A 144,179-nucleotide genomic window follows, 5' to 3' on the forward strand; every position below is an offset into this window, starting at 1 on the left:
GCATTTTACAAAAGTTGCAATTTTGTAATTTTGCATAAATTATTGTCAAACTTGCTAAGGTTGAAATCCACACATAGGGATCAACCAAACACACACAAAACATACCTAAAACCTATCAAACACAAAACTAAACCATCTACTACCCCTATTGACCACATTGTCCCAATTGGCTTATCAACTTGCCTAATTGGTGACATGGGCTTACATGGTGGGGTTTATTGCATACATGAAACACAAGACACACTAAGACACTCTAATGATCCCAGTCTTCATCCTTAGGGTCATGATTTGAGTGTTGATGAGGTGCTCCTGCACCAACCTTGATGAAAACCTGGCAAATAGGTATCTAGTGTGACAAAATAAAAAGCAATACAAGAGTATAGAGAAATCATTCGCCATATAGTAAAACTTGGCAAACAAGTGCTTTGGGTAAGTACCATGGTGAAAACTTAGCATATTGGCATCATGTGTAGTAAGTTGTTGCTCTACCATCTATATTCACTCTATCTTATAACATGCCCGTGTTCATAAACACCTTTCTTCCATTTCTAATTAAACTTATGTGTCCTCTAGTGGCTTGAGACTGGTTGATATTTAGCATCATTTCCTTTCGCATTCGATTTGTACATATATAAGTTAAGCCATAATAATAGTTTTGAACCTGACTAGGGGCATTTTCTTAAATATGGTTGATAGATGGAGTTATTCTCACCAAAAAGATCAGAGGATGCAACATGTACATAGCTAAATGTCTTGAAAAAATCCCTAAAAATTAAAAAATTCCCTGAAAAAATTCTTAAAAATTAGAATCTATCTTGAAAAAAGAACAAAAACATTTGCAAAATGTCTAGAAAAAAATTTCAAAAACATTCATAAAACGTCCTGAAGAAATCACAAAAAAATAATCAAATATCCCCGAAAACCCTAAAAATTGGAAAACAATCAAAATCCAAAAATAATCATTTAATTTCATCAATAAATCATCTCTTGCATAAGACAAACATTTGAGCAGACAATAGATGAAAAACTTGTACAACGCTATGCTTAACAAATCACACAACAACAAACAAACTATCAATCTGGTCAGGAATCAATCAAATCAAAATTGTCCTATCAATCAAACAACATTATCAATCCCTATCAACTATCATCTATCTTATATAGGGTGCAATATACTCAAAACTAGACTAAATCTATCTTAGACGAGGTACTTCATTCTTGAAACTAGACATCATGATCCTCCTATCACAAACAATCAACTTTGACAACAAGATCAAAATGGTCGTTGACTTGCTTGGTCTAGTGAGTCTTATCTTTCATTGATTTATCTTTGGTCATGTTCCTATGCTGCTCAAGGATATCCACAAGTGATTAGAGTGGTCAGGATGGTTCATGGTCTTTTATTTTTGTTTTCTATTTGTACGGTGTTTTTATGAAGTTATGGGGCAAGTGTGTCTTGGGTGTCTATGTTGGCATGTTCACTTATACTTGTGACTGTCACATGTACCTCAACCCTTGACATACAAATGTTTCAGGAGGGATGGAAACATTCCTTGTCTGCATATTATTTGCCAATGCAAATGAATAACATTATCACCTTGGTCTTTCTATACCTTGGTGCAAATATATCCATTTACCACATAATAATGCTCTATGATGATAAATATGCACTAATGAAAGATCAAATTCATCGCACTAACTTTTCTTCACTTCTCACTAATATTTTTTCTAGCTAGCATTTATTCTATCATCCAATCAGTCAATCATCTTATCTATCTATCATTCTATCACCTCAATCTATCTATCTATCTATTTATCGGTCAATCAATCTCATGCTATCTATTTTGTTTGATCAATTAAGAATTTCTTCATCTAATATATGTTAATCCCTATCTACAATCAACTTATATTCTTTACTCCTTACTAACCATTCTTTTGTTTCATCACATTTCCTCTTTCTAATATCCATTTTCATTCCATAGATCATTCATTTATTTCATACATAAACAATCTCTTGAGGGGCCATCCAATCTTCGTCCCTTGGTTTGCCAAGGCATGGTTTTTCTAATTGTTCTTTGAAACAACACTTAAATTCACATTGTCTCAAAGGGGGAGAAAATATAGACACTAAAAATTGTCCTAGGTCTCAGACGACACTTCTCACTAACTTTTCGTCTAAATTGCTTAAATAATTTTATTATTTAGTTAGTACTAATATTCTTCTCCTACTAATTAAATAATTTTCAATTATTTAGTTAAAACATTAATTAAATAACCTTCACTATTTAATTAATGTTGATCATTGTCTCTCTTTAATTAATTAACCTCAATTCATTAATCGCTCAACCTAATTTTTCTTCTACAATTAAATAATTATTTAAATTATTTGATCCCTCTTCCAATTAAATAATTTTCATTGTTCAATTACCCTAACTAATATTTCTTCCATGATTAAATAAATTTTATTTATAATTATTTAAGCCCTAATTTTAAATCCCCTTAATTAAATAGTTTTCAATTTATTTAATTATCATGTGTGGGTGAAATAAATAAATTTTATTTATTTATTTATGACCCCACTTAACTCTTTTACTTTCTAATTTCTCTCCCCACTCAACTCTTCCATCTATTCCCACTTATCTCTTCCAATTGCTTATTTCACTCCCCACTTAACTCTTCCATTTTCTAATTTCATTTCCCACTTAACTCTTCCATTTCTAATTTTCCTCCCACTTATCTCTTCCATTTATATTTTCTTTTTCAATTAACTCTTCCTCTCCTCCACTTCTAGATGGCAACTTGGAGTGTCATTCAATCTTATTCGTTGATTTCTTGAAATTCCAATCAATCTTAGCCATTGATCAGAATTCAAATCTTCTATAAATTTCAATCAAATCCTCATTTCAATCTAACCACACTTTCAATATCTCTATGCTATCATATCATCATGCTTTTGAATTGCTTATGTGCACACCAAAATTATAAGAAAATGCTTGCAAAGAGGTTAAGAAGAACAATGGAGGTCATAGACTCACTGCAAGGTATAATTTGATTCCATTTTCATTTTATGCATTGTTAATTTATCTTTCACTTATTGTTTAGGTAGTTTTGCAAAGAACTTGGTTTTGTGGTTGCCTAATGGTTCTTTAAAGGTTTTCCAACTTTAACCTACAACAACTGCAACCACAACAACTTAGAACCAAAATCTTGAAACAAAGAAGATAGAACATGTTATGTGACTGCATAAAGCTCCCATTGAAAGTAATACATGGTATCATGAATAATATCATTACCAAAGCTCCATTGAAAGTGAATAGAGCTTCTCATCCACCATAATCTACTAGACTAAGGTTCAAATGATCAACTATAGATCAAGTACTCCAAATAATCATTTTCTCACTGCAATCAAAATACCAATGTAATAATGGTGACCAACAAGAGCCTACCAAACTAAATCCTCATCAGACAATCTACAAGATCAACATATATGCAACATCTCAAAGAAGAAATACACAATCAATACTCCAATCTCAAATAACTGAAAGATTCAACCTCACATTAGTATCGTGCATAATAGAAATAATCAGGCATAACTTGTGGATTTCCAAGACTCAAACACCAAAATCAATGCTAGACCTGATTTTCCAACCAAACCTACATAGGAGTAACCATAGATCGAGGAGAACCTTCCAAGCAACCATGCAAACCTATAACTGTCTCCATCCAAAACACCCTGAATATAGTCATACCACAGATTTTAGTTAACATGTAAAACCTACAAAACCATCTTTGTAAATCTGAAATCCATTTAAACATCTAAACATTCACATTATACACGCCATCTAAACAATGAAAATACTACAAATCTACAAAACCCAATGGCTAAAAACAAGAGATCGCTACAACCCAAGAAAGGAAAGGAAAGTTGTCCAGGAGCTTAAACCATATGAATCATATTAGCTCCACAACTCTCAAAGAGGTTAGTGGCTTATCTTCCAATGCTTTCACGTAACCATGGCCTAAAACCATGAACCCAACACAAGCAGTCCTTTCCGTAGTCCAAACAACTGGTGTATCTCCATGTGACTAGGATGTCCATACTCATCCAACACAAATACCTTCTCACTACACATGACCACAAGGTAAAGGAACAAAATTCCCCAAAAAGAGGATACATACATATTATTAGACTCCATGAAGATTCATAAGCATGAGAAACTCCATGAAGATCCATAAGCATGAGCTTCAAATGCCAACATAGATCACAATGATAATATCCATGGTTTCCAATCTCACAAATCCGCAAAACAGAGTTAATTCATAGAGCAAACATTATAGCCTCAAAAGCTTTCCAACTAACTCATAGAAAAAACATTGCAGACTCAAAAGCTTTCTGACAACCTTTAATTCCTTCTAAATGATTCCCACAAGATTTCCAAGCTAAATAATTAAAAATAAAGGAATACTTTGAACTAGTAACCTTTAGCTTTGATACCAAATGTTTGGAAATAAATAGGTTCAATACCAAAGATTGTGAAGATCAATTTGTCTCCAATAAGCTAATCAAAGGATGAGACTCAAGGCTTGGATAACAACAACATGGAATCTGAAACTCATATGCAAATCTAAAAATTAAGTTGTCTTAATTGTGGAAAACCCATGATTAGATCATTCTTCTTATGTTGTAAAAAAATAGCCTATTAACCATGTTTAATAAACCTATATTATGTGAATTTATAACAACAATAAATAATGATTAACATCAGCATAATATAACAACAATAAAGCATAAATCAGAAACATAACATCCACACTTAATTTAACACTTAAAAGGTTATATTTATAGAATGGAAAGAGCTCCAAAACCATCAATAAAGGTTCCTAAAGAAGACTCTTCCTTACTCATGACCACAACTCTTAGAATGCCTCCACAAAACTTGAAAAGACGTCAGTTTAGCTTCCAATACCTTCCCTCCAACATTGACACCTATACTTGTAAGATAAACATTACATTAAATATAATAAATGACTGGAAACCATAAGACACCTGTTGCCTCTTCCATACTCCCACTTTTAGGCATCTTGCTCTAGTGTAGGCCAATATTTAGCTCTCATGATTTTCTTTGCCAAGTTTGGACCACTAGAATGGGCTCCGCATATAACATTGTGTACCTCATTTAATGACATTTGTGCCTCTTCAAATCAAGACATCTAGGGAGGTTTTTGTCTAGGGATTGATGATAAAGAGTGTTACTGATGATAACATATCTAGAAGTTTGGAGAATGAAGGATCAATGTTAGTTATTGGACATGTTTGGTGGTAAGATTTGGGTATGTAGACCTGTAATTGTAAATATCTTGGTACAAGGGAGAATTGTGACCAACAATTTTACACACAAGCTAGACTCTGGAACTTCAAAAGTAGGTACTAGAAGTTGTTCCACTAAAAAATTACATTTCTCAATATTTTGTGGCATATCAAGCAACGATGCAATTGTCACCATGGCATTAGCTAGTTTTTCTACACTTGTGTTACTTGGTCGAATCTAATTGTATAAAATTGAGACTTGAAAAAGTTGACCGATTTCTTGTAAGGAACAAATTTGTCATCTTTAATATCATACTCATCATTCACTCGGTAGATGACTAGTTGGGAATCACCGTACATTTTAGGGTTCTTGATCTTCCATTCCATTGTGATTATTAGTCCTATTATCAAGGCCTCATATTTTATAATGTTATTGGTGCATTGAAAATTTATTCTATATGACTTAGGAATTGCATCCCCTTGTGGTGTGATAAATAAAATTCCTACCCCGAGCCATGTCTTATGTGTGAACCATCAAAGTAGAGCTTCCACTCGATGGAGGGTGTAACCATAAACACTGGCTCATCTAGAAATTTAGATAACAAGGGATGATCATCTTGAATAGGAGCATCTGCAAGTTGGTCAACTATGACTTTCCCTTTTATTGCTTTTCAATCTACATATTCAATGTCAAGCTTACTTAGATCATCACCCATTTAGATAATAATTTTGTGAGAGTTGCTTTGTTGAGGAGGTATTTTAGGGGATCTATCTTTTCTACCAAAAATGTCTTATGATTCAACATATAGTGTCTAAGATTTTGGGAGGTGAAGACAACTGCCAAATATGCACACTTAATGGGAGTATATCTCAACTCATAGCCCATAAGCACTCGATTAATATAATATATTGCTCTCTCTTTTCATTCTTCATTGTGTTGTGCGAAGAGAGCTCTTAGAGTTGTTACTATTGAAAAAATATACAAAACAAATGGCTTGCCTTTAATAGGAGTATGGAAACATCCATGAGTGGGGAAAACAAAATTAAATATTTGTGTTCACAACCCACTTTTACCGGTGCTAGTGTAATCCATAACCCCTTATGAATGTATTACAAGCAATGGTAAGAATTAAATATTACAAATTATTTTCTCAATACATCCTAAGTGCCTTAGGATAGTTTCCAAGGATGTTGAAACTATGCCATAGGATTTGCAAGGTAGATGGTACTTTAATCCTAACAATTTTTATAGTCCATAACGTTATTGTGTGTATGTTTTGGTCATTAATAATACCATTTGGTCTTACTAATACTCCTACATTTCAATATTTAATGAAATCCACTTTTAAGTCATTTTTGAGGAAGTTTCTAATAGTGTTCTTTGATGAAATATTGATTCATAGTAAGATGTGAGATGCCATTTGTTCCATGTAAATTAGGGATTTAAAATTCTCTAATAAAATTAGCTTTATGCTAAACCTTCTAGATGTGCTTTTTTTCTTACAAAGGTGGAGTACTTGAATCACATAGTGTCTCAAAAAGGAGTAAAAGTTAATCCAAAATATTGAAGGCTATGATGGAGTGATCCTCCTAAAATCATTAAGAACTTGAGGGTTTTCTTAGGACTCATTGGCCAATATAAAATATTAATAAAGAACTACGACTTTGCATGACAATACCACTCACAACTCTATTGAAAAACTATGCTTTTTAGTGAAATGAGTTAGCTAAAAAAAAATTCAAAGATTGAAAGAGGCTATGAGTACTTTAGAAAATGGTATGAATAGTTCTAATGCAGGATGGTAGGCCCATTACTTTTGAAAGTCATTAGTTGAAGGGAAAGAATCAAACTTATTTATGTGAAGGGAATACTAACCATTCCTCACGTAGTTGGATAGGGGTAAGTGCAAGAAAACGGATCCAATTTTGGTCAAAAAGAGGAAGTGTTTTTCTTGAAAGTCAAATTTTGTCATACTTGAAATATAAATCTAAAGCAATTACATATATAATATTGTAGACATCTAAAAATGGTCAACGCTTGTGGAGTCATACTTTAACATTTGCGCATTGCCTTATTTTAGGGTTCTTGCGTCGCATTAACATTTCTTCTATGTTGCGCACTTGGTCTTTATCATTTGCGAGCATCGAGTCCTTCTTCTGCATTCCTCATTTTTCTCACTTTTGAATTAGGTCTTGTCGATAGCAATCTTTAGTCATGACTTGGGTCGATCTTTGTCCTTGTCAATCTTGTCATTTTGCGATCAATTCATCATCAATCTTTGTCCTTGTCAATCTTGGTCAATTTGTCATTGATTTTTGTCAACCAATCTCAATCATTTATCAACGTTGGTCCTTTGTCAATCAGAATCATGATCGAACCTACATTAATTTCTTGTTGTCTTGACCTAATTCCTTGTCCTCTTATTTCTAGGGTTTTATGATTTGTTCATTTAATCCCTTTCTTCTTCTTTATGGGTTAAATAAATCTATTTATTTAGTCCTAGGTCTCTTCCATGAATTAATTAATGGATGAAAACCTATTAATTAATTCACCTAATTTCTATTTCATCTTTTTCCTTAATTTTCTAATTTGCTAATTTCTCCTAATTCCTAATTTCTATTTCTCCTATTTTCTTTAATTTTTCTAATATTTCCCCTAATTTCATGGGAATGGCATTTCAATCTTGTCATAATTTGTCATACACCTTGCATAGAAATTGTCATACATTTGTCATAATTTTGCCATTCTTTATTTGAATTTCCTTTCAAATCTCTTCATGCTAATCTTGTCCTCTCTCCAATTTGTCTATAAATTGGATGATTTTCTTCAATGAAAGGATCAATCAATCACATTTTCGAGTAACCTTATGCTACGAATTTCATCTCTCAACAACTTGCTTTCCACTTGCATTTTGCACTTGTAGGTGAGATCCACATCAAATTTGAAGGTGAAAGAAGAACAATGGAGCCACATGAAAGAGATATCTGCGTCGGTTTGCTCTGATTTCATTTGATTTGAATATCTTGTCTTTATGTCTTCATTGATTGGATTGGGATTGCTTTCATAGCAGCTTTAGGTTTTGTGGTTGTCCTAATTGCTATTGTTTTGATGATTGCCAATTTCCTGATCTACAAATACTAAGAAAGTTCAGTAAAATGAAATGTAAGATATTGAGTCTAATTTTCCAATATGTAATTTATTCTAATTAGATGATATAAATTAATTTTGTATAGGATGTACCAAAATAATTATTTTTAGTCACTTTTTAGGGCCAAAATATGCATGTACATACAACTATCGTAATTTGACATAAAAAAGTAGTTTTTTTCTAATTTCTTTTGAGAAAATATGTGTATTATAATGAAGTTTGATGAGAATTTTTTAAATAAAATAATTATTTTTTATTAACTTATTTCTTTATTGGTCCTAATTGCTATTTTTGAAAGTATGACCAACATAATTTGAGCTAAACTAATCATAAAATGATTTTTTCATCATGTAAAGAATGATGTCTAGATTGATGACATTTATTTTTTTATTTTTTTCAAATGAAAAGTTATTAAAAAATACTAACACCTCACATTTCAAGTTTATGAATCACTTTCATTCAAAATTAATTAATAAGTAGAAAAATGTGTCCAATCATAAAAAAATACATATTTGAAAACTAGACATTGTCATTTATAATTGATTTTGATTTCTGTTTTTTTTTTTAATGAAAAGAAACTAATCATATTGCTAAAGTCATTTTTTCTAGTGTTTTCATGTCATTGTAGTTTAGGTCTAATATTGAGGGTTGGTTTTCCAAAGCTAAAACAAAAGCAAAACCATGGTTTTCAAATTTCAAATTTTATAAAACATGTACTTGCTCCAAAATGTGTACCCATTTTAAAAAGGAGCACGAATGTGATGTAAATAGAAATAGGTAACCATTTTAAAAACCAATATAAATACCCATTTCATACGAGTAGAAATTTAGGTTTGGGAGCGTGATCCTACACACATACACATTTTTATTAAATAGATACTTGTTCTTGTTGATATTTTTCAAGCCCAACACTTCCACTAAAAATGAACCCATTGGCTTGTACTTACCCATAATGGAGGCCATATTTGATGGGTAAATAATTCATAGTTAAGAACTTAATGGGTTCCCTAAGACTCAATGGATATTATAGAAGATTTACAAAGAACTATGGTTGAATAGAAACACCCTTCAAATCTCAATTGAAAAAGGATTATTTTAAGTGAAATGAGTTGGTTGTTACAAATTTGAGAGATTGAAGAATGCTATGTGTACCACTCTAGTTCTAGCAATTCTCTCATCAAATATTTGTTGTGGAGTAAGATGCTTCAAGAAACAAACAAACAAACAGTATAGGAGTAGTTATCATGCAAGAAGGTAGGCCCACTAATTTATAAAGTAACTATTTGAAGGGTAAGAACAAACTCAAATCTATTTATGTGAAGGAAATGCTAGTTATTATTCTTGAAGTGAGATAGTGGAGGGCCTAAAATATTTTCTATACTAGTTACCTTTTATATAACAACATAAATGGGTCACTAAGTTGTTGGGTTATGACTTTGAGATCAATTATAAGAAACATTAGAGGAATCTATTACACAATATAGGAAGAATGAGGCATTTTTGTGCACCTTTTCAATATTAAAAGTAATTGAGATCAACTATAAGAAAAGGAAGAGGAATGTAGTGACTAATGCACTATATAGAAAGAATGAGGCATTATTGTGCACCATTTCAATGTTAAAAGTAGTTTGAATTGAAGAAGCCAGATTAGAGTGGCAAAATGATGTTGCTACAAGAAATCCCATTCAACAATTATGAAAAATGATCTAAATAGTTCAAATAAGTTTTGTTTGAAGATGGACTCTTTGTGGTAAATAGAGAGATTATACCTTTGTGAGAATTCCACCCTCAAAACACAAGATTTTATAGCAAGTCCACGATTCTCTGGCTGGATTTCTTTTCAATCGAGTAGGATTTCTTTTGGAAAGGGATTAAAGGCGATGTTAAGAAATTTTGGTATATCAAAGAAATAAAGGTGAGACAATTAAGAAATTGGGTCTTTTACAACCCTTGGTTATTCTAGCTAGAAGTGCCCAAAGAGGTATCTTTAGATTTCATCGTAGGCCTTCAAGATTTGAAGTAAAAGTGTCATCATTGAAGTAGTGAATTGCCTTACCAAATATATTTTATTATCCCATCCTAAATATAATAAGTATAATGGAAAAATCATTTAAGAGGAATATACAAATGTACATGTTACCCCAAAGGTTATCATTAGTGATCTTGGTCCTATATTTACTAGTAACTCTTGGACATATTTATTCTCTATTTGATTTCTTAATTATTTCACATCTCTTCATATCATTCTCGATTAAATGGGAAAATTAAAGCTATCACTAAGTGCTTGGATGAATATCTAGATTGTTTGACTTTAGATACACAATCTTAATTGGTGGCTTGGTTACTACTAGTAGAATTGTGGTATAACACTTCTTCCACAACTCTTCAAAAATGTCCCCATTTATGACATTATATGGATGCCATCTCCCATTCATCACATCATAATTGAGGGTGCCACCAATAGTTTAGGTTGTAGAAGATCACATGAATAATCAGTAATACATATTTTCTGGACTCAAGATTAATTTAGCATGACACAAAATGAAATGAAACAATAGATCGACCAATAACATATTAAAATGAGTATTGAAGTGCTCAAGTGATTATGTTTTTCTGAGATTGCAACCGTATAAACACACGCCCTTGAAGCAATAAACAAAGTAAGACAAATTAAAATCAAAATATTATGGTCCATACGAGATTATGTAGAAGATAGATAATACATAGTTTACACATTTGAGTTATCTCCAACAACAAATATACATCTAGTTTTACATGTCTCACACTATGATTGATCTACATGTCCCTCCATGAACAATCACATAGTGCCTCATTTAGTGGATGAATTTGCCAATCGAAGATGCCATTTGAAAAGTTGAAGCTTTTGAGGAGGAGCATCCACATTTGATTGGCATTGAAGATAATGCTTTTGCGAAGAGGAGGGACATTCTATGCCCTTAACCTATAGTATGGATGGAGATATGAATAGTTGTCTTGTGGCTACCATAACTCCTAAATAAGCTATATGATCATTAATATAGTCCTCCATGGGTAGTTAAGTTGGATTTAGGTTGCATCCATTGCATAATTAAGTATATATATAAGTTAGAGGTTAATTTATTATCATCATATTGCAAATCATGTTCTAATTGAAGACTTTTAGAAGTTTATCCCTTCAAAAGTCATTTATTGTTTTCAAGTAATAATAAGTATTTTCAACATATTTCATATTATATTCTTCTCTTGTGCAAATTATTTCATTATATGATACCTAATGAAGAATGAGAAATGGTTTGCATTTTCTGTATCACAAGGATAGTAGAAATGGATGAATATTTCATTCTTATAATAGACATCTAAACCAAACAAGATAAAACAATTAAAATAAATTTCATGATAGAATTATTTAAAAAATAAATTAAAATACTGAAAAAATTATTTTCTCAAATTTATAAAAGAAAAACTTGTCTTACAAATCTCTAAACAGTACTAACAACATATCATCAATGATTCCATAACCTTTCAGTCTTATGAATCTAATTTAAATCATTTTATTTCATTTCCCTAAAAAGAAAAAAAGAATTTTTTTTACTTTGCCGAGATATTTGCAAGAAAGAAACTTCCTTCAAACTCTATAAAAATAACCCAAATGAACACTGAAACCCCATGGATACGGAACATAACCTGTTCAAGCGAAAATCTTACCCCGCTTCAGGCTGTTGCCTTCTACTGCTTTGGGGTGCTGTTACACATCGAAAAGAGCATACTAAGAGAAAGGTGAAGATTTTCTGAAATGAGGAAGGAGTGGGGAAATATGTTTTTTAAATCTTTATTGTGGATTGAATATATACTTCTGCAGAGGAAAGGGTTCGAAAGAACTGGGATTCATTAGTCTGTCATTTTATGTCATTTATAGTCTGTAGCTCAAATGTACTTAATTTGATTTGGAACCGAAATATTTATAGGAAGTATGGCTGGCCCAGTGGTTTAGGGTGTGGCTGCTACCAATCCTTAATTCATAAAATCTGCCGAGTTTACCAAAGAGTGAACCTCTCAAAAATTCCTCACAGATATAAAATCTCTTCTCCATGTATTTAAAAACCAATAATTTATAGTTGCGTTAAATAAATGAATAGACTCTCGTAATTTGTTGTTTCAGACAGAGTTTATGTGATCCTTATTAGTCTTTAGTTTTTTTGAACTTAGCCATCCAGCTCCATTTTTATAATTATATTGAACTAAGCCTCCAAGGATCTATTAATATAAAAACGTAATCGAAGTTATTGCAACGTTGTAGAGGAAATATCTGAATGTGTAGGGTTATTTATTGAGATCCGATATTTTTAGGATTTTAATTCTCGGGTTTTCAGCGGACAAAATGACGGATCGGCTGACAAGGATTGCTATTGTTAGCTCGGACCGCTGCAAGCCCAAGAAATGCAGGCAGGAGTGTAAAAAATGCTGTCCTGTTGTCATGACAGGTTTGCTTCATTGTGTTACTCTTTTGTCAATTCAATAATTAATGGTAACAGTAAACATTTCAGTTATAGACAAAAGGATTTAACACAGTATTCTTCCCTCTGTTCACTATTTATCAGGTTTCTAGGTTAACAAGCCTTTGATCATGTTTCTTGTTTCCATTCTTCAAGTTGCTTATCATTTGCAAGCTAAATTACCCATTCTAATGCACACTTTACGACTCCACTCTAAAATCACTGCAATTTGAAGTTAGCTGAATTTTTCTCACAAGTAGAATTTTAGTGGAAATTGCTGATCATTTACTCCTATTTTGTTGTTCAAAATTTGTTTTTACCCTCGTACCTGAACCCCATCTCTCGTGTCGACTCTAGATCAACATTCTTTAAGTGTTTAATTTGCCAATTGGAGTCCTCACACTAGCAGATTTAGGGTCGCATTCACGCCTAGACATGTCATTGTATTCTGTAAGTGTTTAATTTGCAAGTGCTATAAAGGACAAGCCAATAAGCCCTATATACATAAGCGCTGATATAAAGGACAAGTGTCTTTGTAGGATGATGTGTATGCCAATTACCTTACTATCCCTATTCGATGAATTCTGAAGAGCAGCAATTGGAGAACACGAAAGGAAAATGTCCTTTATTGAAAGAGAGCAAATATATGTGAGATTTCTATTATAGTTTCTTCTTGTAGAAAGATTTTGGCTGTACAACCTTCACGCCTCACCTTTTTTCTTAGCCATAATTTCAATTTCTCTATTTATCCTACAACATTTTACTTTTTCCAAGAATCGTATCGCGTTCTAGTTTCCATGAATCTTTTAGCGTTCCAGGTCTATGCTACCTCATTGTATGTGGACCTTTTCATTTGCCTTAATGTTTTGATAAAAAAATTCATTGCTTAAAAGTTTGTGAATTGAATTGATGAATATGTACTATGGTTTGTGTATGAGAATACAAATTTTTTTGGGTTGAGATCCTATGGCATTGTATTTTGCAAGCCAATCAAGTTGTAGTGGATGCTTAGCATCAATCTAGATATTAGTGCAGGAGCATCTAGTTGATTTCATGCCTCCATGAGGCAATTTCATCATTTTGGTTTTTAGTTTCGTGTCTTTGGTATAATAAGGTCTAAGAAGACCATTTCATGAGTATTGGAGTCTAAGTTAGGTCATTAGGTGATTGGAAGTGTTTAGTTGTCATTAAAAATGTCAATGTTGCAAATGTTGTAAAATTGCACAATGTGGAATATGAAGGGTCAATGTAAATCAAGAAGGGGTTACAAAACAGTTGGAATTGATCGAAAATGTATAAATATGGCCTCCAACTCGAATTCCATGGTTGGAGGTCGTTGGAGATGGTGATAATTGAAAATCTTGAAGTTGGAATAAAAATATATCTCTGTTTTCTGCAAATCTGAACATTACCTTGCTGTTTCTTTGTATTGTACATGTTTGTATGAATTGATACTGACTTGGAAACAATTGGGGATGAAATACCATCAAATCTACTTTTTTTTTCCTTTTTGTTTCATTCAATTTCATTGAATTTTGAGGAAGTTAGAACGTTTTAGTGGCTGCAATTCTCAGTTTTCTCTGTAACAGTTCTGTTGTAGTGCTTTGTACGTCCTTGTACAAACCTGTATTGGCTTGAAACCAATGGGAAAAAGAAGGATAAATAAATCTAGTTTCATTTGCTTTTGGTTTGGTTCAATTTAATGAAGATTTGCAGAAGTTATGATCATTTTTGTAAGTATCTGAAACCCTAGTAGGCCTAATTTGAGTCCTGTGTTCCAAAACACCCCCTACCCATTTCAAGATATGTTATAAAACAACCAAATGTGTATCTAGAACTGTGTTTATAATTTTGGTATGAAATCTGGTTTGAATTTTATGGTCGAAAAACCCAATTTGCTGCTACCATGCCTTAGGATCAAGAAATAGGACAGTCAAAATTAGGGTCTGTCCATACAAAACAACCTACCCTAAATTTGGGGTATGTTAAATAAGGCCAAAAAGGGTATCCGAAACTAGTCTTACATTTTGATTATCATTCATGCCTCAAAAGTTATGGGGGAATAGATCCTTCAGGAGGGCTCCAAGGCCTAGTGGTGATTTGTGAAGAAAGTGTGTAGTGTGATGATCCAAATACCCTTCCAAGTTGTTGATTGAGATTTTTTTACATCATTCATACCCTTGCTCTGCATCGGATATAACCTTCATACAAGTTCAAAGAGGCTAAGGCCTTGGGTTACCACTTGTATTACGAGTTTAAATAATCAATAGCTAAGTACGTTTTCCTATCAAGGTAAACAAATTTAGAGGCCTAGAGGGCCAGGGTTTTAATGTGCCTAAGGGATAGCGTTTCTTTGTTGGTGCTGTTTGTTTTGTAAAAACATTGAGGTTGTGCCTTAGGTGCTGTTTATTTTGTAAAAGCATCGAGGTTGTGCCTCAAGTGCTCACCAACAAAGAGATTTCTATGTCGACTCACTATTGTGACCTTAATTAACTTTTGTCTAAACTCTTAACACTCATGCGTGAACCAAAAAATATAGTCCTAACATGTTCATCAACTCACAGCATTGTGGAAACATGAAAAACAGAGTATAGGCAAACAAGATGGAAACCAATACGCCAAGTTTCCTCTGGAGAAGACCCTCATATGGTGGTGGTAGAAAAACTGAGGAAGAGTATGCTATAAGCATGTCTCTCACTATCATAATCATCCTACTAGGTATAACAACACCTTAAGGGCTAAGTGGAGCTTTGACAACGGTTTATGGAGCTCGTTCACACTTATTCTTACCCCTGTGACGTCAAACCTTGAATCTTTCCACTTGCACATGGGATTCCAACAACATTTGAAGGTTTTTAGTTGATCCTAACCTTGACAACTTATGTTTTCAATGGATGTAGTGCTTCTCCCCCGTTCTTGGTGCCAAGAAGGTGAAAATAATTGTGAAATAAATCGTTTTAATTCCAAAACATCTCAAAATTCCACTCACTAACTATATCAAGACAAATTTGCCACTTTAAACAGTATAGAAAAGTTGTGGCATTTGTGATTTCACCACCTGTGCAAAGCGGCTAATCCCCTATTTTACATTTTCCACTTCATACTGATGTTTGCAACTTGAACAAAAGGACACGAACATGTTCCGAACCAGCCTTGCTACCTTCCAATCCACTTTATACACTGCCATGCATCATGAAGCTCAACTTTACAAAGGAAAGAGTCTCGTAGTCTCAACTCCTGAGTTGAACTCTCCACTTGGACATGATTGGTTCAGCATTAGTAACCCAGTTTTTTGGTTCATACCTCTCGCTCCAAGAGTCTTTTGGTCCCAAAAAGCATAGGAATTGATCAAGTGTGGGAATCTTTTCTCCACTTCTTCTTTGGAAGCCCACTTAGCTTTGCTTGGAAGTTACCATTTTTGACCTATCAACAGTGTTTTGTGCTCACGATGGTGGGTCTGCTAACCTTCTTTGGAAGGATAACATCATCTTCTAGTTCTTCTTGTGAAGTATAACATCATCTTCTAGTTCTTCTTGCTCTTTATGTAAAGAATCATCCATGGATGGGAAGACGACATCATCCTCTTCATCCAACAAAGAGGGCTTGAACAAACACAACTTGTCAACATTGATTATGGAGAAAATCTTCATGTATTTGGGCAAATCTGATCTGAAAGCTTTCTGTCCCACCTATCCAAACTATGGTGGAACAGAAAAAAGCCTGCTCTATGATCACAAAAGGACCATACCTTAGAGGTTTGTAATTCCTTGAAGTATACCCTTACTTTATCACTAACATGGAACTTGTGCCCCACCCTATGCTGATCATGTTGCCATTAATGCTTGGCTTGAAGTGCCTTAAGTTTTTCTTGCACTCAAAGATGTATTTGTCTGGCCTTGTCCTTGAACTTGTTATCTTTTTCCACCTCCGAATTCCAATTTCTAAATTTTGTCTTGACCATACCAAAATGGCTAGGTGGCAAATAGCCAAAACAAGCCTTAAACAGAGATAAATTCATGGACGAATGAATGGCCTTGTTATAAGTGTTGTATGCATACCAAATGATCATCCCAACCGTTGGAATTTTACTGATTGGGCTCCTGAAGCAGCTTTACCAATTTATGTTCATTAACTCTATCCATCCATTTGCGGATGGAAAGTTGCAGACCGTTTCAACTTTATATTCATTCTACTCCAATGTGTACATTAAAACTTGCTCAGAAACCTTGCATCTTTGTTTGATATAATGCTTTCTGATTATCCAGAATGTGTCCACACATGCTTGAAGAATAACGCAGCTGCATCACTCCTGATTAATGTCTCTTTGTAAGCCATTAGAACGTGCATTTTAAAGAATTGGGCAACAATAACAAAGATATAGCCATTTCCATGCCTTTCCGTATTTATCCACTTACAAAGTCTATGGAGATGCTCTTCCATGGCCTCTTAGGCACCGGCAAAGGTTGGTGCAGTCCAGGTTTCCAATGGTTGGGCTTGCTTATACTAAACAATTAGCAACTCCTTATAACCTCGGAAAAAGACATACTACTGAAGATTTGTTACTGTTTTGGTCACTCTAAAGTGCCCTGTGACCAATGATGTATGTGCCTTTCTAATGAGCATAAATCTCCTCCTTTAGGCATACAAAGTTTCCCCTGCCTTAATAGAAGCCCATGTAGGATGTGGTAGTCAGTTTTAGGCTCAAATCCATCATACTTATGTCGTATTGCTGTCTGGTACACCTCACTGAAATCATTATCATGCATGTAATCTTCAGTATATACCTCTTTTCCAAAAGACTCCAACATAGTAAGAGTTCTTATTGTAGAGAGAAGAGATGGTTTAGAGAGCATATCCACCACCTTGCTGGTTGCTTCATGCTTATATTTCCTGACAAGATGGAATTATTGCAAGAACCCCATCTACTTGCAATGGTGTTATCATAGTTACAAGATTCACAGACTCTTGTCCAAACTCGACAAGTCTTGAGCCATTTAAGGTATACAAGGTTAACGAAATTGAGACCTGATTACTTGGTGAATTTGCTTAGACCCACCAAACTCAGTGAGTCCTGGCACTAAGATTCAGCTGTAACACTCAGCCATATAAATTAAAAAAATTAAAGCAAAAAAGTAGAAGATTTTAACTCAAACCTAACTCTAAAATGACCTCTAACACTCTCAAAAGACACCTTTTAACTTGCAAGCACAAGGGAGGAGACAAGAAAAGAGTTTTGTTCATAATCCATTGAAATAAAGGCTAGTAGACAGCTTGAGCAGCAAATGTTGATTGAATGCAACTTGAATAGGTATATAGTAGGCCTTAGTGCCTCAGTGCATCTAAAGGAGCTTATGGTTCTAATATCTTGAATTGGATTCTTTTTTTTACTCTTGCAATTTCACAAAGACGAAAAGCATTAAGACCTTAGCACCTTTTGATCACCAAGATCGCGATGTGGGTGAGGTGAGAGCATATGGTGAAAGGATTAAAATAATATTGTAGCAATAAGCTTGTTGGTAGCAAGTTGCACAACTCAATATTGTACAATCTAAACTATTAGAAAATCTGAAAGTAAAGACATGCATATTTTGGTGGCAAGCCTTTTAGATTAATTACAAACAATAACTAAAATGATATAATCTAGTTCTGGCAGCAAGCCTTTCAAAACAATAATAAATTTATTTATAAATTTGGTAGTGAAATGCGCAGATTAACAAAATACAACTTTACAGCTGTTATAATACTAGTTCTGGCAGCAAGCCATCCAGAACACTACAAGTTTCATGCTAAAATGGTGATCTGCACAATTTTAATGTTATTTTAAATTGATGGGTACAACTTCTTCAACAATTAGTTCAATAATATAACTATTAGCAATGAACAAATGTTCCAATATCAGATTCCAAGACCAAAAAGATTTGCATAGCTCCTGACCAAAAATTCAATGTGACTTATTAAAAGGGAACAACTGCAGCTGCATACCCAAGTGAATAAAATTATTGAATATCGAAGAGGTAGTACTTAGAAATAAATTGCAGCACCTCATAAACATGTAAAGTAATCCAACATCATTTATTATATAGTATGGTAGGGTGAAACTCCCTTATACAGCTAGGTAGACAGCAGCGATCCTAGTATATTAAAGGTGTCATTGGAATATTAGAAAGGTACGGTGGCAATTTGGAACATGAAACTTCAATTTGGAATGTATTATGATTCCCTTGGAGATAGTTCAACAGGTTAAAACCAAAGTAATTACTTCTAACAAATGTCATTCAATATGAATTGTCTTCCTTCCTGAATATAATCTGCATAAAATTTTGAGACTTGAATAATTTGTTTGGGCACCGCTGCCTTGTTTCTGGATCAACTTCCTTACTGAATATAATAAAAAATATATATAATACGCTTAAAATAACAAAGAAACCCTTCACAAATAAGGACTTTTGTACCAGATTGGAAATTCAATTCTTAAAAAGCTGGAATAAAATGCAAACTTACACCAGACTCACTTGAATTGAAACACTCTAATGGATACAAGCATAGTTAAAAAACTCGGACTCGGCAATAAATTGGCAGGCCCAAAAATCTGAAAAAACTTGGAGAAAAATTTGGCAACAACTCAAAAATTTAATCAAACATTTTAACATAAATTTTTAAAAATATTTTTCAAAAACACAGATATTACTTTATTTGTTGAGCATATTACTCATATATAAATCAAAATTTGAGTTCAATACATATCATAGACCAAAAACCAGGTCCAACCTCTAAATGGGTTACAATGCCACTTCCACTAGCCATGTCATACGTAGAAGTTGTGTTAGAGATTTTTGGCAAGCTATGTAACAATAATGTATAAGTCTCAAGAGTTATATCCTAATTCCTTGTCACCCCCTCATTGTAATCAAGTTTCTTATTTGACAAATCCCAATAACTAATGGGGATTTAGGAGTGACGACCCTAATAGGGTTGAGGGGTAGTGCCCCTCATGGGGGTTTGGGGGCAACACCCAAAGCATTGTCAAGGGGCAGTGCCCCTGGTGGAGTTTTGGGGGCAACACCCCTAATGGGATTGAAGGGTAGCGTCCCTCATGGTTTGGGGGTAGATTGGACAAGTTTTTTTAACCAAGACCAACTTAAGGCCTTTGAAGCCTTCACCACCAATGAAAATCGCCTTTTTTTAACTGCAAGCAAGAAAAAATAAATTATATGAATTTGTACGAGTTTTTAAAAACAAAAATTGCATTTTTTTGCATTTACTCGCAAGTTTTACAAAAAAACATTGGCGAGTTATCAGGGGATTAACTCACTTGGCAAATAGGCTTGCGAGTATTGGTGAGTTTTGTAAGTACTCAACGAGTTTTGTAACATTGGATACAAGGGTTTTCATTCCCAAGTTCAATATTTATAGTCCACTAGTAATTCTTGATTGAAATTACTCTAAGTTACCGATTTGGGTACGGGTACGGATACAGAATCGGGTACAAAATCGCAGAGTCGACAATTTTTTTTGGGGGGTATGGTACGAGTACGGGTACATCGGTACATATATTTTTAAATTATATATATATATATATATATATATATATATATATATATATATATATATATATATATATATATATATATATATATATATATATATATATATATGTTCAAACATCAAAATTAAAAAATATAAACTGTATCAATGTAGAACTATAAGAAGAGTGATACTCATAAATCCATAATTGCCAATAAATAGAATATTTTGATAGCTCATTCATAATTTGCAAAAATGAAAATACTCAAGTCTCAAAATGTCATTACACAATGCAAATTCAAATTATAATCGATTTTAATATTCATTTTCTTCAGCAGAAGCATCAAGGTCAATCATAATCAATGCCATTACTACTAGCTGTGCCAAGTGTAGAAGCTGGTTCAATTTCAGTTTTCAAATATTTGACAAAATGCCAAATCATTAACAACATAAGGCAAGTGATTTCACAAAACATAAGCAAACAACTGCTACATATGCATAATGTAAATCAACTAAAATCAATCTCAGTAATGCTGATATAAAGTTTACTAACCCTGTGTTCATAGGTATAGCTCACAAATGCAACTGGAATGATATTTAATTGTTTGCTTGCTGGCATATTCTAATAAAAAATGCTGTCACAAAGTTATGAGAGTGAAATTGAGGTTTTAATTTATGAAATTATGCTTGGGTACGGCCCTTGGTACTTCCTGGGTGCTTGGGTTCTTTGTGGGTCCTTCACAGAAGAACCCACAGAGAACCCAGGCACCCAGGAAGAACCCAAGGTCGTACTCGAACCATACCTGAACCCGAATCATACTTGTATCAGGACCCAAGCTAAAATAGAAGAATCCGGTATCTTAGGAATTAGTCACATGAATAAGAGGAAAGCCTTCTAATCCATTTGTCAAAAAGGTTTTTGTCCTTAAGCAAAAAGGGAAACATGTGTTCAATCTCAAGAGAAATGAGGGTTTGATTTCATAATTTGGTAACTATAATATCCTGAATGGAATATTTTATAAAAGCTACTCAACTATATTTCACTAAACAATTTTTAAGGGTTAACTCCAAAATGAATGAATATTATTATTTGCTATATAATTACTAATTCTTTAATGAGTCTGCACAAGTCCTCAAGGGCTTTCCAAATTGATGTAGTATTAGAAAAAACCTAAGTTACTAGTTCGTGTTCGGGTACACGAACCTAGTTCGTAGGTTCGGATAAAATTATTTTTGCTCTTTGGGTTTGTGGGTCAAGTCCATCCATCCATATACATATGTGCGCACACACACGCACACACACGCACACACACATATATACACACACATATTATATGCAAAAATTTAAAGAAATATTCAGAATTATAAAACTAAATACATTTAATAGTATGCTACTTCATCGTTGATCAATGTGTGAGGAGAACTGAATGATGCAAAGGGTGCTTTTAGGGACATTTTAGGGTTTTTGGATGCAAAAAAAGGTTACAATGTCACTTCCACTAGCCATGTCATACGTAGAAGTTGTGTTCGAGATTTTTGGCAAGCTATGTAACAATAACGTGGAAGTCTCAAGAGTTATATCTTGGAGAACCCAAACGCCTTGGTATGTACCCAAGGCGTACCCAGGCGAACCCGGTTCGGGTGCGTGGACCAAAGGTGGCGAACCCGATAACATAGGAAAAAACCTTAGTTGGTCTAATGAACAATGGGTAATTATACTATCTGGCTCTATACTTTTACTATAGATTATCATCCTTGAATCACTTATCATACAAACTGGTGTGATTTGAAAGGATATTTTAATGATCTCTTCAAGGAGATGTCTTCAATGCATTGAATTTGCTACTAGTTTGGATTGTTTAATTAGTCCTAAACACTACAAAAAGTCACTTCAAATCTGTCATAATATGAATTTGGATGAGTTTTTAACACAAAAAATCATGATTTTTTGCATTTACTTGTGTGTTTTTTAGGAAAACATTTTTGGCAAGTTATTGGACAAATAACTTGCTTGGTAGATTGTCTCGTGAGTACTTGACGAGTTCATGGGCTTTTGCCTGAGTACGTCCAGGGTACCACCTGGGGGCATAAGTTTCTTTTGGGTTAGGGAGCCTAGGTGCCCAAGTGATACCCTAGGTGTACTGAACAACGAACTTTGACTGAACCTGTATGCAAACCTGAGGCTAAATAACCGCACCCAATAACATAGATTTTTCAATCAAAAGATTGAAAATTCAGCATTCATTATTTGTAAGTATTTTAATGGATGCTTTGAGAAGATTTTGATGATCTTCAAATTTGAGTTGCAATCAAAGGACGTAGATGAAAACAACTAAATATAGGATTATATTTTATATGTATTGAGGTGTATCACACATGCTTAATGGTATGAAGCAAGCATTGTAATTGATTGTGGCTCTGAAGCACATTAATTAGCTAATAGTAAGCTACCTTTTGTCTAAGTGAAGAAGATTACTATGGTCTATGGTGGTTGATAAAGATTGGAAACAATGTTTTGATGTAAAAGGCAGATGGAAAAACTTCTAAATCCATGATTTTTTATATTGCTAATTGTTTACAAATACTTTTTTCACATGATTATCAACATGAGACCCATACAAACTTTAGCGAGACTAAAAATGAGACTAATGTCAACTCCTTTGGAACAACCACACTAGAAGCCACATATGTAAGACCAAGATTCACAACTAGAAATCGACTTATTTAGGAACCACATCCACACTTAGAATTCCATATTAAATGTTCCTTTGGGATTTGAACTTGGATCTCCACAAGTACAACTCAATGCTTTAACCAATTATGTTCAACCCCTTGGACAAATCCATGATTTTTCAAAAACGAGTTTATGGTTTTACAACCTAAAATGCTTGAGCAATAAGACAATTGAACAAATCCAAACTAAGGTTTTGGGTTTTGGTTAAGTCTACGAATTTAAGAATTGGGTTTTGAGATGCATCATCTGCCTTTAATGAGTTTTATATATGTGTGATCTCTAAAATTATTGATTGTTGGTAGCCAATTGAAGACATCTAATTGATCAAGGGGAGCTAGTTTTGTTATTGGGTATCAGAAATGCAAGCCTTGAGATAAAAGTTATTTGTTATACATTTTCTAAATCCTGATTTGAAATGACTCTTTGGCTGCAAGCTTCAACTATTGGAATGGATCTTTTATGTACCAAAATTCTTTTTAAATTATCAAGCAATATTCTTTGAAAACCAACACAAACTTGACTTGCACAACACAACCCAACTTACATGCAACTTAAGCAAGATATCCAGTGTTGGTATCTTTTGGAAAAACCAAAAATTCCAAATGGAAGGGACAATGACAAGGAGTTGAGTTTAAAGGGACCTCAAATATAGCTTAAAAGAATCAGAAAAGAGAAGAAACTCATATATCAAAAAATGGAGTATATGTAAATTCAACTTAGGCAACAAAAACCCTTGGAATTCTTGGCATGTATTTTGAGAATGAGAAGAGGCTTAAATATGCAATTCTCATCAAGTTGATGATTTTTTGTTCCAAATATATGATGCAGGAGCATCCAGGGTGTAGGAGCAATCTTGCATCACCCAAAAAAAGATATATTGTATTTTCCTTTTGTTTTGTGGTTTTTCTTTTTAGTTTTCTTGGAGCCCATTATGATAGTTGCACTATATAAGACGTATAGAAGCTAAAAGTAGCCACAAATAGTCACACGCTATTTTCAGGACTTTTGCTCATTTGGGGTCATATGAACATGAAAATTGGTCCCAAGGAGTGAAATTGAAAAATAAGATGATTGGTGAATGAATCATCTCAATATCATGTATGGTTTAAAAGATATCAAAGTTTTGTCTCGAGTAATTTCTCCAATGAATCTTAAAACTCAAAATTGAAGACCTTAGAGGCCCCAAAAAGGTTCAAAATCCAAACTAATAGGTAGATCTCTTTGCAAGCTTCCCAATGATATGTTCTAATAGTGAATCGAACATCCAAGTCAAAAGTTATGGCTCCTGGAAGTTGTGCCACCAAAACTCATGTTTCAATGAAACTCCACCTAGGTGGGAAAAATGAACCGCATTCAACACATGAACCGATTGTTTGGTTATATCCTGAAGTTCAGCATCATCTGTTCAAATTGAGCAATGGAGGGTTAAAACTTTAGAATGTTCAGGACCTAGAATCTGCAAGAAAGAATTTGATAAGAAAAAAATTGAAACAGTTAAAAAAACATGTCAAATTTTTTGAGCAATAAAAAGAACCAAGAAACATATAGAGAAATAGATGCCATGGATTAAAAAATATCACCAAATAATGGCACCATCTCTTTTTATTCTCACATTACCCTTTGCAATAGAGGGCCAGCTAGTTTCCCTTGCTTATAGTACACACCACAGGGATAAACAGTCATTACCATTTTTCTTTACCTCTTGAGATATTGTCAATCATGGCTGCTAGGACTTAGGAGTACTCTGCTAGTGATCTGAATTATGGACTCAGAGGACAATGCCTGCCATACAACCTGCAATATTGTAAATTCTACAACATACGATTTTATAACAGCAAATTCAAAAAGAGATGTATGCAGCTCCAAAAGATACTTTATTTTGTTTGAAATCCAGTTTATACAATTCGAACAGAATTCCAAGAGCCACCACATCCCTCTAGAATTCTAAATAATAGTTTGAATATGAATAAAATGACAACAAATTCACATTTTTCAAAAAAAACATGTATTTTTACTGTCCCAACTTGGTGGGGTCATAACATTCTGCTTAGTCATCAAAATTTGAATTTGTTTACACTGTTGGAAAGATCTCCAAGAGCGCTAATTTCAATCACATAAAATCATTGCCTTTGGATAACAATTATTAGGGATTGACAATGGTTTTGATCCCAAATTCTACTTCGAACGCCTATGAAAATGCAAATTACTAAAACGTAAAAAATACCAAAAAATTTGATTTTTCGATATTTTTCATTTCTGCTTGTATCATTGCCATCCAAGTGCTCTTGAATTATTACCAAATCAGCTTGCCGGTAGGGTTAGCCCAAATTTTTTATGGACCTTTTTACAGTGATTGGTAAGAACTAGAGCATTCTTTTGTTCCTGACTTTCAAATAGGCCAGTTGTGATCTATGCCTTTTGTCTCCATCAGCTGCCTTCATGGGTTTTTATTAGTTTCATTGCGAGGCTTTCCTCTATATGGTAGCAGGTTTGAATAGTAGGAATTAATAGATGAAAGTTAAGGAACTAATCCATAGAACGAAGGATAATGAGAAAACCAATAAATCAAGAAAGGACGCTTCATGATCTCAAATGAATGTTAAGTTGCTAAAATATGGAGATGGCAACTCAAGAAATCATGATATCATGCTAGATTATGTTGATATTAAATAAATATAAATATGATTGTTGTGTAAATTTAAATTATTCAATCAATAAAAATAACTATGAATAAAGAGGGGACATCAAACAAACAGATGTTCAGCTACAACTACTATCATTTTTTATTAAATTATGATCTGTAGTGTGCATGATGAATAAATTGAAAAAAGGATAAGTTTGTGCTTTTAATGAATATTTCTTTCATATGTCCCCCGTTTATGGGGTTGGGCAGGTTGATTTACCTAGAGCTATCAAGAAAGATGTCAAATGAATCCCCCTAGATATAGGATGGATTAAGATCAATTTTGATGGAGTAGCGGATGGCAATCCAAGGAGGGCAAGGGTGGGTTGTGTAATTAGAAATAAGGAAAGATACTAATGATGATAGAAAAGAGACTGAGGATAGCAACCAATAAGAAGGCGCAATTTCAAGTGGCTCTTCTAGGTTTGATGTCAGGTAGGAAATTAAAATGTGATAAAATCCACTTGGAAGAAGACTCACAACTCGTACTCAATGCTATAGAAATAGGGCATACATTGAACTGGAAGCTAGGCAAGTGGCTTAGGTAAATTAAGGAAGTCTTAATTATTTATTAAGGCTTTGTAATATCCCACGTGTTTAGAGAGGGGAATGAGTTGGCAGATGATGTTGCAAAGGTGGCAGTGGGCATGATTGTAGAGTTTATAGATGTCAAATTGCTAGAAGATTAGCACTAATTTCACGGAGTTTATGTTGGATCACAAACTCATATTAATTTTTTAAGCCAAGTGGTAGGGATGACAAACATAATGAAACGACTAGTGAGGCGAGGGGAAGTACACGAGCAACTAGCCTAATGATGATACTGACTTTGTAATGAGGGAGTAGGTGAGAAACACTACATTGTATCATCGAACAAGGAGAGATAGATACAATTGTGTGTTTGAGAGCAAGGAAGCAACAAATGGGTTTCTTTGAAGACATCCGAACAAAGGCTCAAAAAACTTAATTCTTTATGGAGCTCAAAATGATAGGAAATCCAAATTTTCCCCCAAAACAACTGGTTAAATTTCTATAGGAATTGAGAATATTTGTCATTTCACACAATACATTAGTCTTTGTTGGGGGTGCATCCCTAGGGATTATATGCCTATTTTGGACATCCAAGATGTTTTGGAGATGAGGGAGTAGGGGGATGAGGACACACCCCCACAATCCCCTCCTTTTTTGCTAAAATTGGGGATGCCATGGCATCCTTTCACGCCTACCAATTTTAAATAGAACAAAAATGAATAAAACTTTCCAATATAAAAACATGGAAGGCTTCATTTGAGCTTATTTTAACTGAGATCAAACCTTCTTAGGTGTAGGCAAGAGGAGACAGGAAATCTAGATTGCCTTCTAGATTTAGCAAAGTGAAGTTGATAATGCTTACCTCCTAGGATGTGTCTTGTGATTCAATTCAATTTGCATAAGAATTGGGAAGACTTGTTCCACTTCCATTGAGCAAGTAAATTTTGTGATTCTTTTACCAAGTTTTTTTTGAGCAAAATCAATTTTTTTTCTTAGACAAAATCTAGCTAAACCAAAATGCATCCACAAACAAAAGGATAAACATATGTCTATGGTACACATTTTACCTTACAAAAGCAAGAATGTAAATAGGAGGGAATCATTGGTTAGAAGCATGCAATTAAATAGATGATCATTAATGAAAGTTGGGGATGTATTGTATGGAAAGAAAATTCGCGATCTCATCTTATTAGTGTTGTGTTGACGTGTTTTTTATGACGACGTCTAACACAGAATAAAGTTACCAACGGTCACCTTACTCTCTCTTGATCAAGGTTAGGCCGTATGCTAAGATTGCAAAAAAGATCAAAAGAATTACTCCAAGGTTCCTTTATGCAACGGACGTGACTCAATTGTCTGATGTGTTTTACTAGTAATCCAAGGGGCCTTACGTTTGAATCGTTCTTTCACTCTTTCGTTGTGGCTTGGAACTTCATCATCGGATATGGTGATTTTGTGATGCTTTTGCTTCAAAATCAACTGAAACTAAAGGTGAAAGGGTTAGAGGATCTACATCTACTCCTAAGGGCAATGATATCAATGAATAGTGCTTTGGTGGACAAATTCCAGATAAACCAAGCTTTGCTTTGCCAAGATCAACTACAACTCCGCAAGAACCGGTGCAATCTTCTGAGGATGTTGGAGGATTTTCAAATCGAGAAAGTGCATTTGAACACCCAAAATGGCACAATCCAAACGACTATCCACAATCAAACTTAGCACGAATTTAGGGGCTCAAACTAACTTTACATTGCAACTTACAATCACCAAGATGCAAAAAGTATGAACCATGGAAATTCATCGAACACCATTACATTCTCCATTGAAATCAAAACACTATACTACTACTCTAAGTGAGCAAGGTGAAACCATGCAAGCTTTGAAAAAATAACTTAAGTGGACACCATCAAAGAACAATGTTTCACTGTTATTATCTCAAAACTTATCGCAACAATTTCATACAAGTCTCCCTCCTTTTACAAATGAGGGGATCACCCCTTTATATTGGCTTCACGCCTTGGCTACATGCAAAACCCTAATTAGGGTTTTCCCCAAAAGATTCTCCACTCATGATGCAACAAGGTGGGAATCGACCATATACAATTAATTTTACGTGCCCCAAAATGGCATCCTTTGTGCATTAAATGCACCATTTCTTTCAAATTCGGCCAATGTGCATTGAATGCGCCATCACTTCCAAATCAGGTACATGCAATAGATGCTCCAACACTGCATTAAGTATGACGGCTGCCATGCAAAAGGAATCTACCATAACACCTTAAATGTGATGGCTACATGCAAAAAAGGTGCTCCATTAATTCAACATGTGCTGACCTGGCTACCACTTGGCAAGAAACCCTTGGAGAGAGAAAATTTCATCTGGGAGGAATTTTCTTAGAAGTTTTGAATTTTCCTTGTTCCAGGGAAGCTTTTTCATCAATTTTGCACATTTCCTATTTTTTAGGAAAATTTTCAATTTAGGGTTCCAAGGTCCAGGAGAGAAAATTCTTTCATGAATCCAAATCTATCATCATTTTGAAATTCGGATGATTTTTGATGCCTGAAAATGGATTTTTCAAAAATTTTCTTTGGGGGGGAATTTCTTATTCAGTTCATCCTTGATTCCTTCCTTGCCTAAGAAATTTTATCTTCAATTCATCCTTGGGTGTGATTTCTTCCTTGCTTGGAATTTCGTCTTGAAGGAAGGAATTTCCAACACTTAGTCAATTTTTCACCTTTCCTGGAATTTTGTCCTAAAGGAAGGAATTTCCTTAGTCAATTTTTCACCTTTCCTGAAATTTTGTCCTAAAGGAAGGAATTTCCAACACAACGCCAAATTTTCACCTTTTCCAGGAATACTGTCGTGAAGGAAGGAATTTCCATCACTTAGCCAAATTTTCACCTTTCCTAGAATTTTGTCCTAAAGGAAGGAATTTCCAACACTTAGTCAATTTTTCACCTTTTCCAAGAATTCTATCGTGAAGGAAGGAATTTCCATCACTGAGTCAAATTTTCACCTTTCCTGGAATTCTGCCCTGAAGGAAGGAATTTCCCACACTTAGCCAATTTTTCACTTTTTCTAGAATTCTATCCTAAAGGAAGGAATTTCCAACACAACCAATTTTTCACTTTCCTCAAAGGAAGGAATTTCCAACACTTAGTCAATTTTTCACCTTTTCCAAGAATTCTATCCTAAAGGAAGGAATTTCCATCACTGAGTCAAATTTTCACCTTTCCTGGAATTCTGCCCTGAAGGAAGGAATTTCCCACACTTAGCCAATTTTTCACTTTTTCTAGAATTCTATCCTAAAGGAAGGAATTTCCAACACAACCAATTTTTCACTTTCCTCAAATTTTGTCCTGAAGGAAGGAATTTCCAACACTTAGTCAATTTTTCACCTTTCCTGGAATTTTGTCCTGAAGGAAGGAATTTCCAACACTTGGCCGAATTTTCACCTTTTCCAAGAATTTTGTCGTGAAGGAAGGAATTTCCATCACCTAGTCAATTTTTCACTTTCCTGGAATTTCTTCTCTCAGGCGCAATTCTTCCCCGAGGAAGGAATTTTTTGAATGTTGAACCTTTCTTCCTGAACCTTGATTTTTACGTCTTGCTTCCAACTATGGGCACATTTTGGAACTAGAAAAGAAATTTTGGAAACTTGTACCTTGAGGAAGGAATTTTTGTGCTCTTCGAATTTGTTGGTGTAATTATTTATTTATCTTGGATATAATTACACTTTACTTGAGTTTACTTAGTTACATGCATAACATTGTAGTTTGCATATGAGACACTTAGGGAGATGTGCATACATTGGGAGTGTGTATGTAGGAGAAATTCCACCTTTTATGGTGTGATCTTGTTGTTATATTCCACCTTCGGTGGGTGATCCACCTCATGTGGAATATTTTACTATTTCTCCTACCTATCCCTACCTACCCTTGCATCTCATTGAGCCACATGTCATCATTGTGTGCTCTCGTCTCTTAGCCTTGCCTTTATAAGCAGGCTCATCTACATTGTATGTAATTCCTGATGATCCAGTTGATCTCCTTTGCATCTTGATAGGAATACAATTTATTCTTGTCATATTTTATCTCTCTTGTCATTGTGCTATCTTTGGGTCTCTTTGATCTTGGTTGCTTCAAGCATAATCTCACATGGTATTAGAGCAGTTGGAGCACCATTGCATAGCGTTTGGAGAGATTTTATTGCGTTTTTTAAGGAGGTCAAGAGGTAGATATGAGGAGTAGCATCTTATAGAGGCATCCTACACCAAATCTGACCTCACCATTCCGTTCAGGTGGCCATTTCCATGAATTTTGACTATAAATTCGTTTATATTTGGTGGAAATCAGATTTGGGGCATTGGAGAAATTTTTTTGCCCTATTGGGCAGTAACGGTACGATTTTTTTATATAAAAAAATTAAATTAAATTTTTTTCTGCGAAATTTTTAATTAATTCTTATTTTTCATTTTGTAGTTTTTTATTTCATAAATTGTAAAAGTTCTATTAAAAATAAAATAAAAAAAAATTATTGTTTTACGGGGGGGTTTCCCCCCCTCCCAACACCCGACACCCCGTACTGCACTCTCTGCAGGGACCATCGTATTGCAGCTCTGACGCTCGTAGCAATTTTCTCTTGCCCCCACACAGCGTGGTCCTACTTCGCCGAACATTCTTCCTCCGACAGCCCCTAACACCATGCTCATCTGCTCCAGGTTCTTCCATACCTTTAACAGCACCTCTGTTGTTGTTCTCGGCTACCACCTGGGACTGCTCCTTCCAACCCTTCCTCAGCATCGTCGCTGACACTCTTCACTGTTCTCCGACCGTTGCCTGCTCACCGCCGCTCGTGCCGACTACTTCTCGCGGCGCTCAATCCTGGACCGCCCTGCTTCTTGTCCCGCCCGCCGCTAAAACGTCAGTCCACGCAACATCCCTTTCTCACACAACGCCAACTCAGTGGACAGGTGGCCTCTGTTTATTGCGCCACGCAGACGGTACGGATGCCTAGTCAGGTTCCATGCAGCCTGTACACATCAGCGCCACACCATTGTACGGACAGTCTAGCCAGCAAAACATGTCATCTTTTTCGTACATGCACGTCATCGTACGTATTGAATCATATTCTGACACGTCAATAGTCCGTACTGTACGAACGGGCCAATCAGGTAGGGAGGTGAAGCTTTGGCGACGACCATACGATTGTCAAATTTAATCGGGTGGTTTGCTAACGTCATCACATTTTTGAAATTTTTTTGACCCCCTCTCATTGAGCTTTTCAGTTTTGCAGTTCAACTTTGGAAGGCCATATCTTGCTCATTTTGGCTCCTTTTTTAGTGCAATTTTTATTGAAATGGGCTAATTTTTTGTGTACTTTCACATGGTGGTGTTATTTTCTGATTTGGGTGGACAAATGTTTCAAAAAATTCAGTTTTTGGTGACTATACTTGTCCAATCCCTGTTTCTGCAACTTCCGGAACTCCATTCGGGCTCATACTAACTCCTTTTCAGGTGTTGTTTTTTTTTAAAGTGCATGAGTTTTCGTCTACTTTCATAATTTGCTATCAGTTTGTAGAGATTTTGGGTGGAAATTGTACTTTCAGCATATGGTCTTTTTGGTCAATTTGGCACTTGTATTGCATAGATCTATATTTTTGGTCTTTTTGCATTGTAGTTCTAAGCCTATTGGAGCAGTTGTAAAACAAAATCAGAAGTCCACTTTGCCATTGTTTGCAAGTGGCCTATTGTACACGCACTACATATAAAGTGCCAAAATCATCATTTTTTTTTTTTTTTGTGGGGGGGGTGTCTTTGATTGAGTGAATTTGGGGGGGTGTCTCTTGTTCTTTTGCTCTCTTGTGTTCTTTCATTTTGCTGCTATGGGTTCTCCTAAGTTTCCTCTCTCAACTCCACATAATTATGCTACTTGGAAAATTGATGCATGGAGTAAACTTATGGAAAAATGATTAACTCATTACATTGATGGAACTATTGTTGCTCCTGCTGATCCCAATGGTCACTTGAATTGGCTCACTAAGAACATCATGGCAATTGGTACCTTAAGAAAGTATGTATCAAAAGATCTCATCTTTCATATTGAGAAATGTACTTTAATTAAGGATGCTTGGCAAAAGTTTCAAGACTTGTATGGTCAAGTTGATGAGATTAGGGGATATCAAATTGATAGTGATCTCACCATGTTAGATCCCAAAACTTTGATACAATACAAGATTATGTCATTAAGGCAAAAGAGTTGAGGGCACAACTCAAGGATTGTGGCATTGATAAGAAGGATACTCAATTGATCTTCAATTTGATGGGCAAGCTTCCACAAAAATATACAACATTTGTTTCTAGTTTCCAAACCCATAGGATGACAATGGGTTCAAGCTACACAATGCCTACATTTGATGCTTTCACCGACATGTTGATGATGGAACAAACTAAGTTGATAAGCATGGGCATTCTTAAGACTTGTAAGTCTCAAGCATATGTGGCAACTCAAGGGAACAAAGGAAATCAAGGAAAGGACAACTCAAACAAGAAGAAAGGGCAATCGAAGCCTAAGGACAAAGCACCACCTTCTCCACAACAAGGAGATTCATCCTCTTCCAAGAAGGACAATTCACCAAAGAAGGAGAGACCTACATGTGCCTATTGTAAAAAGGTTGGTCATGAGGAGCGTCATTGCCATTTTAAGAAGATTGATGAGCTCCTCCATATCCTCAAAAAGAACAACATTGATTTACCTAATGTCTCACTCTTTTGGGACAAGAAATGGGCAAGCTCTTTGTGCTACTACAAGTCATGATTCAGGGAGATGGCTTCTAGATTCAGGGGCTTCTCATCATATGGCATCTTCGCAATCTATGTTTTCTTCATTTGAGCCTTGCACCATGCTGCAAATTTTGATGGCCAACCATACATACATGGATGTGATTGGGAAAGGAACTATTGCTATTGGGGATAACTCCTTCAATGATGTGTTGTGTGTACCCCATTTGACAAACAATCTTCTTTCCATCTATCAAATCACACATGGAGCAACAAAGAAAATTGTGGAGTTCACACCTGAGTCAGTTATCATTAGAGACTTGGAGAGTAGAGCTATTATTGTGACTGGGGTTGTGGATCATGCATCTCGATTATATTCCTTTTCAGATTTTGTTCCTATTGATGAGGATGATTTTACATATGATGATCACACTTCTTGTGATGATTCAGATTTTGAGAACTTTGGGTACTTGAACTGGGGATCACACATGTGACCCCGTTCTTGAGCCTTGCATTTCATCTCCTCTGCTTGATATCACATCACCTATTGCACCAGATGATGCAGATGATGCGACAATTTTGCCTTCTAGTGATTCAGTGTAGCAAGATATATCTTGTCTTCCAGCTTCAATTGATTGGGATGACTACTTGATAGACATTGCAGGTTTGTTTGTGGAGTCCTACATTGCAGATTTGGGAGACATCATTAATGATATTCATCTTCTCTTTGATGAAGATGATCCTTCTTTGATTGTTGCGAGGGAACACTCTAACCCTCTTGTTCATTCTCTACACGATCATTCTTTCGAGGTTGACATGATTGTCGATTCTTATGTACAACAGTTGGAGGAGGTCTCTTTATCTTTAGAGGAGATATGTGAGTCTTTGGATCTTGTTCTACATTCTTCTCCAGTATATCTTGGAGTGCCTTTTTTAGCACTGTGGAGCAGTTCACCACCTTTGGAGGGGGCAACTTTCAGCATCGACATGGAGACACTTGAGCAGTTTTCAGAGACTTCATTCATCATGAGTTTTTTTCCTTCATCTTCCCTTCATGATTGGGGAGACTTCATGGATACACCTTTGGTTTTGTTTCTTCCCAAGGGGAGGAACGTTGTTCGACGTTCATGGAGCATTTTCTTCATTCGTTTTCGAGCTTCTACCATTGGTGCAGATTCTTAGGGAGATGTGCATACATTGGGAGTGTGTATGTAGGAGAAATTCCAACTTTTATGGTGTGATCTTGTTGTTACATTCCACCTTCGGTGGGTGATCCACCTCATATGGAATATTTTACTATTTCTCCTACCTACCCCTACCTACCCTTGCATCTCATTGAGCCACATGTCATCCTTGTGTGCTCTCTTGTCTCTTAGCTTTGCCTTTATAAGCAGGCTCATCTACATTGTATGTAATTCTTGATGATGCAGTTGATCTTTTTTGCATCTTGATAGGAATACAGTTTATTCTTGTCATATTTTATCTCTCTTGTCATTGTGCTATCTTTGGTCTCTTTGATCTTGGTTGCGTCAAGCATAATCTCATAGAATTCATCATGTCCATAGGGAGCTTTTTGACCAATTTTTCAAATCTCCTTTTTTTAGGAACTTTCGTAAAATTTAGGCCCTAGGTCTAGGAGAGAGAAAATTCCCTCACAAACCCAAATCTGCAAAAATTTTGAAATTCGGATGAGATTTGGTGTCTAAAAATGGATTTTTAAAATTTTTTCCTGAGGGGATTTTCTGCTTTTTCAATCCATTCCTAACCTTCAATTTCCCCTTTGCCTTGGAAAATTTCCACTCTTGGCCGTGGAATTCACCTGGTGATGGATTTTACGTCATTTCACGAATTCCATGGCACATGGATTTTGGTGCCCTCCAGACCACTTGGGCACTAGATTGACCTCAAGCAAGAACTCTTTACAACTTCATAAATTCCTGGCTACCTCACTTTGGTGCCCTTTGACTGATTTGGGTGCTAGATTGACCTGGTCCTAGATTTCCTTCGTCTTTCATGAATTCCTGACTACTCAATTTTGGCACCCCAACTGCTTCCTTGGGCAGAATTTTGACCCAATCTTAGATTTTATGTAATTTTATGAATTCCACAACACATGGATTTTGGCGCCCTCCTAACTCCTTGGGCGGAATTTTGGCTTGGTCCTGGAGTTTATGTAATTTCAAGAATTCCAGGAGACATGGATTTTGGCGCCCTCCAGGGAATTGAGCACCATTTCATAGTGGTCAAGGATTTTACATCCTTTTCATGAATTCCGAACCACAGATTAGGATGACATGCTTGGATTTTGAAGTGATTTTCCGACTTAGGTGATTTTCAAGCTTTCAATTCCTGGACTGAATATCCACACAGCCAAATTTTGATCACTCTGCCTGCTCTTTGACTATTCGGATTTAGAAATGATCGTGCATATTTGGTCTTCAGTGTTAGCCTACAAGGACCTGCCACAAGTAGACTTTCCAAAAATAGAAACTTTTTTCAAACTGTTAGTATTAGAGCAAAACAAGATGCAAGGACACTTTCTAAAAATAGAAACTTACTAAAAATAGAAACTACTAAAAATAGTAAGTTTGATTTTTGGTGAAATGAAGACATTTTGGGAGGCACTGAAATCCCTTAAAAATAAGAACTTTCTAAAAATAGAAAGTTTCTTAGAATTCGCTCAAATTTCACGTGTCGGTTCCTTAAAGGGCACTGATGCCAATTCTATGTTTAGTTTTTCAAAAACCCTAAAATAAACCCCTAAAATCTAGGATTGAAAGGAGAAACCCTAAAACTCTCGAAACAAGCCCTAGACTTAGCCAAAATTGCTCAAATGAAAAGCAAACTAGATCAAATTGGGCCCACTCACTTGCAGACTTGGAGCACTGACGAGACTGCCAAGAAAAGACCCAACAAACAAAAGCCAAAAGACCGAGAGGGCCTAAAAATTTGAATGTAAGCTAAGAACCTAGTTCTAGAAGAGATCTCACTACTTATGTGTGTGAGGCTGCCCACAATAAGAGATCATTAATTTGAATCCATTTTAGACTAACATTGACTCAGTTACCTACATGGTGGCTCCCTTCAATTGTAGAGAAGTTGTCAAGATTTATATAATTTGCATGCACTCATGTTTCTATTTTTATTTGATGATATATTTAAATGATCACTTTTAAAAAATTTAGCTTCTTTTTGTTTATTCGAGTTAGATTTAGGTTTTTTTATTTATTTGTATTGTTAAAATTCAAACATTAATTTTTTATATATTTAATATTTCTCATCCCTTGAATCCAAAATATTTTTGCCAACCACAAACCTGGTCCGCCAATCCTCAAAACTTGGAGAAACATTGTGTTTCATCTAATTTTCTTTTTTTCAATTATTATGGATAGTGAAATCTTTAGAACTCTAATAGTAATATTACCCTTTTAAATCATAACTTTCAAATATATTGGGAAATATATCTAAACCAATTTCCAACGTTTTTTAATATCCTTCATTATTAATAATGAATGGCTTGCTTTTTGCAATTATATAGTGAGGGTTCTATAGTGGCCTCTCCTAAGAAAAGCAGAAAAACAGTTACAATCAAAGTAGTCAAAATGTTAACCAAACAAAACATTCAAACTATAAAAAACAAAAAGCCAAGATAATAAAAACCTACAACATGCTGCCACCCAAGACCAATATCAACTTTCAGGCTAAAAAGATCCATAGAAAAGGAGGGTCAACAGTTGACTTCAACAACCCCAATTGTCAACGCCTGCAGTAGAATCTTCAACCTGACCTTCATCATCCATTATGGCCAACTGCATCTGCTCACCTTTAGCAGGTACAAAGGAACCATCCTCCAATAATGGGTCCAGATCAGGAACCTTGACACTATGAAAGCTTTCCTTTTATTTTTAATGTTGAATTAGCCTCCCACCATCCCACAACAATAGTGTGAGCGAACTAGACACTTCCAGATGATCCCAGTGTGGGTGACAATCAGAATTTTCACTAGCATTTTCAAATTGTTGCTAAAAGCTTTAACATCCTGCCACTCATGATAAATTGCTAAGATTTCCTTTCTGATGGTACTAATATTGCCCATGGAGGTCCATGCCTACAACCCTTCCATCTTCCCCTTTCCTTCCTTCAAACCATCTTTGGCCAAGTTGGGAGGACCAGACTGTGAGTGGGCAGAAAAATACTCAAAATCTGGCCCCTAATCTTTACAAACATCACAACAGCAAATAACTTTGATGCAAATCATCCTCGGTGGTGGCCTTTACGCAGGCTGAACCAGAAGCACTCAGCCTAGAAGATTGCAAAATGTATTTAACTAGGCCCAAAGAAGCCATATTCAGGCATTAAAAATGCTATAAAAGCATTAAACTTTCCTTTCCGATGGCACTAATATTGCCCATGGAGGCCCATGCCTACAATCCTTCCATCTTCCCCTTTCATTCCTTCAAACCATCTTTGACCAACTTGGGAGGACCAAAACTGTAAGCAGGCAGAAAAATACTCAAAATCTAGCCCCTAGTCTTTACAAACATCACAACAGCAAATAATTTTGACGCAAAATCATCCTAGATGGAGGCCTATGAGCAGGCTGAACCAGAAGTACTCATCCTAGAAGATTGCAAAATGTATTTAACTAGGTCCAAAGAAGCCATATTCAGGCAATAAAAAATGGTATAAAAGCATCTATTCAAAACCCTTTCCCTTAAAAAGGAGTCTCTGGCCTTAACCAAGCAGTGATTGGCATCATCCACAACACCAGAGCTAACCAAACCAAACCACCACCAATGCCACCGAGACACCCATTGGAAATGGCCTATATAAACAATGAAACCAACAGACAACCAAAGGAAAATACACTGGAATGCCAAAGTTCTGAGACCATAAATAGAAATACGCCTTGATACTAGATATTACTTCTACTACGTCCCAAAGGCGAGACAATAAATATTCATTCCATCATCACAATTCAAGAATAAAAGGGAGTCACTTCCCTGTGTCATCAATCACAAACAAATCAATAACCATTGAGGTAAAAGCTAATGAAAAAAAATCTTCCCCATCAATACCACATGATAGGAAGGGAAGGGGCCAGCCTAATATTGTTACAGGGGAAGAAAATAAAAAAGTTTATAGTTTGCCAGAAAAGTTTCCCCATTTTTTACTTGAAAGGTCCAAGAATGGTGCCTGATCAATATCCACATTGGTTAAGAAATTGGCTACCAAATTCAATTTTCTATGGGAGCGTGCAAACTATGTATCATTTTAAAAACTTACACAACTCCATCCCTTTTTTAAGAAAGCGCAGGTTTTTCCAACTTATGCCACAACCCTTACATAGCCCCTAAATCATCACCAAGAATCGCATTCCACCACAATATGCTTGCATCCCCTCGAGGAAGCCAAGGCTGTGCTATCCACAACAGATTCCCACTCAGCCTTGTTATTCGTCTTACAACCAAGGAACAGGGAGCTTCCTTTAACAAAGCATCTATCCACATCTCTTAGCACCCATGTGAGCCCCAGCTAAACCAGGGTTGCCCCAAGAAAATTAAGCTCATGAAACCAGCTGAAGGTTTCTCTGCCAGGAAGAAATTTTTCTCACAGATTGATTAGCAATTAGCCTGTTAATATGGGGAAATGAATGGCTATTTGTATATATTTTAATTCAGACATTCTATTGACTATTTTTTGGAGCTTTATAACATGATTGAGCTATTTCATCTAATGAATCTTACCTAAGGATTTTTAATTATGTATCTTGCAGGAAAGCTTTGTGTAGAGGTTTCATCTGCCTCTAAAATAGCCTTTATATCAGAGGAGTTGTGCATTGGTTGTGGTATCTGTGTTAAGGTTGGATACTTGTTTAGCATGATCTGTTTTACCTGAATCTCAATTATGTAATTAATAAATTATATCCTTGTAAAGCAAGTTAGGTTGCACGGAGAAGTTCTGAAAAATTCAGCATGAACTGATGCACAAATTTTAAAACAAACAATTTATTGTTGGTGACAGAAATGCCCATTTGAAGCTATCCAGATCATTAACCTACCAAAAGATCTAGATAAAGATACAACACATCGATATGGGCCAAACACCTTCAAGCTTCACAGGTAAGCAAGAGGATATAATAACTATAAAATCTGGGAGTGTAGGACCTTTATTAGGATCTGATAAATGTATGAATATTGTTAATTATTGTAATACAGGTTGCCTGTACCAAGACCAGGACAGGTGTTGGGACTTGTTGGGACCAATGGTATTGGGAAGTCTACTGCACTTAAAGTCCTTGCTGGAAAACTGAAGCCCAATCTTGGCAGGTTCAAAGTAAGGTTTTGGATCTGAAATTTGATTGTTATAATAAATAATGTTAGAATGTGGCTGTTTGTTAAACAAATTAATTTTGAACGAGGTCCCAATAAAGGTTGTTATGGTTTGTGCAGAATCCTCCTGATTGGAATGATATTCTCACACATTTCCGAGGATCAGAGCTACAGAACTATTTCACTCGAATTTTAGAAGATAATCTGAAGGTCACCTTTTCATTGTTTTTGTTTTCTCTGTATCCTTGTTTTTGATGTAGTAAGTACATGATACTGAGGTTAGAAGAGAAACTCTAAATATACCATGATTTTTCATTGGCATTCTGTGATTTAGTACTGAGCCTTAAAACATCAAATTGAATAGGGAAGAGTCGGAAGACTAGCAATAAATGCAATGTGTAAGATGATAGGGTAACCTGCTGAAAGCCCACATCTCAATCTTGTGAGTAGTAATGACCAAACTTAAGGATGCATATGAGGAATTAGATTTTCTTTCAGCTTAATTTGTTATCAACTAGAACAAAGACTTACAGGCTGTGTACTAATAAGATTTTCAGACGTTTTTAAGTGTGCCAGTAATAATTGCTCATAGTATGCTTTTCTACTTTTGCGGTAACTTTTACATATTATATACTATTTTTTTTGTTTTAAGCAGTATCTGCAGATACAGTCAACTGATGGTTTATTGTTGTAGCAGGCAAAAATCAAACCTCAATATGTTGATCACATACCAAAGGCAGTACAAGGGAATGTGGGCGAAGTGCTTTCCCAAAAGGATGAAAGAGATGTGAAAGCTGAAGTTTGCGTTGATCTTGACTTGAATCAGGTTATTGATAGGAATGTTGGTGATTTATCTGGAGGGGAATTGCAGCGGTTTGCAATTGCAGTAGTGGCAATTCAAAATGCTGATATATATATGTTTGATGAGCCCTCAAGTTATCTTGATGTAAAGCAACGACTTAAAGCTGCGCAAGTTGTCCGATCTCTGCTTAGGCCTAACAGGTAAAGTCTATCTTTAATCCTTGAACCGAAAAACTTTGCAAACTTGCATACCAACAACTGTTATTGATGCTTGGGTGTACTGGATTTTTCAGCTATGTTATTGTTGTTGAGCATGACCTTAGTGTCCTTGATTACTTATCGGACTTCATTTGCTGCCTCTACGGAAAGCCTGGAGTGTATGGGGTGGTAACACTTCCATTTTCAGTAAGAGAAGGCATCAACATCTTTTTGGCTGGGTTTGTTCCCACTGAAAATCTTCGATTTCGAGATGAATCGCTGACATTCAAGGTGAATTTTTGAACAAGCATATGGTTAGAACTTTTTTTCTGTTTTTCACGCAATAAGATTGTCAAAGTTTTTATTGTTTTCAGGTTGCAGAGACACCACAAGAAAGTGCAGAAGAAATAAAAAGCTATGCACGGTACAGATATCCAAGCATGTCAAAAACTCAGGGTGATTTCAAGCTTAGCGTAAAAGAGGGAGAATTTACAGATTCTCAGATTGTTGTAATGTTGGGAGAAAATGGAACAGGAAAGACTACTTTCATACGCATGCTGGTATGCACATTGCATTATATTGGTTGACTGAGTCATTTTGGTTACAGACATAAAACTGGAAAGATCAATTGAATTCAAGGGCAGATTTTCAAGATTTTTAATCTTGTATCACATATATATTTTAAATTCTTAACCCATTTTCTGTTGCAGGCTGGCTTGTTGAAGCCAGATACAGTTGAAAATTCAGAGGTGGAGATACCTGAATTTAATGTCTCATATAAGCCACAGAAGATCAGCCCAAAGTTTCAGTCAACTGTGAGGCATTTATTGCACCAAAAGATTCGTGATTCATACACACATCCTCAGTTCAATACTGATGTCATGAAGCCCCTTCAAATTGAACAACTCATGGATCAAGAAGTTGTAAATCTTTCTGGTGGAGAATTACAAAGAGTGGCACTGTGCTTATGTCTTGGCAAGGTTTGTGCTGTTAATATTAAACTCAGTTTAGATCTTCTTTCTCTTTCTTCCTCTATAAATCCAGCATTGAAAGAGAAAATATAAATAGTCGCTTTTCTTTTAGAGACATTCAATCACAAAGCTGAGAGTCAGAATTCTCTCCTGAAAGAAGTCAATCTCTTAATTTTAAAGGAGAGTTAATCCCATGGAAATTTGATTATATCTTCTTATTGAGAGGAGACAAATTGCAGTAAAACACATGGATGCCATTTTTTCTGTAGTAAGTGATCATCCACACATCTAGTAGCTCCACTTCCTAGTGCAACGGACCATAAAAAATCTTGCCACTTTCTACCTGAATCCATTCCAAAATGTTACCGTTTTACACTGTCAAAAAGTTTGCAAATTTACTTTGTTTTCCTGGCACGTAGCACATACAGCTTCTGTGAACATTGCCTTGTCTTGACTGCTAAATTCTGTTGAAGAATCAGCCATCCCAATACTTTCTACCTCAAATGCAGTTCTAGTCTCAAAATTACTTTTCATACCCATGCTGATGCAACTATGGCTCATCAGAATCTTGAGTTTGTCACTTTTTGGCAAGACAACATTTAAGACTTATGCCCATTCTTGTTGTAGAACTATTAGTCACCTATTAGTGGAGGGATTCACACACCAACTTCAACTTCTACAAACAGCTTTAGAGTCTATGTATGCATTTAAAATATGCATTCATGTGGAATAGCCATGCAGAGTTCTAAGTAAATGGGCCTATTTTCCCTTGCTAATAGTTGGCTGTTATTTAATGTCCTGCAGTTGCTTCCATTTGTTCTGATCTTCATTCCATAATTCCTACCATTGAAAAAAACCCTTTTGTGGCAAGCATTTCCTTCCTAGACTAGTAAGTTTACTTGGTTGTTGTCTAGACAAGGAAAAGGTCCAGAGAAGTCTTCCAGCTAGGCCCGAGGTGTCACAAGGGCTGTCAGACTCATAATGTGATTGGCTAATGAAAAGTTGTGATGCTTGTCAGATCTTTCTAAAATGTTATTGAACTTCTGATTCTGAACACTCTTGGCTCAACAAGCACATCAATAGGATGAAGGAGATCTTTTATGCCTTATGTATTCAAGGATGTTATGACCCTGGGTTGGAGCAAGTCTGCTATAGGATGTCTAACATTAATTGATCAAGCCTCAAACCATTTATTTTCTGTCAAGTGCTGTAAACTCTGATGTTACCACTATCTTTGAGTATGGTGTATAGATCCCAAGGTGGGGAATGCATCATCAAACTGACACCTTGTTTCTCACAACAGCAACAATTTCAATAGTAATTCAAGTTTGTTAAACCCTACTTTGGAAGGGAAAAGCAATGCTAGTAAAACATATGGTCTGCTGTCAGAAGCCTGTTAAAAAGTAATTTTCGCTATCTGAGAAAGATCTATAGTGAACCAAACTTGTATTTTATTTCTGAACTTGAATAACAACTATTTCATTAGTCAGCCTGGGAAATATCAGTCCCCTAGGGGATACTTCAATATCTAAAATATCACCTGGGTTAGTAATATTCTAATGGAGGTTTAACCAGTTAAGTAGTTTGTCTTGGCTTGGTTGATAATGATGGATTCTGTTTTTTCCATATTATTCATTGCTCCTGAGGTTTTAGCCAAGAAAATTTTCCTTATGCTCATTCTAGAGTCAGTTCTAATGTCAGACTACATTATTTGCAAGCATATGTTGATAAGTAAATGGTGCCCACAAAAACAAACATGGCTAAGCACACGGTGGTACTCAGTAGATTATACTGCAGCTGTTCCAAACTTCCAACAACTACCATGTCTATGATGGCTACTCTTCCCAGATCAGCTGCAGCGAGAAGCAAAAGCAGTTTGGAGAGCACATACATCCCATGCTTCAATAGCTGGATATATCCAGCCTCACATATTTCAACTTCATTGATTGTAAAATATTCAGCAGCCTTTGGTTTATTTTTATTTTTAGTGGTCTTTCCCCTGCTGCTGCTCCAACCTGAATACTTAAAAAAACTAGAGTCAAAATTGATATATTTTTTGAGCGTGTATTATCCAAGCACAGGCAAGTATTCATTCTTAAATTGCGAGGTTTTGCCAAGTAGTCAGTGAGTTTTTTACCAAGTCACGGGCAAGTTTTTTAGGAAAAACAACTAAGGACTAAGCTATTGCACAAGTAAATTGTGAGTTGTTTTGACTCACGAGTTTTTCATCTATGGTCAAATCAATGTCTATGTAGAGCTTCCTATAGAATGTTAATGGTGTTAGCATTTTAACCCACACCTGTTAGTGCAAAATAAAATGGAATAAATGTGCAGTAGAATTGCTTTTCAGATGAGAAGGGGAAGCTTCCTATAATTAAAAATTCACCCAAATTTAGACAATATATACTTTCTATTCACAATATTTACTGTGGATTTTTGGGGTTGATTTGGACTATGGAATGCAAACAAACTAAATAACAATCATATCTTTTTATTTATTAATCTAGAGCACAAGGTGATTCAGCACATCAATACTGAACAAAAGCTTTTTGGGTTTATGGATTGAAATAAATCCCTAATATAACATGCATGTGTTTTTTAGCTAAAAGTAGAGACTAAACAATGCAAGTGTGCATACAAATTGAATAGATTCAAAATATATAAACACAAACGCTTTGGTAAATTAACTCAAGGGAGCGGTACAAAGCCACGCTGTCCATATTTAATTAGACCTGCTTTACAAAGTTTGCAAATTTGATAGAAGCTATTCAATCTATCTTAGTACACATAACAAGACATCTCAATAGACATTTACAAGAAAAATAGGGGTTCTGAAATTCATTGAGTGAATAACTAATTGTAGATAACAATAACACTCGATGAGCAATAATTTCAATGATAGACAAATGTGAGAATTACCATTGATAAAATGCATGGAAAATAATGACACTTATTTATATTGTTTATGAATGTATATGTAAAACTAAATGAATTAAATTGGCTAAACTTCAACTTTAGCTAGACTACTTGCATGCCTTGCAATCTTTATTATAAAATAATCGTATTCACTAATTCTAACTCTTAAGACATGACATTGCTAGTTCCGCCCTTTTGCTCTTCTAGTCATCATTGTTTTCAATATATCTTGAATGTAAAGCTTGCATGAGCTACTTATCTCCAGAAAAGAAGTTAGAAGAGTCAAGACAAAACATAGAAGGTGTTGGTCTATTTTTTAAGAAGTGTCAACGTATGAGTTACAAATCGCACCAAAACTATGAATAGAAAAGAGGCATAATTCACTAAACTAGAATGCAGTTGGCAAAAATACATTGTTATAGTCAACTAAATAAATAATTATTATGTTTTGTCTTTGTGGTGATTAATTCCCAACTAGTTGTGAGTTGGCAATTGGCAGTGATTGGTAGCCTTAACCAACTCAATACATTATTCATATGTAGTTTATATTCGGGATGACTCTCCAATGTTACTGTACTTATTACACATCTGGTAATTGGCAATAAAGATATATCTTCCGAATATGTTGCAATGAATTATATTCCTATGTTCTGTGAATTTACGTTTCCATTTACTCTGTAATATTGCAAGTAGAATAAGCAAGTAAACATTTGACATTGTCGCCAATTTAAACTTAGCATATCAGAACTCACAAGCAAGAATCGTGGCATTCTAATGGGACAGCCCATTAACGAACCAATACAAGCCAATAAAGAACAAGAGGATCAATTGACACAAAACCTAATAATCATTGGGACATCTCGTTACAAGAGCACATTCAAAGGGAAGCTCTCATCAGGGAGGTCCTTCAGAGCACTACCTTGGACAATCTCACTATCAATGAGGAGGTTTATTGTCTGGGGCAAAGATTGTCAAGGTTGATTGCACATCACTTCATCATCCTTCAAGACCTATGGGAAGAGGAGGAATGCAACACCAACAGAAGATGTACCCTCAGGAATTAATGCCCGTACAACCAAATGAAGACAAAACATGAATCCCAAGTGACCGAGAAGCGACAGAGGGATCTGTGAGAAGATCTCTTTGACTAAGAGAACAAAGTGAACGACAAAGGCGATTGAAGAGAATTGTCAAAGTGTCTAAAATCCCAAGCCCACTAAGAAGTAAGAGTTGAAGCATCAACCAAAGTCCTAGTTGGGAAGAAAGGCAAATAGTCGGTGTAGAACATACACAATGTACGCAAAGCAAGTGGGAGGAAATTGCTAGAAACTTACCACTCCCTAACGAAATATACCATGACCTTTTTGACGAGGAAAACAATCCATCCGTAAAGTTAACACAAAAGGATGAAGTAGAAACAAACCCCTAACTTATCGAAATATTCAAAGGCTATTCATCTCAAAGGAATTGAGAATTGGAGGAATTGAACCGAAGAACCCTAGACGAAGAGAGTGCGGCAACGAACCTAAAGAGATATGGAGTGCAAGGGACATAAAGGTGGACATGTAGAGGGCGTGTATGTGATGAAGAGTGCAAAGCAAGCACCAAAATGTTGAGGTCAAGATAGTCCACCTTGGTCCAATGCACAAGGACGAAAGCAAGTGAGAAACATGGTGACTCCCCCGTTGAGTCTAAACATCAAGAGACAGAGACTCAAAATATATGGGAAATGGGTCTAAGGAACCTGTGAGGCATTGCAAGATGTGCAAAACCATTTGGATAGCAAGAAACCAAGAAGATAAATACTACTAGCTGAGACCATTTCCAACAATGCTATGGGGCCATTGACTAGTTCACGAAGCTTGATGATGACTCTATAGTCTCCTAGGACGCATTGAAGAAGGTGTTTGAGGCAGAGTTCAAACTATTGAGAGATGACAACAAGATCATGGTGAAAATCTACAGCACTAAACAAGGGAAAAATGAGAAGATGCGAGCTTACAGTCGTAGGCTCAAGGAGTTGCTGGTTAAGTTGGAAAATCAGCCACTCATTGAACTGAAGAAGTGGTGGTTCATCAAGGGATTGATCCCCTCACTACGCAAGAAGATTAAAGTGATACCTCCATCCTCATATGCTAATGCTTACAATCGAGAGATGGATATTGAGAGTGAAAACAAAACATCAGCTTGAGGAAAGAGGAAAAAGATGATGACGAGAGCACTGAAGGTAGCACTAACGAAGAATCTAAAATAGTTCAAGCCCTACAATGGGACATGATGCAGATGATGATAGAATTGAAGGCCAAGAAGGGAAACTTAAAAGAAACCAAAGAGTTGTGGTGTACTAATTGTAAAGTAGGTCATACAAAAAATAATTATCCGAAAAAAATTATTTTGTGACATCCATCAAGTACTAGGACATTCCACCAAGGAATGCCCATACGATCTAAAAACAAGAAGCACACAAGTGCTCTTCACACAAGGGGAACAATCAACCCCTCTAACCACTTGTCCTAAACCAAAAAATGACAACAATAATACATCTTCTGGTGGGTCCCACAATAGAAGAGGAAATAAAATTGATACAATAATAGTGGGTCGAGAAGGAGAATACAATATGACTCTAAAGGGAGACCAAGGATCCAGTGCCAAAAATGTAGAGAAAGGGGTCACTCCACCAAAGAGTGCCAAAGTAATCAAAGCAAAAGAAGAATTCTTTGCAAAAAATGTGGATCGGGCAATCATGAAGACACCAACTACCCAAAACAGAAAAGGTATAAACATGATGGACATGAAGGAGCAAGACGAGGAGGTTTTGGCAATTACCAGAGCAGAAACGAAGAAGCCAATGTATCCAAACCCTCTTATGGAGAAGGAAAGACTCAAAGAGGCCAAAGCTGAAGTACAACAGGTAGTAGCCAACGAAAGGAAAACCTCCAACAAAGCGACAAGTACCTCATTGCGATTGGAATCGGAAAAGAACATTGTAAGGTAATAGACCTACAAACAATGCCACAATTGAGAGTGGCAATCACAAACATAATCAATGACAACCAAACTCGGCAACGGAAAAGTCCAAGTAAGAACCTGACAATACAACCGCCACCTAATGGTAAACAAATCACTATCCAATGCTACTAATGGTGAACATTGAGAGAAAGTCAGCGATCATCTAGATGGAAATCATGGTCATGGGAATGAGCCTAAGGAATACCATTGTTGATGGAGGCTCAGGAGTAAATGTACTGCCAAAAGAGGGAAGTGCTTGGGAAAGATCCTAACGAATACCATTGTTGATGGAGGCTCAAGAGTAAATGTATTACTAGAAGATACCTGGAAGTGTCTGGGGAAACCCACTCTTTGGCCACCAACATTTCACTTGGTACACGCCGACTAGGATGATATCAAGTTGCTAGGTATGTTGATGGCATAGAAGGTGATGATTGGCACACAACAATTCATGCTGAATTTTATCGTCATCCCCTTGCAGAAGAAGGCGTATGACGCACTGCTTGGGAGAGGGTGGCTAATTGTAGTGAAAGAAGACCACAACTGGAAAGGAACACCCTTTCAATCAAGAGTAATGGGATGGAGTACGTCATTGACCTGAAGAATCAGGCAATGAGCGAAGAAATGGCATCCTTTGAGTTAAAGTCTGAAGGAGGAGAATCAAAAGTAGATGAAGGAAATTTATGGAACCAAATGACAAAGGAATATTGATCTCAAGAATTGTTCCGAGGATGAGACAAGTTCCCTCAATGGTCTATTCCATTTGTAGATGGAAGACTACGAGGTGTTCCACTAAGTACAACATGTTACAAATCGAGGAGATTGAAGAAGACGAAGACAAAGTTACATAAGTCAAACATTTCTACCAGAGTATGAAGAGGAAGGAGTGGTGAGAGTAGATGAAACATTGGCTCACAACTTTGAGCAAGATAAAACAATAAAGTACGAGGACTTGAGAATGAAGAAGGTGAATTTAGGCAACGAGGACAACCCAAAAACCAAAAATTATCCTGGTTGGTGATGATTGGGACCTAGTGCTAAAGGCAACAACTTTTAACATTTTCATGGAGTATAAAGACACGTTCATTTGGACATATAAAGATTTAAAGGGTATACCACCAGAATTGTGTGCACAAAATTCCTCTCATACCGAGAGCACAACTGATAAGGAAAAGATGCTACCAAATGAATAAAAACTATGCTACCAAAGGACAAGAAGAAATAGAAAAAAAGCTAGAGGTAGGCATAATCTTTAAGGTGGAAACAAGTGAACGGGTTTCTCCAATTATGATCTCGTTGAAGGAAATAGCTAAAATACAAATATGCATAGAGTTCAAAAGTTTGAATGTAGTGACTATCAAGGACTCGTTTCAAATCCCCTTCACTAACACAATACTGGAAGAAGTTGTTGGTCATGAGATGTCTCTTTCATGGATGGATTCTCAGGGTATAACCAAATAAACATTACTGAAGAAGACAACATTTGAAGTTGAGGATGGAGTATATGCATACAACCTGATGCCATTCGGTTTATGCAATGCTCTGATGACTTCCCAAAGTATCATCTTACATATCTTGGACAAGATGCCAATGGGGAACTTCAAAGCATTTTTGGATGATATTTTAATCTATAGCAATTAGGAGATTCACTTGAGAGTACTCAAAGAATGCATGGAGAGATGTAGAAGAGCACAACTAGCGTTAAATCTAAAGATTCATGGTGCCTCAAGGTAAGTTACTGGGCGACATAGTCTATAAGATAAGACTAAAGATCGACCCCAAAAAATAAGGGTCCTCATGCAGAATGAAGTAACAAAGAATATCACAGGGGTAAAATCATTTCTTGGGCATGTTGGATACTATAGAAGACTTATTAAAAATTTTGCTCAAATTTCCTATTCACTAGACGTACTGACAAGGACAACCATGTACATGGGCTAACGATCAAGAGTAAGCTTTCAGTATATTGAAGACAAGGTTAATTAGTTCACCAATTCTTGCATATCGGGACTGGAACAAAGAATTTCCTATTAATGTAGATGCATCAAACAATGCAATCGAAGCCACACTTGCACAAGTGGGACCCTAAGGACTAGATCACTCGGTGTTCTTCACTAGTTGGCTATTGTCGAAGGCAAAGAAGAATTATAGTGACCAAGAGGGAAGCACTAGGGATGGTGTACCCTATACAAAAGTTTAGACATTACCTACTAGGGATACCATTCACATTCTACGTGGATCATCAAGCCCTAATGTACTTGGTGAACAAGCCAATCCTCCAAGGCCGGGTAAGTGGATGGTTGCTATTATTACAAGAATTCACATTCACAATCATCATCCAACCAGGGAAGAGTCATATAATAGTTGACAGTTGTTGAGGATCAAGTCAAGATAACCACCTGAAGGAGTGAATGAGAATATTCTTGATGCTCACCTATTCCAAATTGCAACACTACCTCCATGGTACAATAGCATTGGAGAACACTTGTCCACCTCCACCTTCTCAAAAGAGATGCCACCAAGGGAAAGGAGTAAATTGGCTCTAAAGAGTAAAAAAATCCAACTTATAAATGGATTGTTGTCTAACATGGGGTCTGACAAAGTTTTGAGATGATGTGTCATGCAAGAGAAGATACCAGGAGTTCTCAAGGAAGCTCACAAAGGCCTCACTAGAGGACACATGGAACCAGATGCCACAACCCAAAAAGTGTTACCGGTAAGGTTATGGTGGTCGATAGTACACAAACTCTCGAGAGTGGGTGATTGGATGTGACACGTGCCAAAGAGTTGGTAGACCTCTCAAGTGGGATTACATGTTCCTTTCATAACCATAAAAACTCTTTGAGAGGTGGAGACTAAACTTCATTGGTCCACTGACAGTCAATCAACAACACTGATGTATAGGTACATCGTCGTATCTAATGAAGTGGGTATGTGATGTCCCGTCAAATTAATACTAATTAGTATTAATTATGAAATAAATTAACTTTTCTTATTTTATATCAGTTCTCATATTGACTAATATATTATAATAATAGTTAAGTGTTTATTTTCCAATAAAGCTTAATTAAAAGCTAAATATTAATTACCTTGTGTTATGCGGGAAGTTGGTTTTCTACGGGCTTTTCCTACGAGAATCCTACCCCTATCATTTAAATAAGGTCTGGCATGCAAGGAGGGATATGGATTTTGTTACACAGGAAATATCGAAAGCTAAGTCTGATAATCCGAGGGATATCTGACGGGAAATTGATTTCCTTTCGCCAGTTTAATTGGCCTATTGGAATCAAGACACAGGTGATTCACGGGGAAGGCATACAGTGGTAATTCTTCGTAGAGACTATTAGAGACTCAATAGAGTGCTTTCCTACCTATCGCAATAGTAGAACTAATGCAATATGAAGTTCACGAGAGGAAGAGGAACGCGGTTGGTGTAAGTTCGTTCGTAGCTACAAACGCTCAGAGGAGCAGCAAGAGTACTTGGCATGTGGGATGATTCTGGTTGCGGGTGGCGAAGACTCAGTGGTGCATCGAGAGTGGTGGTAGGACCTGCCGAAGGACCATAGTTTGGTGAAGCGGAAATATTGTGTCGAAAGCCTTTGCTTGGTGTGACAGACGTATCCTACTGGTGGTGAGACAGAAGCATCGTGCGGAAAGAATCACGGGCTATCGGAAGTATCATTGTTTCGAGGTACCTTGCAAGCACAAAAGTTAAACAAAGACATACAATCTATGTTTGATAGTCACGAAGGGAGAACCAAGACGTGCTACACGCAGGAGGATTGCAAGTAATAATCAAAAGGAGATATATATACGGTGAGATCGGGAACATCACCAATCACCCTCAACACGTGAAAAACATCTGTAGTGACACGAGGATTCACCAGGTGCATTATTGCATAATCTCTAAAAATAATGAATGTTGTTTGTTGATGTATGAATATAAAGCCAATGGAATGGAAACTCAGATTTCGTTTACGAAAATCACTGTTGAACTTATTCATAAATTTGCCAATAACTTACTAGCCATATTAAATTTCTGATGAAGTGGACATAAACCCTATAGATAATTAAGGGAATTTTACAGTGGTATCAGAGCTCTAAATCCTGCTAGCTTGTAGGGTATTTTCCAGAAAATTTAATGCAAACTTTCAGAACAATTTAATGCACAGCTGAGTATGCACCAAGGAAATTATAATTTCCGAAGTACTAGGGCCCGTCAAAATAGATTTAAACTCTCCTTTAGCACAGAGTAGTACGTTTATTCCGTTTGAAATTGAGAACATCCACATAGAAACTGACGAAGAAATTATTTTTGAAACCAACATGGGGGACCCGGATAACAATAGGGATCTGTTGGCTGCATTAATCAGAAGTCAGCAAGATATGCAAGATAATGTTAACAGAATGACCAATTTGATGACCCAGTTTATGGCCAATAATATAAATCAGCACCAGAATAATGGAAGGCAGAATAACCAACATCAAAATAATGGGGGTAATAATGGGGGTAGAGATGAACAGTCAGTTAATAATCAGCCAGAAAGAACAGGAACAACAAGACCATTTATGCCTACATTTACTGCTAGAAACCAGCCACCTGAAAATGAGCCTACAATAAGAGAAATTCAGGAAGAAATACATCAAGACTGGTTAGGTTCCGGTGAAGAATTCAGATCATCAATGACATTTAGGGAATATTTAGATGTCAGAATGAAACATAGGCCAAGAGGACAGCGGGGAAATAACAGTGAATTACAAAGAAAAATTGGAAAGATGTCCATTCCCTATTTTGATGGTTCCAGTAAGACAACTGCTCGAGCTTGGGTGCAAAAACTAGATACATATTTCCAATTAAACCCTATGATGGAAGAAGAAGCAATTAAATATGCTGCATTACATCTTGACGGTGTAGCACATGAATGGTGGCATCATGGACAAATAACTCTGGGCCATAATTTGATAGGCACTTATGTTGAGTTTACTGAAAAACTTATTGATAGGTTCGATTCTAAAGACCCTGAATTACACCTTAAGGATCTGACTCAACTTAAGCAAACTGGAACTGTTGAACAATATATCTCTGAATTTGAAAAATTGGCAGTCTTAGTTACGGAAATTTCTGAAAGACATAAGATTGTGATATTTATAGATGGATTGTCTGATTCCCTCAAAGGGTGGGTTAAATCTTTAAACCCCCTTACTCCACAAACAGCTGTTAAAAGAGCAAGAGAATTAGAACCATCTTCAAAAGGAAATTTTTTTAACAAAGGACCACCTCCTAAACTGGAAAAGACAAACAACCTTTCAACAAAGATGATTTCCCTAGAAACAGGCTAGATAAGGAGGAAAGAGAAGAACTCAGAAGGAAAAAACTATGTTTCAGTTGTAGAGAAGCATGGCAGCCGGGACACAGATGTTTAGGGAAGGGGAAAATTCATTATATTGAGGTTATGTCTGACAGTGAGGATGAAGAAAATGTTGATCCTAACATAGAACGAACACATCAGAATACTGAGTCAGAAACAGGTACTAAACAAGGAGGAGGAGTCATAGCATCCATGACAGGAACCCCACATTATAATATTTTCAGGGTTAGAGGAGTTTTGAATGGACAGCGTGTAATTGTTATGCTTGATAGCGGTTCTACTCATAATTTTATAGATGCAGCCCTCGTAGAAAAACGTGGTTTGCAGACAAAAAAACATGAGGGATTTGATGTTAGAGTAGCAGGTGGAACAAATTTGTCTAGCACTCACAAAGTTCCTAAATTGAATATTACTCTTGCCAATTACACTGTTACTGATGATTTCTATGTGATTGATCTGGCTGACACTAATGTTATTCTGGGCATACAGTGGATGGAAACATAGATGAATATACACATAGCTTTAAAAGAATGGAATTCTCTTTTAAAATTGATGATAAGAAGGTAGTCCTTCATGGTATGTCTAACAGTGGTCCTAGGATCGTCAATGCGAAAAGAATGGAAGTTATTTTCAGACATGGAGATGTGGCATGGTCAGCACAATGTTTAATCTCCAACAAGGTTTCAGGTTTTGAATCTAAATCTTATCAAGCTGATTTGTTAACAGTGTTAGATTCACATCATTTGGTTTTTAATGATATTCCCCTAGGAGTTCCACCTGATAGAGGTTTTGAACATACTATTGAATTAGAAGAAGGTGCTAAACCAGTGATTACTACTCCTTATAGACACCCTAAAACATTCAAGGATGAAATAGAAAAAGCAATTAAGGAATTATTGGATATGGGGCACATCAGACCTAGTTCTAGTCCTTTTGCATCCTCTGTAGTGTTGGTCAAAAAGAAGGATGGGACTCTTCAAATGTGTATTGATTACAGAGCTCTTAACAAGAAAACAATCAAGAACAGGTATCCAATTCCTCGAATCGATGAATTGTTAGATGAATTACATGGTGCTATTTATTTTTCTAAAATTGATTTGAGATCCGGATATCATCAGATTAAATTAAGGGAACGAGACATTCATAAAACTGCTTTCCACTGTCATTATGGTCATTATGAATTCTTGGTTATGCCGTTTGGTCTAACAAATGCTCCAGCAACATTTCAGTCCTGTATGAATCACATTTTTAACAAACAGTTAAGGAAATTTTTGCTGGTATTCTTCGATCATATATTGATTTATAGTAAAACTTGGGAAGATCATTTGAAACATATTGACATAATTCTTGGTATTATGGAATCACAATCACTGTATGCAAAGGCGTCTAAATGTGAATTCGGAATGACTGAAATATTGTATTTAGGACATATGATCAGTGCAACAGGGGTATAGGTTCATCAAGAAAAGATAAAAGCCATTTTGGATTGGCCACCACCTCGGAACCTTATGGAGCTAAGGGGATTCTTTGGTCTATGCAGTTATTATAGGAGGTTTGTCAAAGGTTTTTCACAGCTTGGGGCACCCTTGACAGATCTTACCAAAAAGGGGGCATTCAGATGGACTGAGGAAGCTCAACAAGTATTTGAGAAGCTTAAAGAGGTAATGAGTTCTTGTTCATTACTTGCTCTTCCAGATTTTAATCAGCCTTTTGTGTTGGAATGTGATGCTTCTGGTGATGGAATAGGGGCAGTTTTAATGCAAAACAAACATCCTATAGTTTATGAAAGCAGGAAACTCAATAAACTTGAGAAATTATATTCCATCTATGATAAAGAAATGTTGGCAATCATGCATGCATTGACAAAATTTAGACAGTATTTGGTTGGTAGCAGATTTGTGGTAAAAACTGGCCATAATAGTTTGAGATATTTCTTGGGTCAAAAAGATTTAAATGACAGGCAACAAAAGTGGATCAGTAAAATTCAAGCTTATGACTTTGAGATTGAATATGTAAAGGGTAAAAATAATGTGGTTGCCGATGCTTTATCTAGAAGGCCTGAAATCAATGCTTTATCTGTTGTAACAGCTGATTGGAAATCTTTATTGTTGGTCGAGTATTCCAAGGATTCTTTTGCATGTGATTTGTTGGATGGTAATATACAGGATGATAAATATAAAATTGTTAATGATGTTATTTATTACAAGGACAGGATTTATTTAACTCCAGGATCAAAGTTAAAAGAAAAAATCCTTCAATCTATGCATGACATTCCTCTAGCAGGGCATCCAAGATACTTCAAAATGTATCGTCAGGTAAGAGAGAGGTTCACTTGGAAAGGCTTAAAAAACGATGTTCTACGCTATGTCAAGGAATGCACCACCTGCCAGCAAAATAAAGCGGAACAAACGTATCCCGCCTGGTTATTACAGCCACTACCTATACCAGATCAGAAATGGGAAAGTATATCCATGGATTTCATCACAGGTTTACTGAAATCCCAAGGTAAAGATTGTATATTTGTTGTGGTTGATAGACTAACTAAATTTGCACACTTCTTTCCTATCACTACAGAATTTACAGCAGTTCAGGTTGCAGAGTTATTCTTCAGAGAGGTTTTCCGATTACATGGTCAACCAAAAACTATAATCAGTGATAGGGATAGTAGATTTTTGAACATATTTTGGGGGGAGCTTTTCAGGTTGACAGGTTTAGAGTTGAATCATAGCACCAGCTATCATCCGCAAACCGATGGACAGACAGAAATAGTGAACAAATGGATCGAAGGTTACCTTCGTAACTATGTAGTTGGTCATCAGAAGGCTTGGGTTCGGTGGTTATATCTGGGTGAATATTGCTATAACACTACCTTCCATATGTCCATTGGTATGTCTCCTTTCAAAGCCTTATATAGCTATGATGTTATCTCTTTTCTGGACCTTGTTTTTAAGCAAAGTAATGTACCAAAATCTCGTGATTGGCTCCAAGAAAACCAAGACATTTTATTGGCACTTAAGGAGAATTTGCAATGTGCTCAGAATCAACAGAAATTCTATGCAGATAAAAAACGCGTTGAATGCCATTTCGACGTAGGTGATTTGGTATTTCTCAGGTTACAACTCTACTAGCGATCTTCCCTCAAACGTAGTGGGTCTGAAAAGTTGAAACCTCGATTTTATGGTCCTTATCAGGTAGTCCGGAAAGTTGGTGCAGTAGCTTATGAACTGGCTTTACCAGTAGATAGCAAGATACACAACATATTTCATGTATCTTGTCTCAAGAAAGCATTGGGGCAGCAAGTGTCCGTCTCCGAAGATTTACCTCCGTTAAACGATGAAGGAAAGCTTGAAATGATCCCAGAGGTCATCCTAGACACACGAGACAGGCACCTACGGAACAGATCTATCAGGGAATATCTCATCAAATGGAAAAATTTGCCTCAGGATGATGCCACTTGGGAGAATGGAAAAGTTCTGGAGTTGCTTGAGGGCAAGCAACACGAGGCAGGGGAGACTATGATGTCCCGTCAAATTAATACTAATTAGTATTAACTATGAAATAAATTAACTTTTCTTATTTTATATTAGTTCTCATATCGACTAATATATTATAATAATAGTTAAATGTTTATTTTCCAATAAAGCTTAATTAAAAGCTAAATATTAATTACCTTGTGTTATGCGGGAAGTTGGTTTTCTACGGGCTTTTCCTACGGGAATCCTACCCCTATTATTTAAATAAGGTCTGGCACGCAAGGAGGGATATGGATTTTGGTACACAGGAAATATCGAAAGCTAAGTCTGATAATCCGAGGGATATCTGACGGGAAATTGATTTCCTTTCGCCAGTTTAATTGGCCTATTGGAATCAAGACACAGGTGATTCACGGGGAAGGCATACAGTGGTAATTCTTCGTAGAGACTATTAGAGAGTCAACAGAGCGCTTTCCTACCTATCGCAATAGTAGAACTAATGCAATATGAAGTTCACGAGAGGAAGAGGAACGCGGTTGGTGTAAGTTCGTTCGTAGCTACAAACGCTCAGAGGAGCAGCGAGAGTACTTGGCATGTGGGATGATTCCGGTTGCGGGTGACAGACTCAGTGGTGCATCGAGAGTGGTGTCTGCTCAAACACCATTATAAATAAGTAGTGGGCCTTTGGCTGTCCTATAGAATGTGCCAGGAAATATGCTAGAATAAGGGCTTTGTTCTGACCGGTTTTTCCAGTGCAGAAACTTATCCTTCAATGGGCGGAGGTAGGGGCCGATTTTGATTTCTATTGATCCTGATCAATTTGGTAGGACTTGCCGAAGGACCATAGTTTGGTGAACCGGAAATATTGTGCCGGAAGCCTTTGCTTGGTGTGACGGACGTATCCTGCTAGTGGTGAGACAGAAGCATCATGCGGAAAGAATCACGGGCTATCGGAAGTATCATTGTTTCGAGGTACCTTGCAAGCACAAAGGTTAAACAAAGACATACAATCTATGTTCGGTAGTCACGAAGGGAGAACCAAGACGTGCTACACGCAGGAGGATTGCAAGTAATAATCAGAAGGAGATATATATACGGTGAGATCGGGAACATCACCAATCACCCTCAAGAAAACATCTGCAGTGACACGAGGATTCACCAGGTGCATTATTGCATAATCTCTCTAAAAATAATGAATGTTGTTTGTTGATGTATGAATATAAAGCCAATGGAATGGAAACTCAGATTTCGTTTATGAAAATCACTGTTTGAATATCGCTGTTGAACTTATTCATAAATTTGCCAATAACTTACTGGCCATATTAAATTTTTGATGAAGTGGACATAAACCCTATAGATAATTAAGGGAATTTTACAGGGTAGAGGCCAGAGCATTTCCGAACAACATGACCATCAATATAACAAGGTTTATCTATGAGCAAATTATCACCTAGTACAACATGCCCATCCAGATCACAAGTGACCAGGGAGTACAATTTGTAAGTCATGTTATTCGACTAATGATGATGGAGTTTTGAATCTTCCACAACTTATCAAATCTGTACTAAGTTATTTACAAATCTTGGGCATCAAAGAAGCGGATTGGGAAGAGAAGTTATCAACCATACTATGTATTGACGTGTTTTTTATGACTACATCTAACACATAATAAAGTTGCCTAAACGGTCACTTCACTCTCACTTGAACAAAGTTAAACCGTATGCTAAGATTGCAATAAGATCAAATGGCTAACTCCAAGGTTCCTTCGTGCAACGGACGTGACTCGGTTGGCTGATGTGTTTTGCTGGTAATCCAAGGGGCCTTACGTTTGGATCATTCTTTCACTTCTTTGCTGTGGCGTGGAACTTCATCATCGGATATGGCAATTCTGCGATGCTTCTGCTTTGAACGGATTCGAGTGGAATGAGCTGGAATTTAAAGGGGAAAGGGTTAGAAAGATCTAAATCTACTCCTAAGGGCAGTGATATCAACAGATAATGCCTGATGAACGAATTCCAAATAAACCAAGCTCTGCTTTGCCAAGTTTAACTACAACTCTGCAAGAACCGGTGCAATCTTCAAAGGATGTTGAAGGATTTTCCAACTGAGAAAGTGCACTTGAATCCCCAACACAGCGCAATCCAAGTGACTATCACAATCAAACTTAGCACAAATTTGGGGGTTCAGGCTAACTTTACACTGCAACTTACAATCAACAAGATGCAAAAAGTATGAACCATGGAAATTCATGAAACACCGTTACATTCCCTATTGAAATCAAAGCACTTTGTCTAACAACTAAAAAAATAAAATTCTACTGTAAGTGAGGAAGGTGAAACCATGCAAGTTTTGAAAAATAACTTAAGTGGACACCATCAAAGAACAATGTTTCACTGTTATTATCTCAAAAACCTATTGCAACAATTTCATACAAATCTCCCTCCTTTACACATGAGGGGGTCACCCCCTCATATAGGCTTCAAGCCTTGAAGACATGCAAACCCTAATTAGGGTTTTCCCTAAAAGATTTTCCACTCAAGATGCAACAAGTTGGGAACCAACAATTTATGCCCATGAAACCCGTATACAATTAATTCAAATTTGCCCAAAATGGCATCCATCTGTGCATTAAATGCACCACTTGCATCAAGTTTGCCCAAGATACAATGAATATTCCCCATGCAAAAATAAATGCCCATCATTCCTCCATGCAACAGTGACATGGGGAAGGAATCTGTCATAAAATCATAAATATGGCGGCTGCATGCAAAAGATTCTTCATGCATTGACCGGGCCGCCGCTTAATTGGAATATTCCAGCAATAAGTGTGCCGCCACTACTCGTCAACCTTCCATTTTTTAATTTTGGAGGGAAATTTGGAGGATTCTCTCAAGATTCACCTTATCCATCCACTTGGCTTGACTTTCCTTGCTCTGGATGAGATTTTCTACATTTTTCACCATCTATTTTTTAGGAAATTTCCTAAAATTTAGGACCTGGGTCCAAGAGAGAGAGATTTCTCTCACAAGTCCAAATCTGTAAAAATTTTCAAATTCTGATAAGATTTGGTGCCTAAAAATGGATTTTTTAGAATTTTTCCCAGGGGGATTTTTTGCTTTTCTATCCATTCCTGAGCCTCAATTTGCCCTTTGCCTTAGAAGAAGACTTTCAATCCTTGATATGGGCGTGGATTTCACTTGGTGAAGGAATTTCATTATTTTCATGCCCTTCCTTGATACCTTGATTTTGGCACCTGCCTTTGGACTTGGGCAATGATTCTGTACTGGTAAGAAATTTTGTGATTTTGAAGCTTTCCATGACCATCAAGTTTTGGCGCCCTAGTGGTGTCTTGGGCGCCATTGTCCATCTGGAGAGGGAATTTGCAAATTTTCTAGTTTTCCATGGAGACTCCATTTTGGCGCCCTTCTCAAGACATGGGCGCTATTTTCCACTGGTGGAGGAATTTTGCTTGCTTTACATTTTCCAAGGCACTTTTGTTTGAGCGCCCTCTACTCACCCTTGGGTGGATTTTTGCATGTGTTGGGGAATTTTACTATCCTTTCATTTTACTTCATCTCCTTTGTTTGGCGCCTTACTCCATCACTGGGCGCTAAAGACACCTAGGCAAGGAATTCATGACTTCCACCATTTTCCATGACAATCTAACTTCGACACCTTGGCTAAGACGGGCGGAATTTTCCTTTGGTCACGGATTTTCACTTTTTTCAACTTTTCCAAGAGCACTTGAATTTGGCGCCCAACTGCACACCTAGGCGCTAAAACCACATGATGAAGGATTTTTTCATTTTAACATTTTTCCAAGGGAACCTCCATTTGGCACCCTACCTGGGAACTGTGCGCCATTTTCAGTTGGTGATGGATTTTTATCATTTTTTCACTTCTCCAAGGCATGGTGGATTTGGTGCCTTTTTCCAGATTTGGGTGTGAATTTCACCTTGGCATGGAATTTCACTTTTCAACTCTCCAGACACAGCCAACTTTGATCTTCTCCAGATTGAAATGCCATTTTGGGGGGTTTTGAAGTGGATTTTCTAGACTTAGAACATTTTCAAGCTTTCCATTCCTGGAGTGACTCCCATGCTTAGCCATTTTTTGACCCATGTAGCCTGCTTTTTGACTTTTTCAGATTTAGAAATGATCGTGAAAGCTCAGTCTTCAGTGCCTGCCTGTGAGGATCCCGCCACAAATTGACTTTCGAAAAATAGAAAGTGCTTCAAATGTCAAAGTTAGAGCCCAAAATAGGACAAGACAAATTACTATAAATAGAAACTTACTAAAAATAGTAAGTTTGATTTTTGGCAGAATGAAGACATTCCGGGAGGCAGTGAAATCCCTAGAAAATAGGAACTTTCTAAAAATAGAAAGTTGCTCAGAATTCGCTCAAATTTTACTAGGAGGTTCCCTGAAGGGTCCTAACTCTAGTTCTACGTTCAGTTTGTTCAAAACTCTAAAAGAAATCCCTAAAACCTAGGACTGAAAGGTAAAACCCTAAAACAGTCAAAACAAGCCCTAGACTCGGCCAAAATTTGCTCAAACAAGTTGCAAACATGATCAAATTGACCCCCAAACTTTTGCAAAATGAGAGGACTGACAAGATTGCCGTGAAAAGACCCAAAAACCAAGACCAAAAGATCGAGAGGACCTAAAAAGTAGGGGGTCCCCATTTGCAATGGAGCGATGTGTGAAAACGTCACAACACTATGGAACTGCCATATGACATACAAGGTAACCACGAGACACTGTTCCAACAAATGTATGACCAGGAAGTAGGGTCTCCACGAAATATATGGTTCCAAGTTTAAGGATTGTTGTTGAGAATTGACTTGGTGATACCAAGAGTTTAAGGGAGCCACTGTACACATTGAATAAATGAGATGAATGAAGGGTACTCACACAGTGGGCCACTGAAACCATATAGAAGTGAAGGAAGTATTGGCACGAAAGCACCTAAGGAGAATGAACTTCTGGTTGGGACAGTTAGTTTTGAAGTATAATGATCATAATGAAATCAAGCCAGGTAAGTTCAAGGTGAGATGATTTGGTCCCTTTGAAATCTAAGAAGTGGGAGATAATAGGGCGATCAAACTGGAAAACTTGGATGTTACTATGTTGAAAGGTAGTATCAATGGATCAAAGTTAAAGATACATAGGGAAAGGAACGAGATAGTAATCGACATGGTGGACTAGACATCCTGCGCAAAGGAGGCTGACACCGAATTAGGAACAATAGTTGGGTAATACCCAATCAAGGAGGACAAGCAAATTGAAAGAGTTGTGCCAACTCCAAAATCATCTCTAGTAAATTGTATGTGTGGACCACCACCCATCGAAATAAGATTTGTTGAAGGTGCCAAAATTATAAATGACCCAAGTACTTGGCTAGAAGACTCAAATATATAAGCCACAAAATGGACATAGAAATCAATGTAGATACAAAGCCATGGAGAGCAAGAAAGAGGTGGAATGGCCTGAGTCTACCAAAGAAGAAGGAGAAGGACCAAACATCAGACCGATACTAATGCTATCCTACTAGAATGTGGCGAGTGGTGAACAAACCCACTGGGACTCTAGTTGTGAAGTGGGAGACTGTCATATGGAACTAGCAACGAGGACCAAGATTACTGAACGATCGCATTTTGAAAAAGTTATGGTGGTAGACAAGATTTTTTATCTAGAATCTTTTACTTGTTGAGAGCAAGAATGTTTTAAATGGTCGTACAAAACATGTTTGTGGAGACATGACACAATAATTACGAAAAAAATAGACAAGGGGAAAAGAGAAAAATTATAGGAGGGTTATTGAATGAAAATAAAAAGAAAAAATGATGATAGTGGAAAAAATTCAAAAATTCAAAATTGAGGAGGCTAGTGGAAAAAAATTAAAAAAGGAGTTAGTAACGTTACGACCAAGGAAAAATCAATCAAAAAGGAGAAAATGATAGCAAGTGGAGAAAAAAGAAAAATATTATTAAAATATTGGAGTTCAAAATTATTAAAGTGCCTAGAAGAAAAATTACAAAGGCCCCGTAATTAAAGATATTATAAATTATATAGGGAAAACAAAAAGATGCATGGGGATAGAAGATTTAGAGGCTGAAAAAATAAAAACAAGAGCTTTCAAAATATTAATAGCCAAAATTAAAATATTGATTTTTAAAATTACATGGCCAAAACAATTATAAATTCAGACAAATTACAAAGGGGATTATAAAAGGATGGAAAAGGAATCTTATTATTTATGTTGCATAGTACTGCACCCCTTCAAAGAAAAGCGCATAAGTTTCCTTCAACCATATGGACGTCCAAGCACTTTAGTCAGGAATGATGATCATATTATATTTATACAAAATCCCCCTTGGTTGTCTAACCATCATTAGCGAGAGTAACTCCTTGCAAAGTACAATCCTCTACAAGAAATGTACAGTATTCTTATTGTAGCATCATATGGCAATCTCCTTCACTCAACATCACACGACCTTCCATAATTCTCATATGACATTTTAAGTCATCTCGTATGACCTCTTGGTATAAGCAACATATGACTATCACCATACAATAGAGCATGAAAAAGTATGTAAAGCAGCATACAAATTTTGCAGTTAATGTGATGTTCCCAATTTTTCAGGCTCTCTAGCTAGCTTTAGTAGCGGACACTCTGGGTTCATGTCAACTTGTTCAGATGAGTAATCTGATGTTTCCGATGAGCTCAGTTGGTTTAGTGGAGTTATACGCCATTTTCCGAAGTGATTTTTGGTCTCCAAGAATCTTGGAGAAGCTGTCTATTTTTAGTAAGTCACCCGATCAGCCTTGTTTGCTATTATTCGTTATCGGGATCACTCCGGTGCGATCAGAACTTGATTCTGATATGTTCTGACAAGTATTCGCAAATTTGGTGCATTAATGAGTTATTTTAATTATTTTACTAAGGTTGCTTAAATTTAATTAAAATATCTAATTCCAACCTTAGTGTTATAGCTCGTTGGAACTGGGGCGAAAAGTTTTAAATCTTGGGCACATAAAACTGTGGCCTTAAGTGTCAAAATATTATTATAATATTGAAAGGGTCATTTTCAAAGGAAAAGGGGAGTTTAAATTAATAAAGTGACTATTACATTAAATTACATTTATTTATAAAGTCACTTTATTTTTAAAAGGTACATTTTATTCACTTAAGTGAGAAATGATATTTTAAAAGGGAAGTTATTTATCCCACATTCACAAGGCGGATGAGCAACTTCTAAGATGAAGTTATAAAATGAAGTTGAGAGCTCTCTTACCGGCATGCTTGGATGTGATTAATGTTATGCTGTGGGTTTCTTGGAAATCTGCTTATTGGGCCTAGAGGACGAAATCCCTCTATGCTAGCATTCTCTTCGTTGTTGAGAGACACAGTCAGGAGGATTTGAATCAAGTTTCAAGCAATTTATCTTGCTGCTACAGTGTCGTGCTACAGTGTCGAGCTACAGTATTTGCTATATTGTTGGTATTCAACTATCATCAAGGGCTCATTGTGGGTCGAAGAGTTCAAGACATATTTCAGATGGTGTGTGAAGTGCTTATAAAGATTTAGGAGTTGTTTTGCCAGTCACATTGCTTGCTGGGCACACTGTGAGACTGCTGGGCATACGTGGGGCAGTTTATGAATATTTTCCTGCACCCTGTGACTCTCCCATGCTGGGAAAACTGAGTACAGACTGCTGCTTTACCAGGAGCTGCGTGGAAGTGACTGCTGGAACTGTGCGTGGGTTTGGAGAGGAATTATATCAGCAACCTAGAGGATGTCAATTGCTGGTAATAATGCTGCAAACATTCCAGTTAGTGGTTTACATCTGCACTTCTTAGGGGGTCTGAGACACCAAAACTGAGCGTGGTGGTCGCTGACATGGATAGAGTGCTGGAGTTGTTCTTTGACTGACACCAAAATACACTAGGACTGCAATATAACTGTGTATCACAAACTTTCAGGTCTGCAATGTTGTTCTGTCAATATTGTCTGAGAATCTAGTGAAAGTACTGCTGTTATAGTTTCCAAAACTGTTGATTTAGAACTGTGAATGAATGTTAATGCAAGTTGAGCCCAATATTATTGTTGTAGTTCTTAGCAAGTTGCAATTGAAATATTCATGTATTGAAATCAAATCTATACACATTGCCATTACTACATACTTCAAAACAACATAGAAGGAAATAGTAATCAGCTTGCAAGCAAACTGTTTGACAAAATTACACTGAGTGAAAAAGCACAAAAAGCAGTCTAGAACAGGGGGTATTATTACAGTTAATTTTACTCGGCATATGATCTCAACCCATACAGCCTCAACATATTGCCTGGCAATTCCCTGGTACTCTCATACAGCTTCCATAGAGTTATATATGTGTACGACTTTCACAGATCTATTCCAATGTATGACCTCCATTTAGCTTCTACTCTTAGCTAAACAACATCAAGCCAAACAAACTCGATGTGTAGATTCTTTTTTTGGGTATATGGACTCCTTGTCAAAGCGTACAAACTCTTTGTTTGGGTGTACCACTTGCTACCTACAAGATGTGGACTTGGCAACACCTTAGAGTTTGGCCATTGTTTCTAAATGGTTGGCGAACTACACAATCTTGGCATCATTCCAAAATAAGGCAATTGGTTTTAGAGAGTTATCCTAATTGTTTTGGAAGAGAGAGTTAAAAATTTCAAGCATTCTTTGAAGTTTCTTATTCATTGTCGAGAGTAGCATCCATGAAATGTTTTATGTCAAGCAACAAAAAAGTGAAGAGACCAATGCCATTTAGACCCTGCATATTGCATCAGGGAAGGCAATGAGAGATGACAACATTACTACCAACACAATCACCTGGAAGAGATTAAGTAGCAATGAGTGTTGTACCTGGTGGTAGGAAACAAAGGACAATCATATGCTGAAGGTGCCACTCTACCATGCACAGGTAGAAAAAGCCACCCAGTATCCATTCTTTAATGCTCAAAATTTTGGTCCATATTTGAGAGCTATGATAGTACAGTATAACCAATATTCTCACAAATTGGTAATCCAATTTAGGGGCTACGAAGTGAATATATCATTCATGGCCTATAGAGTTCATGAGGGTGTTTGGGTTACCCTTGAGGGGAGCTTCAGCCACTAAGCCCAATGGGAAGATGACATGGCAACATAAGGAGGCCCTCCTGAAGCAAGTGTGTCATGCAAACCTGACTAAGGAGGAACATAACAACATCTATAGTATTGGTAATAGGGGGTTGAAGAAGAATTTCATTCCCACTACTAAATGGAGCTATATACTTGATTTGTTTAAGTGCTAGCTCAAGGGAGCCAACAAGGCATTTGACATTGCCTTTTGGATGATAGAACTGATGGTGGGACTGAGCATTGGAAAGGATTAGGGAGTTCTTGTACTTGAAGAACCATGCATTTTATATGAACCAGCACACTATCAGTCCTTTGCTCAATTTTGTTCACACTCAATTGCCCCCAAACAAGTGGGTAGACTTCAGCCGGTCAACCAACTTGATGCTTCTTGGCCAATCACATTCTATTGGGCGAACTTGGGAGTGCAATTGGTTGGTGAAGAGGCAACACAGCCTGCTAAGAAGAAGAGGAAGCAGAGAGAATATTCAAGGAGCGAAGACGATCATGAGGAGATCGAATTATCTTCTTCGAGTGAGAGTACAAAGGAGGGGTCACTCACAACAAAGGCATGTTTTGAGGAGGAGATGGAGAAGGCCATCCCAGTCTAGGATATAGAGTTAGAAGTACTGGCCGTAGCACCTTTTCCAATGGTCCCATTACCTGGCAATCACGGCAACCAACAATTGGAGGTAGACATGGCCAAGCGTTAAGAGCACTTCATGGCATGGAGGTGTGCTTCAAAGACATATTCCTCTGCTAGCACAGACATATGGCTTTGATGGAGAAAACCCCATAATCAAGAGACAAGACCCTTTGCCAAGTTGAAACTTTGCACAGAGTTGGCTAATCACATTTAGAAGTATCAAGAGCACACATGAGTTGCAGCTTTAGAGGAGACAATGCCTGAGAGAGAAACAATTAGCAAAAAGGGATGCACAATTAGTTGATAGGGTGACCTAGCTTGGAGAGTGAGATGGACAATTAGCAGAGAGGGACAACAAGTTACTGAAGAAGGAACAAGAGCTGGAGAAGACAAAGAAGCATTTGATGGACGTTGCTTACATGATAAAGGCAACCCAAGAGTGAGAGTTGGTGACCATCCAACGTCTTTAGCGACTTGAGAAGCAGCAATCTCCGATATCCACCCCTACATCCTTAGTATATCTAGGGACGTCCTCTCACCACCCTCCCTCTCAGTATGTTTTGTTGTGTCTAGCTACCAATTTTGTCTTTGTTGTCTAGAAGATGACTTTCTTTTTTTGGGGGGGGGGCTTGATGTAGCTGGCAAAATAAAAAAGTTATAAAGTTTTGTATTTGCGTTGATTAGTTCCTAGCTACTTGTGAGTTGGCAATTGGCAGATACCGATGGTTGGTAGCCTTAACCAACTCGATACATTTTTGATATGTAGTTGTTTATAGTCAAGACAGCTCTTTGATGTTATGTACTTATTGCATTTGGTAATTGGTAATAAAGATATATCTTCCGAATATGTTGCGGTGAATTATATTCCTATGTTGTATGAATTTAAATTTCCATTTACTGTAATATTGCAAGTAGAATAAGTAGAGAATTTGTTTTTTTGGAAAGGCAAAAATAATCAACAAGTGTGCAAGTTTTTTTTACTAGGCATAGTTTCCATCTGTTGACTACTCAACCTTCAGAAATGACATCTTTTAAGAAAGTGTGCTGACTTTTATTTTGCCTTAAGCATGAATCACTTGTTTCAAATGTTTTGTAAATATTGTGCTAACTACTATACTCATAGGTGCAACTCATTTATGTGGGTGTCCGTTTGCCTATTAACTAGGTGATGATAAGCAAATAGTTCTTGTCATTTCTCAAGTGTCATTTCATTGGTCAACTCTCCACTTTATCTTATGGTGATTTTTTACTTTCAATGTTTCATATAAATTGTGTTGACATTTTTTCTTTTTCATAGGGGTGACTTCATTAAATCAACTGTGACTTAATATGCTAACTAGGCAATTCTTTGTCTCTTTTGAAGGTTTGAATCACATTAGAAAAGACTCTTTTGTTTGGCTTTATTTACGAAAACTTGGCTTCATACATTACTTGGCAAAAAAATAGAAGATGACTAAAATATATCAAATATGTGCAGCAAACCTTCGTGTACTCCGAGGCACGATTTCATGACTTTAACTACCATTTCTATAAAAGACAAGCAAATGAGCTATTCAATGGGATGATAATTGTTGGTTGTAATTCGTATAAATTATTTAGTTAATATGTTTGTACTTGACTGTGTGTTAATTACTTGTTGATTTGTGGGTAATTGCTAGGGATTGGTTGTAAGTGGTTGCCATTGACTATATTTTTTTTGGCAATTGCCAAGTACTTTAAATTTGTTTCTTGTAGTCAAGGAAGGTAGTTTGATTGTATGCATGTGTAATGTCCTCAAATTATGAATTTTGTTTTTTTCTGTATTTTTTGAATTTTCTAAGCGACGAACAACTACAAACAACAAATTGGAAAAAAATGTATTGATGGTAATTTATGTTGATAACTGAAATTACTTATTTCAAACTATCTTTTGTAAGAACTTAAAATATGATACCCTTGTGACTAAAAATTAGTCAAATCTGAATATTGCATTTGATTAATAAGGGTTAGAAAATGTATAAGAGCAAAATATATCATCACCAAACCCAAGATCGGATATATAATCAATGACACAAGTACAATGCCGATAAAATGATGCTGACACAATATTTTTGAGTTTACCAAATTGTCAAATCCTTATATACCATGCAAAACTGAACAAATAATGATCAGATCTGAATTATTGCAGCCAGTATGAACTTGTACAGCTGCTTTACGGCCTGATATGTGGGTGGAAATGACTGCGGCAAGCATATTTTGAGGACTCTCAGAGGACTCCAGAACTCTCCAAACTCCCAAGTCCTATCCCTAGCCGATTCCACTTGCCATTGACTCCCGAGGTGAGTCCGGAAGAGTTCTAGGGAGTACTCATCCGAGTCTCCTCCTAGGACTCTCCGAGACCTAGACTTGGAGTCCCAAGTTTTGGGCATGGACTCTCAGGTACACTTGGGTGCTGCTAGGGAGGTTAAAAAAAACATAAAAAAGTGACTTTTCCTTAACTTCTTTTTGCCTAGTCTTGACCAAAACAAGGCTGAACACCAAAATAGGAAAGGAGAGGAGAAGAGAGCATTTGAGATCCAAAAAGACAATGTTGAAGAAACAATTCATCATCATTTTTAATACTATAGCACCTTTTAGTTTGACGCCTGACAAATTGAGTTACATTAGATGGAGTAAGAGGAAGATGTAGATTGTATTTGGTTGTTTTTCTCGTTTTGACATATCATTATATGCAAACATTTATAAATTTATGATGTTGTCATACATTTGAAAGTTTGAAACTGTGTATGAATTATGAAATTTCAAATGTTGAGTGTTTGAAGATCATATGACATGTGTAATGGCTGAATTATGACAAATTGATAGTCAAATTAGGCTTTCATGTTCTCTAAATGAATTATTTTCTTTTTATATATGGTAAAACTAATGTTTTTTTTTTTGCCAAGTCCTAGCTGAGTTTTTTGCCAAGTTTGTGCCAAGCCTCGAATCCAAGTACTATTTTGGGCTGCCGAGTCCGTGCCAAGTCTGAGTTTTCAAACTTTGGCAGCAAGGCTGGGAATTGATGTTGGTGTCTAAAAATGAATGTATAAAGTGTTGTGCCAACCTTTAAAAAAATTTCAAGTGCAGATCTGCCCTAAAATGATACTGGGAATGCTGTAAAAAGGCTGATCACTGCCCTAAACCGTTTAAAAAAGTGTCCACAAGTTGACCACCCTTCAAAACTTGCCAAAAATCTAAGTTGCCAGTTTTGGTACTAGAATGGGTACAAGTATGCTGGTATGGCAATTATTTGTTTGGGTACAGTGTATATATATATATATATATATATGTCTAGGGTCACCATTAAATTGAAAATCATTACAATTTCAAAATTGAAACAAATACAATCAAAAATGTTAATTGTCTTTAATCTTCGTCAATCATCAAAAGGATCTAGATCAATATCATTGTCTGGTTCAAGTTCAACATCCTTTGAACCACAAAGTAAATGGATTGCCACTTCTACTAGGTGCATCATGTGTGAGTGTCTCATCATCATCATCTATAGTGACTCTAGCAAGCTCTTGAATAGATGCATCTAAGTTGGTATACTTAGGGGCTATGTCCCAATGCTTCGTTGACCTTTCCTTGTATTGTTCTTGCTTATATGATAGAAGACACAAATTGGGATGGATATAAACCAAGTCTGCTGCTTTTTTACAACCAACCGATTATGCTTCACTAAGTGGATAAAGGAGTATGTACTCCAATTCATTCAACAAAAGAAGAACATGTAACCTATTGAAATTGGAGAGGAAACCAACATGACATAACAATAAAAATGCAAAATAAATTAAAGAATGGTAAGTACTAAAGTCCAATGCAAATTTGAATCTTGATTGCAAGAGGTCGAACAAATAATCTTGCCCATGGAGGTACCACCATGTATGAACATCTATAGTGTATTGGTCTTAAAGAGTACAAATACTATGATCTCGTCCTGAGATGAACAAGCCAAGCTCTTTCCTAACATTGTCCACCACTTTTGTATCTAAGATGAGTCTTTTGAATGCCTACTTGTACCCATTAGCAACTTCACTATCTTTATATGGTGGAGTTCTCCTTGGCAAAGCAAGTATCTATGAGATATAGTATTTGGCAGATAATGCATATGTAAAGAGGTGTGATGGTGTGTTCATCTTGTCCCAACGATGATGAATGGTTTTTTCCACACTTGGAAAATGTTTTTCAAGGTCATCCTCTTTTTGTGCTATTATGACCTTTATTTTTTCTATCATGGAGTTAATGCCATTATAGATTTCTGCAACATGGCTGATTTGTATCAGCAAACCTGATCATACTCATGATAGGCTTAGTGAAATTCAAGACATTCCACACAAGCCCACCAATCACCATCTAGGATCAATGAATTGACCTTCTAAGCCCTCTTTGAATTTGATTGTTTCCAAATACTCCATTGGTTGTTAATAATCATGGCACCCAATGCCTATCACACCTTCACAAGTTGTCTCAAAACGATTGTGTGTGATACAAATCGGGTCTCAAAAACCTAGGATCAAGTAAAAAATGTGTTAATAACACATTGAAAAGCATTATATATATCAATAAAATTATAAAATAAATTAAATTTACCTTCAACAATTCCAAATCTGAGGAAGTCTGCCTTGTGACATATGGTGGCTTGTCACAAACATTTGGATCTCCTCACCCTCTTGGTATATAGCTTTCACCCACTCTATTTGAGTGCCAATTGCTTGCATCACCAAATTAAGAGTGTACAACGCATGGTGTTCAAAGAATGTGTTCATATCTTTCCTCAACCAAACCCCTTGCAACTCTACAATTTTTTGTATTATCTATAATGATTTAGTTAACACTTTCAAGACTCGCCATCTCTATGGACTCAATGAGAATTTTAGAAATGAAATTTGCATCTTTGCTTTGCCTCTCACTATCAACTACCTTCAAAAAGACTGCCCGCAATAACATATATAAAAGGACAGTTTTTGCAATCTTTCCATCCATTAGAAACAATAGAAACTTTTGTTTCAATCCAAGAATCCCTAATTGGTTTGAGTGATGTCTCTAACAAAAAAAAAAAAAAATCTCCTGCCAATAAGGTGTTCATGTAATGTCCCTACTTTGAAATATAATTTAATAATAAATAATAATAATAAAATTAAAATACAAAAGATTAAATATAAAAATTAAATTAAAATATAAAAGAATATAATTAAATATAATTAAAATTTGATTAAAGTAAATGGATTGTCAAAAGGCATGAAATGATAAGTTGTGACTCCCTCAAATGTGAGATATAAAAGGGAGAAGAGAACCTCATTTGAGGGGGTGAGAATTTGGAAAATGAGAAGTGCAGATCGGATTATGAAAGGTTATGTCCCTTTCAAAGTGTTGAGACATGGACCAGCTAGGACTCAAACCTAGGACCTTCCATACGATGTTGGAGTGCTCTACCACTGAGCTACTGGCCCCTCTTGGACCAGTCCATCGTCGGTCCGGGTGTGGCTTATTTCCAACACCAACACCCCCCCTTAAGCCACACCTCTCGTGTGCTTGGGGCTCCTAGCCTGAAATTGGCTCTGATACCATGTTGAGACATGGACCAGCTAGGACTCAAACCTAGGACCTTCCATACGCTGTTGGAGTGCTCTACCACTGAGCTACTGGCCCCTCTTGGACTAGTCCATCGTCGGTCCGGGTGTGGCTTATTTCCAACACCAACACAAAGGGCAGAAATAATGAGGAGTTGCACTCTTTCAAAAGGTGCTAATGGTGAAAGGGTGTGTCTCTTGCCAAGGGCATGCATGATGAAGAGGTATGACCTCTCCCTCACATTGAGAGATGTAAAAGAAAGGAATCAAAGCATCCAACAACATCACCATGGATTAGATCAGATCAGAACTGTTATTAAGTTACAGGCAGTAGCATCTTTGTTCTTGGTGGTATACATGGGGATGTGCTAAATATGTATGCTTAATATATGAAGCCTGATAATGTTGTTATGCAGAATTTAGTAGTAATATTAATATAGACTGCAATATGTATGACAGTCATACTTAACTTCATATATATTCATAATACATAAGAAATTAGTATACTTATAGTCTAAATCATGTTATTACTGTCAGTATTTAAGAAGATGGGAATGAGATGTTCCAAAGAGGGGCAGTCTAAATCCAAGCAATAGGTCAAGTCCCAAGATAGGGTGGGGATCAGTAACCCATAAGCCTTGAGGGAATAGACCCAAGACAGGTAAGGGCTTGGATTTGTAAACTTTGAGGGAACCTATTGTATTTGGTCTCTAAGCACTTTGGCAACATCCATAGACCCTTCTCCCTTAAAACTGAAGTGGTAGCAGGGTTTGATATCTATATTAAGAAATATGAATAATGAAATTAATCATCTAATGAGGAAAATAAATAAGCACTTGTTAATAACTAATAAATTGAAGAATATCAATGATTGGCTTCATGATTAGTCTCTCAATCAATTTTAGTATATTGAAATAGATTATTTATGTTAATCAGGTAGGGGACATTACAGCTCACACCTTTTCATACCCAAGACTTGTGAGACTATAAGGTGCACCTATTGATTGTCGCCACCGTTTCCCACCAATAAGGTGATCTCACCAAGTTGAAAGGAAGACCATTGGCAAATGCAACATGCAACTTTTTCCTCTACAATGTCTCTTGCTTCATTTTGAAATGCCTTGTCCAATGGACCTCTTTTGCAAGGAGTGGGTTCACCCATCATGATTTAAAAATAAATAAATCAGAAAACCCAGAAAATAGCAACACCCTTCATGATTTTTTGTGGAAAAAATCAGAAAACCCTTCAACAAAGAAAGAACCCATATTTTTTTTTATGAAAAAATCATGCAAAAACCGAATAGAGAAACCATGATTTTTGTGTGAAAAATTGTGCAAAAAATGAATTGAGAAACCACGATTTTTGTGTGAAAAAATCGTGCAAAAAACGAACAAAAAAACCACAATTTTTAAGAGAAAATTGTGCAAAACCCTCCATGATTTGTTTTGGAGAAATGTCAGAAAACCCATCCACGATTTTTGAGGAGAAAATCATACAAAACCCCCCATTCTGTTCAAAAACTTTACTTGCACCCATCATGAATAGTAAATAGAAATAAAACTCACTGATTTTTGTGGAAAAACAAGCAAAACCCTTCCATGATTTTTTGTGGAAAAAAATCAGAAAACCCCAAAAAGTTTTACTATTTTTTTTGTCAAAAAAGAACTTAAGCTTTGATACAATGAAATGATAATTTGTTGTTCTATATTTACAAAAGGAGACGAAAGTTCCTTAAATAGAGATTACAAGAGAATCTTTCCATAACGAAAATGACCGAGAATAGAAACATGAAAGACAGAAAGGAGACTTCCTAAAAGTAACTAAAGACAAAAGACATAAACGAAAGTTTCTAAATACTAAGATGACCATTATCAATATTACAATATTATTTTAATTGGATAGAGGGTGTCTCCAAGAAAGGATGTTGGAATGCCATTACTAAATCTATACGTAACACCATTGATTTTTTCTTTGCTAAAGGATGAGATGTTAGTTTTTCTCTTTCAGTCATAGCATCAACTTCCTCTTGTTTTCTAATGTATGCCATAATTTTTTCGTTTGTCCATCCCTTCCTAGTTGGCCCTTCACATACTATCACTTTCTCACTGATGGCACAAAATTGATTTTTCACTCGACTATACAAGCTCTTAAACTTGACTACACACTCATTATTGTTGATGCAGGCTTAAGTTTACTTAGGCTACCAACATTATACATTATTAGATATTAGTTATTCATTATTTAATAATGTTTAGTGCATTTAATTTTTTGGTCAAGGTAGTTGTTGGCGGTTGTCTCGCGGTTGTCTCGTACTTCATCACACCTCCGTTATATATTCGGGGTGCTTGTATATTATTTATTATCTCATTTTTCATTATTAACTCCTAGTGAAATATCATCTTTCAGGTTGATTCTCTTGGTTGTTGTGAATGTTTATTTTGGTGTGCAAATTGAGTTTTTGTGTGCTCTATCATGGTATCAGAGCCTGCAACTCTGCAACCCCTTCCTTCTTGAGTCTTCACTAGTTTAAGCCTAAGGTTAGAGGTCTTAATTTGCAGCAGTGGCCGTTGTCATTTTGTGCTCACATTATTGCTTGAGATATTTATTTTCAGAGGATAAGCGATTTCCACTTTGAGGGGTTTGATTTCATATTCAACAACCGGTATTCATTTTCATTGACATTCTCTTTTGGTGAAGTGATTTATTGCTTAAATTGGCCTGAATATACTCTTGTATGCTTGGTGCTTTATTGCAAATTGTCATCATCCCATTGTAGAGGTCACAATATTGTTTTTGGCAAAGATTGTTTCTATTCAAAGAGACTGTGCATTGTTGCTTGTGCTGATTGTATTATTAAAGCCAATTTATTTGGCACAGACAGTATTGGGCTCTTTTTGGAAGTGAACACTCTTCATGATCGCAGTCATTCTCTATCTACTCAACACAAACCTTACAGCCCTTTCATTTCTTCTATGGCTCTTGATTTAGCTAATATTCATTTGTCTCAAACTTTAGTATATACTAAAGCTTTTTCAACATAAATTTACCTTCAAAATCGATGATTAGGGTTTGCATTTTGTTGTGACATGGACCCATCCATTGCACGGCTACATATATCATTTGGGACTTTAGTCCCACATCGCCTATGTAAGGCGATCTTTGGCTATTTATATAGCCTGTTGCTCCCTTTCTCCCTTGATTGCCCCCAAGGGATCACTCTTGCATGCACGCATAGTGGTTTGGTGCACTCTAAGTATGGTGGTTTGGTGCTTCAATGTGCTCCATGTTTGGTGCCTAGTGTGTGCTTGACCTTGTGCACATGGCTGCAAGCACTTGGACTTGTGGTGTTGGCTGTCGTTGGTGTGTGTTGTTGTTCGCACTTACCTTAGTGGTGACTCATCTCGTGGAGTGGTGACTTGTTGTTTGGAGATTGTTTGGCATGGCTGGTTTGCCAATATTTCAACAATTGACCCTCTACTCAGCCCTAAGAGCCCCCCAAAAAAATTGACCTCATTGCTTTTTTGGTCATATGGCACAACCGGGTGCTTGCTTAGGTCCTCAAAAGTGCTTCTTATAGGACTTTTTTTAAAATTTTGTACAACTTTTGCAAACAGAGGCATTTTTTTGTCAAACCACATATTGTCGCAATGCTGCTTTGATGAACTCCGTTGTGGACCACGTATTTTCTGCATATTTTGCCATCTTTTAATAGTGCCTAAAGTTGCATGTTTCTTTTGTTGCTTCTAGCTAGTGTCATTTGGCAAATTCAGTGATTGGGGATTACAAATTCAATTTTTATTCATTCTAGGGGGGTGAAAGCCACAGATTGGTCCTTTGTGTTCACTTGTACATCATTTCAAAACCAAGGATTGAATTGCTCATTCCACACAATTATCACACATGGAAGCTCAAGATGTCACAATTGTTGCAATCTCGGGGTCTCTGGAAAATGTTGGATGAAGACAAACCCAAGTTTACTAAGGCATTTGAGCAGTTTGTTCATCGAAACAAAATGGATGAGGCGAAAGGACTCATAGGTCTCCATGTTTCTGATAATTTGTTGTTTCATATTGTAGAGTGTAAGACACCTAAAGAGGGAGGGGCAAACTTGTTGAGTTGTATGATGCAATCATCAATTCAAAATTTTGCAACTTGAAGCAGATCTCACGTCTTTCTCCAAATGCATTTCCCACTATTCAGGATTTCCTTGCATAATTCAAGTTGATTTTGTTGCAATTGAAAGGATGTGGTCATTCCAAAGATGATAGAGTATATCTTTTTGATCCTATCTAAGCTAAGAGGTTCTTTTTAAGTATTTGCTTCTACTTTTTATTCTACCATGGGTGCTATGGGAGAAGATCATAAGATGCCTTCTTTTGAGGTGTTTTCAGATCATCTAACTAAGGAGCAGGCCAAGTTGATTCAAATGGATGCTCTTTCTAAGAGTCATGCTTTGATGGTTCAATCTTCCAAGGGCAAGGGTAAGAATAAGAAGAAGCCCAAGATAGATTCTCCTACAGGTGGTGAGCCTCCCTCCAAGCCTAAGGCAAAGAATGATTAGAAATCTAATCCTCCACCTCCTACTCCTAACTCAGGGGAGCCATCCTCCAAGACTAACAAGAAGAAAAATTGTTCCTTTTGTGAAAAATCAGGGCATAATGATGCAAATCTAATCCTCCACCTTCTACTCCTAACTCAAGGGAGCCATCCTCTAAGACTAACAAGAAGAAAAATTGTTCCTTTTGTGAAAAATCAGGGCATAATGATGCACATTGTTTTGCGAGGTTAGCAATTTTGGAAGAAGCTATGAGGAAGCACAATATTGCCATGCCTAGGTCTTCTTCATTGGGAAAAGCCAAGCTCTTTCAGCTAGATCTTTGCCCTCTACCAGTGACAATTGGATTCTTGATTCCGGTGCTTCACATCACATGACTCATGTTGTGGATCTTCTTGACTCTCTTTCTGATAGTAGTACTTCACATATTGTTGTTGGGAACTCTTCATAGATTCCAGTTCTAGGGACGAACTCAATTCAGATGCAGGATGGTTGCATTGATGATGTTCTTATTCCCAATGTTTCATAAAATCTTCTTTCCATTTATCAGATTTGTAATCATGGTGATGGGCGGCTTGTTGAGTTATCTCCCAAGAGCATCTTTTAGGTTGATTCTCTTGGTTGTTGTAAAGGTTTATTTTGGTGTGTAGATTGACTTTTTGGGTGCTCTAACAATTACAATTACAATTCCAAATGAACGCCTCACCTCCTGGAAGTTGTTCAAGCATCGTAGTATATTACCATAAGGGAGATGCTCTATCAATTTTAAATTTTCTATTTGCGTCAACACCCATTGTACTTGAACTATTGGCCATTCTTGCAATTTGATTTTGTTGTTATAAGAAATTATACAATTTAAACTTAGAAATAAAATAAAATAAATGCAAGCCTACAATATGTACAAAACTAACGAAATTTCAAAACAAACACCAAAAAACATAATAACAAATAGTGAAACTTGTTTCTTTTTTTCCAAAAAAAAATTAAAAAACTTGAAAGAATTCATTTAAAACTAAAAAAATTCATCAAAAACTTAATTTTTTTGTTAAAAGACTAAAGAATAGGGTAAAATGCTTACCTTAGATGATTGGATCTCCTTTGTGCAAGTTATATTTGCTTCTTTGTCCTTCAAAAAAACCAATTGCCCTTTAAAATGCCAAAAATGAAAAAGAAATGGGTGAAGAGAGAAAAATGATGTTTGTTGTGGACAAAATTAGGCTTTTAGGGTTTTTTACCTTTTAGGCATGTAAAAAAAAGTGTTTTCTTTGACTTTTTGGCACTAAGCGTTGTTGGGTAGCCTTCATACCCGTAGGGAACTTGAGGCGTCTAGGGTGCACATACTTGCGATGGGACGTGTTGTGACGTTTTCACACATTGTCCCATTGCAAATAGGGACCCCCACTTTTTTCTGCTTTCTAGGATAGTTGTAGAGTCTTTAGTTGTTAGCATTTCACTTGGAAGAGGTGTATTATCTTAGGTGGCTAGGAGGTAATCAGGTCAAGTCTCTCTTTGGGATGAAGTGAGGCCGGTTAGTTCTCAAGGCTTAGGAAGTGAATGATTCATTATGACCATTCCATTTGATCGTCTTTTGCTTGCAAAATCAGAGTTGAAATGCAAATTTGGCTAAGGCAAGTTGGTTTCAAGGGTCAATATTCTAAGGAAAGAAAGGGGTAGAGTTCAAATTACCATGAGAAGCTCAAAACAAAAGCATTAAGACAACGAAGTTGCCATTTTGGGGGGCCTTCCAATGAGGCTCCAAAAGCACAAACTAAGACTTCCAGTGAGACATCAAATCCACGAACTAAGCTTTGGGACTTCCTTTGACCTCTCGAATCAGCGAACTAAGCTTTGTGCATGGCATTGTTTGAAATGAGATTATAATCATGCTAAGTGCATTGTTAAGAAGATGTCGCAAGCTTAATTGATAGGAAGTAAAGGAAAGGATTGATCACTTCCAATGAATGCTTAAATCCACGACCTAAGGATTTTGATTTCCTTTGATGCCTCAAATCCACAACCTAAGCATTGATCACTTCCAGTCAGGCCTCCAAAGTGCAATCTAAGACTTCCAGTACCCAAGCAAAAGCGCGAACTTCTTTCCACTTCCACTTCCATCTTTCCATCTCCCTCCTTCATCCTCTTTGCCATCCATCTTCTCTTCCTTCTCTTCGTCACAACATATGACTATTGGAGGATTAAAGGTATAAAAGGAGTGAATCAATCAACAACTTGAGAAGGAATGGAGGAAAATATAAGTGACTTGAGGAAATATTAAATAATAATTATTTTCGAAAGACGGCAATTAAGGATGAATAGCTGTGACTCTTTCAAAGGGTAGAAATAGTGAAAAGGTGCGACTCCCTACCAATTTTAAGATATAAAAAGGAGATCAAATCATTTGGAGGGGCTTCAATTCAGAGCAGAAATTCAGAGTGACACTCAGAAATAAAGGAATCCAAGAGATTTAGAAAATAATTTATTATTCTCAAAGGCAGCAATGAAGGGTGGTGACTCAATTCTTGTGAAAGTTAGTGACTATTTCACCAATAAAATATAAAGGAGAGATCATTCCAAGGATTCAATCATCACTCTATTAATTCAGCAATCATTCAATCATCACTCACCAATACATCAAGTCAGCAATCATTAAATCATCACTCCAAAATCCATCAAAGGAAATCATTCAATCATCCATCATTCAAACATCAACTATTCAAAAATAATTTATTATTCTCAAAGGCAGCAATGAAGGGTGGTGACTCAATTCTTGTGAAAGTTAGTGACTATTTCACCAATAAAATATAAAGGAGAGATCATTCCAAGGATTCAATCATCACTCTATTAATTCAGCAATCATTCAATCATCACTCACCGACACATCAAGTCAGCAATCATTAAATCATCACTCCAAAATCCATCAAAGGAAATCATTCAATTATCCATCATTCAAACATCAACTATTCAAGCATCAACCATTCTAGCATCAAATCATTCAAGCATCAATTACTTCAAGTATCATTTAAGCATCCACTCATCAATCCTCCAGGAAATGACAATAAAGAGAAATCAAGCAATCAGCAATAGTCTAGCAAATACACGAAGTCATCAAGATATTGTTTTTGAATTCTAGTTAGTACTTGCGAACTAGACAGGATCTGGGCCCACAGGGCGGGCTAAGGTTTGGAAGGACGAGGTCTTTTCTTACTCTTTGGCAAGATAGGGACAGAGTCCTTGGTATTGTCCGGGCTCATAGGGTGAGCTAGGGTTTGGAGGGACAAGGTCTGTTTCCTACCTTAAACAAACTAGGGATGGGGTCCTTGTTTTCATCATTGTTGAGTTAAGGACAGGGTCTTTTAGCTTAGCAGATTTGCAAGGTATCTACAGTGTATTCATGATTTGATCAACTTGGGTATTGTGCAAGGATATTTTGACTTGAATATATTTATATAGATTGCAATTCTTGATAAAACTATTATATCTTGAGTGAATTCTATTATTTTAAAGAATATACCCAGAAACGGAACATTAAACCCTATCAAAAATTAATTTGCCCCTCTAGAAATGGTATGACAGCCTCAAATCATGCACAAAATGATCCCAAATAGTAGTAAACCCTCAAAATCTTCAAATAAATAATTGTTATAGCCTCCCCAAGTGTGGCACTCAAGGTGTATCATCAAAATCAGCTCCAACAACTGTGATTTATGATTTTTTTTCAAATATCCTTTTGCCAAAACCTGAAAATGTGAACAAAATCTCCAAATGAGCACACCATGTAACTTCCGTGTGGAATTGCCAATGATGGAGAATGAGGGTTTTCATATTCACCTACAAAAATAGAAATCCAAGAGACCTCAATTTTTTTTTGAATTGGTCATATATTACTAATCAAAAAGCAGATTAAACTTAAGAGATCTTGCTCACAAGAGACATAGCCGCCTTAGGAGATAATACAGATCCACAAAATTACATAAAAGGCAAACCAAACATTGCACCTCTCACTGTATTTGTCTCTGTCATAGAATCCAGTGGCTGGAAAAATCTCAGAGGTATTATAATTGGTTCTAACAACCTCAAGGTTGGGATCATCCTAAGCAACTTTGTGCTTTATTTTGAGACCCATGTCTTCAAGCAGCTTATCACAAGTATAGATCTCATGTCTTTCCTGAAACTTTAAAAAAAAATTTACAAACTAATAATTACCATCTCTGTCACAGGGCCAATATTTGGCACTTTTAACTTCAGATCTCTGGATATTGACTTGACCTATATCACAAAGCGCCCAGAACTTATCTTTGGTCACCTCGAGTGTAAGTGAAGCATGCATGGCAATGGAGTGAAAAATGAGTCGTTTATAGGAATCAGTAAGTTGCCTCTTTCTACCTTGGAAACAGTCCTTGTTTCTCGCTTTTCACAAAGTCAAAGAATATTAGTGGTCAAGTTTAACCAGAAAAGATTGGAACTTTTGTTCAAACCTTTGACATAACCAAACATGATTTCCTGCCAAGAAAAGTTACATTTTCTATTCGACCCAGCACCAGGAAGAACTCCAAAGCTCATTCTGATAGCATCTCTGTAAGTGTGCAAACTCTGAATGAAGAAATGAGTGCCAAAACTCCAATTTAACCCTTACAACTTGCTCCCCAATCTCCCGTAATTCATATTTGTAACAAAATTGAATGATTCCATTACAAAGCTCCCATTTCATCCCAAAACAAGATGATGCACTCCAATATTGTTGCTTCCAGCACTCAAACATGTCCCAGCCCTCATGCTAAGCTCTGGTTTGACCTCCTCCCTCCTCCTCCATTCGTGTTTTCCTACCCGTGCTCGTGCTTTTAATAGATTCTCTCCCTCCATAAACTTTCCTTGAATGCACTCTTCTGCTCCAATGTTTTAAAGTCTTTGCAAAGATCCATTTTGTGCATATTCTGCAACCTTTGCATTCCATGAGACCACATTTTCTTTGAGTGATTTCATCCAATATGGACATGCCTTCTACCTCGCCTCCTTTTCTCTTCTTACAGTTCCCTATCCTGCGTCCCTTCCTATTATGTTCTCCTTCCAAATCAGCAAGGCCCAATATTTATCACCAATTTTTTTTCGCTAACACAGTGCCTTCATCCCATTTTCCCCCAGCACTCCCTTGACTGGACATGAAAGGTGTGAAGAATATGAAAGAGACCAACCATTCATTTGACAGATTTATTAATTTTTATGAGGGGTGCCATCCCGTCCTTCACCCTTGAATGACATCTTTCAATTCTCCACCAGCTACGTTGACCCCAAAAACCTCTTCTCTCGAAATTTTTATATCCTTTTATGCTTCAATGACAGTCCGGAAGCTCTCATTATGGCACAGGCTGGAGGAATTGTAGCAACACTCAGGGAATTCTCCTTTACACCCACCAATTTTATGAATTGTAGCAACACTCAGGGGATTCTCCTTTACACCCACCAATTTTATTTTTACTTGAAAGTTTTATTTTTTTAGAGCCTTTTCAACAGATCCATATTTTTTGCATGTCTTTCCTACGTGCCAGTTTTGTCCTCCCAATTTTCTAAATGGAAATGGGTGGAATGTCATGCTTTATTAATGGAATGGCCATCCCTTCTATTCCTCGCACCATACTTCCTGTCCTTTTTCTAATTTACAGAAGCCCATAATGTATCCTATGCCTCGTTAATATCGGTACATCAGATTATTTATTTATTTATTTCTAATTTCCTAGGGAGCGAAATGTGGGATGTGACTGCTCATTTGAAATTATCTCTTGAAGATCATTTTTGAAACTTTTGGCTTCCTACATGGTTTATAGACAGAAATGTTTCAAAGATGCTATGAAATGTCAACAAAAATGAGGGAAATAGGTGGCCAAGTAATGTCTTTTGGTTTATATGTATCGTTGCACAATCCAGGCTGCCTGAAATCCTTTATGTATAGTGACTAATTTTGTGATGTTCAATGCAGTTACCAAACATTTTTTATTATCACATCCTTGAATCAATTAATACTTTATGAGCATTAATCAATATCAACTTTTGAGGTCTGATTAGTGGATATTTACAAACTTTCTCTGTTATGTTGCAGCCTGCAGATATTTATCTTATTGATGAGCCAAGTGCATACTTGGATTCCGAGCAGCGTATTATTGCAGGAAAGGTTATAAAGAGATTTATCCTTCATGCAAAAAAAACTGCTTTTATTGTTGAGCATGATTTTATCATGGCCACCTACTTGGCAGACAGGGTTATAGTTTACGAGGGACAACCTTCTGTAGATTGCACTGCAAACTGTCCACAGAGTTTGCAGACAGGAATGAACTTTTTTTTGTCGGTAAGATAAAGTAGAATTTCACTTTGTTGGGCCCATCTTATGTGCTTGCGTCCTTGTTTATGGAACATAATGTACAAAAGTATAATTTGTTTGTTTTCTTTTTATGCACAAGTTTGACTTAAATTAGAGTTATAAGGATTTTGTTTTCTATGTCAGCAACTGGATATTACATTTAGACGAGATCCAACAAACTACAGGCCTCGTATAAATAAGTTGGATTCAGCAAAGGACAGGGAGCAGAAGGTTGCGGGATCATACTATTATCTGGATGATTAAAGATGCCTTCCAGGTACTGGATAATTATCTCTGGTGTGGGCCATCAATGTCAAGAATTTACAACTTGTGTACTCCCATATTTAATCGATGCACCTTCTTATATATAAGTTGTATCAAGAAGTTACGTAATTGGAATTTTCTCACTTATAGTATCTTAAACGGATATGTTTGGATTTGATGCAAGGATTTCTGGATACTTGCAATTCAGAGGTTAATATTTATGAGGGAGTTGTGTCTGTTGCTCCTGTTTGTGCCGGCTTAACTTAAAAAAGGGAGCTCTTTTCAAATATTTACAGTAAATTGGCACCATCAGGATTTCTAGTAGATTTTTGTTTCCTGCTTGAAATCTCGATTTACACTATTCAATTGAGGATATTTTCTTACAAGTGAATCCACTTTAGCTTGGCAGTAATCAATCACATTATAAGTATCTGAGCATATAAAAGTGTTTTGATTTTTCATTCAAGATGTGTTTTCAATTTTCTTCACTACATACTATTTTTTATTATTGGGTAGTTCTGTGGCATTTGTCCAATTCCTCGTGAAACCAAGGTCAATAGTTCAAACAGCTTTGACTCCATTTTCTGTTAAAAGTTAAATATATTTTGGACGTTAATGATTTTAGATTTTCACAGTCAAAACACAATATAATGTATCTGGATAACACTCATGTTTTTAATTTCAACATTTAAAAAAAATATAAGATAAAAATTGCGGACTTTTGGACTGCACTCTTTGCATATGATTTTATTTTATTTTCAATTATTTATTAAATTTAAAAAAGGTTTTGAAAAGAATGATGTCGTTTTTTATTTTAAAGAATTGGACACAGATCCTTTTGGCATTCAGTAATTTGCATATTGGATGCAATCTGGCTTTAAGACGGTGCAGTTGGAAAAACAGTTGTAGAATACAGACATAATTGGAATGGTGATAGTTTGGAATTTCGATTTGAGCTTCATTTCATACTCTTTGAAAAATGTATGATTAAAACATTTGACCTTATTCTAAGGGAGTTTATTGATTGTATCATTGAATATTGTTTCAAGGCATTTAAAGGTAAAGACTAAAGCTTAAAAGTAGTACAATTGGTGAATCTCTCTCTAAAGTTTGGGTCAAATATTTTGGAGAAACAATTCATAGTTGGAGGTGATGAATGCCTTTGTTCCAAAAAAAAGGTAAGTAAAAAAATACCTAATTGACTAACCATGATTCCCCTTTGGTGGATATCGGATATAAGATGAAACAGGAAAATGCCTAGAAATTCTGTCAAAGCCTTGGCAGAAATAAAATGGAGGAATGTGCTTACCAGAAACATAGTAGGACCATACCCTGAGGAACAACTTTTACTTAAGAACCAAACTTTCCTTTTTGAAGATTGAAGTGAATTTACAGTTTGGACAATGGATGCCTTTGTCTCTAAAAAAAGACAAGATTATTTTAGCTAATAAGCACATCAATGAAAATGTATGCCTTAGTTTTAAAGATGAACTTGATGCATTTGCATTGTATTTCATTTTCATGCTTGGTCAAGTCTGCCTTTGGCCTTTATTATCAACTAAAAGGAAGTTGGGACCAAGTTGTTTGAGGAGAGGATCCATTTAATGTCCTGATTTTTAGCAATATTGATTTGTGAAACTTTTCCTTAGTTTTTGAGTTTTCCCGACTGCGACTTGGTGTGTGTTGGGGAGGACTCCAAATTTCTTGGAGTGCTCTAGGTTGGTTAACAGTGACTTTGGTTTTTGGAAATGAGCTCAGTAGGAAGTATGGATCATTACGATTCCATACTTGGCCAATTCTGTAGCTTTCAACCAAGATGCCCCATCTACTACTATATCCTTCCAAGGGAACCGAGTACTACATATGTTCTTTTCCCCTTGTCCTTTTTTCCTTGTGGGAACTAATATCTATCAATTTCCTCCGACTTCCTTAAGGCAATTGATGTACCCATTTTGATGAGTCCAGCAAATCTACACCTATATCCCCTTGTTCACTTGTCTTCCCTTCATGATACTTGTAGAGATCAACAATATTAAATATGGGAGAGATATCTATACTTGCTAGAAGGTCAATCTCATAAGCATTGGCTGAAAACTTCCTTAAGACCCGGCAAGGGTCCATCTTCTTCCATTTTAATTTGTCATATGTTCCCTGTGGGAACCTCTTCTTCCTTGAATGTGCCAAAACCAAATCCCTAGTCTGAAATTCCTACTCTTTTGTGTGTATCAGCATATCCCTTATATTTGATGGCACTTTTTCCCAAAATTTCTTTCACTTGTTTATACAAATCATGAATGTACTCCACAAAATTATCAAGTACTATTTGTGCACTCTCTTAATTCATCCATAGCCCTTGGGCTATATCCATACACAATACAAAAAGGACTTTTCCTACACTTTTGTTGATTGAGTTATTACAGGCAAACTCTACTTAAGCTAATGTCAAATCCCATTGATTAGACTTGTTACCTATTAAACATCTTAGTAAATTACCTAAGTTTCTATTCACAATCTCAATTTGACCATTAGTTTTAGAGTGGTAGGCTAAGCTGAAACCTAAGTGTGTTCCTAATTTCTTCCATAAGGTAGACTAATAATGCCCAACAAACTTTGTATCTCTATTTGAAACAATTCTCTTCAGCAAACCATGCAACCTAAGTACCTCTTTAAAAAACATGGCTATGTTGGATGTGTTGATGGTGTTTGTATGCACAATCGAACATAGAATAAAGTATCAAATATTGTATCCTCTCTTGAACATGTTGATTGTAACTAGGTAGAATGCGGATTCCAATTGCCTTTAGGCAACATTGGAATCCACCAAGGGCTGGGTCCTTCTCCTTCTTCTCCCACATGCCACTCTTAGGGCTGGGCCCTTCTTCTCCCACACGCCACTCTTAGGGCTGGGCCCTTCTTCGCCCACGCCAACATAAAATAGGGTAGACCCTTTCCTCACGCCACTTGATGTGGCTTTATAAAAACATGCTAAGGAATAATAATAAATAAAATAAAAGGTTATTTTATGCTAAGCCGACTTTAGAGGTTTATACCTAGAGGAAGATATATATATGAGTCCATCAAATGAAGTAAACACATTCTATATATCACACATACAATGCGACCTGATCTACTCCTAAATGTGATCTGCCCTCCTACACTTGGCGAATCTGCTCCTTGGTGAACTGCAAGAACATTTAGCTACATGCTGCTTCAGCCTATTGAAGTTATCTTCTGCTGGTGGATGTCTTGATCATCTACAACTAGGGCATCACTCTACATCACCTTGGCAACTTGATGTTTGGACAACAATCAGAGATAAGTGTTGTAATCAGAATATTGTATTTAAGGCGTAATTAGATCTGAGGATCTTTCTTGTTGGGTTTTTCCTCCTAGGAGGTTTTCCCAGGGTACTTGTGTGTTGTGTGTTCATTTTGTTCATTTCTTAACTTTTACTTAATTCTGGAAATTCCTAAGTACTAACAGCAATTCGTATAATCTGGAAATTAAGTTAAATTCCTATTTTCTTAGTATTGAATTAATCTAAGAGACTAAAATCAACATGGTATCAGAGCCAAGTTCGCTCTAACCAGTGATCAGATTTAATCATGTAATTCTCTTGTTCCTTCCTTCTTTGGTGACAGGTCCAAATGGAAATCAGATTTGATTATGAAATGTTGTGTTCCTTTCGAAGGGCAAATATAATGAAGAGTTGCACTCTCTCAAAGGGTGCTAATTGTGGAAAGGGCTTACATGATGAAGAGGTGTGACCTCTCCATCACATTGAGAGATAAAGGAAAGGAATCAAAAGCATCCAGTGACATCACCATGGATCAGATCAAATCACAACCGTTATTAAGTTACAGGCAGTAACATCTTTGTTCTTTGTGGTATGCATGGGGATGAGTTGAATATTTATGCTTAATATGAAGCCTGATAATGTTCTTATGCAGAATTCAATAGTAATATTAATAGACTGTAATATGTATGACATTTAATAATACTTTTCTAACTGTTCATATGATGATTAAGTAAATTATGTGATGGAGTTTGTAATACCTTTCACTCTCACCATCCAATTATGGAGGGAGAATACAAGGAAGCAAGAGTACTAGGCTCCAACAGGTACGCCAACCCCAAGTGTGGGCCAAGAGGCCAAGTTGATGGGTCCTTGGTGCTCTTGGACTTGTTGGAGAGGGATAGTCTCGAGGAACCTTGGGTGATTCTCCTTGAGCTCCATAATGGGAACTGGTGTAGGGAGAAAAATGGTTTTTCTAATCCTTCATATAACTATGATATGTATATAGTCTATCAAGGCATAATGGAAATGTTGACTAATCTGTTGTGCAGGGTCCAGACCAAGCTTAGTTGACAATAGTGTTCCCATATTGTAAGCACTACGCACAGATCTTAATATAAGAGGATCCCATTAGGGGACACACACACACACACACACACACACATATATACCACCAGCACTTGTTGGAGTATGGAGTGTTGAAAAGGGCAAATCTGAAAATAATATTAGATTGTTGTTTTATGCTTGATCCGAAGATTAATTCCTTTGATGTATTTGTTGTTGGATGACTAGAGGTTTGATCTGAAATACCTTTATATCCTTTATCAGAATTATTTTGATTATATACTGCAGCATTCTAATTGCTATTGATTCATGGAAGTATAGTTCTCTATCAGGCTCTCACTATCATTGATTAGTTAGTATCTTCATTGGTAAGTATACTTCACTCTCCTTGTAAACATTTTATGTCACCATCATGTGGTACTTCATTATTAAAAGGTATTAGTACTTCCTCATCTATGATCTGATTGAGTTTTGATCATCAATTGAATAATTCTATATTAGTTACATAAAATTGACTTTTTCAGTTGAATATTTGTTATCATGAAGTGTGAGGTATTATGAAAATTAATGATATACACTATATCCTCAATTGCTGACTTAGAATTGTTCTAGTTAATAACTATCGTATTTTTGTGAGCTAATTAGGTAATACTAATGGTTGAATGCATATACTCTCAAATCTGTGGAAACCTTGGTGAGGCAGAAAATGAACATGACTTAACCCTTATGAGTTTCTTTGTACATCCTTCATGAAAAATTAGATTATAACCTGTATGGTGATGTACAAGTTTTAGGTTGTATGTTACAGGCTAGTTTTTTTCTTGTAATTTGTGTCACATAAGTATTGTCTCAACATTCTATGTATCATTGGTTTATATTGTTAAAGGGATGCATCTAACTTATCATGAATGTTGTGATCCTCACCCAAGGTCATTTTTATATAACCTCATATAGTAGGTGATGTATGTCGAGGGTGAAGGCCATACTGACATCAGAAATCCATAAGCTTGGATTGATGTGGCTTCAGAGGGAGCTTTGAAATAAGGCATAAGGATCTTCACACTCAATTAAAAAAAGTTTGAAAACATGTCATGATCATAATTGCGCCATGGGTCCAATTCATAAAAGGTGAAGTTGTCATTTCTCATCCTTGTTTATGAATACTTATGATACTATGATGTTTGGCTATCAGTCTGATATTGAGGATTAAGAGGGAGCCCTATGATCTTCAATAAAACTCTTGGTATGAAAGAGTACTTGATAAGCCTAGGGTTCTGTAAAGATTCTAACATGTTCCTTAAAGTATTTGAAATGTTAATTTTGATTCCTTATGTGGATGATCTAACTTTGACTGATAAATATAGTCTCATGATTTAAATAAAGAATTAGCTCAGAATTGAGATGGAAGATCTAAACCTAAAATGCATTACTTGTAGGTTAGAAGCGTGGCAAGGATCTAATGAAATTATTCTAAGTCAAGTTTTCTATTGTTATGGATTGTAAACTTATATGGAAACTAACTTGAAGAAGTTGAGTATGTCTGCAACCAACTATGATCTTGCAGATTCATTTGAATAGAGGCAGGTTGATTGGTGAGTGCTTCAGCTAATCAAAGCTAAGCATATTGTTGCAGCCAAGCATATTTTGATATATTTGCAAGACACAATTGATTATGGGCTGAAGCTGCTTAGGTTCAGATTGGTCAAGAAGTGTTACGGACAAGGAAAACACTTCAAGCATTCACCCGTTGCGATCTCTTGGACCTACAGGAACAATCCTCAGTTGCTTTGAGTATTGTTGAAGCTAAATACATTGTTGCAAGTGTTGCATCAAGAGAAGCAGTGTGGTTTCTCAAAATTCTTGTTATGTTGTTTTGATTTATTATCAGGGTTGTACAGAGATACCTGACAATTCAGTGTTTTATGGCAGGACAATCATGTGTTGTAGATGTTCTCACCAAGTCTCTTGAAGCTTGAGTACTTCAAAAGATAGACTTGGAGCTGTGGAGAACATCGTCTTGGTTGAGAGAGAGTCTCAACCTCAGTGATACATTGTGTTGTATCAACCACCCTCTACGAGCAATGTAAGGTGGTAGTGTAATCTTCTCAGAGACAAGAGTAATTGTTACCATCCTCTGCGGGCAATGTAAGATGGTAGAAAAGATTCTCTCCACCCTCTGCGAGCAATGTAAGGTGGATCCAGTCTATGCTTGTGTGCAAAGTGGAAGACTATGTTATGTAGTTTCATTCTATGCTTATGTGCAAGATGGACGACTACAATATTCTAATTATGTTTATTCCATTCCTTGCTTGTGTGCAAGATGGATGATTATGTTTATTAGATTCCATTGTATGCTTGTGTGAAAGATGGAGGACTATGTTTTCATTTTATGCTTATGGAGGACAATGATTATGTAACTCCACTATATACTTGGGTGCACGATGGAAGATTATGATGTTGCATTCTTCTTTGGGAGAAGACTGAGGTAAAGACAATGAATGATGGATATGCGTGATCGATAGCATGGAAAGACTCCATGATGTGCATGAATAATTGTGTATGTATTCATGACTTGCAAGTGTGCATGTTAAAGTTTTGAATTCACCCTCCACAGACAGTACAAGATGGATACTATGGGCTACTATTTGTGGTCCTCTCTCAGGAGTATTTGAAGTCGACAGCTAAGTTTGGATTACAATTTAAACATTGTATGTATTACTTAGGGTTGGGCCCTAATCTTGTAACCTGGTTGTAAGATTATCTTTCTCCCTAGTTAAGAGGGAGTGTTGATTGTAACTAGGTAGAATGCGGATTCCAATTGCTTTAAGGCAACATTGGAATCCGCCAAGGGCTGGGCCCTTCTCTTCCTTCTCACATGCCACTCTTAGGGCTGGGCCCTTCTCCTCCCACATGCCACTCTTAGGGTTGGGCCCTTCTTCTCCTACGCGCCACTCTTAGGACTGGGCCCTCTCTCTCACGTCAACATAAAATAGGGCAGACCCTATCCTCACACCACTTGATGTGGCTTTATAAAAACATGCTAAGGAATAATAATAAATAAAATAAAAGATTATTTTATGCTAAGCTGACTTTAGAGGTTTATACCTAGAGGAATATATATATATATATAAACACATTCTATATATCACACATACAATGCGATCTGCTCTGCTCCTAAATGTGATCTGCCCTCCTACACTTGGCGAATCTGCTCTTTGGTGAACTGCAAGAACATTTAGATACATGTTGCTTCAACCTATCGAAGTCTACAACTAGGGCATCACTCTACATCACCTTGGCAACTTGTTGTTTGGACAACAATCAAAGATAAGTGTTGTAATCAGAATATTGTATTTGAGGCATAATCAGATCTGAGAATCTTTCTTGCTGGGTTTTTCCTCCTAGGAGGTTTTCCCAGGGTACTTGTGTGTTGTGTGTTCATTTTGTTCATTTCTTCACTTTTAATTAATTCTGGAAATTCCTAAGTACTAACAGCAATTCATATAATCGGGAAATTAAGTTAAATTCCTATTTTTTGAGTATTGAATTAATCTAAAAGACTAAAATCAATAGAACAAAGACTTCTCAAATGCTGAAGATTAGCAAAGGATCACTTGAGATGACTCCAAGGTTCTCAATGTCAAGTCTTGACGTGTTGGATAGCTTTAATGGTGTGATGTGTTTGTTGTAAGGGACTAACGGAATAATTCTTCAAGCTCAATGATTGACATTCTTCGAATAATGTTGCAATATCGCTCTTTCCTACTAATGATCTTTGATTAAAAAAAAAAAGTGAAAAGGGAGCAAGGTTTAGGAATGTTGCGCTAATGCTAATGCTAATGCGAGGAATGCAAGACAATGGACAATCTCAAGTGAGCTCAACTAAGCTTTGCTTTGACATGCTATGAACATCTCCACAACACTAGTGCAATCTTCGTAGGGTAGCTTGAGGATTTTCAAATAACTACCACAAGCATAGATACCTTCAAGTTGAAGGATATCAATAATGGAATAGTAATTGAAGTTAAGCTTTGGCTATAATTTGTTCCTGTGTAGGATACTTCGCCATCAATGGAGTACTAGTAGTATGAACAATGAGAGCTTCAATATCAATCATGCACATACATCTTCCATTCATCTAAAATACTTGAAGCAAATTCTATTCTTTTCTTTTCTTTTTCTTTTTCTTTTTGAATGTTAAGTTCTCTCATAAAAGGAATGAGGAAACAAGCAAATGCTCCAAAACTTAATAAACTTTAATGATTTTATTAATTCTACAACATCTATGCAACAATTCTTCAAAACTATTCTAATCAATCCTTTACATATGAAATGAGTTGAGCCTATATAGTGCTCTCAATTACAATGAATGGTCAAGATTAAATCAAAATCAAGGGCCAAGATCTTGCCACCTTAACCCTAATTAGGGTTTGTTACAACAAAAACCTAATCTTATATATTAGCCAATGGGAATGTGACATCCATTTTACACAAATATCGAGAAAAAATCCTCCAATAAGGAAAATGATGCCACATAGGATCATACAAATTTTCTAGAATCTTGTTGCCCTTATCCTTTTCTTTTTTGGGGCAAATTCAACGAATCTGGACATCATGAATTCAATCTCAGTTATTGGAATTGCAAGCAAGTTCTTCAATTGTTCTTCCAAGTAACTGACTTCTTCTAAAACTAAGGCAAAAGGTGTCTCACATCCTGGCCCAAAATCTCGTTTTGTTGGCAAGTACTATGGATCAATGTATATGGTCTAGTTGTTCTTAGAAGGTGATCTATCTACTCCAAAGAATATGATCTTCACTCGTTTGGCTAGATGGTCGGTATCTATGTGGATTCCTTCATTCATCTCCTTCTCAAGTATGATCTTAGCTACCTCTACAATCTTGTCATGTATCAAATTTATTGATCCATCAACTTGGGTGCATCCATTGTTGATATCTTAAAAAATGACCTTCCTGATGTGAAGCAAGTTACACCACTGCTAGAAATCAGGTGATTGTCCATCTCTCAATACTCCTTTGTTTACCAAAGTTTTCTTTGGCAGTTTCTTCATTGCTTGCAATATAGGCATCGTATAGTCTCTGGTGAAAATGAAAGTGTCATAAGCTGCCATGAGGACTTAAGCTTTTTCAAGGACACTTATAGCTCTATCAAATATCTTGACTAATTATTTCACAAATGCATTCACCCTTTGCAAAGTCTTATTTATCCAAGTATCCATCAAGTGTGTTGAAGTTCTCATATTTTCCAAATTGTCAACTGAGTCTGGAGGAAGCAATGGTGGTGGCGTAGTTGAAGGATCATGTTGCCTCAACCGTTGCTTGAACTACTAGAAGTAATTCTTCAATGCACTCACTTCTCTTTCCAACTTCTTATTCTTTTCTACTTCTAACTTCAACATGTCATGAACTATCTTCACTATGTCATTCATATCTTCCAGTGCTTGATCAGTAGTGGGGGACCTAAATCAATAGTCTCCAAGTTATATTCTTTTTCTATGATCTCGCCTTTGGGCTTATCTACTTTTGGAGTGGCAAATTGTATTATTCTAGGTCCTGCACCATCTCTTGTCATCTTTGACATCTTTACTACTTTCTTCTTCTCAACGGGCTCTTGAGTTTTGTTCAGGAAGTTGTCCAAATCAATAGGATCTTCCTCTGTTACTATCTCTTCCTTTGTCAATCTCTCCTTAAACCATGCTAGGATAGCGGATTTATCTTCTCCTACGTGTACTTCATTTAGTTGTTGATCCTCTCAGGGTGGAGATGTTACTTCTTGATCTTCATTCTCAATATCCACATGTACATCTTTGGTTGGTTTGTCGTTGGCTGACTCAAGTGAGATAGAATTGTCTTGACCTAATGGTTGCCTACCCTTGTCTGTCCTTTCGCACCCATTGTTTTGTATAGTAGACTCCATGGACTCATTCACTCCATGATCTATGCTCTCCCTAGGTGGCTTCTTTTCTTGGTCAACTACTTGATTCACTTCTACTTCGTGCACAAAAGAGGTATTGGTGGAAGGGAAGCTTGAACTTGGTATGTGCTTCTTGCTTGGAGGCTCTTCATTATGATTTCCTTTTCTCTTTGATCCCTTGGAGTGAGTTGACGGGGTGGTGATTCTGCTCATGCTTTCACTTTCTGTATCATCACCAGAAAACTCAATCTCTCCCATCAATTCAAATGCCAGCTAGGTATCCCGATTCTTTAATTTCTCAATTTGGATGTCTACCCATCGTTTTGTATATGGAAAGATTGGCTTCATCAAATATTTCAAGTTGGTGATCTCCACATCAATCCAATTGACCTTCACCTCTTTGTCTTTCTCTTGTTCATATATTGGTTGGAGGTGTCTTCCACTATCTTGTGCTTGATATGGAATGTTGAAGACCTCACATGCCCTAATGATGTCGATAGGTAGCTTTGAGCACATCCTTCTTCTTATGTCTAGATCATCTTTGTAGCTTGTGTTTGTGCCTTCTTCTAGATCTTTTGATATTGTTGCAGGGATCAAAGTTGTCTTTGAAAAGTATAGAATAAGGAGAGACTTCAATTCTTCTTCCACCTTCTTTGCCGCTTGTAAAGATGAACACACTTCCAATGACTGTCCAACTAAAATGGGAAATGGAATTCTAGACTTATGTCTATTCTTTTGTACTTTGTTGTACATTGCAGTTGCTTGGAGGAAACTACCAATCAACAAATAGAAATATTATTCCAGTACCAAGAGGAACAAGCAATGGATGCAGTTCTAAATATGATTGGTGCTTCATTGTGGGAAAATGGTCGTGATCACGATACTCTGACCTATGATTCCTTCTTCACTTATATTATGCAAACATTGGGGGATAGTCTTTGGGAGTACACTTTGGTCAATTCCTAATTGTACCAACAAATTGCATAGTCGTAATAGAGGTGATGTACAATATTGAGAAACTTACATTAGTTGGACCATTGGTAGAGGTGTTTGATTTGGAGGATGAAGGGAGAAAAGGGAAGATGAAGAAGGCACGAGCCTCTTCAAAAAAGGAGTTAACCAGAATGACATGAAGGAACTGCATGCATTCCTTGAGGCCAAAGCTTATCTATTTTTTGAGGTTCAAGTAGCTAGATTGTCTAAAATAAGTGTTGGGATAAGGTTCATCCTACACAAATATATGTAAGATAATCTTTTGTTTTGATATATAATATAGGGAGCTACCTCCTCTGGTAGTACTTACCTTAATATATAGTTCCTTGAGCTCATGTTGTTGGTATCTTGATGCATGTAATGGTTTGTATTATATTAGATATTGCTCAAGTAGTGGGGGTTCTTAGCACGTTTATATCTAGTATTTATAGAGAGCATTAGAGTTATGTTAAGTGGGTGTTCAAATATTCGTAAGTTCTAATTATTGTTTATGTAACCGTGGTACTAATGATGTAGGGAAATGGTTGGCTATACGAAGCTTTTTTAATGTAATGGTTTGTATTGTATTAGATATTGTTCAAGTGTTGGGGGTTCTTAGTAGGTCTATGTCTAGCATTTATAGAGAGTAGTAGATTTCTATTAAGAGGGTGTTCAAATATTTGTGTGTTCTAATTATCGCTTATGTTATTGTGGGACTAATGATGTTGTGAAATGGTTGGCTGTACATAGCTAAATGCTGATTTAGATTAGGCTAGTGATTTGAATATTAGAGGGTTCATGAGATATTATGTGTTTTCTCTATTTAAAGGAGCTATGAGTTGGATGCATGAAAGTCCAGTCACCATTTTTTTTAATAGTACAGAAGTAAAGTACATGGTTGTTTCACATGCTTGTGAGGAGCTAATATGGTTATACGATCTATGCTTAGGTATTAGTTTTGATCTACGGTTGAGAGAATTAGCATTGATAGATGAAGTTCTATTTATTTGGCCAAGGCTCCCATATACATTGCTTAGGAAAATTATATATAAATTCAGTATCACTTTATGCATGTGATGGTTGAGAATAGTTATTCTATGTACATAAATTAAATACTTTGGATAATGTCTTAGATTCTCTTTTAAAACCAATAGGCACGTATAATTTATATTGGTGTAAGGAGGATATAAGCCTTATTTTATCTTGTAGTTGATTAATTTTATGTTTCCTATTTATGCCACTGCAATGTATACTATAAAGTGGGAGAATGATAAGGTGTGATATTAACCTTATCCTCTATGTCTAATGTTTTTATGTATCTCCAACTTCCTTGGAATGTGTACTTGGATGCCATGACTTGTTGAGGGATGTTATTATTTTGCTAAGAAACATGAATATCATTGTAATGGAATGAATAGGGAGGTTATAGTTAATACATCGATAATGGTAATTATGGTTGCTACTCTTGAATGTAAATGAAATTTCTCTCTCTTAGGTGTTAGGGAATTACATTTGTGAGAGTGGATAATCTTATCATGATGGGTGGAATCTATTATATTTAGTGGCTATATGTTGGACTACTAGACTTGGGAGTGGTGCCTATCAAGATTTATGGAGTCAAAGAAGCCTGTATTAATGATTTCTATTTTGGGTGTTATAATCAATACATTATGAAGGAAGGGGGTTTTGCCTTAAACCATGGTTTTTGCTTACCATGGTTTTTGTAGTGCATAATTTTGAGAAACTACTTAAGCTTTTCCCCTTTCTCTTAATTAATATATGTTTGACAGGTTGTGAAAATGTGACTATTGTTATGTCATTAAAATGTTATTAGGCTAAAACGTAGAGTGGAGTTATATTAATGTAATGATATTTATATAATTAATATAAATATTCAACATCTTTTTGGTGATGGAGTTATTCCTTAAAAGGGTTTCTCCACATAAATTCTAGTGTTGTGTATTTATAATGTACTTTCTAATTTATATTTTTGATGTAAATTACTACATGGATCTCCATGCTATTTTAATGGTTAATCACACAAAAAATTATTTGGTAAATCATATTTGTTCACTATTTGCACTTGCTTTCATTGTAGTATTCTAGTTGATTTTTCAATAAGAATATCTTGAATTTGTTGTGAAAATAGAATAAATATATTTTTATAATGTTATTTAAGAGATAATTTGAATAAAAATACTCAACTTTATGAGATATAAAATAATAAGCTTGTGTTTCAATAGTTGTTCCACTATGGCATGTGGACACTTCTCCAATCTAGTGAACACTATTTTTTTTGCTTTAATATTCCATAATAATTCTCACTATGAGTAACAATAGATGCATCATCATTGACCCCATTTTCAAAATATGACATTACTAATGCCTAATGGGAACGATAAGTTTTAGAAACACAATGACATACAGAGGGATCTTTCAAGAAAGCGCATTGATATTTGCATTCTAGAACACAATTTAAAAAATGAATGATAAGGTTTGAAAACAAAATCTCCTCTAATGTGGGGAAGTAATCTATTAATAGATAAAATTTAAAGCTAAACATCATCTAATGTGAAATTCATATAAGTAACTACAACTTGAAAATCTCAACATATAATATCCAACTTATTTTTTGTTCTTCTTGCTTACATGGCTTGTTTTTAGTAATACCTATCTTAGGCTCAATATTTTAATGAAAATTAAGCAATATTCAAAACCATAAAAGCAATTATGGAAGCACGAGGTAGTGAATACATGCCCACTCAATCTTATTGGAAATAATCAAGCAATTGATTTATTTGTGAAAATATCTTAACCATACAATTTGGAAGGTCATTAGATGAGACAATAAATGAACTCTACCATCTCACATTTTTAGATGTGGTGCTACAAATACATTTGGTAAAGTATACATTAAAATGTTAGATTCCAAAGGATTATGGAATATCTCATTAATATAATATTTTTTTAGATAACGAATTATACACATGATACAACTTTGATAATATTAAAAAACATTCTCAACATGTCTTGTGACCATGTGTATAATATCATGTGTATCAATAGAGAAGGATGGAGAAGATGTATAATCAACTAGTGACACTTTATCCACGCATACATTGAGTAGAAATTGTAAAAGATCCTCATGTTTTTCCTTATCCTTATGCATATCTAAGTGGTGTTCAACATGAGTATTTAAATGTATTCAATAATAACTCAGAGATGCATCACAGGGAATCATAAAATGAGCTAAGGAAGAGTTCTTGTAGAAAGAAAATAATAAATCTAGTACTGTATACACCTAAAACTGGTCTGAAGATAATTAATTGAATACGCAGTTATTTAATTAATCCCCCTTCCCAATTAATCGAATTCACAAGAAAAATTTATTAATTCTCTTATTCATCTACTAGTAAATAAATCTACATGATTTATTTATATAGTTCATTTCATCCCCCTTTTGATTAATTAATCTAAATTAATTAATCACCCCCCCCCCCCCATCTAAATCAATTCTTCTAATTCCTAATTAAAATTAACAAACTCAAGTTTGTTAAGATTAATTACCATTTTTCAATTATTTGAATTTCTAAATTCAAATGAGCACATGGCTCCTAACTTTTAACCACCTAACCTAACCCATTCCACCTAACCCTGGGACTAACCCTATCCTATCTTGCACATCCTAACCTCTTTATCCTAACCTCCTATGGTGTGGATATTCTTCCCTTGATACACATGACACTTTTGCCACATGTCTCCTCCCTTGGACACTTGCCTTCTCATGAGCAAGGCTCCTTGACACTTGTCACCACAAAAATGGCAAGTGTCCCTTCCTCCAACCTCTTCTCCAACTTCCTCAATCTTGGCCCTTGATATCTTCATATTAGATCTAGACCGTCGATTCCCGCCACCTCAGCTTTGGCCTTGGAATTCCTATAAATATCCCCCATTTTGCAGCAATGAGGATCCCTTGCATTCATAGTTTTAGCATCATTACTATAGGCATTTTCATTTCAATCATCTAGTAATTAGCATTTTGGATTAATCATAGCATGTTAATCTAGTTTTTTAGATCATGCATTTCATATCATTTGCATAATCAATCATGATCAAGTAGCTACTCAACTCTTGAGTTGCCACTTTGGAGGTCATTGCTCCACTGAGAGTCAATCAATCCAACACCTTCAAGGTCCTCAAGAATAGAGGAAAATGGGACATTTCAAAGAAGGCTTATGGTTTGCATCTTTAATTTAGTTTTCAATTAAGCTTTTCATTATGTTTTATTGTCTCATTATATGTGTATGCCTTTCTATTTACCACATTTTTAGCATCACATTAATTGGAGCCCACCGTGGGGCCTAGCCCCTTTGATCTTTAACAAGTTTGCTTGCAGGAAATCTCATTGATAGGTTGATTAGCTCTTTCGGTGTGCAAATTAGCTCTCTCAGACTCCTGATTAGCGTTTTTGGTCTCTATTGTAGTGTCCCGGCACCTCAAATGGCATTTATGGGAGATTTATCAACTCTATTTTTATGTTTTTTCATACTTTAGCATTTGCAGTCTATACCTTAGCGTTTCTGGTATGTCTTGTAGCGTTTCTGATATATTTGATAGCGTTCTCAATTGGTTTAGTAGTGTTTCTGGTCAATTCAACAGTGTTTTTGGTGTTCAGAATAGTATTTTTGGTTAATTGGATAGCGTTCTTGGTCCATTTGATAGAGTTCTTGGTCAATTTGATAGCGTTTTCAGTTTTTCATGGATTTTTCTAATGTTGTACTCTGCATTTCTCATTTTTGCTTCTGGACTGTCATTTTCCTGAACCTAAGTCGCAATTTGTTGGTTTTGCAAGTACTTATTTCGTTGTGAAAGACCAGAGTCATAAACCATTTCCTTGTCAAAGATTACAATATAAACTACTAACTCTGTTTGCAGCCGCAGGATTTTGCACTTATTTTTGATAAATTAGGCACATGGACTAATTACAATGGAAATGAATAAACATGTCTTGTGTGTTTTTGATGATAGATGAGTATGCTCTCACCTTTCTTAGGTGATCAAAAAGCTAGACTCCTATTTTGTTTTCAATAGTGCATATCTTTAGCGGGCCTGCCCTCCCGAGGAGCCTATAAGGCTAAAGCCACTAAGGTCGGTGAGAGGGGAACGACCCAAGTGGGAATGGCTAACGCCAAGTACTCCAACCCACTATAAAATAAACGTGATTTGATGAAAATCAATTCAACGACAGTGCTTGGGAATAGCTCTCCTCAGTAACTTTGGGTATATCAAACCTTGGTTTTCAAGGCTGGGAGACCTCTTAATTGAGTTTATACCCCGACGCGCCGAATGGATCCCTTACTAGTTCCAATTAAAATTAGAAACTACCCAGTTTACCTCCGAACATTATTAAATTCTTAGTGCATGGAGGGGGAAGAATCTCTCCTTAAGACACTCACCATATGTCCCTCCTGAGTGTATGTGTGAACTCTCCTTTTGAGAAATTATTGCTAGGTTTATAATGGGACTCCACTAGCTCTCACAAAGGCAAAAACATGGGCACCCTTTAGGGGGTGACAAGGTTGTGTGAGTTGATAGGGTACCGAGTGTGGGATAAGAACTAATAATGAAGCCAATCTCCTTAGGATAGACAGAATGATGTGTTTTCAATTGTTCAAAACCTGTGAAAACTTGGGCTTTCTTTAAAACTTCTTGAACATACACTTTATGTGTCCTTTGGGACAAAAATACAATCTGGATTTTGTGTTTGTAAGTCAGATCAAAATATCATCCATTGAAATACAACAAAAATTGCAAACTCAAACTTCAAATTGTCAAATTTACAAGTTTCACAACAGATTAGCTCTTTCGGTCCAGACAGTCACTCTCACGGTCCAAATAGTAGCTCTCACGGTCCAAACAATCACTCTCATGGTTCAAATAGTAGCTCTCATAGTCCAAACAATAGCTCTCACAGTCCAAGCAGTAGCTCTTTCGATCCAAACAATAGCTCTCATGGTCCAAACAGTCGCTCTTTAAGTCTAAACAGTCGCTCTTTCAGTCCAAATAGTATCTCTTTAGGTCCAAGCGGTAGCTGTCACGGTCCAAACAGTCGCTCTTTCAATCCAAATGGTAGCTCTCACGGTCTAAACAATAGCTCTCACGGTCCAAATGTCATCTCTCTTGGTATGAATGTTATCTTTCTCATATTTCAACATTAACTCTCCAAGGTTGAGCTTGCTAAGTATAAACATCAATTTTCTCATTCTACACATTAACTCTTGGGGTCAAAATAACCATTGTCTAAGTTCTAGCATCACTAGTTTAAACTTCAGAGTTCTTGGTCTAAATAACAGAGCTTTTTGTCTAAACAACAACTCTCTTGGTCTAGACAACAACTCTTCTAGTCTAAACAACAACTCTTCTGGTCTAACAATAGCTCCCTTGGTTTAAACAACAGAGTTTCTGGTCTAAACGACAGCTCTCTTGGTCTAAACAACAACTTTCATGGACGAAACGACAACTCTCTTAGTTTAAACAATAGAGTTCTTGGTCTAAATGTCAACTTTCTTGGTCTAAACGTCAGCTCTCTTGGTCTAAACACCAACTCTTATGGTCTAAATGTCAACTCTCTTGGTCTAAACAATAGCTCTTTTGGGTTGAATGTCAAATTGCTCATGTTTCAACACTAGATCTAATAGTTTGCACTTGCTAGGTCTAAATATCAGTTATCTGAGTCTGAAAAAACAAAAAGTTAAGTCAAAACAATAATCTCCTAAGTTCAAACACCCAATTTCTTGAGTCTAAACATCATTGTTTTGAACTTTAGAGTCATTGCACTACAGAATAGCATTTTTGGTATGTTCCTCAGCATTCCTGGTCAGTTTGTCAGCATTTTTGGTCAGTATAGCAGCATTCCTGGATATTATAGCAGCTTTTCTGGTAAGTTTGTCAGCGTTTCTGGTTAGTTTATCAGTATTTTTGGTCAGTATAGCAACATTTATGGTCAGTATAGCAGCGTTCTTGGTCAATTTGGCAGTGTTTCTGGTCAATTTGTCAGCTTTTCTGGTCCATATAGCAGCGTTTCTGGTCAGTATAGTAGTGTTCTCGGTAAGTTTAGCAGTGTTTCTGGGCATTTTGTTAGCGTTTCTGGTAAACTACACCAAAATCAGAATAAACTACACCAAAATTAGAAAACAAAAACAACCCATTTCTCATACAGACAAACATAGAGACTAGGTCATCTTCTCGGGTCACTCAGTCAGGTTATCTTTTGCTAAAATAGATTCAAAGATAGACACACTAAGGTTCTCAAGTATTCATCTCCAACAAGTTTAAGATCTAACATCTCAACGTGCAACATCACACCTTCTTTGATAAATTGATCACTCAAAACATAGTTTCTCATCAGGATCTATCATCCTCTATCATGAAAATGCAACGTTTGATCAAGATAACCTTGTCCCACATCGTAGGATATATCGTTCCTATTGGACTTGGTTTTATCAAAATCATCATCATTGCATTCCAAACTAAGATCGAAAAACTTACAAATCTACAAATACTTGAATTATCTTTTCATGTCATATCACTCTATCATACCTACATTGACAATTGGTCACTTATCAAAACACCTTCTAGACAATTGGATCCTTGCACAATATTCAACACACGTGTATGCCCATTTTAAATAGAGCGCGGAGATGAAAGATCAAAGAAACATAAATAGAAACATTCGAAATAGTTGAAGATCATAGAAACATGAAATACCAAAGCAAACTAGAAGAAGAAGACATAACTGGTCAACATATCAGAGCAGTCAAACAAGTCCAAAATCAAAAGCCAACTATGTCAAAACCTCACAAGGATTCAAATGCATCTCCAAAGAAAGGTGGCTCTTTTATGCAACTCTTAAAGAGATCCCTAAAGGATTTTGTTGAGGAAGATCAAAATTGCGCACCTATGTCTAGCAATAGCTCATCTCCCCATAAGAAAATTGACTCTCCAAAGGCATCTATTCCTACACCTCTTAAAAACTTGCAAGAGCCTTCCATAACATCCTCACCAAACAATAAACCCAAGGATGAAGTTTCCCAAGGGATATCCATAATGGCCATCAAACCTATTTCAAAGGATCCTATTCAAATCCCATCTCATTTTCATCTTATGCATTTTTACTACAGGCATATCCCATCTCATATCATTTTAGGCATTGTTACTATAGGCATATTGCATCTTAGATGTAGTTTAATTTAATCATATTCTAGCATAATTGTTGAATCATATAGCATAATCAATCTCTGTTCTAGCTTAATTGCGTCATCATTTACCTTAATCATGCATATCATTAGCTTAATTAGCTTCTTGGATCAATCTAGTATAATCATACATTCATCTAGCTTGCACATCATATCATTTTAAATCCTCTGTCTAGGTGTAGTCAAGTCACTAGGATTGCTTATCCAGATCTGAGAGAAAATCCACACTCGCATCTCTGAGGAGGTGATAGGTCACTTTCAGAGATTACTTTACTGGTGAATATTCGCCAATGGCGAATTTTTCACGTCGACGACTTGGGAAATGGCGAATATTTTGTACCGACTGGGGGTGGCCATGTCGCCAAAACATTATCAATTTTCGTCAAAGTCACGGCCCGATCGCCATATGTTTTATGTAATTAAATAATTCTATGCGATGATTTTGCCAATACAATATATGGTGGACACACGGTAAATTTAATTTTTTCAACTACACTCTCTGAGGTTGCCTTAATAGATGACCTTAATAGATGACCTTAATTCACCTATAGGCATGTGAAGATTTGTTAACCATGGGGACCCAATTCGCCCGACATCTTGCCGACGCTTGTCTCCATTCACACCAACTTTCGCCAAATATATTGTATTCGCCAATTATTTGGACGACCTATAATCGCCTTGAAAATTACATAAGTCGTGTTATAGTTACACAAGATTCGCCAAATATTTGTATACCATATAAAATTCCCACGGAATTCGCCATATAAGGATTGGTATAAATACATGCAAAGATCAGATCTATCTCAACATAATCTGGTGGGTTCTAGGCTCTGAATTCTGATCAATAGCAAAGTTTCAGACCAAGGAAAATCATTGTTGTTGACTGCATTGGCGATTGCTAGTGACCTAAAGCCTAAATGTGAGCGATCATATTTTTGAAGTGGTATATTATACATTATAGTCTATTATTGCTTCTTAAACAAATTGATACATTTTTGGCAGCCTTTATTTCATTGGAGATGTCGAATAGGAAGAGGGGTAGGAAACCTGAATGTGGGGAAGGCCAGGGGAGGCCAACAAAAAGCAGAACGTTGTCTTCGTACTTTGGCATTGGAAAATATTGTGGTGAAAATCAGGAAGGTACATCATCACAAGTACAAGTACAAAATTCGCCACCTACACCGCATGTTGAAGACGACGGCAAACCTGATATCTCAAATCAGGATGATCTTGAATAAGATTATCTATTAGATACCCAAGTTAGCCGGAATGATATAATCGACTTGGGTGATAATGCCATTGATGATAATGCAGGGAAGGGGAAAAGAAAAGCCATATCAAAAAAGGGTGAACCACAATCAAAAAACAATCGGGAGTGGGATATATCAGTGAGGAATTTTCAAATTAATTGGGCATCAAATTATCCGTTCATTGAACCAGTGGAAAATCCAATTGAATGCGAGCCTCCAATAGAATGCACGTGTAAGATTTGCACTTGGAAACATAACAAGGAAATTAGGTTGCAGCTAAACTTTGACACCATAGAAAATCATATGGGTAAAGTTTATGAAAAACAAATGATAGACGGGGTTGAAAAATCAATGATAAGATGGAAAACAAAGGAGGAATGTAAGCATGTGAGGAATCCCGAAGAGTATTATTTTCATGAGAAAATACGGACGAATCCTGCTGAAGTTAAAGGTTCTATTGAAGCTATTTTTGGAAAAGCAATGCAAATAGAACAACTAGGAAAAGTTGTTCAGTTAAGCGTTGTTTTTTATATTTTGAGCAAAGGGCATGCTATGACAGATTTCTCATCAATTAGTGGTTTATTACAATTTTTGAAAGTTCCTAACTATCCTAATAGACACGGGTCAATAAACAATGGATGGGAATGGGCAAGTTGTCTTGCTGAAGTTGAAAAAGAAGATGTAAAGGAAACAATAAGAGAGTCAAACTTTATTGCATTTTCTTTAGACAAAGTTACGGCAGTAGACAATACTTCATGGGTATGCATGCATGTTTATAATATAGAGAATCGTACCCGCCAACCTCATCTACTATCTGTTACTAAAATAAAGGAGAGTGCGACAGCAGAAAATTTATTTCAACTAGTAAAGAGAAGTTTAATTGAATATGGAGGTATGGATGACATGACGGTAGCCAAAAAATTGGTTTGTGTTGGAGCAGATGGAGCTTCAGTAATGCAAGGTCATAGGAATGGTCTTTGTACAAAGATTGAAACTTCATTTGCAACGTACATTACTGCAATTCACTGCATGGCTCACAGAATGAATCTAGCTTTTGGAATTGTGAGCAAGTTTGATTCGGTTAAAAAAATTGAAATTTTAATCAAAGAGCTCTACTCACACATCTGTCGAAGTCCCAAGCGATTTATGGAATTTCAACGCTTTGCTGATGGAATAACTGATGCGAACAAGCTTCTCAAGGATAATGATACCAGATGGATCTCTTTGGATGGTCCAGCGCATCGAGTGTTTTCAGAATATCCATCCTTGATTGGACTATTTCACACAAGTCGCGATGAATCAGATCAACCGAAATTTTCTGAACTTCTTCGCAAGTTAAGTAATTTAGAGACACTCTTAACTTTAGCAGCTCTTTTGCCCATGCTAGAGGAAATGAGGAATATTATGAAGGCTGCCCAAAAAAGAGCTCTATATATTGCAGAATATGCTACGATGTGTAAGATGACATGCATGACCCTCGACAATCTCTATCGAAATCAACCAACACTATCTGATGAAAAATTTGTTAAGTGGCGGACACTCGCAAATTTGAACAATCCTGATAACTTTTTATAAATCGGTGCAGACGGGGAGGTATGTGCCAATGTACGGGGAGTTGAGATACCAATGCACTTCTATGCCACGTTTGACCCCGAGGAATCAGGAAAGCGCCCCAGGAAGCAACTTAAAAGAGTTACAAGTGAAGATTTCGACAAGATTGTTGAGACTGTAACTACTTCTGTGAAGAAAATTGCATATGATCTTTCCTCACAAATTAGAAGTAGATTCCCTCCTGACAACCTTCTCGAAGCCATGTCTATTGTGTTTCCTCATTATTGGAGCCTCAATATTGCATCTGATTTTTGAAGTAAGCTACTGATTTTAATAAAACAATTTTGCACATCCAGAGAATTGAATGGAGTAACTATAAATAGAATATTAGACGAAACTCATCTTCGAGAGCAATCATCTCATTTTGCATACACTATGAGAGAACAATATGCCAAAATGGAGAACCCCTGCGAAGAGGGATCAATAACAAAGCTTTGGAAAACTATAGCTGAGAACCAAGCGTTGTGTGATTCAATGCCAGAATATGTGAAGCTTGTTGATTTATGTCTTACCATGATATTGAGTTTGGTGGAAGATGAGAGAGTTTTCAGTGCTTTGGGGTTCCTAAAATCAAAGCTAAGAAACAAACAAAACAAAAATTTAGAAAATTGCTTAAGGCTCTATACATCTAGGTATGATGTCCACACTTTTCCTTACGATAGGGCACTGCAAATTTGGAAGTCCAAATGTGAAAGAAGAGGTTTGGGCAACACTTTAAACCAAAGTGCCAGTGGGACTATTGCCCCATGTACTGGACCTACTAGTAGCATTGAGATGCAATTCGGCGAAGGTATGCAGACTCAGAGTGAAGAAACTCAAACCACAGACAAGAATCAAGAAAGCTCTGAATTTGATGAGGATGAATGGCAACTGTAAGAGATTGGTATTTATTAATCTTATTACTGTATCTCATCATTCATATTACAAAAGCATATTACTTTTTGGAATTAGATTTTAATATTGATTTGTAATTGTGTTTTTAAACTTTCTATTTCCAGATTTAAAATAGCATAATAAAAAAAAACATAATGTGTTTATTGATACAAAGATGTTTATTGTTTATTTATGAATGTTTGAGTCTCAAATCTCTGTGATACATTTCAGAACCATATGATACAATTCATCCAATAGTAATACACATGTCAAGAACTTAGATTTTCATTAATTCTTTCAAAATGTAACCATATGATACAATTCATTCAATAGTAATACACCAATCTGTGTGATTCTCCATGGAAATTGCAAAAGTGAATACAAAGTTTCAGAACCCTTTGCAAATGACCTTGAATTCCCTTTTATAGAAACAAGAGAGCAACAATAACTCCTATGTGATTATCCAATGTCCATGCAAAAGTGAATACAAAGTTTCAGAACCCTTTGCAAATTACCCTAAATTCCCTTTTATAGAAACAAGGGAGCAACAACAGCTTCAGGTCGAATTGCAAGTTTGCAACATGTGAAGACTGAACATCAAAATCACAAACTCGGCATAGATTTATATGGTCATCACAGGCCGTATTAGCAATTTAACATATGCTACATGTTTGATGTCTCATGTTCAAAAAACAGAGTTCAAAATTAAATATTAATTCGTGCCATGACAAATTAAACATAGATAATAGCAGTGCGTAAAACCTACTAATCATAAATAGAGAAATGCATAAATGTTAAAGCAAGGGAGAATTTGAGAATACAAATTTACTGGCTGAAGTTTTGCACTGTGCATCATAGATTCATAGGCTGGATTAGCAAAATAGCAATAGCGAGTGCTGGTTTTTTCTGATCCATAAAATAGATTCATAGGCTGGATTAGCAAAATAGCAATAGCGAGTGCATCATAGATCCGTAAGCTGGATTAGCAAAATAGCAAATAGGAAAAACATAAAACCTTGAAATTAAGAGTAAAAGAAGAAAATTGTGCAATACATACTATGATTCTTAAGATTTTTGTGCGTTTTTTTAGGGTGCTCCACTCTTCGTCTGATGGAAGGTCAATATTCTGTAAACTATGGAAAGTCAGCTCCAACTTCATCAACATTTCATATTTAGAAGATTTACTTGATATCATTGTTTCATCCAATACTGAATTTAGAGTTGTACATGGTTGGATGAATTCCAGAAAGCTTTGGGGAGTTGTGTCCTTTGGAAGCAAGTCTAAATCAAACTTCATTTTTATCTCCATGTTTTTTTTGTAAGCTTTTTCTCTAATGAATTTATTTGATGGGTCAACGGTCTTAGGCAAACCAAGTTTAATCAAATTATTTTGCTTTTCTTGCAGCTTCAAGATCTTTTTTCCACAATTTTCCATAACTTCTGATGTTTCCCTTAGCTTCTGGCATTTTTGAATGATAGATGATGTCTTAACTGTGACATCAATGCGTTTCTTAATTCCCTTGGATGCCAAGTAGCTGTCACTGGAACTGTAGACTACTTTCAGAATCTTTTTTGCCATATCCTCTTTTGAATGAACATGTGTGCTCTTCTCATAGTGCCCTTTGATTTTTATATAAATTAGTCTCAAACTTTCAGTCAATTGAAACCATTCCCACAACTTGTCACTCCTCTGCATTATTTGCCGCCAAATGTTTTCTTATATATACTTTGTTGTATTTTTAATATTATCTTTCAATCTATCCTCCAAAGTTTTGATTTTATCATTTGCATTGTGCAAGTCTTCTTTCATTTGTGCACATTTTTTTCTTTCTACGTCTACTTCCTCTTGCAAATTCTTTTCTTTTTCCTTCCCATGGTCCAATAGGTCCTGTAATTTTCTCATTTCGGCAGCAGCAGACTCATAAATTTTGTATAATTTTTTAAAACTGGCTCTTTCCTCATCAATTTTTTTACTGCTTTTAGCCAGTTTTTCTATCAGGTCCTTCAATTTTGCATCCATCTTCTCCTGCTCTACAATTTCTACTGTAGAGCCTGAATTTTTTATACTTTTCTGTAAATCATTGCACTTGCTATCTGCTGCTTTCCTCCTTGATTTTTTCGTTTTCCAGGTCCGCCTGTAACTTTTCTATTTGTTTCTCCAGTTTATTTTTTTCTCTCTCCACCTTTAGCAGTGAAGTGTAGACCACTTCGTTAGTCCTTTTTGATGCACTAATTTTGTCCACATTATGTACTTTGGAAAAATCCATTTGGAGGGTGCTAACTTGAAATTCAGAGGGATATATCTGACTATGTGGTGGATTTTTATCTTTAGTTAGGGTCAGGGGCATAACAACCATGAACTCCATCATATCTTTTTGTGGGTCATATGTTGGAAATATCATGTTCCTTGCAAGTTGTTCGTTTACAACTTCAATCAGGGAAACCCTATGAAATGCTTTCTTTTTTTCTTTATTTGTTTTTGTTGTGTGTTCATATTTTTCATAGTAATCACGAAACTAAAAATTTGGGCTTGCTGAAGCAATTGAATGTTTGAAAGGTGAGATAGGATTACCATAGGCTCCAGTTCCACTTATTCCTATGGTTTTAACTAATGCTTGACTAGGATTACCAACAACATTTCTTGATCCTGTCCCACTCCCACTGACACTTTCATGTGTAGTTTTCATAATCTTTTGAGGTGTGTTATCTGAAGCTACAAATGATTGATTTGTAGTCTCAGTGGCACTTGATATGGGATTCTCAATAGTATGAGATTGAGTATCTTCCACTAGTAGCCTCTTGCGAGAGATTTTTTGTTGTTGCCCTTGTCCAACACCAAGACAACTAGTATCAGTAGTAGTACCCATGCCAACCCCACCAATCACAGCGGCACTTGACTGAACAATAATAGGAATACTATCCCTAGATTCCCCACCAGTGGCAGTGGCACTTGATTCACCACCAATGGGAATACCATGATGTGGTGGTTGTTGTGGATTTGAACCTGAAACAAATGTAGGTGGACCCTGAGGGTAATGAGTAGTACCTATCCATGATGAATCTGAAGAATCAAGTCCAATGACTAGTTTAACACTAACAGTACCTTTTGATTTTGACCCTGATGGAAGTTGTACTTGAAGTGGATACCAAATGCCCTCTCCTCTAGGACCTAGACCACCACCTTCAAAACCCATTTTTTCCACAATGCTTGCCCCTTTGCTATATTTGTCTTTCATTTCCTCATGGACTGCACCTAATATTTTAGGGACTGTAGTAGTTGTTTGAGTGGGCTCAACCTTATACTGATCATCATCTTCACTCCTGCATGTGTTGTTGTGGGATGCTCCATATTCCACAATTTGCTAAACTCTCCATCCTCGTCGATGGTCTCAAATTCTACACTTGTCTTTGGTTCACCAAGATTCCTCCTCATAATCCAAAAATTTTTTATTTTGGTTTGAGTCCAATAATTCTCTTTACATTCGTGTAGAATTGATTTGGGAATAGTTTTCTTAGATGGATTAGCAGATTTTAGGTAGAAATTGTAGGACCTCCTATTTTATCTTTTCATGTCATATCACTCTATCATACCTACATTGACAGTTGGTCACTTATCGAAACACCTTCTAGACAATTGGATCCTTGCACAATATTCAACACACATGTATGTCATTTTAAATAGAGCGCAAAGATGAAAGATCGAAGAAACATAAATAGAAACATTCAAAATAGCTGAAGATCATAGAAACATGGAATACCAAAGCAAAATACAAGAAGAAGACATAACAGGTCAACATGTCAGAGAAATCAAACAAGTCCAAAATCAAAAGCCAACTATGTCAAAACCTCACAAGGATTCAAATGCATCTCCGAAGAAAGGTGGCTCTTTTATGCAACTCGTAAAGAGATTCCTAAAGGATTTTGTTGAGGAAGATCAAAATTGTGCACCTATGTCTAGCAATGGCTCATCTCCCCATAAGAAAATTGACTCTCCAAAGGCATCTATTCGTACACCTCTTAAAAACTTGCAAGAGCTTTCCATAACATCCTCACCAAACAATATACCCAAGGAAGAAGTTCCCCGAGGGATATCCATAATGGCCATCAAACCTATTTCAGAGGATCCTATTCAAATCTCATCTCATTTTCATCTTATGCATTGTTACTATAGGCATATCCCATCTCATATCATTTTAGGCATTGTTACTATAGGCATATTGCATCTTAGATGTAGTTTAATTTAATCATATTCTAGCATAATTGTTGAATCATATAGCATAATCAATCTCTATTCTAGCTTAATTACATCATCATTTAGCTTAATCATGCATATCATTAGCTTAATTACCTTCTTGGATCAATCTAGCATAATCATACAATCATCTAGCTTGCACATCATATCATTTTAAATCCTTTGTCTAGGTGTAGTCAAGTCACTGGGATTGCTTATCCAGATCTGAGAGCAAATCCACACTCGCATCTCTGAGGAGGCGATAGGTCGCTTTCAGAGATTACTTTAGTGGCGAATATTTGCCAATGGCAAATTTTTCATGTCGGCGACCTGGGAAATGGCGAATATTTTGTACCGACTGGGGGTGTCCATGTTGCCAAAACATTATCAATTTCCGTCAAAGTCACAGCCCGATCGCCATATGTTTTATGCAATTAAATGTTTCTATGCAATGATTTCGCCAATACAATATATGGTGGACACACGGTAAATTTAATTTTTTCGCCTACGCTCTCTAAGATTGCCTTAATAGATGACGTTAATTCACCTATAGGCATGTGAAGATTTGTTAGCCAGAGGGACCCAATTCGCCCAACATCTTGTTGATGCGTGTCTCCATTCACCCCAACTTTCACCAACTATATTGTATACCATATAAAAGTCCCACGGAATTTGCCATATAAGGATTGGTATAAATACATTCAAAGATCAGATCTATCTCAACACAATCTAGTGGGTTCTAGGCTCTGAATTCTTATCAATAGTGAAGTTTCAGACCAAGGAAAATTATTTTTGTTGACTGCATTGGTGATTGCTAGTGACCTAAAGCCTAAATGAGAGCGATCATATTTTTGAAGTGGTATATTATACATTATAGTCTATTATTGCTTCTTCAACAAATTGATATTTTTTTGGCAGCCTTTATTTCATTGGAGATGTCGAACAAGAAGAGGGGTAGGAAACCTGAATGTGGGGAAGGCCAGGAGAGGCCAACAAAAAGCAGAATGTTGTCTTCGTACTTTAGCATTGGAAAATATTGTGGTGAAAATCAAGAAGGTACATCAACACGAGTACAAGTACAAAATTCGCCACCTACACCGCATGTTGAAGATGGCGACGGACCTGATATCTCAGATCAGGATGATCTTGAAGAAGATTATCTGGTAGATACCCAAGTTAGCCGGAATGATATAATCGACTTGGGTGATAATGCCATTGATGATAATGCAGGGAGGGGGGAAAAAAAGCCATATCAAAAAAGGGTGAACCACAATCAAAAAAGGATCGGGAGTGGGATATGTCAATGAGGAATTTTCAATATAATTGGGCATCAAAGTATCCATTCATTGAACCAGTGGATAATCCAATTGAAGGTGAGCCTCCGATAGAATGCAGGTGTAAGATTTGCACTTGGAAACATAACAAGGAAATTAGGTTGTAGCTAAAATTTTGATGAATCAATGATGAACAGTTAGTACCAACCGGTACTGAGAGGGGGGGGTGAATCAGTACTGACAAAAACACTTTTCCTTGAACTAGTTTGACTGAGAACACTGCACTTGAATTTCAAGCAATATCAGCCATCTAAACCAGATTATGACCAGTTAAACACAGTAAGAATGTGAAAGACATAAACCGGTAACTCTTGGCTTTCCTCACAATCTAACATCATATTTCCACTTCACCCACATGCATACACTAGTAACACATCAACAGAAATGTAAAGACTTATTGGTTCAACATGCTTTACCGCTTGATGGAGAATAACAAAGCATCACACATAACACACATATTTTTCACATGGAAACCCAACTGGGAAAAACCACAGTAGGGATGAATACCCACAAGCTGTTCTTTGAACCCTTTTGAAGTCCGCTCTGTTAGGAGCCTAGTCCGGTTAAAGACTTTACAATAGGTTCTGTTAGGAACCGATCCTGCTAGGGATCACCCGGTTAAGGGATGGCTAAAATACTCAGTTAAGGGTTAAACCCTGTTAAAGGTTACCTTGTTAGAGGATTTTAAGAACTCGATGATTTTGAGTCACCCTGTTAAAGGATTTACTGCATGTCGGTTAAAGCTACCTTGTTAAGGGATTTTCCAACTGTTGAAGTGGTTAGAGGTCAACAGGTATTACAATGATCTGGTAACAACACTTCAATGCCAATGCAGATCCGCTTTAGTTCCTTCCTTTTGCAATCACACTCTGCAGGTATCTATTCTCTTATCTGGTCTGGCAAGAATCACGTATCTTTGCACTTAGATACACACACAACATATGCCAACAACCTCAACATGAAAATAAACATCGACCTTATAGGAAACAGATAGGTCGGTAGCATAAACCCTAAACATTTAGGTTAAGCAATTCAGTTAGTTCAATCCTAACCGTTGAACATATTGCACTAATTACAATAGTCTTGAACAGATCTCAAGATGTTCTCCAATGTTCGTTCTTCACCACTTCTTGGAGGCTTATAACCCATCATGTGTTCTCCACCATTTACAGAGACTTCGCACATTCCCGAGGTAGATAGGATCAATCTCCTTCATGCAAGATCCTTCACGCGCACAAGGCTGACGTGGCAACATAATCTATTCTTCATTACAATGCTAACTCATCACATGATGTCATCAATTGAATCACACAGGCTTGGAATACTTCAACCAGAAACCCTGAAGCTAAGACTACCAACCGGTAGTCATACCATATGAAACCTTGATACAAAACATTCCATATACCGGTTCACATTCCAACATACCAATTCAATTGGACAAACATACCGCTTCACTTTTTCACATATACCGGTTCACAACATCATATCGGTTCTCTTGCAAGTTTCTTACTTCAATATACCGGTTCACTCTTCATCATATTGACATCAATGACAACATACAATATCATCATGTCATCATACTCTGCACATATGCCAAAAAATTTGACACCATAGAAAGCATAGGGGTAAAGTTTATGAAAAACAAATGATAGACGGGGTTGAAAAATCAGTGATAAGATGGAAAACAAAGGAAGAATGTAAGCATGTGAGGAATGTTGAAGAGTATTATTTTCATGAAAAAATACAGACGAAGCCTGCTGAAGTTAAAGGTTCTATTGAAGCTATTTTTGGAAAAGCAATGCAAATAGAACAACTAGGAAAATTTATTCAGTTAAGCGTTGTTTTTTATATTTTGGGCAGAGGGCGTGCTATGACAGATTTCCCATCAATTAGTGGTTTATTACACTTTTTGAAAGTTCCTAACTATCCTAATAGACACTGGTCAGTAAACAGTGGATGGGAAGGGGCAAGTTGTCTTGCTGAGGTTGAAAAAGAAGATGCAAAGGAAAAAATAAGAGAGTCAAACTTTATTGCATTTTCTTTAGACGAAGTTACAGCAGTAGACAATACTTCATGGGTATGCATACATGTTTATACTGTAGAGAATCATACCCGCCAACCTCATCTATTATCTGTTGCTAAAATGAAGGAGAGTGCGACAGTAGAAAATTTATTTCAACTAGTAAAGAGAAGTTTAATTAAATATGGAGGTATGGATGACATGACGGTAGCCAAAAAATTGGTTTTTGTTGGAGCAAATGGAGCTTCAGTAATGCAAGGTCACAGGAACGGTCTTTGTACAAAGATTGAAACTTCATTTGCACCGTACATTACTGCAATTCACTGCATGGCTCACAGAATGAATCTAGCTTTTGGAATTGTGAGCAAGTTTGCTTTGGTTAAAAAAATTGAAATTTTAATCAGAGAGCTCTACTCACACATCTGTCGAAGTCCCAAGCGATTTATGGAATTTCAACACTTTGCTGATGGAATAACTGATGGGAACAAGCTTCTCAAAGATAATGATACCATATGGATCTCTTTGGATGGTCCAGCGCATCGAGTGTTTTCAGAATATCCATCCTTGATTGGACTATTTCACACAACTCGCAACGAATCAGATCAACCAAAATTTCTTGAACTTCTTCGCAGGTTAAGTAATTTAGAGACACTCTTAACTTTAGTAGCTCTTATGCCCATGCTAGAGGAAATGAGAAATATTATGAAGGCTACCCAAAAAAGAGCTCTGTATATTGCAGAATATGCTACGATGTGTAAGATGACATGCATGACCCTCGACAATCTCTATCAAAATCAACCAACACTATCTGATGAAAAATTTGTTAAGTGGCGGACACTCACAGATTTGAACAATCCTGATAACTTTTTACAAATCAGTGCAGACGGGGAGGTATGTGCCAATGTACGGGGAGTTGAGATACCAATGCACTTCTATGCCACGGTCGACCCCGAGGAACCAAGAAAGTGCCCCAAGAAGCAACTTGCAAGAGTTACAAGGGAAGATTTCGACAAGATTGTTGAGACTCTAACTACTTCTGTGAAGAAAATTGCATATGATCTTTCCTCACAAATTAGAAGCAGATTCCCTCCTGACAACCTTCTCGAAGCCATGTCTATTGTGTTTCCTCATTATTGGAGCCTCAACATTGCATCTGATTTTCAAAGTAAGCTACTAATTTTGACAAAATAATTTTGCACATCCAAAGAATTGAATGGAGTAACTATAAATGGAATATTAGATGAAACTCATCTTCGAGAGCAATCATCTCATTTTGCATACACTATGAGAGAACAATATGCCAAAATGGAGAACCCCCGCGAAGAGGGATTAGTAACAAGGCTTTGGAAAACTATAGCTGAGAACCAAGTGTTGCGTGATTCAATGCCAGAATATGTGAAGCTTGCTGATTTATGTCTTACCATGATATTGGGTTTGGTGGAAGATGAGAGATTTTTCAGTGCTTTGGGGTTCCTAAAATCAAAGCTAAGAAACAAACTAGAAAAAAATTTAGAAAATTGCTTGAGGCTCTATACATCTAGGTATGATGTCCACACTTTTCCTTACGATAGGGCACTACAAATCTCGAGGTCCAAATGTGAAAGAAGGGGTTTGGGCAACACTTCAAACCAAAGTGCCAGTGGGACTATTGCCACATGTACTGGACCTACTGGTAGCATTGAGATGCAGTTCGGTGAAGGTATGCAGACTCAGAGTGAAGAAACTCAAACTACAGACAAGAATCAAGAAAGCTCTGAATTTGATGAGGATGAATGGCAATTGTAAGAGATTGGTATTTATTAATCTTATTATTGTATCTTAGCATTCATATTACAAAAGCATATTACTTTTTGCAATTAGAATTTAATATTGATTTGTAATTGTATTTTTCAACTTTCTATTTCCACATTTAAAATAGCATAATAAAAAAAAACCATAATGTGTTTATTGATACAGAGATGTTTATTGTTTATTTATACATGTTTGAGTCTCAAATCTGTGTGATACATTTCAGAACCATATGATACAATTCATCCAATAGCAATACACATGTCGAGAACTTAGATTTTCATTAATTCTTTCAAAATATAGCCATATGATACAATTCATTCAATAGTATTACACCAATCTCTGTAATTCTCCATGCAAATTGCAAAAGTGAATACAAAGTTTTAGAACCCTTTGCAAATGACCTTGAATTCCCTTTTATAGAAACAAGAGAGCAACAATAACTCCTATGTGATTATCCAATGTCCATGCAAAAGTGAATACAAAGTTTCAGAACCCTTTGCAAATTACCCTAAATTCCCTTTTATAGAAACAAGGGAGCAACAACAGCTTCAGGTTGAATTGCAAGTTTGCAACATGTGAAGACTGAACATCAAAATCACAAACTCGGCATAGATTTATATGGTCATCACAAGCCATATTAGCAATTTAACATCTGCTACATGTTTGATGTCTCATGTTCAAAAAACAGAGTTCAAAATTAAATATTAATTCGTGCCATGACAAATTAAACATAGATAATAGCAGTGCCTAAAACCTACTAATCATAAATAGATAAATGCATAAATATTAAAGCAAGGGAGAATTTGAGAATACAAATTTACTGGCTGAAGTTTTGCACTGTGCATCATAGATTCATAAGCTGGATGAGCAAAATAGCAATAGTGAGTGCTGGTTTTTTCTAATTCATAAAATAGATTCATAGGTTGGATTAGAAAAATAGCAATAGCGAGTGCATCATAGATTCATAGGCTGGATTAGCAAAATAGCAAACAGGAAAAACATAAAACCTTGAAATTAAGAGTAAAAGAAGAAAATTGTGCATTACATACTATGATTCTTAAGATTTTTGTGCCAGTTTTTGTAGGTTGCTCCACTCTTCATCTGATGGAAGGTCAATATTCTATAAACTATGGAAAGTCAACTCCAACTTCATCAACATTCCATATTTAGAATATTTACTTGACATCACTGTTTCATCCAATATTGAATTTAGAGTTGTAAATGGTTGGATGAATTCCAGAAAGCTTTGGGGAGTTGTGTCCTTTGGAAGCAAGTCTAAATCAGACTTCATTTTTATCTCCATGCTTTTTTTGTAAGCTTCTTCTCCAATGAATTTATTTGATGGGTCAACGGTCTTAGGCAAACCAAGTTTAATCAAATTATTTTGCTTTTCTTGCAGCTTCAAGATCTTTTTTCCACAATTTTCCATAACTTCTGATGTTTCCCTTAGCTTCTTGGATTTTTTAATGATAGATGATGTCTTAACTATGGCATCAATGCGGCTCTTAATTCCCTTAGATGCCAAGTAGCTATCACTGGAACTGTAGACTACTTTCAGAATATTTTTTGCCATATCCTCTTTTGAATAAACATGTGTGCTCTTCTCATAGTGCCCTTTGATTTTCATATAAGTTGTCTCAAACTTTCAGTCAATTGAAACCATTCACACAACTTGTCACTCCTCTGCATTAATTGCCGCCAAATGTTTTTTTGTATATACTTCATTGTATTTTTCATATTATCTTTCAATCTATCCTCCAAAGTTTTGATTTTATCATTTGCATTGTGCAGGTCTTCTTTCATTTGTGCACATTTTTTTCCTTCTTCCTCTACTTCCTCTTGCAAATGTTTTTTTTTTCCTTCCCATGATCCAATAGGTCCTGTAATTTTCTCATTTCGGCAGAAGCAGACTCATAAATTTTGTATAATTTTTTAAAACTGGCTCTTTCCTCATCAATTTTTTTACTGCTTTTAACTAGTTTTTCGGTCAGGTTCTTCAATTTTGTATCCATCTTCTCCTGCTTTGCAATTTCTACTGCAGAGCCCAAATTTTTTATCCTTTTCTGTAAATCATTGCACTTGCTATCTATTGCTTTCCTCCTTGATTTTTCATTTTCCAGGTCTGCCTATAACTTTTCTATTTGTTTCTCCAGTTTATTTTTTTCTCTCTCCACCTTTAGCAATGAAGTGTAGACCACTTCGTTAGTCTTTTTTTACGCACTAATTTTGTCCACATTATGTACTTTGGAAAAATCCATTTGGAGGGTGCTAACTTGAAATTCAAAGGGATATATCTGACTGTGTGGTGGATTTTTATCTTTAGTTGGGGTCGGGGGCATAACAACCATGAACTCCATCATATGTTTTTGTGGGTCATATGTTGGAAATATCATGTTCCTTGCAGGTTGTTCGTTTACAACTTCAGTCAGGGAAACCCTATGAAATGCTTACTTTTTTTCTTTATTTACTTTTGTTGTGTATTCATATTTTTCATAGTAATCACAAAATTGAAAATCTGGGCTTGCTGAAGCAATTGAATGTTTGAAAGGTGACATAGGAATACCATAGGCTCCAGTTCCACTTATTCCTGTGGTTTTAACTAATGCTTGACTAGGATTACCAACAACAATTCCTGATCCTGTCCCACTCCCACTGACACTTTCATGTGTAGTTTTCATAATCTTTTGAGGTGTGTGATTTGAAGCTGCAAATGACTGATTTGTAGTGTCAGTGGCACTTGATATAGGATTCTCAATAGTATGAGATTGAGTATCTTCCACTAGTGGCCTCTTGCGAGAGATTTTTTGTTGTTTCCCTTGTCCAACACCAAGACAACTAGTATCAGTAGTAGTACCCATGCCAACCCCACCAATCACAGTGGCACTTGACTGAACAATAATAGGAATATCATCCCAAGATTCCCCACCAATGGCAGTGGCACTTGATTGACCACCAATGGGAATACCATGATGTGGTGGTGGTTGTGGATTTGATCCTGAAACAAATGTAGGTGGACCCTGAGGGTAATGAGTAGTACCTATCCGTGATGAATCTGAAGAATCAAGTCCAATGACTGGTTTAACACTAACAATACCTTTTGATTTTGACCCTGATGGAAGTTGTACCTGAAGTGGATACCAAATGCCCTCTCCTCTAGGACCTAGACCACCACCTTCAAAACCCATTTTTTCCATAATGCTTGCCCCTTTGCTATATTTGTCTTTCATTGCCTCATGGACTGCACCTAATATTTTAGGGATTGTAGTAGTTGTTTGAGTGGGCTCAACCTCATATTGATCATCATCTTCACTCCTGTCATGTGCTGTTGTGGGATGCTCCATATTCCACAATTTGCTAAACTCTCCATCCTCGTCGATGGTCTCAAATTCTACACTTGTCTTTGGTTCACCGAGATTCCTCCTCATAGTCCAAAAATTATTTATTTTGGTTTGAGTCCAATAATTCTCTTTACATTAGTGCAAAATTGATTTGGGAATAGTTTTCTTAGATGGATTAGCAGATTTTAGGTAGAAATTGTAGGACCTCCTATTTTGGATGCCCTCGCCCTCCTTTGTTGTCCTATGTGTGTGCAATGCCATAATTTGTGATGAAATTTCTTCTGTTGAAATGTTATTGTCAGCTGTAATTTTCTCCATCTCTTTTTTAACCTCATCCTAGGAGTCCATGTTTCTAAGCTTTTATAGAAATGGTTTACTTTCATGTTGACATAACACTGAAGAGTTCCCATTTTTCTTAAGCCTTGCTTGAACTACACTGATTGGATCATACTGCTAGAGACCCTCATCACCAAAGTTAAAAACTGTCAAAAAATCATGTGCCACATTGAATTCTTTTCTCTCAAATGTGAACCCTCCACATGAGAAAGGCAAGGAAGGAAATATGCTCTTCTTTTGCTGACCATGGAAGTGCCTATCTGTGCTCTCCAATTGCCATACATACTCTAATGCAAATACCCTCTCTGTCACATGTATTGGAAGTCTGTATGGTTTTACTATCGATCCGTAAAACCATAACACAGTGAATTCTTCCATGAAGAACCCGTCAGCCAATTCTATTTGACTTCCGAGTTGAATGCAATCTCTACAAGACACAGGCAACCTAGGCATTGGAGTGCTTGTAATTTCATTATACATTGGTGCCAAAAAGAAGACTACAAAATGGTTGTAGTTCTTTCTGTTATCATGCATCCTTATCTTTGGTGTCCAATCATATATTGGACACTCTGTTCTCTTCCCAGTCTTCTCATCAATCTTATAACTCACAATTTGAAGCTTGTTGGTATTGAATATTGCACGATACTTGGATAGAAGGAGATAGCACAAGTAGGATGAGAACCTAAATGTCTTACATGAACCTTTTTTGATCATTAGTAATTGTTTTTGCATGGATTTTGTAATGTGCTCAATAAAATTATATCTTACTGGCTGACCTACACAATGGATATTATTAATCATTTCAAGAAGGCTTGCACCCACTTCCCTATCATTTTCCAATCCCAGGCAAAATGACAACAAGGAAATAGTATCCCCAACCCATGGAACAAAAATCTTAAAATCATAAGGAGGCTTATGATTCTGATCCAACACAATACCAGTACCACTCTTTATTATACCTTTGATAAATGAATCTTTGTGACTTGGATCGAGACTCTCATAATTCCCTACTAGCTTTTCAAGGTCAATTTGGATGTTTGAGTTTTGGGCTTCAAATCCTAGGTTCAACAAACGAGCAAATTCTTCCTCGTTTATGGATAGAATTTCCTCTTTTGTATTTTTATTGACAATTGCTTTTTTATCTTCATTATAATTTTTGGCGTAGACCATGACAAAATCAGGGCAAGGAAATACTTCATGTAACACCATGCCTCCCAATCCAACATCCCACGATGCGATTTTATATGTTCTTTGTTGTAACATTGGGCTGAAAACAATAAATTTTGCCCTGCATGGATCTGCCACCTTACTAGACAATGCATATCTAATATCTATGATATGTTTTTCACCATGGATAGCAGGGTCATAAATATCATGGTATTCATCAGTGAAACCTGGTGTTTTAACCAGTTCGGTTAGGTACATTTTTTTTTCTCTTGGCTTCTTGTTGAACTACTGCTTCCCGTTTTCCCCATCACTATTATTGTTAATAATTCAAAATAATGCTAGATAAAAACCTGAAAATGCTAACCCTCAAATTGGGCCACGAGATTACCAAAAGAAAAAAAGGTGCGATGTAGGTGTTCTAGATTTTACCCGAAATTTCTATTTCACTAGATTGGCGCAGACAGTCTCTGTTGCAACTTACATTCCTCAATCTAGTAGTTGTTTCTGAATCTCCCTCGATTTACAGGTGTAGATGTATAAAAATGACCATATTCCTAAATGAATATTTTATGCTCATTTCTCTATTTAATTAAATCCAATTTAATTGAATAACCCACATTCCTCTATTTAATTAAGTAAATTACTCAATTTATTTAAATTAAATTCACTATAACTCTTTTGCCATTTAATGAATAAATCATTTTATTCAATTAAATCCCTTCTATCCACTTTTAATTAAATTCAAATTTAATTAAATAGTCTACCCTAAATTAAATACATCTAATTTATTTGATTTCCCCAAATTGCAACCAAAATTGAATTAAATTCATTTTATTCAATTAAATCCTATTATCCCTTCATCCACTTGCAAAATCCTACATCTCCCACTTTCTTCCTAAGCCCTATTCCTAACCCCTTCCTAAACCCTATTCCTAACCCCTTCTAGACTCTTCTAATCACTTCTAAATTAACCTAACCCATTTCCTAAACTTTGTCACATCCCTAAACAAAGGGAAGTCACTTCTCAAACCCTCAAAGTCTTTGAAAACCCTTAAAGGCTTCAACCACTTAACTTTGAAAGTCTCCCAAACCATTAATGGTTAACTCAACCCTCTAGCATGATTAAAGAATTTCCCTAAACTCAACCTCCATGTAACCTAAGGGTCTCATCAAGCATTTATTGCTTTGACCATGGTTATCCTTAATCTTTTGCACAAGAGTTTATCCTTTGGGTAAAACCTCTATCCAATGGGTAATCTTAATTTAACCATAACCCTTACCCCTAAGATAACCATGAGGTCTTCTCAAGCATTTAATGCTTCCTACCTCTCTTCTCAACCTAGTCTTATGTTGAGATTTGTCACCATTTCATTGGTGACAATTGCAAACATGGATTCCCAACTTTCAAACTCAACCTTTGATTAACTCTTTCAATCCTGGCCATCCATTGCCCTATTTTTGCTACAAATAGAGCTCTCATTCCTCCATTTTCATCATCCAAGTCTTTAGCATCACACTTATACTAAAATCCATCCAAGCTTTAATATATCATTTTATGCTCATCATTTAGCCTCTCTTTTCAATAGGGATTAATCTAAATATGCATGTTTAGAGTATTTTCCTTATCATTTAGCTATTTCATAGACTAATATAGCTTGCTACGATAGTCTTGTTACTAATCTTGTCATCTTATAAACTAGTTTATTGCATTTATAGGATCATGCATAGCTTAGGATGCATTTCATCTTAAAATTAACCAAAGCATCCCTCGTTCTTGCATTTGTCATCCCTAAACCATTTTGCTCAGTGATCTGAGAGCAAAAACATTGGTTTGAGGGACCTTGTAAGATAGAGAACCATGGAACCATCCTTGGGAAGTTGAGTCATCCTTCATGACTCCATAACTTGCACCAAGAAGTCTTATGGGTGTGTGAGCAAGGCTCCCTAGAACTCCATTTTTTTTCACATTTCAAGTTCTATCGACCCGCTTTTCCCGCATACAATAGGTTTGTCCATGAAATGAAATACGATTATGATTTACGAGTCTCTTATTTTGAAAACTCTAAAAAGTAGAAAAGTAATACCTAAAGGGCAAAATATCTAGAATCATGTTGTAATTTTATTAATTATTATTAATAACTATTCCATGCCTAAGGACAAAACATTCATTACTTCAGTATAAATTCTAAGGACATTAAATGTAAAACGTTCAATTCCGAGCGAAGTTCTCACAAATGTGTTCACTTCCCACATTTTGGCCGAAATCCACCCTAAGCCATTGATCTTAACTCATCCAACAAACGATGGCAATTGGCAAAATATCTAGAATCATGTTGTAATTTTATTAATTATTATTAATAACTATTCCATGCCAAAGAACAAAACATTCATTACTTCAGTATAAATTCTGAGGACATTGGACTTAATTATATTTAATTAAATTTAAAATGTTTCAATTCTGGGCGAAGTTTTCACAAATGTGTTCACTTCCCACATTTGGGCCGAAATCCACCCCAAGCCGTTGATCTTTGCTCATCCAACGGACGATTGTACATGTTGTCAGATGTTGTGGGTCCCATGATTTCAGCCATTTTTCTGGCATGTCACCATACTCGTGTCACTTTTCGGGTTTGTTTTTTAAGTCTATTTAATCATTTTAAACTTCCACCTGAAAAAGATCTTTATAGACTTAATTATATTTAATTAAATTTAAAATGTTAAATTTCGGGCGAAGTTCTCACAAATGTGTTCATTTCCCACATTTGGGCCGAAATCCACCCTAAGTCATTGATCTTTGCTCATCCAACGGACGATGGTACCTGTTGTTAGATGTTGTGGGTCCCATGACTTCTGCCATTTTTCTGGCACGTCACCATACTCTTTCACTTTTCGAGTCTGTTATTTAAGTCTATTTAATCATTTTAAAATTTCGCCCAAAAAGAGCTTTATAGACTTAATTATATTTAATTAAATTTTAAATTTTAAATTCCGAGCGAAGTTCTCACAAATGTGTTCACTTCCTACATTTGGGCCGAAATCCACCCTAAGTCGTTGATCTTTGCTCATCCAACGGATGATGGTACCTGTTGTTAGATGTCGTGGGTCCCATGACTTCTACCATTTTTCTAGCATGTCACCATACTCGTGTCACTTTTCGGGTCTATTTTTTAAGTCTATTTAATCATTTTAAAATTTTGCCCGAAAAAGAGCTTTATAGACTTAAATTTTAATTATATTTAATTAAATTTAAAATGTTAAATTCCACGCGAAGTTCTCACAAATGTGTTCACTTCCCATATTTGGGCTGAAATCCACCTTAAGTCGTTGATCTTTGATCATTCAATGGACGATGGTACCTGTTGAGTGTTGTCAGATGTCGTCGGTCCCATAATAAGAGACATTTAAATTTTAAAGATGTGCAATAGTTTGAGATAACTATTAAATCTAATGTTAATATTATTTGTAAAAATATGAAATTGAAAAATAGTATAAAACATGAAACTTAGTTTCTAGAATAAAACAAATAACTAAATAAAAATAAAAATTTTGAATTTTGATATACAATTTGAAAGGTAAACGTTAAATATAAAAAAGAAAACATTCAATAGTAAATCTAAAATATTAATTTAAAGTTTAACAAAAAAATTTAAAAATATGTTTACGATATATAATTTTAAAAAATAGTTTTAAAATATATATAAAAGTTCAACATAAATTTAGTGTATTAATTTAAAGTTTAACAAAATTCTTTAAAAATATGTTTACGATATATAATTTTAAAAAATAATTTTAAAATATATATAAAAGTTCAACATAAATTTAGTGTAATATAAATTTTAATTTAATAAATAAATAAAGACTATATATATATATATATATATTAAATTTAGTTTAATATAAGTAAGTTGGAGTTTTAGTTCAAATCTTAACTATATATTTATAAATTTATAATCAACCATAATCAATGTACAAATAATTAATGGAACGAACTGGATTTAGAGGAAGAAGCATTACATAAAAAAGATCACAGTATTAAATTTCTTTCCATTGTTTAACAAATAATTGAAATAATGTAGCTCATATACAAAAAGTATTTGAAAAACTTTAATTAATAAAAATGAAATAGAATTATTGAAAGTATTTTTAATATTTATATCTATAAGACTTTAAGAGGCAAACTGAAACAAACTGGAATTTGGAAAATTATCATTAATATTTATGCTTTGGAAATTTACAATTTTTACATCTGAGACTTGAGTCCCTCAAAAACTTAAAAGTCAAAATGAGTGAGCCACTGGTATTGAGCCTGTTAGGGTTTGAGGACGTAGGAACAAAAAACTACTAGGGGCCCAGGGGGTGGAGCTAGGGCACAGGTAGTGGAATTTTTTACAATTTTGCCCTAAGAATCTGGCCCTCCTTCCATGTAGAATTCTTCAAGCCACATGTAGTTTGGAAAGTCATCCAGGAGCAACCATTTCCAGAGGAAGTCCCTGCCAATCCACGCCCATTTCCTGTGATGCGTCAACTACTCCGCATTCAGGTTTAGGAGAAACGGTTGCCTGGCCACTGGCACTGTTTGGTCAGGGAGGAGAAGCTTGGATAATTCACTCGCCCAAGGGATCCCCACCCCTACTTCTACAAGGACGACAATAGTAATGTCATCTCTAAGGAAGTCTTCCTTAAAAACCTTCCTCAACAGCATCAGCATATCCACCTTGTCTCCTCCAAGGTCCAGAAGAGATGCTAAAAAATGGGATGTAATGTCCGTGTTAACATGGTACCTATTTTTCATTTCGCAGAAACTCTCTACCCAGCACCATCCGCACAACCTCATTGGTGAACGACCCAACCTCCTTGCAGACTGATTGGAGGGTTGGGTCTCTAACGGAGCCTAGAAAGACCCTCTAGTCCTCTGCAAAAGTGCTTCTCAAGCGAATGGGAGTGTCCATCTTGAGAAAACATATTAACAAATTAAACAACCTGAGCCTATAAACCTAAACCAGAGGAAGAATTTATATACAACTCCGACAATTTATCTACCAAATGGCAAAGGCTAATTGAAGATGAAAGAAACAGAGATCGTATACAAATAGTTGAAGCTCTTGATTGTAATAATTACTTCTTTAACCATGTTAATTGCCTTAATTTTTTTTAAATCTTTCTTATCTCTGCAAATCTTTCCCATAAATGCACTATTGTGCGAAAATGGAAATAGTTATAAACCAATACCAAGTTGGCAAGTATCACATTGGAAGTCATGGGGATAGAGTGGATCGCAATTACTGAAAAAGATATTTATTAAATGAACTAAATTATCGATCGTGATTCGTGACATTTGATAGTGTCTATTAAATCCAATTCCATTCCAGGCACTTTCGGGTGAGCTATGTTCTCTTTAGAAAATTGGGCCGAAATAAAACTTCAGCCATTGATCTACGATCATCGAACAGTTTAAAATCATTGATAGATTTTAGGTATGTGTCACCCTTCACGTGTCAAAGAGGTTGCACTTATTGATACATCGTGCAGAGTCCAGACTCATTGTATTATGAATTTATATGATGTGATGTGCCTTGTCTATTAATGGCAATGAATTCATGAAATAGCCGATAAATTATATATTTTTCCTTAAATAACAAAATATTCGCCAAAACAAATTAAATAATTTTCAAGCGGTGGATAAAAATTGCCAATACATTTAAATAATTTTTCCTTCGGAGTAAAATTTTTCACTCATACAATTATATATTTGTTCCTTTTAACAAAAATTATTCGCCTCCCACAATAAATATTTTTCCCATACAACAAAGTATTATTCGCTAGGAATTTATGGAATTTTCGTACCCTAGAAAAAATCGCCAATACGAAATAATTTTTTTCCCCCTTTTAAAAAAAAATTCGCCATCAATATGAAAATTTCCCCCCGAAAATAATGTCTGATTCACCAGGATTTTACACAATTGCCCAGGGGGTGGTTTCTGAAAGTTATCCCTGGTCGCTTTGTCATGGTTTATCTTTTGTTTGATTTCAATTTGCTAACCATGCTTGTATTTCAAGTTGGGGAACTAGTACTAAAGGAAAATCCACGAAACCAATCAGATCGAGAAAAGAATGGGAAGTTTGAACCAAATTGGTTAGGTCTGTTTGTGGTCACAACAGTATTTGGATCAGGAGCATATCAGCTATCAACACAGGACGGGGATCAACTTGAGGAACCCATCAATAGCATGCATCTAAAGAAGTTTTATGTCTGAAAAAGAAGAAAAATCCAAAAAATAGTGCAAAAGCAAAAAATCCAAAAAACGGTGCAAAAGCAGAAAATCCAAAAAAAAAAGTGAAAAAGCAAAAAATACAAAAACAACGAAAACAGTGAAAAAAAAATCAAATATGAGAAAAAGTGCAATAAAAATAGATGGTGAAAACTTGGCAAACAGGCGCTATCTGTCAGCTAGCTCTTCCATCTATTGGTTCATGCATCCTTCTGTTTGCATTCATTTCCATCAACATTGTTCATATCCATAATAAAGACTTTGTACATATGCAGGCATCCCAAGTGATTTCTCGCCATGGTTTGGATCATTGTATATATCATAATAAAGTTTGTTTCTAGACTGGGGCCAAAATCCTGACTCTGGCTGGGGGCAAAATTTTCATCGTTTTGAGCTTAATCAAACAGGTAGAACAACAGTTAGGCAGCACTTGTCAAGAGAACACTAAGAAACATCCAACGTTGAGCACAAGATCAAATTATCAACCATCAAACCATCAAATATCAATCTAAAACATGACAAACACATATAAATGGATGATATATTTTGACTAATGATTTTACCACTTTGACGATAACGGTTCAACTATTTTATCTTGATTTTTCACTATCATGATTTCTGAGTGATTCCAGGATGTCTTTGACTAGAGGAATAAGGAAGAAATGTGATATTTTTCTTGTCTGTTGTCTATAAATTAATTGTTAATATGTGCAAAGTTGTCTCAGGTCATGATCATCAGATTATCATAGAAGACATTTCAGACTTGCATATAGAAATGGTTAATATTGCCTGTTTTACGTAAGCAACACTTAGGTCATCTTGGTTCAATTATACCTCGATGCTTGTGCTAACTTGCATTATCAAAACCCAGGAAAGTAGTGCTCAGGTCATCATGGTTCAATTATACCATTGATGTTTGCACTCACTTCCCACATTTTAAAGGCTCAATTATGAAACAAAGCAATGACCACATGACCGGTCCGATCGTCGCATTGCATTTACATTTTTAAAGTAGATTTGCATTTCATTTTGCATGGGATCACAACACTCATCTTTTCCACGGCCAAAGACTTCAACATGGTGTTATCTCTCTTAGTGCATGATTGAGTACATTGGACAATAGCAAAAACAATCAATTCATTCATCCTGCATGATAAGTTAGTTCATCTCATATAACCATTGCATACTAAGACATCATTCATATAAAATATCCAATCATTCATTCATTTAGTAAGATCATTGCATTGCATCCATCTTATCTCAAATCATATAAAGTAACAGCATTGCATTGCATTGCATCCATCTCATATTAACATCCATGAGACAATCATAAAAATATCATAAACATAGAAAGCATTGCATTGCACATACATCACATATTACTTATAAGCATCACCCTACATATTCACATTTGCATAACATCATGTAAATAATGCATCATCATATAAGAAACATACATCCATCATCTAAAATCCATAAGCATATCAAAAATAAAACATACATCATGAAAGTAACTACACAACATAATCATATGTCAAATAGAATGCATCCATCATCTCATTGGTCATATAGAGCGAATAGGATTGACTACATATCATATCATCAAAAGGATCAATGTCCAAGGTACAATGATATCACAAAAATATATGAGATACATCATAAATATACATCACGAGAATCATCAATATCTCATCACAAAAGGTGTGTACATAAATGGATCAATGTCCCATATCAGTGTGACCACTAGGACGTGGAGCGGAACTCTGTCCTAATGTGGCTGGTCTAGTAACACCAACTGATACCCCTATACCTGGGTCCCCGCCTGGGGGATCTCTCTGAAGTGGCCCTATCACTCCTCGAATCTTAGAGTGGCTCTGTCCCGATCTCCTGCTTAGCTATGAAAATCCTGGAGCCCTTCGATCAACAGGAACAACAGTATAGTGTAAGGTCCTGTAATACTCAGTCTCTCGGACCCCCTGGCGCATCATCTTCAAGGTAGCCTTCCCTGAACTAGACTCTCCTAACATTTGTACCTGCACCTCGACCTGTCGACACCTATCCCTTGCTGCATCTCTCTCGACCATGAAAGAAGCCATCTGAACCTCTAGCTGGGCTATCTGAGACTCTCTCTCTCTCTCTCTCAGCTAGTCGACTCTCTAGCTACTAAACCTGACCCTGCAAATCAATAATCTGAGCCTGCTGCTAATGAGATGACATCCTAATGAGGATCCGTTGAGGTGCCTCTGCCTGTGGCTGCTCAACTTGTGGTACTCCCTTAGGTAGCTGCTCAACCTAGGGAACCTCCTTCTCTGGGACCTGATGCCCCTGATCCACTGGACCTGATCTCCTTCGTCTGACCACCCGGGTCATCCAATCCGTATATACATCTCTAGCAAATCTAGAACTGGTGGCTCCTAGTGTGCCTGCTATTGCCACTGCCACTGCTCGGCCATCTCCCCCATCATCATCTCCTCTATCATCATCTCCAACACCATGATCTCTTAAATCTCTTTCATATCCATCTTTGTCATCCCCTCTATCTCCGCCATTATCTCTACCCCCACCATCCCTCAGTCGTCTAGGAGCTTTGCATTGTAGCCTCTCATCATCCTCATCTAGAATTGTCTCTAGCTCATCCAGACATGTCAGCCTAGGAAACCTGTGTGCAGTAAAATATACGGTGTACTCATCTATCAACCTGCTATCTATCATACTTGAAAGATAATCCCAATCCAGTGGCCCCAATGATCAATACTCTGCACACACCTGGTCATATGAAATAGAGGGCCCCCAAGTCTCCACATTCAGTCTCCTGCGAGCATAATGAGTTGTACCCTATGGTATCCCCTGTATCCTGACATATTATCTCAACACCCTCATACAAAGGAATCGCTCGATAACATAGGGTGTCGATCTGATCAAGTATCACGTCAAGAATACATATGGCATCTCCACTGCATCCTTGGGCCAGGTCTCCATATCACAGTACCCAAATCATCCAGTGTCTATCACCAATAATCCAATTTGTCTAGCTTTCGCTGGACAATGATGCCTAGATACCCATCAGTGTAAGGCCTGCCTACAGGTCTATCTCTGTCAGCTAATGGTTGTGTGATAGGCAAGTGCTCCCATGCCCATATCTAGAGAACGGTCACCCTTGTTGATAATGTAGCCAATCTCTGGTACACAACTCGATGCAGGTCATGATACAAGTGCACCAACATACATGACCCCCATGCAAATCGGGTCCCCTTTGTCACCATCTGCTCAAGGAGACGACCCCATCCAACAGATAATCCCTTTGACCTATGATCAGGACAAAGGAAACCTCCAATGAATCCAGAAAGAACAGTGGGTAATGTGGCATAACCTAGCTCTAGCATCTCCTACCACGTAATGTCATATCCACCTATCTCATTATCCTTGAACACTCGACAAAGTGCATCTGTCCCACCCTGCTCGTTGAGATCGTAATACACTAGCTAGCCCATCGCAGGGATGTGTAGTATCTTATATACATCCTCGGGTGTCACCATCATCTTGCCCGTCGGTAAGTGAAAAGTATTGTGCTCACTATGCCAATGCTCTGCTAAGGTTGTCAATAATCCCCGGTTAATCAAAGGTCGGGGCATGTCAAGAAGGGAAGATAAACCACACCAGTCAATGTGGTCTCGCTCCGCTTGGCTAAGGTGGGGTATCAGCATCTATGTCTTCGAAAAGCGCTCCCGAGACTGGAGGACACTAAAGTGCTCCTGCAATCAAATCATCTCATCATATCAGTCTCTCAATTTATCTATCTATCAAATCCATCTATCTATCATTTTATCTTGTTCACTTGAGATTTTTATCAAATCTTGTTGAGCCCCTATTAATGACGCTCATCTATCATGAGGTCATTATCAATCCTATCTCATCTCACGCATGCATCGAGATAATCAAAACTGATCATCAAATTTCATCAATCAAGAGTGTCTAATTTTATCAATTAGATAGCTAATCAAATCTTACCCTATCGAAATCAAAAAACAAATCGAATCGATAGCAATCCAGTCTCTTTATCAAACATCGTGACAATTGGGGATTAGATAAACACCAATTTTTTTTATCGAAATCATCAAAACATCAATCATCTAAAAAGTAGCTCAGATCATCCAAATTCATAAAAAACTCAATCGCAATCAAAAACTTCAATAATCAAATCACTTCATCAAAAAATCAAAAAAATCAACTCAATAATCTAAAATCGAAAAAAAAAATCTGAACATTGAATTCTCAAAAATCCGAATAATCAAATCAATAATCGATAAAAAAAATCACAAACATAAAAATAAATAAATAAAAAATTAAATATATTCTTTTTGGGCCCGGCCCCTGCGGTGGTGTCGAAGGGCAGCGTCCACCGCCCTCGTAGTGGCACCGCCATGGCACCCCCCCCCCCCCCATGCAACCAAAAATTTAAAAATTAAAATTTTTCCAAAAACCAAAAAAAAAACATAACTTTTTTTGGGATGCAAGTTTCAAAACTTTTCAAAAAACCCCGAAAACACATTTTATAATTCAAAAAACCCATGTCAAAAATGCATATTTTTCAAACCCACATGGCGAAAATGCTAACAAATGATTTTTCTACAAATAGCTAAATTTTTCAAAAATCAACTAAAATTTGACAAAGTTGGGTTTTCTCAAAGTACATACCGATGGACCGTAGGCTAGAGGATGCTTGTGTCGCTGAACTCGCTCGAACCTATGCTAGTGTACGAGATCGCCATTCCTTCCTCCAGAGCAAATTTTTCAAACAACTGAAGTGCACAAATGAAGAGTGGTAAAAGGAATTCACCTTTTTAAACTCACAATGGGGCATTTTAGTGGGATTTTTATTCCACTAATTTTTAATCATCTAATCAACTAATCAACTTGGTAGGGCAACGTTTTCAAATTTCTTATCGGGAAATGAATCGGATCGACTCTGAAAATCTCTAATAATTGGACAATCATTAAAAATCGTAAAATTTCAAAAAAAATATATCAAAAAAATTAAAAAATCGTGAAAAATTCAAAAACATTGAAAAAAAATATTCGATTCATCTCCCGAGGGGGCATCCTCGCATCAATGTCTATCAATCAGCGTTTGGGGCAAAATATTGAGATTTATCATCTCAAACATCGAAACTGCATCATATCGAGATTTATCATCTCAAAATCGAATCAGTATCATATCGAAATCAAGATCAAATCTACATCCTATCGAAATCAATATCAACAACATCATCAATCAAGTTTTCTTTGAACCAACGCGTCGTCACACATCGCTTCAAAGAGGGGCAAAATGTATACACCTAAAAATGGTCTGAAGATGATTAATTAAATACGCAGTTATTTAATTAATCCCCCTTCCCAATTAATTGAATTCACAAGCAAATTTGATTAATTCCCTTATTCATCTAATAGTAAATAAATCTACATGATTTATTTATATAGTTCATTTCATCCCCCTTTTGATTAATTAATCCTCCCCCCCATCTAAATCAATTCTTCTAATTCCTAATTAAAATTAACAAACTCAAGTTTGTTAAGATTAATTACCATTTTCCAATTATTTGAATTTCTAAATTCAAACGAACACATGGCTCCTAACTTTGAACCACCTAACCTAACCCATTCCACCTAACCCTGGGTTTAACTAACCCTATCCTATCTTGCACATCCTAACCTCCTTATCCTAACCTCCTATGGTGTGGATATTCTTCTCTTGAGACACGTGGCACTTTTGCCACATGTCTCCTCCCTTGGACACTTGCCCTCTCATGAGAAAGGCTCCTTGACACTTGTCACCACAGAGATGACAAGTGTCCCTTCCTCCAACCTCTTCTCCAACTTCCTCAATCTTGGCCCTTGATATCTTCAGATCTGATCTGGACTGTCGATTCCTGCCACCTCAGCTTTGGCCTTGGAATTCATATAAATATCCCCCATTTTGGAGCAATGAGGATCCCTGACATTCATAGTTTTAGCATCATTACTATAGGCATTTTCATTTCAATCATCTAGTAATTAGTATTTTGGATTAATCATAGCATGTTAATCTAGTTTCTTAGATCGTGCATTTCATGTCATTTGCATAATCAATCATGTTCAAGTAGCTACTCAATTCTTGAGTTTCCACTTTGGAGGTCATTGCTCCGCTGAGAGCCAATCAATCCAACACCTTCAAGGTCCTCAAGAATAGAGGAAAATGGGACATTTCAAGGAAGGCTTATGGTTTGCGTCTTTAATTTAGTTTTCATTTAAGCTTTCCATTATGTTTTATTGTCTCATTATATGTGTATGCCTTTATATTTACCACATTTTTAACATCACAAGTACATTGCTAGAATATATAAAAAAATTATGGAATACACTAAAGAAGGGCCACTAGAAGAGGAAGAACGAGACTCATGAGTAACAAATGCTCTAGTTCCACAAGTAAAATGATCCATTAAAAACAATGCAATGATATATAATAAGCATGACATCAATGAAACTATTGATTGACTCTACCAATAAACATACCACGACATGCATGTACTTTAAGGTATCTTTATCATGTGTATGAGTGTAGTATGAAGATAAAAACATTCTAACATGTAACTTTGTGGATATTTATTTCTACTGAATGACTCCATCATTAGTATTTAAATGGAAACACATCATATAACAAATAATAATGAAGCAAAAAATTGTTATCCTTATCAATAGATGAATGATCACTATGCTTCTCGCTTAATGCGTCATTAATAAACCAAAAGAAAAGATAGAGAAGAAGGGGAAAAAAACCTCATCTAAAGGCAAAATATGTGTATTTATATAACTAGATTTGTCATAAATAATTTTTTGTAAGAATCCATTCCAATTTATAGCCAAGTTTTTAACACTCTTCCAATGAACATCCAATCAAATAGTTGGCATGCAATGTCACCAACTTATAATTTTTTTGCATAATTTTGGTTCGATAGTTATTTTATATGTTCCTCAATTTGTCTTGACATTGTAATATATGTGTATGTGTATGCGTATGCGTATGCGTATGTGTATGTGTATGTGTATGTGTATGTGTATGTGCATGTGCATGTGTATGTGTTTGTGTGTGTATATGTATATATGTGTGTATGTATACATATGCATGTGTATGTATGCATATGTATGTATACATATATATATGTGTCATGTATATATGTGTATATGTGTGTGTATGTATGTATACATATGCATGTGTATGTATGCATATGTATGTATACATGTGTGTGTGTGTGTGCACGCACACATGTGTGTGTACATATATGTATGTATGTATGTATGTATAGATACATACATATGTATGTACATACATACATACATACATACATACATACATACATACATACATATACATACATATACATATACATATACATATGTATGTATACATACATAAATGTGTGTGTGTACATACACACACACATATACATATACATATACATATACATATGTATGTATGTATGTATGTATGTATGTATGTATGTATGTATGTATGTATGTAGATTAAAAAAATAATAAGAGATAAGTGTTCCAATCTGACCTTTTATTTGAAAAATAATGATTCCTTCAAAACATACACTATATTGGCTTCTACAATTTTCCTTTGATGAAGCCAAATAAATACATTACAATCAACAACAACAACAAAAATACTTAACAAAAATATCATTGTGAAACTCAAGTCAAAATACCTTTGTCAACACACCAAGCATGTGAATGACTACTCCAAACTTCAACAACAATATAACACCCAAGTCTTTGCTTATTTCAAACCCTAAGAAGCCTCCTAACACCTCTATGATTTGGTATATCCTCAGCCCTAATTTCAGTAGGGGTTTCAAATCCCACAACCTATTGAAATTTTATCACCCAAATCATAGTTTGCACAAATAACTAAAATTATTACAAATACACTCAACCTACCAACAAAGGAGAAATGACCCTTGTAAATGTTGATAATATTCACATAACTCAGATTTTGACTCATCAAACTCGCACCAAATAATGATTAAAGCAGTCTATCATAAATGACAATCACAAATCTCTCTTGGAAATCCTTCAAAAACCTTTCAACTCATAAATTAGTCTTGTTCACAAGATTTCACAAATTTAACCTTTGATTGTACCCACAAACCCTTTGAAATAATTCTATAAAGCATTACATTGAAGCACCAACATAGTTCATGTTTAAAACTATCAACAATTCAATCCAAGATGATCATTCACTATTGAGGAAGATAATCTTCTTGGAGGTTTTCATCTTCAGGAAGTCTTGGAGATAAACCCCACAACATACGAACAATATTAAAATCCAAGTATATGAAAATAAGCTTAAAAAATGCCTTTTTATTTCCTCTTGTGAAAGTCACCTTTAATTTTTAATAATTTGCCTCCAAAACTCAACACCCCCCTTTTGGAGAAATAAATGAACTTTATAAAAATTAAATACTTATGTTTCCAAGCACCCAAGTGATAAATATAAAGTTTAATAATTTAAATAAATATTTAAGAGTGAGTTATGATTAATTATTATAACTTAGGCATTTAATCAATTTTTTTCCATCTGGTCCACAAAAACATTGTCGAAGCATTGAATCGCAAAACTATTTTGGACTGAAACCAACAATAAAGAATTATAATAAAGGCCATTATGGTGACTTTCCAAAAATAGCAATAGGCTCCTTAAAAAGTGGAGGATGGACCAAGTGTCCAAAAATTCTTGTAAAAGTGTCATCTTGAAGTATGTTGATAACATAGCTCAATGTCATGATTAAAAACTTGAAATATGCTAAGCAAAAAATCCTCTAACTATGGAGCTCCCTAAAAACTCAGTTAGCCTATGGTAACCTGCTAAACAAGTTAATAGTTGACAAAGATAACTAGGCACAAGAAGGGAGCATTATAGTCCTCTCTCCCTTTGTCCCCAAGAAATTGCAATTAAGAATGTTGTAAGATCTACTCACTCTCCAAGTAGCATCCTCCACTAGAAAAAATTTCCACTTCACTAGATATTCTCTTATCTAGTTTTTCTTTGTCGAGTATGATCTTTGGTATCAATATAGCATCTAGACTTAGTATAAGATTTTCTTCCTCGTCCAATGATGGCAACTCAGAAGAGGGAGCCATGTTACACCCAACTACATTTTTAAGGTGAGACATGAAAAACATTAGGTACTCTTCTATCCATCAATAATTCTATCTTATAAGCCCCCTCTTCAATCCTCTTGGAGATCCTAAAAGGGTTGTAAAACCATGGTTTAAGTTTCTCCAACCCACTCTTCTTGAGAATGGACTATCTGTAGCACTGCAACCTCAAGTAAACCATGTCATTGATCTCGAAAGTATATTTTGTTTGATGTTGATCAATAAATAACTTCTACTAGTTTTGTGCCAATTGCACATTTTCCTTCAAATATTTCATGATATCCTAACTTTTTCTATAACAATTTATTAGCCTTAGGCACTCTATTATCCCCAAATATGAAATCAAAGAAGGTTAGAGCTTCATGCCTGTACAAATCCATAAATGGTGACATCTTAATAGATATGTGGTAAGAAGAATTATAACATTGCTCACTAAGGTGCGACCATCTCACTCATGCCTTTTGCTACCCTGAAATGTAGTTTTTAAGATACCCTTCCACCTATTTATTCACAATTTCAATTTGTCCATTTTTTGTTAGAATTACAGTTGGCGTTGCACCGAAAGATCAACCTGTTAAGGCCCGATACAACCACTAGACATATAGAATCCATAGGAGATAGTTAAGCCATTTCAAAAACCCAAGTGTTGCACTACACAATACAAGAAGACCAAGGGTGCACACCTTGCAACAATCCCCCCCAACACAAATGTGGGGGTTTGAACCTGTGATCCATACCACTTGTTAGAAGTATGGTTGCTATTGCACCAAAAGATCGACCTGTTAATGCCTGATACAACAACTAGACTTATAGAATCCACAGAAGGTGGTTAAGCCATGTCACAAACCCAAGTGTTGTGTTTCACAACACAAGGAGACCAAGGGTGCACACCTTGCAACATTTTTGCGGGTGGTAGATAGTACTAAGAGTAAGCTCAGTTCTACTCAATCTAATTTTTTTCTAGCAAAATAAGTTGAAGAAAACCTATTGTCCCTGTCACTGACTATGTTCTTGGGCATCCCATGTAACCTCAACAACACCCTAAATGTTGGGAAAATGGTGTCTCGACCTTGCATTTACATAAGGTTACTATTTATAATAAGTTTTTGTTTGAGCACGAAATGGTGCTAAATTCTTCCCAAAGCTTTGGATTGTCTAGATAAGTATGCCGATAAATTTTTGTCCCAAGATCATAGCTAGTTTTGAAGATATTAAAGGTTCCATTTTTGGAGGGTGCGATGAAATATTTAAAATTAATTTTGAGGACTTTATACCCTCCTAAATGCACTGAAAAGTGGGCATAACTAGCATAGCAGGTTACAAGGTGATAGAGGACTTCACGAGCTTTCTGACGTATCAAATGGTTCGTCAATTGGGCACCCGATTTGCAAGTTATGACTTTCATAAGTTTGGACTCCTGAAATAGGAAATATAAAATGCATCAGACAAATAAATGAGTTGTAAAAGGGAGGGACATGTGTTGATGTGTGTCTTGACATGTCATAGGGCATCTAGATTGGAGATAAGGTTGGCTCTACTTTATTGGGTGGTTTTAGCCCATGGTTTTGTAATAGCATTTGACGGTTTCTTGTATTGTATCTCCTATATATGAGGTGCGTGAGATAGAGGTTGTGTGTAAGAGTCTCATGCCTATTGAATTACTTCTAAATCTTTGATTAGTGGTACTCCTATGAAAATATTTCTCTGAAAGTATATTGTAATTTGTTATTGATTGTTGAATAATATATTGAGCTACTTTTAGAGTGTGGGGTTTTTCTCCCGAAAGGGTTTTCCCCACGTAAATCATTGTGTAGTGGTATGCATGATATTATGTCTATAACTATTAAGTTTTTTGTAACTATTGTAACAATCTGTAAAAAAATTGCATTACCTTCCTCTCAAGGTTAGTGTAGGAAGTTGTTTCGCTACTTAACTTCCTCACAAGTGGTATTAGAGCCTGATCATCTTTGGTTTCAGTTGTGGTCGTTGGGTTTTTTGAACTAATCCAAATTTGAGTGGGAGCTTGTGCAAAAGATACTTTTTGATCTTGTTGCATGAATTTTTGGATGGCAAGTTCATCAGGAAGAATAGAGATGGAGAAATTTAATGGAATTAATTTTGAGATGTGGAATCTAAAGATGGAAGATCTGCTAATAGATCGAGATATGTGGAATGTTGTTGATGCGGATGTCTCAAGAACTGCATATCCTACTGTGGCTGCTCAGTATGATGTTATGGATAGAAAATCCAAGGGTCTAATAAGATTATGCCTAAAAGACTCTATTTTAATCAATGTCCATGAAGGGAACTCTGCAAAGAAATTATGGACTAAGCTTGGTGAAATGTATCAAGCGAAATCTTTATTGAATCAAATTTTCTTAAGGAAGAAATTGTATTTTTTAAGAATGAAAGAGGCTAGACGAGTTACAGACCACTTGGAAGCATTTAATATGTTGGTGGCTCAATTGGTATTTGTTGGTGTTGAGATGGATGAAGACGAAAAAGGTCAGATCTTGCTTTGTTCTTTGTCTAATTTGTGGGATTCTCTTGTTATGGCTATCGCTAGTACTTTTGTTGTTTTGAAGTTTGAAGATGTGATGAGTACCCTACTTGGTGAAGAGATGCAGAGGAAGGTATCCATCAATTTGAAAGAAGCCCTAACTGTTCGTGGAAGATCTAAGGAAAAAGGCAAGAAGAATGAGAAGCACAATAAGTCCAAATCCAGAGGGAGATCAAAATATCCTAGAAAGTCCAAAGTCATTTGTTGGAATTGCGATAATTCAGGTCACATCCGTAAGGACTGCAAAGAAGAAAAGAAGAATAAAAATAAGTTTAATTTTGATTCTGAGTTCGAGAAGGAAGATGGTGATGCATTCATTGTAGCTTTCACTACTCATGCAAGTAATTATGCATGGTTGATTGACTCAAGTACATCTTTTCATATGACTTCCAATAGAGATTGGTTTTCTGAATATGAAGAATTTAATGGAGGTAAGGTGTACTTGGGTGATAATTCACATTTATATATTGTTGGTCGTGGTAAAGTTAGAATTGGGTTTCCTAATGGTAGAATAAAAAGGATTAGTGGTGTGTTGCATATCCCTGGTTTAAAACAAAATTTATTATGTATGAGCAAACTAATAGATGTGGGTGTGCAGGTAGTCTTTTATGATGCAGGATGTAAGATGATTAAGGGTACTATGTTGATTGCTAGAGGTGTCAGGTTCAACACTGTGTATAAGCTAGAGGCATACATTGTTGAGTGTAATAGCACTTATGTAAAAATTAAATCTACACAGATACTTCATTGGAAGATTTGAGGGTTTCACCTTCAGCGGATGGACATAGCTTTTAGGTACCTAAGGGTGTTCTTTCTTCTGAAGCAAATTTACCTGCAAAGAAGACTATGTTATGACACCAGAGACTTGGCCACATTGGAGAAAAGGGTCTAAGGACCTTGAAAAATAAAAGCATTGTTGAAGGTTTGAGTGATTGTAATCGTGACTTTGATTTATGTGAGCATTGCATTTATGGAAAACAAAACCGCGTTCAGTTTTACTCGAGTTCTCATAAATCTTGTGATGTTTTGGATCTCATTCATTCTAATGTGTCTGGTCCTATAGATGTTTCTTCCATTGGAAAATCCACATATTATGCTTCATTTATTGATGATTTTAATAGAAGGACATGCCTGTATACTTTCTAAAAATTAAATCTGAAGTTTTCATTCATTTTTATTGGAGTTGAGGAAAAATCAACTCTACAGCTCCCAAGATCACCTACATGCAAACCTGACACAGAAGGAGAGAAACAAAAAAGCTATGGAGGCCAGAATTCAAAGATCCAGAAAAGAGGAGTCATATTGATTGTGCAACAAAAATGCAATTCAATAATTACAATTGTTAATGAAAATACAAAGACAGAATCCTTATAAAAGGATACTCGAAACCCTAAAGGAGAAAACCCTAAAGAATTATAAGATTCCTCAGTTTAGCTTAAGCATGGAGTATAATAGACTAATAATTAAACAAATAATTATTAGCTAATAAAAGATAACTCCAACGCCCCCCCTTAAGATGAATTTAGGGAGTAGCTAAAAAACAACTAAGGACTAAAAAAGCATGTAAAAAATGTAGGAAAGCAACAATGGGTCCCAACAACTAGGCCTGATGAGGTACCCAGGTACAATTAAATATTTGTAAAGTGGAGAAAAAGGAAAAAACCATGTGGGAAAAAAAAACCTCTCCAAGAAGAGATGAAAGCTCAAGTGAAGGACTAAGAAGCCTCCAAACAAGAGTGTTCCAAAAGATAGGAAAAAGAAGAAGAGAATGAAGAACACCATTGAAGCATGAAATAGCTGCAAACACTGTCAAAGAGTAACTATTGATCTGAAGAACCTCCACTAAAATAGAACATGACTAGGTAGAGAAGACCGTAATTTGCATGAGTGTCCTCAAATGACACTACTTGAATCAGATGGCAAACAAAGACAAACAACTGAACTCGAATATACAGATGGCATGAAACACCAAATCTTGAAGAGTTGATCAATTGAACCAAGGAAGCATTAGAACCAATAGGACAAACCTCCCCATAATGCTGAAAAGGGAGAGGGACAGGTACACTGAAAAGAACGGCCAACAAGAACTGCATGACGAAGAACCAAGAACTTTGAAGGTGCGGAGAAAGTACAAAGTGTCATGGAAGGAACACTCACTTACACACATCATGAGGCTAATATCATGGAAGGAACGCTCACTTGACAAAGGTAGATGGAAAACAAAAGGAAAACATCAACCTCCCATGGTACTTTATAAGTAGTTCATGTACAATAAGGCACAATATGTGCAAGATCCCAAGTATACAATGCATGGTGGCACTTTATCTCAGTGCGTGTGCATAGATAAAATGCTACAATGATAAGAAGAGACAAAAGACTAGAAACAGAAAGAACAACAAAAAATGAGACATCCTACTCAAAGAAAGAGATATCGGGGCCTGAAACATCCAAGATATTCACCAGAGTGCTTAAAAGCAAAAAAATGAATAAAATATACCTGGAGTAGAATCTGGAAATAAAACTCATATGAATGGAAAGAACATAGAACAAGTTTTCCAACGATATAAAGTTTTCAAAAAACAGAGTTCGGATGCTCAAGTTATGTCTCCCGGAGTGCAAAAAAAAACCTCTAGCTTTGACAGCAAAAAAGGCTATCAAAAAATAAAAATAAAAAGTTCAAACCTCTAGATCTGGATAGAGCTCAAAAAGAGCTTTTCGATGATATAAGGTTTTTGAAAAAATGCCTCCATATGACCAAGTTACAGCCAAAAGGAAAACAAAACCCTCTTGTAGGGCATAAAGAGGGTAAAATATATATATATATATATATATATATATATATATATATATATATATATATATATTTATTTTTTTTTATTTTTTTTTTTAACGAAAATTTTCTGACGCATTTGCAGGTATAGCCATACAGATTTTCATGCTTCGAAAAATGTGCCAATAAAAATCATGCCCTGGATGCCCCTGTCACCGAAAATAGGCAAATTATATATCAAAATTCATGGAATCAACCTTCTGAATTCAACTATGAGGTCCTTTTGGCACTAAAATGTACCAAAAAATTAGATACCCCAGAAATGGAAAAACACAACTACACAAACCCCGAATACACAGATCTGAAGAACAAGGCCCAAAAACTCTCATGAAGAGAATAGGGGCATGCAGATTTGGAGCTCTACTACCATATTGGAGTTGAGGAAAAATCAACTCTACAGCTCCCAAAGATCACCTGCATGCAAACCTGTCACAGAAGGAGAGAAGCAAAAAAGCTACGGAGGCCAGAATTCAAAGATCTAAAAAAGAGGAGTCATATTGATTGTGCAAGAAGAATGCAATTCAATAATTACAATTGTTAATGAAAATACAAAGAGAATCCTTATAAAAGGATACTCGAAACCCTAAAGGAAAAAACCCTAAAGAATTATAAGATTCCTAAGTTTAGCTTAAGCATGGGGTATAATAGACTAATGATTAAATAAATGATTATTAGCTAATAAAAGATAACTCCAACATTTTTAAAGAATTTAAAGCAATGGTTGAGTTGCAAACTAGAAAGAAAATTAAATATTTTGAGGATTGATAATGGCAGTGAATTTTGCTCTAATGATTTTGATAGATTATGTAAACACTGTGGCATTAATAAACATAAGATAACTCTTTATTCTCCTTAGCAAAATGGAGTTGCAGAAAGAATGAACAAGACACTGATGGAGAAGGGTAGGAGTATGTTGAGTGGTGTTGTTTAGAACAAAAGTTTTGGGTTGAAGTTGTTGTTGTTGCTTGCTACTTGATTAATAAGTCTTCTACATCAACTCTTGTTGACAAAACGCGTACGAAAGCATGGTCGGGTCACAAACCTTCATTGAGACATCTTAGAGTTTTTTGTTGTGAGGCATATGCACATGTGCCAAAGGAGAAGTGAACAAAGTTGGAGAACAAGGTTGTGAAATGTATCTTCATTGGTTACAGTTATGGTGTGAAAGGATACAAGCTTTGGGACCCTATTGTACAAAAGATAATTCATAGTAGAAGTGATATTTTTAGAGAAATTAAGTCTCCTTCTGTTATATTGCAGCTAGAACAGACCAAACAAGAAGATGTGATTCAATTCCCTTCTACGCTTGAAAGAGTTGAATCGAGACCACTTGATAGAAAAGAAGTTGAGGAGATCTCATCTAACTCTGAATCTTCAGAAGAGGAGGAAGAACATCCAACTCAGCTTGTTCAAAGGTCTTTAAGGTATAGACAACCACCTGAAAGGTATTCACCTGATGATTAGTGATGTATTTTTTCTTTCAATACTAATGTGGATGAACCTAGATCTATAAAAGAGGCATTAGGTATGAATGATGCATAATCCTGGAAGATTGTTATGGAAGGAGAAATGACAACTTTGAAAAAGAATGATACATGGGATCTTGTACCATTGCCTGAAGGATGAAAACTTGTTGGTTGTAAATGGGTGTTCAAGAAAAAGATTGGTTTAGATGGAAGCATTTAGAAGTATAAAGCAAGGATAGTTGCAAAAGGCTACTCTTAGGTTAAGGGTGTTGATTATGGTGAGATATTTTCTCTTATTGCAAAAATGGCATCCATTAGATTTTTGTTTTCTATTGTCATTGCTTATGATTTAGAGGTTAAGCTAGAGCACTATGTGTTACCAAAAATTTGATACATATGTGTTGAGTTTGAGATTTGAATGTTTTGAATCAGATCATTATTTTTATTATAAATCTGATGGTGATAATTTCCTGTACATTGCATTATATGTTTATAATATGTTATTCATTGGTAAAGAGAAAGACCTATGATTTCAGAACTAAAGTCTCAGCTTGCTGCTAAATTTGAAATGAAAGATCTTAGTGCAATGAAAAACATTCTTGGGATGGAAATTAGAAGAGACAGAATGAACAGAAAGCTATGGCTAGGCTAGAGTAAGTATGTGAATTTCACTTTTACAGAGATTCAACATGCAGGATTGTAGGCCATTGTGCGTTCCCTTTATAGTTGAAACAAAATTATCCATTTCAGATTGTCATGTGTCTCCATCAGAGATGGAAGGCATGAGAAGAGTTCCTTACCAAAGTGCAGTTGGAGGTTTGATGTATGCTATGGTATTGTTGACAGGTATTTTGATGCACTCACCAACAGGCAGGTAGAACATGAATTCACATACCAACTCTCTTGAAAAGCAATCAAAATCAAGGATTGACAACTCCAAGGTCTCTGTAGTCGGGTCACGACAGTGTTGGGTAACTTAGTGGCTTGATGTGATTGTACCTATTAAGGGGCCTGTTGATTGATAGCATTCTGATTTATCTGCATAAGTTAGAAAACTAAACTAAAACTAAGCTAACCAGAAAGAAAGAAATAACAAAAGAGGAAGGGAATGCAAGAAGATGATAAATATTCAACATTCATTCCATCTGACAATATCAACTAAATCTGGAATAAATTGGAACATAAACATACATCAACATGCGGATCAACAATTCAACACACTAACGAAGCTAGATTCAGAGGTTAAAATTACCAAACCACATTTGCATCAACATTAATCACCACAGATTAATGATAAACAAACATGATTCTCTCCAAATTTAGGAAGTTAAATCAAACAAAAAGATATCAAATGTTCACCATATGAATAGAAACAGCTAAAAGAAACAAGAAAATGAATTAAATTCATATATTCGCCTTTGAATGAGGACAATTATTCAACAGATTTGTCGCACTGAATGTCTTTTTTTTTTTTGCATCAAACTGCTTCTAGCTACACTAAGATGAAAAAAAATGCAATGGAAAAAGATCTGGAATGACCTTCAGCCAATT

The 144,179-nt window shown here is 36.1% G+C and overlaps 1 protein-coding gene across 3 annotated transcripts; it reads left to right on the forward strand.

The window, feature by feature from the left end:
- Positions 1–12,082: 12,082 nt before the first annotated feature.
- On the forward strand, positions 12,083–83,301 carry LOC131067789 (ABC transporter E family member 2). Of its 3 annotated transcripts, XM_058002941.1 has the most exons (13): positions 12,083–12,234; positions 12,828–12,938; positions 38,979–39,064; positions 39,227–39,324; positions 39,421–39,538; positions 39,655–39,744; positions 40,232–40,536; positions 40,629–40,824; positions 40,908–41,093; positions 41,244–41,513; positions 82,314–82,559; positions 82,716–82,848; positions 83,020–83,301. In XM_058002941.1, the coding sequence occupies exons 2-12, from the start codon at positions 12,836–12,838 to the stop codon at positions 82,833–82,835; spliced, it is 1,818 nt and encodes a 605-aa protein (XP_057858924.1). In that variant the 5' UTR covers positions 12,083–12,234; positions 12,828–12,835; the 3' UTR covers positions 82,836–82,848; positions 83,020–83,301. The 3 variants fall into 3 exon arrangements, with proteins under 3 accessions (XP_057858924.1, XP_057858923.1, XP_059074099.1); XM_058002940.1 differs by having other exon boundaries at positions 82,716–83,301; XM_059218116.1 differs by lacking the exons at positions 82,314–82,559; positions 82,716–82,848; positions 83,020–83,301 and adding an exon at positions 54,339–54,362.
- Positions 83,302–144,179: the final 60,878 nt, after the last annotated feature.

Source organism: Cryptomeria japonica, chromosome 3 (assembly GCF_030272615.1).
Source record: "Cryptomeria japonica chromosome 3, Sugi_1.0, whole genome shotgun sequence".
Lineage (NCBI taxonomy): Eukaryota > Viridiplantae > Streptophyta > Pinopsida > Cupressales > Cupressaceae > Cryptomeria > Cryptomeria japonica.

What these genes read in the sequence shown, in the direction of transcription:
- LOC131067789 (XM_058002940.1), top strand. Translation starts at nt 12,836, where the DNA reads ATGACGGATCGGCTGACAAGGATTGCTATTGTTAGCTCGGACCGCTGC. An exon ending in CTGTCCTGTTGTCATGACAG is followed by an intron (nt 12,939 to 38,978) that starts GTTTGCTTCATT and finishes TGTATCTTGCAG; the next exon opens with GAAAGCTTTGTGTAGAGGTT. An exon ending in CCAATCTTGGCAGGTTCAAA is followed by an intron (nt 39,539 to 39,654) that starts GTAAGGTTTTGG and finishes TGGTTTGTGCAG; the next exon opens with AATCCTCCTGATTGGAATGA.